This window comes from Gopherus flavomarginatus, chromosome 22, assembly GCF_025201925.1.
Source record: "Gopherus flavomarginatus isolate rGopFla2 chromosome 22, rGopFla2.mat.asm, whole genome shotgun sequence".
Lineage (NCBI taxonomy): Eukaryota > Metazoa > Chordata > Testudines > Testudinidae > Gopherus > Gopherus flavomarginatus.
In genome coordinates this window covers 8,723,315-8,867,493 of record NC_066638.1, presented here as the reverse complement: position 1 = coordinate 8,867,493, position 144,179 = coordinate 8,723,315, and the positions used below count along the sequence as shown (strand labels likewise).

Below are 144,179 nucleotides of genomic sequence, written 5' to 3'. Positions count from 1 at the left end.
AGCCACAGACAGACGTTAGGCCCATCCTGGGGCACCTGGCTCTTGGAGACATTACAGCCCCTTCATTACAAACAAACCCTCGTGGAGTTAAGTGTCCATCTCCCAACCTCAGTGGGATTTGGGCTCCTATCTGCCTCACATGACAATCCCAACCTCAGGGCATCCTGCTTAAGTTACAAATGATCTAAACTGAGATCACACAGTGTTTTGATTCTGAAGATCTCAAAGCACTGGAAAAACACTGATTCCTTAAAGCCTGTGCCTCCCACTAACGTAGCGAAGCATTACTCCCATTTTACAGATGAGTGAACAGAGGCAGCCTTGCTCACGGTACAAGGGTGGCATAGTGAGGCAATCAATGGGAATGGTGGCCGCACGGTCTAGGCTGTAGATTTAATCCTGGCTGATTTCAAATGGCAGAGCAAGGCCCTCAGGATACCTGTATTCTATTCCCTGCTGGTGTAATTACCAGTCCACCCTTTACCTGTGCAAGTCACTTTTAAACTGCCCGTCTGTGTCACAGGCTTTCTGATGGGCTTCAACACAGCCTGAAGCTGGAAAAGAAAGTCAATAAAGATTCCCCTCTAAACCAGTGCAGACAGCAATGCTAATCTGTAGCATTTGCCTACAAGGGAAAAATACTTAGTAGGCTGGGGAAAAAAAAAAAACCCTCATAATGACTTCTTTTCCCTCTTCCCAAGCTCAGTCCTTTTAAACGGTGGGAAAAAAGAGGACTTTAAAGAGACTTACCCATTAATGGGAGATTCTCCGATGTGCTGCAATTTTACAAATAAACTTTGCTTTAAACGTTTGGCTTGTAGCACAGGTAACGTCAATTCAGCCCCTTTACATGTACAGTTTCCTGCTTTCTCAATTGCTATCTGGAGAGTTGTGAAAATATACAGGTGGATTGAATAAACTTTAACCCTTTCCTACTCAAGCTTCCATCTGTGTGGGCTCTTTTACCATTTGCAGCAGGGAGGATCAGATTTTAAAGGGACCTATTTCGTCTCTCCCTTGCTCCCTCCAGTTCTGTCTCTGATTAGAGGATGTTGAGACACTATCTGGTTGGTTTCCTGGACCAGATACACACACAGGATTGCCCCTACCAGATCTGAGCCCAAGCCCACTGAAGTCCATGGAAAGACCCTCACTGCCTTCAGCGGCCTAAAATGAGAGAAAAACTGTGGTTTGGTACATAAAGTCTGGGGACTGGGAATCAGGAATCGCTATATTACTGACTGTGGCACGGACTCACTGGGTGATCTTTGGCCAGCCTGTCTGTCTCGGGGTTTCTTTAGATAAGCGCTTACCAAGTGACTTGAAGTGAGATCCTCAAGGGATCTTCAAAACACCTCAATGGGCATTAGATTCCTAAATACCTTTGTGGGTCCAAGCATGCACCTTTCGGTGCCTTAGTTCACCCTTCTGTAAAATGGGTATAATTCTACCTATTGTGAGGCTTAATTAATGGGTATAATTCTACCTATTGTGAGGCTTAATTAAGGTTTTAAAACCCTTGGATTTCAAGCTAATTTACGGCTTGGAAAAATTCCCACCTGGCAACCCTGGCAGAGCAGAGGTTTCTCCAGAGATCTCAGATAGCAGTGCTGCCAGTAGCAACCCCACTCCCTTAAACTTTGCCTTGCCTGGGAGAGATCTTCTCCAAGCTGAGAGGGGAATTCATCTCTGTCTGACCCATACAGTCCTCATCATCTCTGCTGAGCCTGACAGCAATGGGGCCAATGGGTGCCAGCTGGGGTGGTGGTCTGTGTGACATACTCATAGCTACACCTACCAGCAAGTAGTCCAGGTTCAGACTCAGATCACGCTGGCCACCAAACAGCCATGACATGGGGACAACTTTCAGCCAACACCTGCCATAGCTCTGACTTTAATGTGCAAACCACTCTTCCCAAGCTGGAAAACTTTCTTGGTGAGCAGTGAATGTAGAGACGGAGAGAAAACGGTCACCTCTTCCATACCCATCCATGCCAGTGACTAACAATAGGTGTGTGCTTGGCTTAGAACATAAGAACTGCCATTCTGGGTCAGGCCAAAGGTCCATCTAGCCCAGTATCCTGTCTTCTGACAATGGCCAATGCCAGGTGCCCCAGAGGGAATAAACAGAACAGGTAATCACCAAGTGATCCCATTCCCAGTTTCTGGCAAACAGAGGCTAGGGACACCATCCCTGCTCATCCTGGCTAACTTATCTAGTTCATAGGCTTTCTGCTCATATCAAAGTTTACCACCAGAACAGAGTGAAATTCACGTGAAGAGCCCCTTACTCGAGCCAGATTTGGCCAAAGTTTGTCCAGGTTCATGAACCTTTAACCTGGGCCATGTTTCAGAGAATAGCCAAGGAGCCAAGATGTAGTGCAGATCCGGAGCAAGACTCATCTTCTCATTCACAAAGCACTGGTACACACCGCAGTTTCAGCTGTTTTCACATTGGCCTGGTCTCTTCTAGGGAACGTTACCACTCCTGAACATGGCTGTCGAGAGTTGTATTGGTGTTAAACTGCACCCTTTGTCCTGCATGATGGTGGCTGCTGGATCAGGGGTAGAGGAACCAGGGGGCATGAATGGAAATACTGGGGGGGGGCTCTGCCTCCACATAAATTGCCCATCCCCGGAGGTGGGCAGAAGCAAGAATGGGACCCAGAGGGGATGGAACAGGTCCAAGAGCAGGTAGGAACCCCTGATATCCTTCTTCCAAGCATGGAGCCACCACCCCCCTCACCCCTCAAGTCTCAGTACCCCCCCTCTTACTGCCCCTCCTATCCCTCCACCCTCCCGCATTCGCAGGGAACTTCCTGACACACACTCAGACTCACACGATCAGAGAAAAGGCTGAACTAACAAGGAATTGCCTTCATCCACTCTCACATCAGCATCGTCGTGGGAGACCGCAGCTTGGCTCCAATCCTATTATTTCCTCCTTATTTCCTCTTCTTCAACTGCTTAAAATATAACAAGACTCTTCCAAAGCCACTCTGGCACTTGGCATTGGTTGGCCTCCTTTCTTGGCAGGATCAAAGCACCAAATGGGCCACGGAGACCAAACTACCCCCTCTCACCCTGAGAGGTGGTCCCTCCCCGCTGATGCACATTGGCAGGGTATGTTGGGAAGCTGTTGCTAATTTAGGCAAGACCCGTTCTCTGGGCAAGAAGAAGAGCCAGCTTCCCGTGCTGTTAATCTGGCAGGTTTCATCAACACCGTGTCACTTGAAAAGAAAACAAAGCCATTCACGTAAAGCAAGCACGACCATTTCTATGGTTAAAAGAACCCTGGCCCCTCTCCTGCATAGGCAGCGTTTCTCAGCCCACATGCACCAGCTAATTTCTTTCTGCTACATCAAGATATTAAGAATCTGAATCAGCTGTTTTTACAATAGAGAGTTGGGTTTGGGGGCTGTTTCTTTTTTGCGTACGCGCCAACAAAAGTATTAATAGGTTCAACTTTGGAGATGAAAACTCTGCGTCTGGAAGGAAACTGGGCCCGAATCCCCAGGTGAAGAATTGTGGTGGGTCAGTGCGCTGCCCCTGGCTAACACTCCCGCAAGAGTGACGAAAGGTCGGGAACGAAGAGTCCAGTTCAATTTCCACTGTAGCGGAATACAAACGCCAGCGTTCCTGGCAGCTGCAGACATTTACCACACGTCAGTGAACTATTCCCACTCAGCTCCTGACGCTTGTCTGGAAAGTAAAACAAACAATAGATCAAATAAAAATCAGCCAAGCCCTCAGCTTAAAGGGGAGGCTGTGGGCTGGTTCTCCTCTCACCTATACGGTTTCACTCCTGTGACCCACCAGAGCCATGCCTGGCTGCCATTGGCACGAGGGAGCAAAGAATCAGCTGCCATGCAGCTATTCACAGGGAGTGTAATATGCTGCCATGCTGATTTGGTAGAGGAAGGGGGCCTTTAGGGTTACCAGGTGTCGTCGAAAGGGAAACCTGCCAGCATCTGGTCAGCACAACTGACCGGATGCTGTAAGTCCAGTTGGCTGCAGTAACTGGCTTCTGGCCCCGGCTCCAAGAGGAAGGTGCTGCCGCCCAAGATGAGGGAATCCTGTCTCCCCCCTCCTTCTGCCCTGCCGTGCCCCAATTGCCTCGGCCCCTCGCTACGGGGACCAACCCCCACTGTGCCTCAGCCCTGGCCCCTCTCTATGGGGACCGATCCCCGCTGTGCAGGAAGCAGGTGAGTCCCGGGAGATGGGGGAGTAAGGGCTGGGGGGTGGGCAGCAAGCAACGGGGTGGAGGGAGAAGCAAGCAGGAGTGGAGCCTCGGGGAAGAAGCAGGGCAGGGGGCGGCACAAGGGTGTTCGGTTTTAAGGCCTTGGGCACTAGGTTCAGTGCCCGGCTCTGTCACAGACTGCCTGCATGACCTCGAGCAAATCAGCTCACGCTCTGGGCCTGTTCCCATCTGTCAAATGGGCATAAAAAACCCTTCCCTTCTCCCACCCACTATCATCTGTCTTGTCTGTCTAGAACTCTTCAGGGCAAGGACCACCTTTGGCTGTGTGCTCGTCCTGCACCTCTACCATAAAACAAGTCAGCCTCAGCATTTTAACAGAGAGGGGCAAGGTGGGTGAGGTAGTATCCTGTATTGGCCCAACTTCTGTTGGTGAAGGAGACACACTTCTGAGCTACTCAGAGCTCTGTGGCACTCGAACGCTTGCCGCTCTCACCAACAGAAATTGGTCTAATACAAGCTATTACTGTCTCTCGTATCCTGAGACCAAGACGACTATACCACCACTGCAAACATCATTTTCACAGCAGGGCCGCCCAGACTAGGGGGGGAAAGTGGGACAATTTGCCCCAGGCCCCCATGAGAGTTTTTCGGGGCCCCAGGAGCAGGGTCCTTCACTCGCTCCAGGGGCCCTGGAAAACTCTTGTGGGTCCCGGGCCCCTGGAGCTTCTTCCAGTCTGAGTCTTCGGTGGCAATTCGGTGGCGGGGGACCCTTCTGCTCTGGGACCGCCACTGAAGCTCCGGGTCTTCGGCGACAATTCAGCGGCAGGGGCCCCCCACCGCCGAAGACCTCAGGCCCCTGAATCCTCTGAGTGGCCCTGTTTCACGGTCATTGTGGACAGGTGTAAATGGCTACACATGGTGCAATGGCAGTAGGGATTCAGGCTTCAATTCAGCTTGCAAAATTGTTCTCATTCATGTGGGCTGAGTCATTTTTCTTTTTTTTTTTTTTAAAAAAACAACAGACCAGTTAAATAGCATGGACCTATCTGATTCTCCTCTCCCTCATACCAGTCTGAATCAGGAGTGAAACTACAGAACTCATTGGAGTTACACCAGTGTGTAAATGGAGGATAATCAAGATCTAGCTTTTTCACCACCATCGTCTGGAGATTGTGTGCCAGAACCCAATCCTTCAACCCTTAAATCAGAAGGAGAAGGTGGGGTTGGATAGGACATACACTACATAAGCAGCCAACTAACATCACCAGACAGGCACTGCAGTTGAACACCCAAGGCAAGCGGAAAAGAGGCCTTCCAAGAAACACCTGGCAACGTGACCTTCAGGCTGATAGCAAAAAATGGGCTATACCTGGAACCAGCTAGAGCGAATGGCCCAGGATAGAGGACTCTGGAGATCTGTGGTTGGCAGCCCATACCCCGCTTGGGGTGACGGGCATGAGTGAGTGAGTGAGTGAGTTACTCATCTGATTAGTCCCATTGATTTCAATTGGATTTCTTGCATGAGGAAATACTCCTCCAGTGAGTAAGGGTTACAAAAACAAGGTCTGAGCTGTTAATATTTCACGACCGTTTTGCAAAGGCTGCTCAGGTTATTAAAACCAAAAGAATTTGTGAACAGCTCAGTCATCATCCCAAATTAATATTTATGTGTATTGTAATAGCACCTAGGAGCCCTGGTTTTGGACCAAGACCCCCATTGTGCTACCTGCTGTACGAACACAGACCAAAAAGTGATCTTGGTGCCAAGGAGCTTACAATTGACGTATGCCATTCATTCCCATTTTCCATTCCCTTCCAGCTGGGCAATGAGCAGCAGAAGAGTCCATTTCACTTTTGTTTAGTCTCTTTTGCTTTCAGGCTCACGTTGCGTCAGTATTTGGGTTGCAGACTCTACAGAGGAAAGAAGCATCTGCTTAAAAAACAGAAATCAGCCCTATTCCTTTGGTCTGAGATTTCACAAACATCCCATTCTGGGCCACACTCATGCTGACGCTGCCCCTTTAACTGAAACGAACATTGGGTTTTAACCAAGCAAAAGGAGGAAATTCCATTCTCTTGCTTCCTATTTACCAGCGTATAAAGATGCTGAAGGTGCCCAAAATATATCGTTGAGAAATGTGCTTCGGAGACTCCAAGCCGATTAGTTAGAAAGCTTCCAAGCGGAGCTATTTGGGAAGCAAACACCTTTTTTCCTCCAAGAACAGAACGCAATCTGTGCCTTCGTTAAAAATATTGACAGAAACACTGACAGGGTCTGGACAGCTACATTTGTTAGCTGGGGGAGTTGATGAAAGATATATATGTCCTGAACAGGCCAAAATAATCTTCCAAGGGATCCAGAGCATACAGGCCTCCCAGAAAAAGGAGAGAAACGCAGACAGTGGGCAGGAGTTCAGGTCACACGTGTTTAGGGGTGGGGGCGGAAGCTTAATGAGGTTGTGTTGGTTGAAAAAATAAATTAAAAACCCCACACCTAGGCCACCAGGATTGCTTAACAGAGGAACAACTCCTTAGTGAATGGAGGGTCTGGCGTACTGCTGGCTCAAAGAGGAACTAATAATCTTGGTCAGATTAACGGGCTCCTGAAGGAGAATTCATTTTTTTTTACTGAGCTCTCCACCTCCTCCTCCTTCTCCCCTCCCATGAGTTTTTGCAAACGGCCGGATGAGATCTTGCTGAGTCAGCCAGCTGGATGCAGAGCCAGTTTTCATGGCTTTGGTGGTAAGAAAGCCAAAACAGAATTGCTATTGAATCGAGCTTTAGCTGAGATGTCGAAGGCGATCAGAATTCTCGCCGAGCTGGGTTTATAGTACATATAGGGTGACCAGACAGCAAGTGTGAAAAGTTGGGACTTTGCCCTATAAAATCAAGACATCTAGTCACCCTAAGCAAGCAGGCGCTCACACAGGCACACCCAGCAGGAGAAAGGTACTAGAGTTTCACTCGGGTTCATCCTACCCCAGGAATAAACGTGAGTTTCACTGAACTAGGGGGAAAATAGGGTTCAGAATTCAGCAGAGTCTAGACAAGATTAAAGCCAAAAAAGCACAAGAGGGAAAGAGAAGAAAGGAAGAAAATAGAAGAATTAATACCTGGATCTAAAGACACCCAGCTGGGTCCCTTTCCCGTGCCTCCCAGGTCAGCACTGCATGAATGCCTCCAGTCCAAACGTTCTGTGACTGCCCTTCACTAGGGGTCATCAGTGTGGATTGAACCTAGGATGTCTTGCACTAAAATCATGCTTGAGTTAAAGGACTATCCCCCCGAAAAAGCAGCTGTAGCAGACACTTCCGCGAACGCGCCATTAGAGGGGGACAAAGACACACAATGGTAATGTGGATTCCAACCCTTAGGCCTTGTTTATAGGCAGATTTTGTACTGGCATAACTGTGTCAACCAGAGTGTAATTTATTTTTTAACCGAGATGGTTCTATCAATACAACCACTAGTGTGAAACCAGTAATATTGGAATAACTGGGAGAGTGGTGGTTTGTACTGCTTTAACGACACCGGACTAGGTAAAGCTGTCCCATTTGTGTGTGTAAACAACTCTGGAGCTGTATGCTTTCCCCTCGCCTCTGCTGAATTCATTATAACTATCCTCTTAATTACGCCCAGTCGTTATCACCCACTTTGTGTTGTGTCCCTTTCCCACTGGCTCAAAGCTCTAAATGGCTTGAGGCCTAGTCCCCCCAAAAGATGCCATAACTCTGTCTCCATGGTATCACCGTGGTTGCTATCAGTGGCGCTCCCTCTGTTTAACACTCCTCATTGGTCACATTTTGACTGGATACCAATGATGACACAACAGCCTCCAAAATGTATAGCTGGATAAGACTGGTTTTGTTTCACCACAAATGGTCAACGCAAGTTCAGACCCCGCAACCGAGCTCCTGATTCTATCTGCTCAAGCCCACATGACAGTGAGCTTGGGTGTTGACCCAGACCACATCAAACATTGAAGCTGGGGACACCATGCAGCACACCGCTCATTCTCAAAAGGTCTTGGCCTCCAGGGTAAAAACTGACTAGTGGGTTTGGGTGTCTCAATTTTTGGGGCACTTGGCTTAAGACACTTTAAAGGAGCCTGATTTGCCCTCTGAACATCAAAATCCATTAAGATGTCTCAGGCTAGGTGCTCTAAATGTCAGACCCTCAAAAATCACTAGCCACTTTTGAAAACGTAGGCCCTCGGTTCCAACGCAACGTGTTAAATGGTTCATAAACATTTAACTAGTATTCCACTAGCTCTCACAGCACATTATGGGAGACACTGACGACAATTAAAGGTGGATTTACTAGCTGCGCATCTGCTAAAAAAAATAAACAGCAAAAAATAAAAAACCCAGAGGCTTGTACTGAACCATAGGCAGATCTCCAAGCCCTCCTCAGAGCACCGGAAATGAAAAATGAAGCTCCTCTGATTGATTCACAGCCCCCTGTCAACACTATCCTCCTCCTCTGATCAAACAGAACTCCACCTGTGAAGATCAAAACTAGCACACATCAGTATCTCTTCATCCCGGGGTTCTGCTGGCTGTCACCATCAAAGGTGCTTAAGTGGTCCCGGTTACCATGGTCTCTGAGCACCTCACAGTGTTTATTCTCACAGCACCCCCGTATGGTAGGTATTATCCCTGTTTTATGGATGGGAGCTAAAGGCACAGAGAAACTAAGTGATTTGCTCAAGGTCATAGAGAATTGAGTCCAGTCTCCAGGCTATCACCTGAACCAGGGCACCATCCTTTCTCATGGGAACCTCAAGCACAGGGGACCCCAGCAGTGGAAAGTCCACCCAACTGTCATGACAGGACAACTCCCAACCCCTGCGCTGCTCAGCCCCCTGACGCCAGCAGAAGATGACAGGATCTTTCATTTTGCAGGGCAGGGATCTTGCTTCTCCAACCCATCCAGAAGCAAGCAGCGCCGGATCCCGAGCCGCACATTGGCTCGTGCGTTCAGTACGGATGCATCCTGAAGCAGCGGCAGCACTGGAAGCACCCCTAGGACATCTTCTATCCAAACACAGACCTGGCTCACTGCTGCTTAGCTTGGGAGAGCTGACAAGATCTTGGCGCCAGGAGGAAAGGCTAAATCGAAGGAGAGAGCACAAGGAAAGATGACTTGTGCAAATGGGTGAAGTTATAGAAAGACGGACAATACGGAAAGGAATGAACACAAGCAGTGATAAGCTCTGCCCCAACAAGGTCTTTTTGTTAAGGCACTGAGCTGGGACTCAGGAGATCTGAGTTCTATTCCAAGATCTGCCACTTATTCATGGTTTGTCATTTCACCTCTTTGAGCCTCTATTTCTCTTCTGTAACTAGGCTGACCATACCCTCTCTCTCTCTCCTAATTTCTCATTTAGGTTGTGATCTGTATGGAGCAGGAGTTGTCTCTTATTGTGTGTACATACAGCTCCTAGCACCCGGGGAACCTGAGCTTTGACAGACGCAATTTGAAAAAACAACCACTTGAAGTACAGCGAGGCTCAGAGTCACTAAGTTTTCATTATATTTGTCACAGTCTCCTGCCTTGAAAAATCCTTCTTTTGACAAACCCACCATGTTCCCTAAACAAGGGTGAAGGTACAGGGCTGGGTTTTGCTTTTGGATGTGCAATGGGCGGATCCCATGAAGCAAGAGAGGCCATGGGCGTGCCTCTGAGGTCAGAATTTGGCCTGTTGCCTTTATCCTTCATAAATTACCCACCCAACTCCTGAATTTCTGTATGTTGGCTACAGCTGGAAAAAGGCAAGTGAGAACACTGCAGCAATGTCGGAACGTAGAAGTGCGAAGGAGCCATTTTCAAGGCTGCCGTCTCTTGGGGCCCAGATCACCCTAGGGTGGGGAGCTTATTGAGGGATTCCTGATTTTACGCCTGTGCCCCTGGCGTCTCTCTTCGGAACAAGCCAGGTTTTTTGTGTAACGGCCTCTTCAGCTCAGGCTGCATCACTTCCTGATCCCCAGATCCTGGTAGGAGCACATCTTCTATCAGCCAACCTGACTCAATGGCTGGCCAGATTCAATGAAGCTTGAGTATTCCCCGAGATGGCCAGCTGCACAGATGGGTTTAAAGCCTGACCTGTCTGCCTAGTTCATGCTGCATGGCAGTCTGGTGGGAGACCCAGCTGATTAACGTAAGCATTTTACCGAGGAAGAAAAAAAATCTGTTTGTTTACAGGAGCAGGCACAGGAAATAAAACACGTGTTCAGACAACCCTCCCATGCAAGCAACAGTAGAGCCATTAAAATACTATGCCAGCAAATGGTAGCGCAGAGTGGATGTCGGAGCCGGAGGAATCTTATTAGCTCATGAGTGAGGCCCGTGGCCAGTGTCGGCATCTTCCTCATCAGTGTTTATTCGCCAGTCTGATCGCTACTGACTTCAGTGAATCACGCAGACCTGGACAAGAGGAAACTAGCTGGGAAGAGTAACGGACCTCACAGCTATCCAGAAACCTGGCTTTTTTTCATTTGTGGCCAGAACACCATCGGAGCAGCTTTCAATGGTATTTAATAAGACTTAGCACATACACAGAACTTTGTATACTCAAAGCACTGCACTGACTCATCCTCACAACAGCCCTGTGAAGCCCATATTATTATGCCTATTTTAGAGGTGGGGAAACTGAGGCCATGTGATTTGCTCGAGGCCACAGAGAGAGTCTGTGGGTATGTCTACACTGTAATAAAAAAACCCTTGGCGGGGAGTCTCAGAGTCTGGGTCAACTGGCTTGGACTTGCACCACAGGGCTAACAATAGCTGTGCAGTATCAGAGGGTAGCCGTGTTAGTCTGGATCTGTAAAAGCAGCAAAGAATCCTGTGGCACCTTATAGACTAACAGAGGTTTTGGAGCATGAGCTTTCGTGGGTGAATACATGCATCTGAGGAAGTGGGTATTCACCCACGAAAGCTCATGCTCCAAAACCTCTGTTAGTCTATAAGGTGCCACAGGATTCTTTGCTGCTTTTACAATAGCTGTGCAGACATTCCTGCTTGAATTGGAGCCCGGGCTCTGAGACCGACCCTTGGTTTCAGCACCTGAGCCCAAACATCTACACAGCTATTTATAGCCCCATAGCATGAGCCCGTAAGCCTCAGTTAGTTGACCTGGGCTCTGGAACTCATTGGTGTGGGTCTTTTACTGCAGTGTAGACACGCCGAGTGTCTGAGGTAGGATTAGAACACGAGAATTTTCGAGTCTGCCTTCATGGCCATTTCACTTCGGGACATTTTGTGGCATCTCATGAGTCATAAGACAGCCAAACTCTTAAGACTTCAAGCCTAGTTTTCTAGACTGGAGAAATAAGGATAACGCAGAGAAGTAGCAGAACTTCTGGTTCCATATCCACACCAAGCCATTTGCAGTGAGGCCTACAAAAATACAGACACTGGTTAGGCTACCACACTAACCATATGGTCTCATTGTCCCCATGCACTCCCCCCTACCCATCACTGTGTCGGTAGCCATCTGCCCATGTAAGCTCTTTGGGGCAGGAACTTTTTGTTCCGTGTTCCAGCACCTAGCAGCATGGGGTGTTGGTCCATGATCAAGTCACTTAGGCACTCATGCAATGCAAATAATAATTTGCAAGTTCACTCATTGCTATTTGTAGCACCTGCAGAGCCAGAGTTAATAGTTAGAGCCAGTCACTGGGTGTTAAGAGACCCAGGTTCTATTCACAGGTCTTCCACTGACCAGCTTTATGAATAATATCTGTGCTCTTCAATTTCCCCCTCCGTAAAGGGGGGATAACACCACTTCCTTTTCGCACAGGGAGCTTGTGAGGCTTAATTCACTTCTTTGTAAAGAGTCTGAGACCTGAAGGAAAAAGTATTGTTATGCTGCTGCATTTGCACAGTAAAACAAAATGCGCTATGTAATTAGCCCACTCTCCCCAACGGCTAATCAATAAGATTCAAACCAACAGATCTCTTGCACATAAATAATATTTACCCCGAATTAGATTTACAGAGGCAGATTGGCAATGCAGCCAAAGCTTGCACCCGCAAAACACCCCACACCCAACACACACCCATTGCACGTGTAATGCTACATGCTTTTGCTCCCACAGCAATCATTTACTTGCACACAGATTGGCTAATCGTTCACCCAGGTGCTGTTGGCTTGTGCACGTATCCCGTTTGTGCATGGAACATATGGGGTTTGTTTGGGGTTTTTAACATCAGGTTGAATGTGTCCAGTTACCTGACTGGCACAAATGTGCAGGTACTGCAGGAGCATTTGCATTTTTGCAGGCCTGGTCTTTCCAGCCACCTGAAAAAGTTTGCTCCACCAACCAGATGGAGCATGAGAACCATATTTTTCATGGGACCTTTAGGAAGGTGTCATCATTGTCTTCTCAGCATGTTGGGACTGCGCCTGCAAGGGGGAACGAGTGCCTTCCAATCCCTTTCACTTCACTAGGCATGGAGAATGCCCAGCATCAGGAGCAGATACAAAGAGCTGCACCAAGGAAGCTAGTTATGATGCACACAACAGCAACGAGTTTTGGTCCTACAAAACCGGGGCACTATGCTACATATTCCTGTCTCAGTGTTATCTATTGGCATCTTATCTGTTAACATACAGCTCCATTAACATAACCAGCATCATAACCCTCAGCATCTTATGGTTTGGGCCTTGTATTTGCAGATAATATTTTTTGAGGTTTTCTTAATGAATTTTTCCAGTGACTTTGACCAGATGCTGAAAGGTGAACCTGCATCTCAGCCTTTTCCCCAACACAGGGTGCGTGGCTGGTAACCTGAGAAATACTAGGCAGAAAAATGCATATGATTTTGCTTTGTGCTCATTAGTAGCCACAGACACGACTGCCTGGCATCTGCTTTCAATAACAGTGTTGATTAGAGACCGCAATGGCCTGGCCTGAGAAAGAGAATCATTCACAGGGGCAAACTCAGATTGAAATTTAGGCAGCTTGTCTGGTGGCTTTGTGAAACTGAGTCAGTTAATCTCTGTTCTTAAACCTGCATAGTATTTCCGATTCCTGCTCACATACATGCACTGTGGTGCCAGGGCAAGTCAGACTATGGACTTTACAATCAAAGTCTATGAGATCTGGACCTCATCAACCTTTGGAGCTCAATGCTAGATGAGTCTTTTGGGACCAGCATTTGCTCAACTGTAGGCCATCAATGGATTACAGTTGGTTGGGGCAATACAGGAAGGGTTTATACCTAAAATACTGTAGTCAATCTGCTTGTATCTGAGTCAGTGCAAACCCTGAGGTCCTTAATCCGGTTTTAAGCAGGCTGAAGCAATTAATTTCAGTGGGAGCTTTGCCTGAGTAAACGCCAAAGGACCCCAGGATTCGACCATAGAAATAAACAAATCTGTTATTTCATAGCCTCGAAGGGGATTGTTAACCTACTGCCCACTCATGCCTTTTACATACCAGGGCCTCTGGATCCAGATTCCAGAGCTATGCAAAATGAAAGCACCTTGAGAAAAATGCTTTTTTCACCTGTTCCTTCATTTGTGCTTGACTTCAGAGAGATTATCTGAACTTTCCACTTCTTTGGCATTCAATAGGGTTTTTTTTAATTTTCCTTCTCAAAATATCACAGGGATCCCTTCTTTATTAGTATATCCTTGGCAGACTCCACGATGCTTCATTTCAGTTCAGCACTAATGCGAGCAATATAGTATCTGCTGATCCCTCTATTTGCATCAGGCAGAAAGAAATTGGGGATACTGGAGGCTGTTCTGAATTCAGCCCCACTTCTCTACCCTCAGCAGAGCTGTCACTGAATGTTCATTCCTCAAGCCATTAGCTGTACCTCTGGGTTCGCTATCTGTCCCTAAGCAGCTGGTCCGAAGCCCACCCCATCCCAAAGTCTGGGGGAATCTGGAATCCAATCACAGAACCAGGTCCATATTTCACAACTCAAAATGACCCAGACGAATGCTCCTAGATCCAAACGTTGGTGTGTTTGAAATGTGGATGTCGATTTTGTATCTCAGACCCATCTCTGCTTAAAACATTTCCTTCCTCATTACTGATCCTCCCCTGATCACAGGATACTAGTAGAGTGAAGGAGCATTAATTTCCTAGGGACATATTGCATTCATTAGAACATGTTGTTATTGACTTACAAAGGCTGCTAATTCTGTAAGTCCACTGTAGCCCTCAAAACCACTAACATGTGTGCTGGGGAGATGCTATGTTATTTTGACCAGCCAAGCTTTCCTAGAAGTCTGTGTATGGTTTTTACCTCATTGCCGCTGTCAAAAGAATTCCAGATTTGGAGCGGTGATGGTTCTTGGGATACCCAGGGCTGCCAGTCACCTTCTGACCCCCCTACCGCCAATGTGAGGGAGTTTTGCCTCTGCCCCCTGACACCACCAGCCTGTTAGCCACTCAAGCATTCTCCTCTGAACTATGGCAACCTTTACATTACCTTGTAGGTTAACAATAGGTACACCCCAGTCCCTGAGTCCTTTTGAAGTGTTCCCCTGTTGTGTCCAGCCCCTTATCCAACTAACACTCACAGAAATACCAGATCCATTGACCCCAAAGAAATAGTGCACACCAGCTTGTGAGGTTCCACTGGACCGCCACGTTGCTTAACATCACAGCACTGAGATATATTTATAGTAAAGTCAAGCATAAGTTTATCATCAAAGATTCGCGATTCAAGTGATAGTGAGGAAGGATGCTGGAAACAAAAGGTCGCTGATAAAACAAAATCATAACACACTTTCTAGAGATGAAACCTAACTGATTGACCTCCTGTCTAAAGAAGTTTATCTCACCCACCATCTTCTGCAACTTTTCAACCAACATTGGCTGAAAAGCCATTTTCATGAATGTAAACTCACCTCCCATTTAGTTCCTAGGTGCAGGATTGTGGGGGGGTGTCATCTTTGCCTGTACTCGGAGACAGGCTATGGCTTATTTTTCCTGTGTCCTGCTTCCCCGTTGACTTCACTTCTCTTCACTGACTTTGTATGTAAGTGGGTATCCGACTGTGTTAGCTTACAATGCTTAATTCACATCCTGGCAGAGAAACAAGTGCATAACATTTCTTGTCTGACAGAAAACCTGTTTCACCTCTGCTGGGATTCATACCTTGACACAGACTCTAAGAACACGTTGTCAGTATATATACAGAACTCTGCACATTATATCTGTACATACATTGCATAATGACATTAATGACCCCAGCTTTCATTTAAAACCTCACATGATGTTCTTTGGTAAACCAGAATGGAGGTATCATAATCCAGACACTTTGTAAATCCCTTGCCAGTTGGCACTGATGGGTTCTTGGGTCATAGAAACTCTCTTCTAAGTGGCTGTGAGGGGGAGGAGTACAGAGATCCTTCCTCATTGCTGTGCAACCAGATTGCATCTCTGATTGGCTGCCTGTGCCATTGAGGATGTCTGTCAGGAAGCACAAAAGATGACACATGAACTGAAGCGATCGCTGATTGAAACGGGGAATGTAAGGAAAATTGGGAGTGAACGCACAGACAGGAATTTCTCGACAAAAGCAAACCAGAGCCATTTAGATTTGTGATCACCTGAGCCAGCAATATCAGTGGAGCACAGAAATCGTCTGAATTTTCTTAGGGACAGGGGAGATGTCTGAAACCAAATTGGTGAATCTCTCCAGAAGGAGGAAGATACAAAGTGCAGGAGGGATTGGATCAGGGGATCCAATTTGTCCCTCTTGCTATACAAATAAGTGAAGTGAAACCCATCAAATTGTCATGCAGTTCCCGAAGCCCAGCAGGGAGGCGATACCAGCCAGGCATTCCAGGCTGAGCCCATTACAACCTTGAAGCTATTACACAAAGTGTCAAAGCAGGAGAGCTGCGTCTCCATATAAATATCTCCACTCTTCCAGGAGCTGCTACATCACTTAAGCACAGAGATAGCGGCTAAGCTGTATGCTTGGCCAGAGAAGTAGGAATCACAGCGTAGTCTCATTAACTGGAAGATTCATGCATATGCATCGTGACATCGCCCAGGCTGAAGAGAAGAGGCCAGATGCAACCGTGGTGTAGGAAGATTCAGCTCCCTCCACTGGCTTCAGTGGGAATTGCACCTGCTTCTGGCCTTGGAAAACATGACCAAGCATGTCACTGTAAGGACATGGCCTGGTAAGGAGTAATGCCAGGCAAAGAACGGGGAATATATCCACAATGACCCAAAAACATGAGTAGGGCTGGCTGGTTCCAGAGGATGGGACAATTCTAGGGGCAAACTTCCAAACTTGCTCAGCTCCCATTTAAGCACCCAAGAAGTTGGCCACATGTTCAGAGCACACAGAGCTGGGTGCACGTTGGGAGCAGAAGCCCAGACCCACAAAGGGTCATCGGCTTCGTGCCACTGAGCGTCACAACATCTAACTTTTGAGCACCTAGGAAAGTCACTGGAACCGCAACAGAATCCACAAAGCCCGAATTAGGAAGCCTGGGCACCTATGCAAGGCATAGAGAGAGACAGGCACTTAGGAACAGGATCTACAAAAGCCAATACGCTAAGCAGGCAGCTGCCTAAGCTAGTTAATGTAAATGCCAGTGAGAAGGTTGTGTCCTAATCCCCACCTCCGTACAGAGTTTGGTGCCTAAATCTAGGCTCCAGGGAGATGCCTAGCTCTGCTTGCCATCCACAGCCAGGAACCTCTGGCATTTAGGAGCTTAAGTCTCATTGTGGATCTGGGCCAGAGCTCTCCTGAGAACGTGGCCAATGACAGCTTAGGGTGCTGAGAGCTTTTGGAAATCTGACCTTCAAGTGCTGAACTAGGAGCTAAACTCCTTCCAAAATCCGGCTGCAGTTGTGGGAACAGAGCTCTGGGAAATCTGACCCCAGGCTCGCCTGAAAATCTGGCCCTAGGTCACTGGTTGTAATAGGGTCAAGGGTAGTAGGAGAACTGGTCTGAAAAAGGAATGACCATCTCCCAGGGAATGCCGACATTCTGAAATTTGTTTTCATTCCAAATTGGAACGAAAAGACCACATTTCTCTTGGAACCGAAATTCCAAAAAGGTCCAGATATTCCAAGGGCCAGTAGGGATCCTTGTGATCTAGTGTGACCTCCTGCATGACACAGGCCAGAGAACTCCCTCCTCCCAGCACCCCACACTCCCGACTAGAATCCCGTTGGAAAAATTAGGAAATGAGGAAAACATTTTATTTTGAATCGTTTCTCACTCCACTTCTCAAACATGCACCCACACCAACCCGTCACGTAGAGAAAGTTAAATAGCGTCAAACCTTGTGAGCCTTAAAACAGCGGGTGAAAAACCTGGGCAGTTCATTTCCTACTGGATATATCTGTGAATACATTTATTTTATATCTTGTGAAAAAATTCCAGGATGTAAGTGAGAGGCCAAGAAAGAAAGCGAGAGAGAGAGGGGAAAAAAAAGAAAACAAATTTGAAACGGGAGTATTTTATGTGCTGTATTAAATCTCCGGCACACAATGAATCATGCAATTCTCAGTCTAACAAGGAGGACTCCAGAAAGTCTGTAGTAAAAAGGAGTCACTGGAGACTCTAAGAAATATGACAAACTTGGTCCAAAATGAACAAAAGGAGCTTTAAAAAAAAAATCCATGGTAAGAAAATCCTCTGAAAATACAATCCTAAGAGCAGCTTTATTTGTAAAGCACCTTTCATAGCTAGAAGTCATCTCACTGGGCCAGGATTACAATCTGGTGTGGCCAAAAATAGATTACAATAAAGGCATTCTCTATACATGAATCTTTGTTTATGTATTTTTATATACACACACACACACACACACACACACATTCAAACATTGTGTGTGTGTGTGTGTGTATGTGTGTGTGTGTGTGTGTGTGTGTATTTAAATCTGTTCTATTTTAGGCCATATTGCATATGTATTTGTGTTCACACACACACACACACACTTCTTATCCAAAAGCATCTTTGCAGACATGGCGGGCAGTACAGCGTGGCCCAGGCCGGTCACAGCCCTGCACAAGATATCTTGCCATCTAGCTGGTCGTCAGAAGCTGGGAATGGGAGACAGGGGATGGATCGCTTGATGGTTACTTGTTGTCTTCTGCGGTGGTCCCCATCAACGTCATCTTTCTGATTGCAGCCAATCCCATACTCTGACTTATATCCTGCTTGCCCGACAGCTTCATTTGACTTAAAATCATTCCATGTTACGCTTGCCATCTTCCACAGAACTCTGGGTCTACTGCCTCCAGGACAGACCTATATATGTGTGTATTTGTGTACATACATACATACATGCACATGTAAAGTATGTCAGTGGGTGAAACATACTATATAGATATGGGTATAGGCACAAAACATATTTGTATCTATGAATTTATGATTATATAGTATATATACATATGTGTATATAATACATATTATACATACATAGTATTATGCACTTTATAGTCACAAACATGTGTATGTCTGTGTGTGTGTAAAATACAGGCAAAATGGATGAAATTCTGTGCCATCAAAATCAATGTTAGCATTGCCATTGACTTCAGTGGGGCCAGGATTTCACCCTGGGTATGGCACTCTCTTTCTGTGTGTATACATACAACACACACCTTGCATATAGTCATCTTACTTTCTTATTTCACTTATCCAGCTCCTGAAAAGTTTAAAAAAAATAACCCTAGAGGTTCTGTCCTCTCCTGCTTTGGCAGGCAAAGCTCCCCCAGATTTGCCCCTGTCCACCATTGGACTCTTGCGGTCAGGGGAACAGAGCAGGCTCGAGGAGAAGAATGGGCCAGGGGCTAGAGCAGCACAAAGGAACAATACTCAGAAAAGCGATTTCCCCACAGCAGGTCTCTTCTGGCATTTTTAAATCCATTCACACACATACTTTGAACTAGACAAGCTGATGCACCTGTAGATCAGTTATGCAGTAATTGCTTCGCCGTCACTGAAATGCAGCCACCTCTAGGTTGGAGCATGGCAGGTGTTTCACAGTGCACAGCCATTCAAGGACAGAAAGTGAAGGAGAATCATGTATTTTATTAAAAGCCCTGGCAGAACACTGTTACCTGAGTTGGAATCTGGCTAATGCCTAGAGTCTTTACAACAAGGCCATGGGGTCTGTGATGACCATAAGTGGCCAGGAGGTTCTCCTCCAAAAGAATATCCACAGTGTGGAGGAATTGAATTGCCATTCAGAGCCGTTTATGAACAAGGTTAGGTTGGCCGCACATTCACGAGCGAAGGCAGCACGCGCACTGAGAACTGCTGGCCTCCCAAGTCAAAAGCAACCGTGTCAATAAATACAGGAATGTCTCGCCTTGCCCAGTCACACACAACTCCAACCGGAGCAATCAATCTTTATAGGCTACGGAACAAAGAATGCAGGAGTCAGCTAGTGAATGGGGCAGGTGGCGGGAACTGCAGGAAAGGAGAGGGCTATTCTTCTGGTAGGAGAACAGGCAGCAGGAACCAAAGGATCAACATGTCAGTCGGCGAACACCAATAGCCAAGTCTGTTCCCTCACAAAATGCTTTGTGGGCTTCGCTCTATTAGCAGCACTGCAAGACCCTTCTGCCTCAATGGGCACCCTGCCGGCTTGTTTCTCAAGGCGGCCAGTTCTGTGAAGATGGCCACATTCAGCCCTGGGAGCTCTGTGCAGGCTCTCTGGCATTGAAGCATCTACTGTACCTGGAGATTAGATGCCTACTTGCCAGGCACCTGTCTTCAGGGTTGCTAATGTACCGGTAAACAACCGCCCTCCCTCACCATGGGCCATCCCTGATCAGAGAACCTAGGATGGCCTTTGGCACTGGCCACAACCACGTGAGCTAAAGGAGTAACTGCCTTCCCTGTCACTCAGCAGCAGGCTCTCATCCGGGCACTAGAGGCAGACGGGGATGTTAAGCATTGTACACGTGTAAAACCATTGAATCCAATGAAGGCCTCACAGCAGGTCTGTCCTATTTGTCCTTCTATCTAATAAATCCTCACCACTTCCCAGTCTGAGTGAAAGCTGCTTCCCCCACAACCACCCCCTGTAACCTTGCTTTTGCTAATAAGCATGTAGCACCATGTACACAATATATTATGTGGCCTTTCCGCTGCCAGGTGTTGACAGCAGCAAAAAGGGTGAGGTTCAGTTTTCTAGGGGTTTCCTTAAAGACTTAGCTAATATTGGCTTGAGCCCCTCCCCACTCCACCCACCCACACACACACAAGCCTGGGAAACTAGATACACCATCTTGGTCAATGCCAATGGGCAAGTCTTCCCCACTGGCCAGCACTGAGTCCCTGGGTTACAACAAAGAGAATTGTCTTGTGGGGTAAGACACCAACCCCTCCAGGATATCTTAAATCCAAACCTCAGTCTTCCTTTGGCTCTTGTGAGTGGCTGGGGTGTTTGGGTCACCATCACAATGTGTGTAATAAAATCAACCTGCCGAGGGAATCGGCAGATGGGAAGCGTGTGACCGCTCTAGTGTTGTGCGTGGTTGGCAGGTGTGGACAGAGTGGCTCTGTGGAGCTATACACACATTGCCTGTTCATACTCAAAGAAGTTGGAGTATGTCTAGGTTATGCAACAGCCTATGGTGATGAGGTGGAGCTGAAGTGGAAAGAAATAGATCTGGGAAGTCATCTGTAAGTAGGGCCTATGTGCCTTTACAAACACAAGGAAAATGGCTGCATCATTTGGGACTATTTCACCATTTAATCCACAAACACCAAACTTGGGAAGAAGACTGTGAAATACCTTATTTTTTCCCTGATTAGGTGAGGTTAAATAAATGATATTACAGGTGAAGGTAGGGGCCAAGACTTACCATTTCATGAGAAACCTGTTAACCCTTGAAAAGGCTGGAGATAAAACTTTTGACAAGCTAGTAAATCTGTTAAAAAAAATCCATTTCAACCCAACACCCAGTAAAACAAGAGAATGACTTAAGTTTAACTCTCGGTCGGGGAAATCCAGGGAGACAGTAGGAGAATTTGTGGCACAACTGAGGAAACTCTCTCAAGTTTGTAATTATGGTGTGACTCTGACAAGTGCCAAGAGACAGATTATTTTGTGGCGCTAATGATGACAAAATGCAAAGGAGATTTTACTGTCTGAACCACAGTTCATATTTGAAACAGCTCTGAAATTGGCCCGGGCTGTGGAATCTGCAAATAAAAACATACAAGCTTCACAAACACAACCACAGGAGCCTGGGGAGATGGAAATAGCACACAGGAGACACAAAGTACTGTGCACAAAATTGCAAGGCAACCCAGGAAACAGATCCAGTCAGGTAGCAGAGAGTGCTATCCTTGTGGAAGCAAATTCACGCCAACGGTCTGCAGGTTTCAAAATGAACAATGTCACATTTGCAAATGGACTTGGCACATTCAAAGAATATGTCGGAACAAAACTAAGGATATGTCTACACTACCCGCCGGATCGGCGGGCAGCGATCGATCCAGTGGGGATTGATTTATTGCGTCTAGTCTAGACACGATAAATCGACTCCCAAAGCGCTCTCCTGTCGACTCCTGTACTCCAGCACGGTGAGAGGCGCAGGCAAATTCGCCAGGAGAGCGGCAGCAGTCGACTCACCGTGGTAAAGACACCACGGTAAGTCGCTCTAAGTACATCGACTTCAGCTACATTATTCATGCAGCTGAAGTTGCATAACTTAGATCGATCCCCCCCCACTACCCCCCAATGTAGACTAGGGCTAAGAAAGCAAACACACAAAACCACGATAAAAAAGCAGTCTCATAGCCATAGTGCCTTTCATGACCTGGAGGAGGAAAGTAAAGTAGCTTATACTACCTATAATATAATGGAAACAAATATTCCCAAAGGGGGGTCCATTAATTTTGGACTGAGTGTAAATGGGGGAAAAAAGTAGGATTTCAGCTCGACACAGGATGTAACATGACAATTATGAGCCAAGAAGAATACAGTGAACCAGAAATGCAGGATAAAATTATAAACATCCACCAGAGAAGCAGTAAAAACCTGGGGAGACACCAGTGTGAAGGGTTGCCACCAGACCTCATTAAGGCATCTACCACTGCTAGTGGTTGCAGGCTCTGACTTGCTGGATAGAGGGTGGGTGGCTGGCCTTTCACTGGATTGGAAAGAGAAAGTGCATCACTTGAAATCAGAAGATGAGCTCATTCTGGAGGTGGTTTTAAATACATCTAAGGAAGTTTTTAAATAGGAACTGGGCACTTTAAAAGATGCACTTGCTAAAAGCTACATAAACCCACATGTCAAGGCTTGTTATTTCAAAGCCAGCTCTGTATCATTTGCCATGAAACAAAAAGTTGAAAGTGAGACTACAGGCAACTGGGATTATTGAACCTGTAAAGTTGTCTGAATCGGCTGCACCAGGAGTGCCAGTGTTGGGCTCTGTACGCATATGTAGTGACTATACGTTGACTGTAAATAGGGTCTCCCAATTAGAATACCCAATTCCAAGAACTGAGGAATGTGCAGTTTTAGCAGGAGGGCATTTGTTCACAGCTGCCAACAGATCATCCTGGATGAAGGTTTCAAACAGTATATCACTGAAAATACTCACACAGGACTGCTTCAATAGCATCAGTTACCTTTTGGTGTGTCCCCAGCCCCTGCTGTTTTCCAAAGAACCCTGGAAGGATTGATTCAGGGCATTCCACATGTGGCAGTATATCTGGATGATACAAGTCACCAGCGCCACGGATGTACGGCATTGACAAAATTTAGCAGAAGAGCTAAGCCGGCGAAAGGAAGCAGGTCTGTGTCTGAAAAAGAACACGTGTTCCTTCCTGGCACATGAAGTGATAAACTTGGGATGTAAAATGGGTGCCCAGGGACTGCACCCCTTGAGAAAAAAAGTCCAAGCAATAAAGGATGCTCCAGCAGCAAGGAATTGCTCAGAACTGAAGGTTTATTTAGACTTGCTAAATTAGCACAGCAAGTTTTTGCCAAGCTGATCAACACTTACGAATACCTCTGTGTATGTAACTTAAAAGGAATTAAACTGTATTGGAAATCAGCTCAGAAAAAAGTGTTTCAGGATTCTAAACTATTACCAAAGTCCTCAGAAGTTCTGGTCCATTATCAAGCTGACAAAGAATTGATCTTGACTTCAGATGCATCTTTTTATGGAATTGAAGCTGTTTTAGTTCACTGGATGGAGACTGGGTCAGAGAAACCAACTGGATTTGCATCCCAGACTCTGTCTTCTGCTGAATATAATTATTCACAGTTAGATCAAGAAGGATTAGCTGCTGTCTTTGGGGTGCAGGAGTTTAACGAATATATAGATGGGCGTAGGTTTACAATTTGCTCCAATCACAGACAAATATATGGGCACAGGTTTACAGTTTGCTCCAGTCACAAACCTCTGATCGCATTGTTTAGTGAGATGAAGGCTGTGCCACAAAAGGCATCCCCCGGAATCCAGAGCTGAGCAGTGATAAGAGGCTATGAAGACAGCATTGTAGCCAAAGCCAGTAAGAAGTTTGGAAATGTGGATGCGTTAAACCGTTTACCGGAGATGTGAAAAAGACAAACGTGAAGAAGACAGTGTTACCAATGGACTATTTTGATACACCCCCAGTGACAGTATCACAGGTAAAATCATGGACTAGTGAAGATCCAGTACTCATAAAAGTTAGAGTTTGTGCTAAGAGAGGTGGCGCCAGACCAAAGCTAATCAGGAGTTCATTCCTTACTTTAAGGGACACAGTGTACTTAGCTGGCAAGATTGGTGTGTATTATAGGTGGTCTTAGCTGGCTTTCCTCTCTGTCAGTGATGTTTTATGATCAGCAGAAGATGCATTGAAAAGAGTTTTCTATTCAGGTTTTTATACAGCCCTCTCTTGTTAAGTTCTTTAAGATCTATGGCTGAGTATTATCACCATCACATTGCTGGAAGGGACGCAGATACTACAATGGTGAGGGCCGTATAAGAACCTGACTTGAATACTGTTTGCAGTGCATAGTATCCTGAGCATCGAACATCAATGCACACCTCTCATTCAAGTGGAAAATGTCCTTACTTCAGGGACATGCTAGCAAGCATTCCCAGAAACACAATTTCACCTCTGAACATAGCAGTTGTCATAAGTAAGTAATAAGCACAGAGTCATATGTCTAGTGGTTACAGCGGGAGCCTGAGATGAGACTTCTGGGTCCTAAACCCAACTCTTCTTGCTGTGTGATGTTGGGCAAGTCACTTAACCTATGCATGCACTGGTTTACCTGTCTATAGGAAGTATGGTCAGTATTATCACCTGAGTGCTGTAAGACTTAAATTAGCATCTGGAAAGCTGCTTTGAGATCCTCAACTCAGAGGCACAGGAGAAATACAAAGCAAACTCCTTGTGGTGGAAAATGACTTAATGCCACAGAACTCGAATCACATGTCACATTGGCCAACTCATGGGCTTTGCCAGCCGCTGTCACGTGTGTGTCAAATGTCAGATTTACTTCATGGTTTCACCCCAGGCACCTTTATAAACCTTTTTTGCAGCCAGCTCTGAAACTGTGACAAAGCCCAGGACTTTTCTAGAGGTTTGCAGCATTCAGAACCTGAGAGATCCTCTGGTATTGAACACAAACACCCACTTGTTTCAAATCTCACCAGCCGAAAGAGCAGCAAATTGCACTCGTAGGATGAATGTTACAATTTTATTGGTGATAGATCCAGATGGAGTGAAAACCCACACCATGAAGCTGCTGAGGAATCTGCTAAAATACAATCTGTGCATGTGTTAATTTATTTTGATCTGATCTGATGCATCACTACAACTGCTGTTTGAGCTTTGATCATATGATCAGCTCAGGAGACAGTATGGCTAAATGGTTAGAGCAGAGGACCGGGAGTCATGACTCCTAGACTGAAATCCCAGCTCTGCTGTGGACTTATTGCTTAACCTGTACACTATGGTGATGCATGCATCAGAAACACCATAGCTTACCCCAAACCTTGTGGTCCATGTGTAAGGTGAGTACTCACCCCGCACATAAGGCTGTTGCAACACTTTTTTTCTGTTTGCTTCCAAATAAAAGTAGAGCTCACACGATCACATGCCTCCAGTAGCTGGAGCTTTCAGGGGGAAAAATCACCACATATCATGAGTCTCATGATAAAACTGGAAGGGTTGGCCCAAAATTAAAAAGTAACTAGGTCATGGAGCTCAGGAGAACTTGTCCCATGCATTGAGACCCTGCTGCGTAACTGCAAGCTCATCCAGGAAGGAGATGGGCGTCTGGCTCAGATGACGTTCAGAGGGGAATGACTATTTGAGTGTGGATGGAGAGACATAGACCCCTATTCTACTGGACAGTGGGGTAGTACACAGCACATGTCAGGGCAAACGTCAGTCCACAAAGCCCCCCAGTGATTCAGCTGGGGAGGTGACCAGTGACTGTAGCTGACAAGGATTTAGCCCGGAAAAAGGCCAGAAGTGGAGACAGCCCCAGTGCAGCCAACAGACACAGAGCTGGGCACGATCAGCAGGAATGCTTTAGCCAAAGGATGCAGGCTGTTGTCATGCTCCTGTAGAAAATGCAGAGCCCCCTGAAAGCCCTGAAAACTGCTGCTGATTTCCCTCTGTAAGTGCATCAGGAACATGGGGAGCGTGTAAGACATTTTAGGGTCCAGTGGCACTGGCTGATCTGGCCCTGAATTTAACGGATCAGGTACACAGCAGTGGCCTTTTCTTCCAACACCCTACCCCCCCAGATATTTTTTAATGGGGGCGGCAGGAGGTATATTAACACTGGAAGTGAAATATTTTTGTAAAAAGAACAGGAGGACTTGTGGCATCTTAGAGACGAACACATTTATTTCAGCATGAGCTTTCGTGAGCTACTGCTCACTTCTTCGGATGCATGGCCGTAGCTCACGAAAGCTCATGCTGAAATAAATGTGTTCGTCTCTAAGGTGCCACAAGTCCTCCTGTTCTTTTTGCGGATACAGACTAACACGGCTGCTACTCTGAAATATTTTTGTGACACCTTATTAATACTCTTCTCTCCAGACTAATAAAAAAAAAGCAGCTTCTGGCATTTGGGGTGGGCGAGGAGGGGAAGCCATCAAATCCCTAGTGTAAGAGAGCATCTCCCGCAGTCATGGAATGACATGGGACTATAAATGTTTCAGATTCCATCTGTGGAGCAGCATCACCCCACATGGCTTTGGAAGGAAGCTTCCCCATCACAGCTACAGCCTTTGGAGGTGTTCTCCTAGCGTAGAGTGACCTCTACAGGCCGACACATTCTGGACATCTCCCAGTGACGCAGCCCTTCAAAAGTGATACACGAGGAGGGGGCGAAAAGAAGTTTGTAAGATAAATGCACAGAAACTAGATTCACAGAGAGGCAGATCCTGTTCCCATTTAAATCGAATGAAGCTTTGTCACTGAAGCGGATAGCAGCAGAATCAGGCCCATAGAGTGCCATGAAGCCACCAGCCCAGAGTACGGGGGAGTTCAGTGGTTAAGGTATCCCTGCCCCTCCGCAGACTTCCTATGGGGCTTGCAGCACTTTCCTGCCCCACGGGGGTAAGTGAGGATGAACTACGTTACAGATAAGTGCTTGCGTGTGCTCTGACGCTATGGGAAGCCATAGAAGTACCTCAGACGGAAAAGGACCTCCAGCTCCAGATCCTCTGGGTTTTGTGGCTGGTGGCCATTTCAGATGCAAATATTTACCCTTAAAGGAGCCTGTTTAATAAATGTTCCAAGCATGTCACAGGCATGAGGAATGTGTGTAATAGATGATCAGGACAACATCAGTCAAAAGTGTTGTAGAGAGTTAGTAGTAGCTCAGTGGTTTGAGCATTGGCCTGCTAAACCCAGGGTTGTGAGTTCAATCCTTGAGGGGGGCCACTTAGGGATCAGGGCAAAAATCAGTACTTGGTCCTGCTAGTGAAGACAGGGGGCTGGACTCAATGACCCTTCAGAGTCCCTTCCAGCTCTATGAGATAGGTATATCTCCATATTTAACTTACTGACCTGTTGGCCTCTCTAACAATTGATTAACAATCTAATAAAGCACCTCAGCCATGTACTGCTGAGAAACACTATCTAGGAGAAGAGCTAGATTTTATTATTGTAATAAACTCTTTATACCTGGGTATGAAGTGTGCCAGGTAAGCCTGTAAAACCACCATGGAGACTCTAAGGTTACATCCACACTACGAGCTAGGGCCGTGATTTCCCTCCTCATCTATACACACTTGTGGGAGCTTGAGAAGAGCTAGCACAAATATAAATAGCTGTAGGGCACAGACAGTGGCAGCATGGCTGAGCCGTGCGAAGGAGGATCATTCAACAAGTCTGCCTTATGGGGATTGTTTTTGCTGCCTAAAAGGACAAGCGGGAGTGGAGGGAAGCAGCAAATACACTGGAGAAGCAGTGGGATGCCAGGGGAGGAGGACTCTGGACTGGGCTGTTGTGAGACCTGGGTTCTATTCTCAGCTCTGGCTGGAGGTGACAGCACAAGCCAGGCACATCCCCTCTCCTTGCCTCTTGTTTCAGCTCCATCTCTGTCCTGTCTGCTTAGATTGCAAGCTCTCCAAAGCAGGGAGAGTGAGAAGAACGGTCAAGTCAAAGGGGACTCAAGAAACCAGAGTTCAGTCCCAGGCAAGGTAACAGACTTCCCATGTGACCTTGGGCAAGGTCACCAATACACCCCAAGTCACAAAATGGGGCTAATATTCCATGCCCCATGGGGCTTCTGTTCAGGTGAAACCCCTTGCTGATTGGGAGCTGCTCTGATACTGTAGTGATGAGGTCACAAGTACCCAGAGAGGTGTATGGACAGCACCTAGCACACTCCAGGCTCAATCTGAGTTGAGATCTATAAATGCGATTGTTGTATAAATAATCACAAGCTTGGTGTAGGCATAGATCATTCTGGCCATGAATAAAGATGCAGACAGCTTCATCTGAGTGCCAGGTTACACCATAAACAAGGGTGCGCTAGGCTGGGTGCTGGAGACTGTGGTGTCAGGTCAGTTGAGATAAGTGGAAACCCCCTGAATTGATAAGCTTGAAACGCAGATCGGGAAAGCATGAAAGTGATTGGCCCTTACACAATCTGCAAAGCGATTGGTCACTGCATGAGCTCTACGACATCCAAACCACCTATGTTCAAGAAAAATAGATGTTAGTAGCTAGGGGAAAACATATAAAAACTGCGTAATGTGTGCTATGGCTTGGAATTGTGGTTTCACCCCGAGTCTGGGTCTGGCCAGGGTAGGCTTAGAATTGTTCCATCCTAAAAAAGTCACCTGAGTGATGAGCTGGAGGTGAACTGAGTTTTTGGATCCCAAAGAATAGGACGAAGTGCTCTTCCAGAACTGGACAAGATGTTCTGGATAAACCACATGGAAAAGCTCTTGGAGGAACACTTGGCACCCTCATTGAAGCAGTCAGACTATTGCTGATCAGGAGTCCTACCTTGGCATTTCTAAGCAGAACAGTTTCCCACCCTGATCCTCATTCTTGGGGTACGCTACCTTCCCCCAGCCTGTGGCTTGGCACAAAGTTGCCAGATTTCTGCTGAGCAAAAGATGTGAGAAAACAGGACTCCCATGAAGTGTGTCATCCAGGAAATTCGCTGGCAGCCAAACCATTGTAGAGACCCATTGTGCATACAAAATTTTTAGGGTGAAATGGATGCTGCGGAGACCTGTGTGTTCCAGGCTGGGTAGGGATTAGGCTCACAGCAATGATATAATAAAAATGGGAGCATGACCTCAATTCCTACTTGACTGACAATGTGTCCCTTCACTAGAGGAAATATTCCCAGGCGTTATCCCTGCTGCTCCATCTTCCAATGGTGGCTTGGGCTGGGCCTTTTGCCCACCCCACCCAGTTTCCTCTGCTCTCCATGAATAGGCCTCCCTTTTTGTTACTTGTTCTAGTCTGGCAGTGTGACCCAAGGCACCTTAAGAGTCAGGACTCCTGGGTCCTATTCCCAGCACTGAGGCTGACTGGGTAACCTTGGGCAAGTCACAGCACCCCTATGCCTCAGTTTCCCCATATGCAAAATGGATACTCAACAGGTGGCCTTGTCTCCTGCTCCACTAACTTGTCGAGAGGCTGAGCATTAGAGGACATGTATAGGAATTTGAAATAAGGGGAGCCCAGCTCTCCCTCCTCCGCTCCCTGGTTAGAGTAAGCAGCACTCCCTCTGGATCCCCATCTGGTCTGTAGGAAGTGCAGTGAGAGCTCGTTGCTCCTATTTCAGTCTTTAGCCACTGGGTGTGCATCACCCCATTTCACAGCAGATGAGAATGCACCATCTGCCCCACTGAAGTCAACAGAGGAAGGTGAGGCCCACGTGACACAAAGGCAGTGGCAGAGCCCAGCCCTGAGAGCAGAGCGATACCTAGAGCAACCCCTAGCGCAGCTCTGAAGTTCAGCTCTTCCCAGCCCTGGTGGGCTTTACCCAGTCAGGACTTGTGCTAGCTTAAAGGCCTTTCACTCATCTTCCACTGCGACGTCAGCTCATTATGAAATCTTTACTGCAGGAGATGTTAACAGTCAAAATTTATGGCTTAGAGTTTCCCGTTAACAGCCTTGGCTAGGAAGCGCTGGAGAGGGATGAAAGCTGCTCCGGGCGAGCTGGATGTCAGATTAAGACTTCAAAGAATTCTAATATGTCGGCGACATTCTGATGCTCAGAACTGCCCCCTGCAGCAGTGTAAACTGCCAGCAGGCGCCTCTCCCAGCAGAGACACAAGCTTAACCATTTAGAGAACCAGCCACCTTAACACCTGCTTCACAGGAGAGGCAGGCAGGGGCTGTGTGTTACCAACCCACCCCATTGGTCTCCCCCAGCTGCACTAAGAGGGAGAGGAGAGGTCTTTCCCCAATTCCTCCTTCAGTTAAGGTTAAATAATGGCTTTACCACAGGCAGACTCCTCCACCCAGTGCACGCAAAGCGGCTTGAGCCCCCATTCACTCTCTGGCTTCACTGCAGAGTTCATTTGCGCTCTGCCCCAGATGCTAGCCCTAACCCCCTGCCTGTCCACACACAAAACCCTCTCGCTCGAGGGGGGTAGCACTTTCAACCCAGGCGAGCTGGCCCATACTGGCCACCTTACACATAGGCTGGTAACCTATGTACTTTTCAGCAAGGACAGAGGCTAAGCCACACCAGTGCCGACAGCCCACCAGTGCCTCCCCACAATTCCCTCTGGCTGCTCAGGACAGATAAGTTCTCCCCCAATTCACTGGAAAAGAACCTAAGTGGATCAGTTCTCTGCAGCCCAGAGCAGCCTGGGAGGTGCCCCAAGAAAACCTAGTGACTCAAAGGGGCAAGTGCAGCTCTCACGAGGAGAGTCAAGAATGGCCTTCCAGCACGGCTGCTTACAGCCAGGCAAAGGCAGTCTGGCTGCTGGGAGCGAACTCTGCAGTAAAGACCGACCCTAACTGAGCTACAGTGAGTGTCATGGGACTAGGTCCTTTGGATTGGAACGTACAAAACCAGAGAGCGTCAGCAAACTCAGTCCCCATTACATCAGCTACTTTGTGGTTTCAGTGTTGCCAGCTCTTGAGATTTCATCACTAATCTCAGGCTTTGCTGTTCTCTCTAAAGCCCTGCCTCCTGGAGTCATGCGAATACATGAAAAAATCTCCACTTAAAAAAAAAAAAAAGTTTCTAGCCCTAGTGGCAACAGAATAAAGCTGGAAAACATGAGCCCTTAAATTGCTCCAAACACTAGAAAATGAATATAAAGAGCCCTGTCCTTTTTTGTTTTGTTTTTTAAATTTCATGTTTTTTCACAGGCGTGACTCACAATTTTTGAATGCTTGGGGGTCGGCAACATTAACTCCATGAGTCAGCATGGTGCCATCATTAACAGCTGCCCATGAGTGTGCAAGGGGATAGGACACCAACATAGGAGTGCAGCCAGCCAGGGCTAATTTGTACACATGATGGGGTCAAGATTTTCAGAAGTGACTCATGATTTTGGGTCCCCAAGTTGTCCCATCTTAAAGGGCCTGATTGCAGAGGGAAGGTGTTCAAGAGTATCTGAAAGTCAGGCTCCTTGGAGAAGTCTCAGACAACGCACCCCCTCTCCCCCCACCACCCCAAAATCAAATCATTTGGGAAACTCTGCCTTAAACACAGAGGACTCAAAGCAAAACCTCAATCACTATAAGAAACATTGTGCCTGGCAATTAAAACGAAGGAAGAGCTGACACCGATGGCATGTGCTTGTCTAAATTCATCTCCCACACATACAAAACCAGGAGTGACAATGGGTTGCAGCCTTTTCCTGTATTGAGCCCCTGGGCCCTTGAAAAGTGTCATCGGGGAGCTGGCGGGCACTGCTTGTGCAGGCCCAGGTTGTGCCACTTCGCATGGAGCCTGCTCTGTGTGTTTTCAAGGCACATGACTAATGAGAGATGAGCTGCAAAATTCAATAGCGGATTTCATGCTCCAAAGCACAGGGGTTAAGACTGGATCGTTATCGGCCAGCTCAAATTCAGATCCAAATTGCAGAAGGGTGGGTGCATGGAGAGGTTGGCCCTGGCTCTTTGGCTTAGCCCTCTCTCTGTTAACCTACTTTCTACTGGCATCCCTGGGATGTAGAGAACTCTCCTCATTTTACAGCTGGGGAACGGGGGCACAGAGACGATGACAATTTGCCAAAGGCCACAGCACAGCAGTAACTGCAGCCCCATGGTTTGATCTCCTGGTTCCAAACCCTCTGCCCATTGGATCGTATTGCTTCCAGCTCGATACTGTTCAGAGGCCAAGGTGCTTTTGCTTGGCATCACAGAGCAGCTGAAAGATGGAGAATCCATTGTGAGCTCCTTATGTGCAGCACAACAGGCAAATTCAGCAGAGAGTCTGCAAGAAGGAACATGTTACAGGGTCCTAACGCAACAGGGCCTGGATGCAGCTGAGCCACATGGCACAGGCAAGGGATTGGACTTCTAGGGATCAAAACCAGAAGTCAACTGCAGCTGTGTTCCACTTCCATGTTAAAGCATCATGCAGCAGGGACTACAAGGGCCATGCAGAGAGAGAGAGGCAGGTAAGGAGACAAACTGGAATTGCGCCATGAGAGAGGGACACTGAAGGTGTGGAGATAAAGCTACATAGCTATGCAGGCTGGAGCGTTGTCTAATTGTCACTGTAGAGGAGGAGGAGAAGTCAAGCCTTCTCAGCACATACATTAAGGGCAAAATTAGTGATGGTTGAGATCCAGCTCCTAGTTAGTTTCATTGCTTGACTTTTGGTTGGAGCAGACTGGGGGGATGAACTAGAGCTGTCTCTACTCCTGGGCTGAGTTTCCACCATGATCACTGTTGTCTGATCCTGGGCAAGTCAGTCAATCCCTGTGGCTCACTTTCCCCTCCGTAAGATGGGGCTCACTTTCCCTTACCCATCGCCCAGGGCGGTTCACAGGTTAAGGTTCTGAGATGATCAAACAGAAAGGACCAAGCCTGCTCCCTCGACATCAGATGCAGAAGGGACCCTGTCTCATGTAACCCCTTGTTCCCGACAGAACACCCTTGGTGTGTTTGACAGAGTTTTGAGTGGCTCCACAGAAGCTGGTCACATTTCCCTTGATAACTTCACCATAGTCGAATAAACTTCACGTGACAGTAAAGTTTCCCATTCATTCACAATTCGGGACCTAACACCATTAGTCTTTCTTCCCTCTCTGCCCCAGATGGAACAACACCCTTGAGCACTCTGGTTGGATGGAAGGAAAGGGACATTTCAATCAGTTTAACCTTCAAGCTCACTTATTGAACAATACTACTTGAACCAGATCTTCTGTATGTGGAATCCTCAATTTAAAAAAAACTGACAAAAATCCTTCTCCTGGCCCTGCCAAACCCTCTGTCTTAGTGATCAAAAGAGTTAAATGTCCTCTGGCATCCACTTTATTAATTCAGTTGTTTTTGAAGTTCTCATGTTTGATCTTGGTCTTTTAACAACTTTTTTCATCTCTCTGTCCAGCAGGAAGAACACAGCAGTTCTTCTCCTGACTCAAAGAACCATGAGCTCTCTTTTCTCCAGCCCTGGAATGCATCCAGCATCAGTCGAGAGAGCTCGTCAAAAAATGTAGCCAGACCAAGAGCTGTAAATCTACTGCAAGAAAGTTCCGCTTAGTTGCATATCCCACATTACTTGTTTGTGCGTTGTGGGGACAGGCTAGGACCTCAGGCCTCAATTTCAGAAAAGTGCCCAGCACATTGCCTCCAAAAACCAGGCCCCTTTAAGGTATCTGAAATTGGGCCATCAAAAGTCACGGTTTACTTTTGGTCTTCCACCAGGGTGCAGGTTGCAGACATTGGCAGGGTGTCCTGGCCCAGTTCGCTACTGTATTTTACTGCTGCTTATAAGGGAGTTCAATGAAGGAGGAAGTAATTAGGAAATTATTTCTGGAATTTCCATAGCCCAATTATTACAGCAGCTTTCAGCTATTAGTATATTTTAACCTCTCTGCTATAAAAACCTGGAGCCCTATTAAATGTACTAATTGCTAAAGGAATGAACCAAGACAACTCTGGATTTTAAAAATATATATATAAATGTAGTAGCCCTAGGTAAAAATGAAACCATTTTAACAGCTCATAGAAATAAACTAACACTGTTCAGCAAAAACTTCACATAAGTTGATTAGCCCCCAAAAGAACATTTCCACACAAGAGACTGGCTTTCAAGGCTAGTGCCAAGACAAGCCCAGTCATTGTGTGCAACTTCAAGGGGAACCAATATTCCAACAGAACCAGCTCTCTCCTTGGCCAAATACCAATGGCTAGTGGCCGGCTCAGCATGGGTCATTATGAACAGGATGAAGTAGAAAAGAGAGAAATGAGAAGAGGGCAATTCAAGTATACTTTGGTCCTGGACCTTCCCACTGACAAAAATGCAGCAACACTTGCAATCATCATTGGCAAAACTCCAATTGACTTCACTGGGAGCAGGGCCACATCCTTAGAGACTAGCCTGAGTTAAAAAGTTTGGACCCAAACTTGTCCAAAGTTCAAGGATGTTGGATCAGGACCACCACTGAAACGAACATAGGGGGAATGCTGTGGTCAGGGGTCATGTGTGACACATTCATGATGTGTCTTTGTAACTACACCTAGCTCCCTTCAAGATTTTAAGCTTTCCCTGCCCACACTGACCACAGCCAGCATCTTCATGGCACTGTTTGGGGAGTGATCTCCATAGCATCTGAGGCCAACCGGCCAGTTTTTTCTAGCTGGGACACCCAGCCAGGATTACGTGCACTAAGAATCTAGGCACCTGTTTTAAAAGCATCTTAAAAGCAGAGTTTAGAGAAATGGAGGAGATTGTTAAATAAAGAGCAGTTCAACAGACTTACTGCAGCAAATAGCACTAAGCAAACAAGCGCATCATCTATCCTTCACATATTGCCTGGTGCAGGCAGAAGTCTTCTGTTCTGCCCCCCTCCCCGATTCCTTGTTGTTTCCCTTCATTCTGCTCTCCAGATTTGCAAGGCAGCATTATGTCCCGCTTAGATTTCAAGAAAGTGCTGGAATTTGGTAATATGCAAGATGACTGTGGATCTTTTTATGGCAAAAATCAGGCTCTCTCTCTGATCTCTCACAAACGCCAAAGAATCTGGAGTTAGTTACACATTCTGATGGGAGGGACTGCATCCTTTGTTGAATGCCTCAAATTAACACAGGCAGTAAACTCTCTTTTCTGGATTACCACATTCTAGACCTGCAATCAGTCCACCTATCCACAGTGAAGTAGATGAGTATTGATGATGTAGTCTTAACATGGGTTTAGCCTCCAAATTCTTTCAGAGCGCAGCCTTGGTATTTTAGAACGCAAACTACATCATCCAAGGCTATAATAGTCTCATTTGGCATGTTGAGTGTAGGTGACTGCATCCTGGAGCACATTCTCCAGAACACAAATCTCCTTGCAAATCAAATGTGAGATCTACTTCACACCCCCAAGGTGAACCAGATGATGAATGGCTGTCTTAGCAACGCCCTGGATATTCTTAGAACCTTCCTATGGAAACTGATGACTTGGCTGGGTCTTGACAGGTTAGAGAGCAAAGATGGAAGTTTCAGGTTGAAACATTGCTAAGCAGAAGTCCTGAGAGGTGTGTGGTTCAAACTCAGAGCCGAAGTATCCCAGCTTGGGACCCTAACTCTTTTCTGTAACAAAGTATCAGTTCAGCCCTCCACAGCTGAGATTGAAATTTTTTGTTGGAACGTGATGAAAGGTGGATTTTCAACAAAAACATTTTCATGGGAAATTTGACTTTTTTAAAAAAGAACTGCAAAGTGAAATTTTTTTTCGTAAAATGTTTTGGTCTTCAGTTTTTGAAAACCAACGTTTTAAAAAAAACAAACTCTCAATTTTAAAAAAGTTTTCTATCAAGAGATTTTCCGTAGAAAATACTGAAAAGTGATCATTTTTAAAAGTTACATGTGGAAAAAATTGGCATTTTTAAACTCATTCTAGTCAACACTCCTGCAGAGTGGGTAAATATTAAACCTAGTTACAGAAAGATAGACCGATGTTAAATGCAACTAGAGGTCACATGGCCAATGGCAAAACTAGAATTGTATGCCCTATCACTGGCTTTAACTGTCAGATAATAAAAATTGTGTATACAGTAGTGCATCACAACACACCCTCTTGAATTGTCGGATATGTGCACACACACAAAAACATCAAGATCTGCTAGGTAGTGAAAATATAATTTTATTTTTAGCTGCCAGCAATATACTGTAAAAGATGATCCAGAAAGTGAGAGACATAAGCATACTACAATAAACTGTATGGATGTGCCAAGTATTTCTGCATACCACACTCCAATTCCAGATGTCCAGTTCTGGGAGTTTGCATCTCACCCGACTTCATCCCACCCACATACAAAAGGCAAGGATTAGTGTCACAAGCTAAGTGGGCTGACTTGGGATAGATAAAGTTTTGTTCCAAAGATTCTCATTTAACACATTCAAATCATTATCTGAATGGCAGAGTACACTTTGCTGTTCTTAGCCACTGTGTTCTACATGGAGATAGATATCATGGGTTTGGCTCAACACAAGTCAGTTTTCTTTATGTGTCTGTTCCTTTGATATGAAAAGCTAATTTTCTTCCTTAGCATAGAAAGTTGATTTAATCTTTTTTCTTATCAAGGAACTGCATACAATTCTTTTCAATCAGTTTAGACAGACCCATTCCAGAAAATTACCAATTTTATGGGAAAAATATAATTATGCAACTACACGGCTGCAGCAGTCCATGTGGGACCTTGAGTGCCAGAGACAAAACAGACAGACATATAGGAAATGTTTGGAGTGCATGACATCATTTCAAGGGTTCACATGCATCCCGCTCAAACAGTTTTGCACATGTAGAAAGTCTTTTCCAGAAAGGAAAACTTTGTTTAAAAACCAAATGTGTGTATATACCTTGTTCTCCAGTCAAAGCAGGAGGGAATGGGGACAGGGAGTTTCCCATTAATAAGGTTACTGTAAGGGCTGGTCATTGGGGTCAGACTGAAGTCCTCTTTCTATAGTATACATATAGCACAGATGGCTAATCCCACCACACGCCACCCTGCCAATGCCCTGTGGTTCTGACCTGGAGGGACTACCTGTAGAGGTGAAAGATGTTCAGTCTCTACTAAGTTCTTGGCCTCTATGCTGAGGATGCCAACAAGTGGGACAGCTATAGTGATGCACTGCAACGCAGATACCCGTCCCCTAGGAAATCAGAAAGACAGCAATGCATTTCGCAGAGATCAGCAAGCGGCCACCACATGGCATATCCCCTTTCAGTTACTAACCAACCAGAGCCTCATTTGAACTGTGACTAGAAGGGAAAAGCTTGTTCTTTTAGTTGCCGTCCATTCTGACACTCGATAGATCATTGTATTGAGACAAGAAATACATCAACGGGTGCCAAAGACAGCAAGAGCGTTAACTTAGTTCCCAAGCTTTTAACTGTGTCAGCCATTAAAATGACTTAGGTGTAGATTATATTTAACATCCATGTTTTGAGGATGATAATTAAGAGATTATTGAAGGGGAATTACAAAGCATCTATGGTTTATACTAGACTACAGGCCTAATATTTTAACAAAGTAAGCATGTATATGCCTGGTTTGTGGGCAGTTACCAAATTTGTACACTCAACTGTGGTCACTGTATATACAAACGATTAGTTATGATCATGCACATCGACAGTTACCCAGCACACACAAGCTGTCTGCATACTGGGTGCCTAATATGTTTAGGAAAAAAAATTGGGCCTGATCACTAACTAAAAAACAACTCCGAAGGGCCATCCTGATCTAAGTTTAATATAGATTATTAATTTCAATTGACTAAGACAAAGCCAAAAGTAAACGGATTCCTATATTCCATTTTTAGTTGAGCATTTTAAGCTATACAAAAGGCAAAAAGCACCAAACCAATCAACTTCCATTGTTACCCTCCATGTGTTATTAACAACTAAACAAAACCATGTTTTAATCTGACAAAAAATGAAATAATTCCTCTCTCTGGATGTAGCACTGGCAAGTATTAAACCCCTACAGGAGTTTTTTACTGCTAGACAAACTTTATTCATGGTGTGAATGGGCCTTTAGGATACAGTGAACATAAAAAGGCTACAGATCATTTTTAAACAGGCTGCTCTGTAGATTTTCCTTTCAGTTCCTGAACACCTCTGCAATAAATCACAACAGAGTTTGATTATAAGTGTATCAACTGCTGTCTTTGAAAAGACATAACAATTGAGAGTTGTTACAATAATGGAATTCTAAACCTAAGAAGGCAAGACAAAGGCACCACAAGCCACGTATACAAACATGGAGTACTCTATTACTTATTTCAAGCTAACTTTATGGATATATGAAGTGGCAAAAGCAGGATGCTTAGAAAGTCGTGCTGTTTTTCATAAAACTAGTGCTTACCAAAACGTTAGTGTATAAAAGTGTTTCTGTGAGCATTTTCGTGTTATTGCAGTAGGTTTAATATCGGAAAAACAACCTACAAGGAATAGCACTTTCCAGACTTCTAAAATCAGTTAAATATAAAAAAGTATCATTACAAAAAATAGGTTAATGCTCTTTGGAGTAGGGTTTGATGGCCTCTAAAATAACCTAGTAATTTATTTCAATGCATGAAAATCTTGCCTTTTTGTATTAAACAAGAAAACTATTCCCTGGTTTAGAAATATTTGAAAATTGCTTCTTAAAAAACTGCAGTGCTATTCCTCAGTGTTGCTGCAGAAAACCTAAATGTAGAGTAGTGCAATGATTACTGTTATGCAAAATTGCCATCCAAGTATGTAGACAAGTGACACTCGGGATAAATTAATTCCTAGAAAGGCTGGCACTTCACAGAGCATTATTTTTAAAGAGAAAACAAGAGAGGACTTTTCTTTTAGAAAAATGCATATTGTACGTTAAGGCAAATATTCTCTTTTAAAGGTCACTTATACATGCTTCAGAAAAAATATCTTTAAAAAATTCTCAGCAAGATTTCTACTCTAGTTGCTGTGTGTCAGTCTTGCATTCCTAATCACTGCACTCCTAGCTATCATATACAGTAGCTATTTGTCAACTAGAACCCTAAAGTTTACATGTACCTTGTTTATGACAGCACAGTTTTCCTAAATAAATGTTACTAAAATGACTTACACAGAACAAAGGCTCTTTACTACCAAAAAAGCAGCCATTTGCAGTTCTTAAAATGAACCAATGGTGGGTGTCTAGCTCTTTTGGTTTCTTCATGATGCACCATCAAAATGACCTTCTGCTGTTTACCTGGTCTAACCAAAACTCAGTTCAGACAGCATTGTTTGTTTTTTAAGCCACCAACCATTACTAGTGCTCACTGGGCTCCAGAAGGCCCAGACCTAAACACACTCTCCGAGAGGCCCCGAAACAAAATTCAGACCAAGATCCCAACTCCCACAGTTTGGGGCATTCATATCTGGGTCTGCAGTGGCCATATATATTTTTTGGGGGGGGGGGGGGCAGATGGAGCGGAAGAGTGTTTGTAATCCAACAGTATTTTTTCCCTTGTTTTTTAAAAAAAATATATTGCCAAGTATTCTGCAAAAGGCTTTTTTGGAAATAAGATCCTTTGGTATACGGCTGGGATAGACAAGCAGGTACAGATCAGTATGTTGTAGATAACTATTTTATCCTACATGCAGACCTTTAAGTAGTAAATTCCAAAATACATAAATATTTCTTGTACTATATATCAAGAAAACATTGTGGACCAATCAGTGAATTTCAAAAGAGTGTCTACACAGAAATGGACCAAATGTTTGCAAGTTTTAGCGATAGGTAATAGATAAAAGAAAAGGAGTGAAGGAAAATAACCCTTTATGCTGGGGTGTCTAGGATACCCCAATGCAACATTAAACACAAACTGTATTAATGATACATATTTGCTTCTTCATATTTGCTGCTAAAGAAGGTAAAGAAAAACAAGCCTCATTACTCCTGTTTTGCAAATTTTAGGTAATTACTGTACCTGCTCTATCCAACATAGCATTGAATAACTGCAAATTCATGCAAAATAAACTGTTATTTTATATGCAAAAGAGCAGTCTGTTAGGAGAAGCATTCTGTTATGGAATATGTGAGAAGTCATCTTTTTTGCAAGTGCTGTTTAATTAGTGAGTCTCTTGGCTACATCGCTGTAAGCTATTTCAATCTCTTTGTCTCCGGGACAAGTATTGGTGAATTCATCCCTGCTATAGGCATTGGTCAGGTATCTCCAAATCCCTGCCATTTCCTTGGGAATATCAAAATTGCGATATTTTTTGGCAACCACCTAGAACAAATAAATAAATAAATAAATAAATAAATATGCAATGACTACTTCATGTCCTTTATGTTACATCAGTTCTTGCATTCTTTGTCACACTAACCTCACAGAGTACAAACCCTACAATGTAACTTCCATTAAAGATCAAAATCAGTAGATCTTGCCCTTCTGGTATGTATGCGGACCTGGTAGTACACTATATGCTTCAGTTTATCCAAAGACAATGAGCAAACTAGTACTACAGATTAACTACTGCTACAGCCAGGCATATAAACTGAACCTGAGCCTCCAGGTGCAGTGTGAGACTGCCTAGAACAGTGCAAGAGAAGGGGAACAGAAGTCAGACCATGGTAATAAAGAAAAATCTTCATTTTTGCAGAGTTATCCTCTCCCATCACCCAGATCTTTCAAGTGTGTCTAACTTGTCCTCTGGTCCTATATTTGGCATTGTGCAATTTACTTGTATTACTACGGCCATTTTCTATATAGATAGAAAAAACATGCTTAATGAAACATGGAAAAACTGTAGTCATATGGTTCTTTCTTCTTAAAGTCTCATGACTGCCTTGTTTCTACAGCGCATTAAAACCTGGTTTGACTTGGGCCATAAATCCTTGTATCCTAGTTATCTGTTAGGTCTCACTGTAACTAGGGTAGGCACAGAAGTTTCACAGACATTTCAAGAATCATTCATTAAATTATTATGCAATGCTGTTAATATTGTGGTTACACTTAACAAGGACATATGTACTGAGCCTTATTTACCAAGTTCATTGCAATGGGATTGGATCCAGGACCTTGTACATTTTCTCGAACTTTTACTTTTATTATTTTGTAGTATATTATATCCACTATAAGAAACGTAACTGAAATGACTGTGGTCCCTCTTAATAAAATCATTTACCTTGACAATGTGTAGTTTAGGTAGCAGATTGCAGTCTGCTAACGTCATCTCATTGCCATCCAGAAACTTGCGGGTAGAAGCTGCGATATCCTCCATGCTGTTCTCATCTATCTCATCAGGGAGAGGAGTGTTCAGATACTCATCCAGTTTCTGCAGAGTTTTCAAGAGGCTACGTTCCAAAGCTGCAAGAAAGGAATACAGGTTTATACGAGAACAATAAAGAGGAAGGAAAGAAAGCCACAAAGCAGTATTCAAAGAGTTATCAATCTATTCGCTATTGATAGCTATACAGGAAGCACGTCTGGTTCTTGCGTCCTCTTCCTTGATGCAATGTAATGCAAGAGAATTCGCTAAGCGTAAAGCACTTCAGTAATGCACTGAGATGGGATTAGTTTATAGACAATCTTTTTTACAATTCATGTTTTAAGAAAAGTATGAATTCAGGACTTGTATATTAAGTGGAAAGAAGCGTTTCTCTACAAAATTCCCAATCTATCTCCTTGTACTACAGTAGGTACATCAGATGCACTTTATAATAGTTACTTGGCACATATGTAGCCCTACATACCACTAAGGCTGCTTACATGAATTTGCATTGCTGTGATACCCACGGCAGTGCTAAAACACTGAAACAGACATTCAGTCTCCTTTGCCATGGCTATTATGGCAAAGTCACTCTTAAAGCAGTTTTAGTGGTAGCTGGTAGCATTATACACTGAACTGAAATCTGTGCTACCTACCAAAACAAGACAAACTGAAGTTTAATCTTAGGTCTTGTCTACATGGAAACAGGCACAGAAATAACTAAATCAGCTGTAATTCACATCTTCAGCACACGTCTGTGTGGATGCATTTATTCTGGAATAAGAGAACCCTACATCAGAATAGGGCTCTCTATTCCAGAACAAGTGCATCCACACAGACATAGGCCTGGTTTACATGGGGGAGTGGGGGTGATGTAAAATATGAAACTTCAGCTATGAGAACAGCGTAGCTGAAGTTGATGTATCTTATTTTAACTCTCCTCCCGTCCTCACGGCACAGGATCAACAACCGCAGCTCCCTCATTGACTCCGGAGTTGACGGGGGAGCGTGTTCGGGAATCGATTTATCGCGTCTAGACGAGATGCGATAAATCGATCCCCGACAGATCGATCGCTACCCGCCGATCTGGCAGGTAGTGTGGATGTACCTATACACTCAAGTAACTGAAGGTGTAAATTAACAGCTCATTTAGTTATTTTCAGTGCCCATTTCCATGGAGACAAACTCTTAGCTCTTCCTTGTTTTTGTCAACTTGACATGACTAAGTCATTAAAATACACCCTGTAAGGGTTTATTGCTATCTAAGGTCTGGTCTAAATACAAGCTTGCACCAGTTTAGTTAAATCACTAGGTGGGCACTTATTTGCCATTTAAGAATGGCTTATGTCATTTTATCTTAAATCTGTTCCTAACTGAAATAAGTCTCTCAAGATTTGCTCTGATTTAACTAAATCAGAATCACACAAACATGGGACTGGAAGGGACCTCAATAGGTCATCTAGTCCAGTTCCCTTGAACTGAGGCAGGACTAAGTATAATCGAGACTATCCCTGGCAGATGTTTGACTAATCTGTTCTTTAAAACCTACACTGAAAGGAGATTCCACAACTTCCTTAAGCAATTTGTTTCAGAACTTAACTACCCTTAGCATTAGGAAGTTTTTCCTAATGTCCAACCTAAACCTCCCTTGATGCAATTTAAGGTCATAACTACTATGAGGAGAGGACAAGAAGTAAAGGAGAACATTTATCAGTGTCCTCTTTCTAACAACATTTTATGTATTTGAAAATTATTTTCATGCCCCCCACCGTCACCCAGTCTTCTCTTCTCCAGACTAAAGAAATCCAATTTTTTCATTTTCTTCATAGGTCTTGTTTTCTAGAGGTTTAATCATTTTTTCTTCTCCTCTGGACTTCCTCCAACTTGTCCACATCTTTTCTGAAGCATGGTGTCCAGAACTGGACAACACTCCAGTTGAGGGTCTATCAGCACTGAGAAGAGTAGAATTATTTCTCAGATCTTGCTTACAACTCTCCTACTTATACAGGCCATAATGATGTTCGCTTTCTTTGCAACAGTATTACATTGGTGACTCATTTGTGATCTACTATAACCCTAGATCATTTTCTGTAGTACTGGGTCCCAGACAGGCATTTCCCATTGTGTATTTGCACAACTGATTGTTTCTTCCTAAGTGTGGTACTTTGCATTTGTCCTTATTGAATTTCTTCCTATTTACCTCAGGTCACCTTTTCAGTTTGTCAAGATCGTTTTGAAATCTAATCCTGTCCTCTGAAGTGCTTGCTACCCCTCCAAACTTGGTATTGTCTGCAAACTTTATATATGTACTCTCTGTGCCATTATCCAAACCATTTATGAAGATATTCAATAGAACCAGATCCAGGACAGATGCCTGCAGGACCCATTCAATATGCCCTTCCAGCTTGATTGTGAACCATGGATAACTACTTTCTAACTATGCTTTTCCAACCAGTTGTCCACTCCCCTTATAGTAGGTGCATCTAAGCTATATCTCCCTAATTTGTTTATGAGAGGGTCATGTGAAACAGTATCAAAAGCTTTACTAAAGTAGAGATATAATCACTTCTACTACTTCCTCCCTAGCCACAAGGCTTGTTACCTTGTCAAAGAAGGATATTAAGTTGGTTTGACAATTTGTTCCTGACAAATCCATGTTGACTTATTTATCACCCGATTATCTTCCAGGTGCTTACAAAAACTAATTGCTTGATTATTTGCTCCATTATCTTTCCAGGTACTGAAGTTAAGCTGACTGTGGTCTATAATTCCCTGGGTTATCTTTATTCCTCTTTTATAGACAGGTGCTATATTTGCCCTTTTCCCAGCCTCCACAAGTTCTCAAAGATAACTGCAAATGGCTCAGACATCTCTTCAGCCAGTTCCTTAAGTATTCTAGGATGCATTTAATCAGGTGCTGCCAACTTGAAGACATCTACCTTGTATAAATAATCCTTAACTTATTCTTTTCCCATTTTAGATCATATCCCAGTTACACTGATGTTCACAATATTAATTATCCAATCACTGCTAAGTTTTTTGGGGGGGAACTAACACCAGAAAGGCATTTAACATTTTGTCCATTGCTGCATGTCCTTGGTCTTCCTCTTGCTTTTAATGCATTTGTAAAATGTTTTCTTATTACCCTTTCTGATCCTATCTAGTTTAATCTCTTTTTTTGCCTTGGCCTTTTTAATTTTTTCCTCACACATTTGTGTATTTTTATATTCATCCTTCATAATTAGACCTTGTTTCCACTTTTTGTATGGTTTTTTTGGAGTTTCAAGTCGCTGAAGATCTCCTGGTTAAGCCAGGGTAATCTCAGTTTTGAAAGCACATGTTAAATTTGTTGCAATTCTCATGCAGATAAGTCTGAACTCCTGATAAAGCAAATGAATCAAAGACAACAGCAGAGGGCAGTATAGCCCATAAAACTGAAGCATACCTAATTCTACAACAGTGGTTATATTGAAGGAATTTTATCTCTTTTCTAAATGTAAACATTGCAGAAAAATAGTAGGATTGTGTGTTTTACTTACATTCTCCTGCAACAACCATTTAGGAATAAAATAAGATTCCTCTGATGATTCAAGGGTCCAATCCTGCATTGCTCATGGCTTGTCAAACTCAAAATTTGGGGTGTTATCAGAAAACAGCAGCACTTCCCAAATATTGCTATTTACTCTTCACATGGCAAGGTTAAAGCTTTATACCATTTTTTAAAAGATGCAAGCTAATGAAATGAGTGTAAATCAAAACCTTGGATCTGAACATCCTGAATGCTGGGAAAGTTCAGATATGAAGTTTGCAGCTCACCCTCACCACTAGTCCAAAGCAGCTGAATATCTTTGAACACCATTAAGTTCTATGTGAAATTTGGTACTGCATGTTCAGGTGACTAGTATAAACAGATACTTAACAAGATTCTACTCCCTCACCCCCTTCACCCAGCTAAAACTTCTCTATGTTTTATAGGCAAGTTTGACATCTGAGCAAGTTTTACAACCAGCCTCTCCACCGAGACAGTATTTACAATGCTGGTAAGCTTTTTATAGACTAAATGGAATTGTTCTGTTCTAGTTTATTAATGTTAACCTAGTTATTGGAGTGTTTACAATACGAATACATTGGTTTAGTTTAATGGGTAGCTATAGGAAAACAACTAGGAAGGAAACAATGACTCAAAAGATAAGCCACTTCTCCACAAGCCTTGGAGGGTTAAGAGACAATGCCATTACAGGAAAATCCTGGGAACCAGATGATCAAAAGGATTATAGCAGTTTGAAAAGTCTCCCTCTCAGGAGATGGTGGGGAGCTGGGGCAATCAGATTGACATGCAGACACATGCCGGGGATGTCTGAAGTAAGGCTACCTAGCTTACTATCAGGAGACAGAAAGACATTAGATAAGACAGAGACCTGTTTAGATTTTTAAAGTCCCCTTTTCTCTAAATGCTTTGTTCCTACTGTTAAAAATAAATACTTTGGTTTTCAGAAGGCTGATCAGGAAGAACAGCAGATGCCAGAATTCAGTCTGACTTGCTGAGTAAGTACTCTCAATACACAAGAGTACTGTAGTGCAGAGCCTTATCTGGGAGCAGGATAACTTGTGGAATTCTACCCAGGGTAGTAAAGGCATTGGGACTGACACCTGAGGGGGTGCACTGAGAGAGTCCGAGGAGACAGAAATGCAGCTAGTCCTGTGACCTGCCACTTTATGGTTTCAAAGTAAAAATCATTTAAAAACCATAGCCTTGCTTGTTAAAAGTAGCTCCTTAGGCTGTTGGAACAGATTTTAGAAACCTTATTTACTTCAAGATATTTACGTACCTTAGTTTCACAGAGTGCAGTGCAAAAAGTACACAGATTGGTGGGTGTCAATTGTATACAACACTCATGTTAACACAGGGATGCGCTGGTTATATATGCTATGCTGCAGGGGACAGTTTAAAGTAATAAAACCCAAACTCCAAATTTTACTGGAGTTTTAAGAAATCATGGGTGTATTTCAACTGAATGCTGCTTGAACGTAGCATTGCCTAACTAGGATTCTCTCTTTAGAAATGCTGAAATCCTTTTGTCGAATCCTGTATCTTGAATTAAATGATATTTTAAAGTAACAGCTAAGAGTCCATAGACCTGCAACAAAATCCATCAGGGAGACACTACAGAGCAGAACTAAATATTGTTTTCTTGAACACAGCTGCTATAATAGATCCCTGGGGCAAAAGGTTGCTTGGCAACTGGGAGTTCTTATTTACCAATAAGTAATTTAATCTAAGGTCTATATGTTGCAAACTGAACAACCCACTGTGCCTTTAGTCCGGATTGGTTATGTCATTTTGAGGTTAGTGAGGACAGATGGTTATTCCTGGCAGCAACAAAGCAAGAGAAGAGAAAACTATTAGATATAGTTTTACTTAAAATGATGGTTGAGCTGCAGTCAGCACTCGAAGTTAAAGCAGTCAGAGGACCATGTAGCTTCTACTATTTAATAGTAAATAAATTACTCTCTAATACACACTTTCAAATCTGGTCAGAGTCTTCTGGAATGAGTAACCATCCTTGTTATAAGAGAGTTCCTTAGCAGCTTCATTTTAACCAGGATTTGGTGTCTTTTTTTTTTTTTTTTTTTTTTTTTTTTTTAAAAACAACTCCTCTTTGGATGTCAACCCCAATAAACAGAAGCCAGCATGTGTGTAGTAACAGAAGTCATGAGCTAGTATTATGCCATTATCCAGCAAGTTTGAAAACATACCTTAAAAATTAATGTCTATTTTATAAGGGTAAAAAAATATTTAAAAAACAAGTGTATGCAATTGATTACAGACCACACTAATAGTCCAGATACAGCACAGTAAGTGCACTAGAGTATCAATAATTGTAAGGGGCTATCAGACATCTGCTCATTAATGCACTGGCATGTAGATTGGTAGCAAGTGTGTGAACAAGATTGTTTACTTATCCAGCCTAATTTCTTGCTCTTTTGTAACTGGTATTTGCATTTTATTTACCCTTTGTGGCTTCTGATATTTCTGCAGTCTTCACCTAAAACTATAACCCATGAAAACTCTGCCACAGTGGCAGAGTACGCAAGTTCGATTTACAAGCCTCCAGCTAGCAGAGGCTACCTGGATGATGTAAAGGATGCAACTGACCTTTGAACAGCAGGAAACCAATTGGGATGACAGCAGCTTGTATTTGCTAGACAAAGGATCTAGACCAGCGTTAGCTCTAGGGAAGAGCTGCTCAAAGAAACCAAAGGTTGAAACAAGCAGCAGCAAGATACAAGATAGAAAGGAAAAGAAATGTGAATTTACAGATGCTTAATATTAAACTGATACTTTAATTTCATGATTGAGAAAAGTTGCAGGGAACATTAATGAGCCTATGATCATTTTAATTCTTAAAATGCTACCCAGTTTCCAGTGGCACAGCACTCAAACTGGAAACTTACAGCAGTGGGGGAAGGGAGTGAAGGTGGATTCTGAAGATGGGAGGGAACGAGGCTTTCAGGTGACTGCAGGAAGGCATTGAACACTTTCATCACTAGTTTATGGGAAAGTACACGCATTCTCAGAGTTAAAGGTTAATTAAAACTCAGCTTTTACACATAAGTCCTTAACTTTATCATGGACAGGCAATCAATGCACTTCACATCTCTGCTTTTCAATAAATTACTAATGCTGTCCAGGTCCATTTCTAATGAATTTTTGTGCACAGTTTAAGAGCCAAAGTCTGCCTCTACTGATCTTGGGTTGGAGTTTCAGAAGTGCTGAGCACCAACAGCCTCAAATGAAATCAACAGAAATTGTAGATATTTAGCATCTCTGAGTATTAGGCCAGTAGTTGCCACTGGGGAACCCAAAGTAAGCTTCCAGGGTAGAATAAGTCTCTAAATACACAGAATATTTCAAAGTAAATGTGATTAACTATAAAGGAACATTGTCAGTTTAAAAGCATGGCCAGCTGACCAAGATGCCCATAAGTTTAGTGTATATCTGACTAAAAAGTCAGATGTTGAAATGCACTATCTATGGAGTCAGTTTACAGCATGTCACAGGGAGGCTGCATGGGGGCAAGTTGAGCATCACTGCACATTTCAAAAAAACTGCATGTCATGGTTAAATTCCCAAAATGGGTATTTACAACACTAGACAGTGAGTTTGACTAGACAGCCTAACTGGTCTGGTTCTCTCAAGGTAGATTCAGAGTCACTGGTTCTGAGATCATTAACTCAAAAGACTAAAAGCCACCTACTCAATCATGGAGATTTTGATTAATAGGATTTAAGATTTACAGTCAGCCATTACAAACTAATATAGCTTGTGTGTTTTACACCCCTAAAATGCACCAGTAATTAAGGGGCAGGTCCACTAATGGTACCAATAGTAACAAATTAATTGCAAGTCATAAACCCCTCAATTAATAGGACCATCAAATTAGTCCAGAATAAGTAACTGACATTGGCTGCCCCCAGGAGGAAAAAGGAAGTGAGGTTAAGTGTTGTGGGATGAGGACAGAGTGAAAGTAGTGCTGTCCCACCTTACATGTGTAGCCCTCAGAACTGTCGTCAATACCTTAGTTTGCCCTAAAATAGTGTCTTTATGTAGTTTAAAGACACCCATCAAAGAGGTGATCTGGCTAGCCTTGGACTTTAAGAAAGCAAAATCAGATTAAAGGGATGTCTAGTTCAGGGAAGTGATTTGTGGACATCAACAGTGCTGCCTTTACACAAAACCTCTACCATACCCTGTTCTACCTTGTAGAAAGGACGAATAAAGATGTAAACAGAGAGGGGGAAATAGTACAAAACAATTAGTAAAGAACGAAAGAGAAAGAAAAAAAAGAAAGAAAAAAGAACCAAAGAGAAAATGAAAGAAAGCCAGAAAGAAGAAAAAGACGGCTGTTCTTGCCATACCCACAGCCCAATGAAATACCAGGCATAAGAGATTACAGGACTGAGGTCTCCTACCTTCATTGGCCTCTGGTCTGGAATTCTTGATAAATGCAGAAAATTTGGCAAAGATGTCCATTCCAGCGGTGTTTGATTCTGGGTGCTTTGGTGAAAGCTTTAAGTACCTAAGCAGAAAGATGCAATAGTTTGTGGGCAAATATTCCAATAGCAGTTATACTGCAATATTCAGCAGAAACAATATGACCAGTCAGTCATGTATTTATTAGCATTAAGCAAGCAAAGAAATGTGTACACTCTACTTAGGTTATTAACACATTATATCAGTGGATTTTGACTGGTGATCAGTGGACCCGTGGGGTATGCAGACTATGTCTAAGATTTCCAAAGAAATCATTACCTCCATTCAAAATTTCATTGGGGTCCACAAATGAAAAAAGGTTGAAAACCATTGTTCTATATTATGTGCATCTTATTAAAACAAACACACACAATGTAGTCATTTTCAGGCCCAACATTTAAGTTTACAAGATCCAAATGGAAATGTTTAGTGTTTTTTTTTTAAAAATCAATAAAAACTGTGTTGATTTAAACATTTGCAATGTTGCACTGAAGCAGTTCAATCAGAATCTAGAAATGAAACTTACTGCCAAATGTGAAACTGGCTGTTCTACTTTCACTGTAAACCTCAATGATCTGCAAATACTGAACAGCATAAACAGTGAAAGGGAAACTCAATTTTATTAACTTAAATTGGTATCAACAACATGCAAGGAATTTAAAAAAATAAATAAATTATGTTTAACCCAAGTGCCCCATATCTCAATGTGACATTATCTATAACATGAGTCAGGACCTGGAATTCTGAAGAACTTCAGCGCTTATTTCTGCGATAAGGATTACCAGAGGACCTGCCAATTCCACTGGAGAATATGAAAAAAACCTATATACAGCATGTAAAATGGGTATCCAGTTACACTGAGGGTCACAAAGCTTGGATTTCTGAGCTGGCTGTGTGTTTTAGTTGCCTGTTCACCAGCAGTCCTTTAACATTTTATGTTCTTTACATATTTGTAAAGATCAGGAGACTATAAAATGCCCAGCTAAGCTTTACAAACAAAAATGTTAATGCACAACCCTGTGCAAAGGGAAATACACTGCTCTTTTGAACACTGAGATCTGTCCTATTGCTCTTTTCTGTGAAGCAGTGATATTTTTAAAAGGTTCCCTGTCACTATGTAACTGGAATCTCTTGATCGATACAAACAATATTGTCAGGGCCCGCCCCAGGATGTTTAGAGTGCCCTGAGTTGGGGGAAAAGTGGTTGAGTGGTGGAACAATGGGCAGCCAACCTGATTGCCCACCCCTCAGGCTGGTCCTGAATATTGCTATGTCAGTTACATTGAACAAAGAATAGTGCTCATTCTTGTCTAGTTAATGACAGGCAAACTTGTACTTATTTAAGTCAAGACTGCACTGATACTTTTCCTAAACATGAAAATTGGAATAGTCAGTCAATGTGTTACTTGAAATATGTACATTTTGATTAACTTTCTAGATTTCTGCTGACGTTATATTTAATTATATAAAATATAATTATAATTATATATTATAATTACATATATTATTTTAGAGATTTTAGGTATTAGTGCCCTTTTTTTTTTCCCTAAAATATGAACCAAATCTGGTCATATTATGTATTACCTGCCTGCCGCCTATAGTGAGACTAGATACAAGTTACATTTATAACACTAAAAATGTTTGTTTTCCATGTTTCTCTTCCCAAATGATACTGGTTACTCAACTGAGATTCAGTTGGTTAAGATTGCCATATATGTAGTTTCTTTTCAACTTTCATCTCCCAAACCAATAGCCACAAGACAGCAAATGACTAGTCTTGTATTAAAAAAATCCTTACTAAGCTCTGTTGTAATGTAATTTGATCAGGAGAGTCAAAACTAATTTGAAAATGGTTTATGGAAACCATGTTAAGCAATTAGGCATTTTTTTTTAATCAAATATCTCTTGGCAAAGTGAACAGTAATACTGATGTATATGGGAAGTGTTTTGAAGAGAATTTGTCACTGTCCAGTGTTAGTCAACTAGTTTAAATGAACTATGTTTGAAGTGAGTTTTGGAACCCTTCCAACAGTGCTATGTATACAGGGCCAAAAATCAGTACTGTTGTCCACAATGCACCCCCAGAATACCACCACCCACTCGTTTGCTTTCCCCCAGAGGATTCCCCTACGAGTCACTTAATATCAAAATAAGGGATTTTAATAGCAATTTTTCATTCCCAGATCCCTCCCTTTTGTGGACTATCCATTGAGACTTGGGCCTGGTCTACCCTGGGGGGCAGGAGGAAAGAGGGGGATCGACCTAAGATACGCAATGTCAGCTATGAGAATAGCATAGCTGAAGTTGATATATCTTAAGTCAACTTACCTTGCGTCCTCATGGCGCGGGGTCGACTTCCGCCTCTCGCTGTGGTGGAGTACACAGGAGTTGATGGCAGACCGACTGGGGATTGATTTATCGCTTCTACACTAGATGCAAGAAATCAATCCCCGATAGATTGATCACTATCTGGCGGGTAGTGTAAACATACCCTGAGGCTATGTCTACACTATGGACCTTGCAGCAGTACAGATGTACCACTGCAGCTGTGGCGCTGAAAGGTCCGTAGTGTAGCCTCTCTATGCCGCTTTTGTCAGTGAAACAGGACGGGTGGGTGGGCTGTTTTTTTCACACCCCTGACCAACAAAAGTTTTGCTGAGGAAAGTGCTAGTGTAGACAAAGACCAAGGGTATGTCTACACTGCAATAAGAGGTGTGAATGCAGCAAATGCAGACATATACAAACTAGTTTTGATCTAACTAGTTCAAAAAACAATAGTGATGAAGTCACGGCAGCATGGACAGCAGCACAAGTAAGCCACTTCAGTACATACCCACGGCTCTGGGGTTGCAGAGGCGTTGTCGCTATTGTTGTTTGAGCTACCTAGTTCAAAGCTATCTCAGTGTCTACATGTGCTGCAGTCACATCTCTCACTGCAATGTAGACATACCCTAAGGATGAGCTCAACCCAACTCTGATGTCAACTACCTCAAAGTTCGGATCTCAGTTTCTGATTTAACCAATTATACACAGAGAGGCCATTCACAGAACTTTAACCTAGACTTTGAACACCCTCAGAGTTGATGGTTGAGATCCTGGGTTTTACTCAAGCCCACCTTTAACTGGAGACCACTAACTCTCCCATGACTCCTCTAAAATGGGTGCAAAACTCTGCAGATTATACATAGGGTTCACACAGTAGATAAGGAGAGCACTTGCAGTATTTAAGACTCAAGAGTGGTTTACAACATAAAATCCAACCAGAAAAAAAAATTAGATTAAAAAATAAAGTTGCTTTCTGATCAACAAGAGCCCGCTTTTTTAGTGTACAGTAAAACAATCTCACTGGTAATTGATCAATCCCTTTTGACCTTCCTTTTTTCAGATGACTGAATAGACACAATGGCTCTTTTCTATTCCAAGAACAGCTTAAGGTTGACTGGAATGTTTGATGTTAATAGTTCTCAGCTTAAAGAAACAGACTTTTTGTAACCTTAACTTTCTGACCCTTTCCTATGTGAGACAGAAACACCTCAGTTCATTTACTCTTACATCTACATCGTGCCTGTCATCCCCAAAAGAAATTAACATCTGCAATCATTTTAATTCAATTCAAAACATTCTTAAAAGCAAAGTGTATGTTTAGAAAAAGAGAGACGACTTGCCTTATGGACAGTCAAGTACATTATCTGTCCAAAAGAATTTTTTACTTGTAGAGAACTGGACAAGTCCTGCTTCAGATTCTCTTACACGACCCTGGGGTAGAGACTATAATTACATATTTCTGCTTTCTGGAGCAAGCATATAAAATCAAGCACATGGTGCTTTTAACGTAATAGAGGGGGATTACAGTGAAAAGCTGCCCCCCTTATCACTGCAATCCAGTGCTCTGTGAATGGAAAATTGGGTTCTATACACAGTAGAACAATAGGCAGCCATACACAGTCTGCTTTGCTCCGCTAGTCCTGCCAGCCCAAGGGAAAGGAGACATTTTTAAAAATATGTAACTTAAAAACCATCTGTCCCAGAAGATAAGTGGTCATTGACCTCAAGATTCCTAACAAGAGAAGAAAAAATGTGACGTTCCAGAAATCCTTCCTCTTCCTGAAGGCTCAGAGGAGAGAGAAAGAGTGTGCGCTCAGCTAGTAAGAGACTACCCATGTCTGATCAGCACCATAGCCTGCCAGTTGGAGTTTAAAGGGTACTTGATAAAGTTTCCTGCTCTTGCACTATAAAACCTAATGAATAAAACATGTATTCACATCTGTCCATCACAATTTTGACAGGCTTAAGGCTCAACCTTAGCCTCACATGCACATTTAGAAGTGGGGAGCATATCATTGTGAGCGGCAAGACAGGCCCAAGCCACAGAAAGTCTTGCAAAAATCAGCTACTGCCAACATGCACATAGATATGATTGATTCTGCAATGACTATACAAGATTATCCTTTTTCTTATTCAATAAACTAGGAAGGAATGAGGAAAAATTTTCTAATGGAAAACATGCAAATCACTGACATTTACCATCTTTACTTGAAATGAAAAGACGGTTACTCACCTTTGTAACTGTTGTTCTTCGAGATGTGTTGCTCATATCCATTCCAGTTAGGTGTGCGCGCCGTGCGTGCACGTTCTTCGGAAACTTTTTACCCTAGCAACTCCAGTGGGCCGGCAGGTCGCCCCCTAGAGTGGTGCCGCCATGGCGCCTGATATATACCCCTGCGGGCCCACTCGCTCCTCAGTTCCTTCTTGCCGGCTACTCCGACAGTGGGGAAGGAGGGCGGGTGTGGAATGGATATGAGCAACACATCTCGAAGAACAACAGTTACAAAGGTGAGTAACCGTCTTTTCTTCTTCGAGTGCTTGCTCACATCCATTCCAGTTAGGTGAATCCCAAGCCATACCTAGGCAGTGGGGTCGGAGTGAGAAGTAGCGGCATGGAGCACTGCAGATCTGAAGGCTGCGTCCTCTCTGGACAGCTGGACCAGGGCGTAGTGGGAAGCAAAGGTGTGGACCGCTGACCAGGTCGCTGCCCGACAGATTTCCTGGATGGGCACACGGGCGAGGAAAGCCAGCGACGACGCCTGCGCCCTGGTAGAGTGCGCAGTCACACGGCCCGTAGGAACGTGAGCCAAGTCATAGCAGGTCCTGATACAGGACATTACCCACAAGGATAACCTCTGCGAGGAAATGGGAAGCCCCTTAATGCGGTCCGCTACTGCCACAAAAAGCTGGGGGGATTTGCGGAACGGTTTGGTCCTCTCCACATAAAACGCGAGAGCCCGACGGACATCAAGCGAGTGGAGTTGTTGCTCCCTGCGTGAAGAATGAGGCTTCGGGAAAAAAACTGGGAGGAAGATCTCCTGGTTGATGTGAAAGGCTGAGACCACCTTGGGGAGAAAGGCAGGGTGCGGTCTCAGCTGCACCTTATCTTTATGGAAGACCGTATACGGGGGATCTACCGTGAGAGCCCGGAGTTCCGACACCCGTCTAGCTGAGGTAATAGCTACTAAAAAGGCAGTCTTCCAAGAAAGATAGAGCAGGGAGCAAGTCGATAACGGCTCAAAGGGGGGCCCCATGAGCCGAGTCAAAACCAGGTTATGATCCCAGGTAGGGGCAGGGGGTCGGACGTTAGGGTATAGACGTTCCAGCCCCTTAAGGAATCTAGTCACCGTCGGGTGAGAGAAAACGGAGCGGCCATCCCCACCCAAGTGAAAGGTGGAGATAGCCGCCAGGTGGACCCGAAGGGACGATATCGTCAGGCCCTGTTGCTTGAGGGACCAAATATAGTCCAAAATATTGGCTACCGAAACTTCCATCGGGAGGAAACCCCTCTCCGTGCACCAACAGGAGAAACTCTTCCACTTGGCCGAGTACGTCGCTCTGGTGGAAGGCTTCCTGCTGCCCAAGAGTACCTCACGTACCGGGGTGGAGCAGCGTATCTCGGATCTGGTCAGCCACGCAGGAGCCACGCTGCTAGGTGCAGCGACTGGAGGTCTGGGTGACAGAGTACCGTGGTCCTGGGTGAAGGGGCAGGGGAACTGGGTTGGCTATGGCCAGGTCCAGCAACATGGGGTACCAATGTTGCCTGGGCCACGCTGGGGCTACCATGATCACGCGGGCCCTGTCCCTGCGCACCTTCAGAAGGACCTTGTGGACCAGCGGGAACGGGGGGGAACGCGTAGAACAAGTGGGTCGTCCACGGAATAAGGAAGGCGTCCGCTATAGACCCGGGTTCCCGGCCCTGAAAGGAGCAGAACGCCTGCCATTTCCTGTTCCCCCTGGACGTGAAGAGGTCCACGCGGGGACAACCCCACCTCTGGAAGATCGAGAGGGTGACGTCCGGGCGGAGGGACCACTCGTGCGCGAGGAAGGATCTGCTCAGGCGGTCCGCTAGCGTGTTCCGTACTCCGGGGAGGAAGGAAGCCGTGAGGTGAATGGAGTGGGCTATACAAAAGTCCCAGAGTCGCATCGCCTCGTGACATAGGGGAGAGGATGTGGTGCCGCCCTGCTTGTTGATATAGTACATGGTCGTCGTGTTGTCGGTAAATACCGCGACACAACAACCTCGAAGCTGGTGACAGAACGTTTGACAAGCAAGGCGGACCGCTCTCAGCTCCCGCATGTTGATGTGTAGCTCCACCTCCTGCGGGGACCACAGGGCCTGTGTTCTCATGGTTCCCAGGTGGGCCCCTCAGCCGCGATCTGAGGCGTCCGTCGTTAGGGACACCGAGGGCTGGGGTGGGTGGAATGGGAGACCCACACACACGACGGACTGGTCTAGCCACCAACCGAGGGAATCCAACACCCCCTGGGGGATTGTGACAAGCGTGTCTAGTGACTTTCTGGCCGGCCGGTATTGTGCGATGAGCCAAGATTGGAGGGGCCTCATGCGGAGCCGTGCATACCCTGTCAGAAACGTGCAGGTCGCCATGTGGCCTAACAGAGTTAGGCATGTCCTTATCGAGGTCAGGGGGGCTGCCAGCAAGCGCTGAACGATGGTCGACAGCGACTGGAACCTGGGCAACGGTAGAAGGGCCCTGGCCAAGGTGGAGTCCAGGACAGCCCCAATGAACTCCACCCTCTGTGAGGGGAGCAGAGTGGACTTGTCCACGTAGATCATGAGGTCCAAGGTAGCAAACAGGCCAGTGATCCAGCGGACGTGGCTGCGGACCTGCAGCTCTGACGTGCCCCGAATTAGCCAATCGTCGAGGTAAGGGAACACGTGAATGCGACTGCGCCGAAGATGTGCCACAACGACAGCCATGCATTTGGTGAATACCCTCGGGGCCGTAGAGAGGCCAAACGGGAGGACCGCGAATTGGTAGTGATGGCGGTCGACCACGAACCGAAGGAAACGTCTGTGGTGTGGCCATATGGCAATATGAAAATAAGCGTCCTGTATGTCGAGGGCGGCATACCAGTCTCCAGGATCCAGGGATGGGATAATGGTCCCCAGAGATACCATGCGGAACTTCAACTTCACTAGATATTTGTTGAGCTCTCGCAGGTCGAGGATGGGTCTGAGGCCTCCCTTGGCCTTGGGGATCAGAAAGTAGCGGGAATTAAACCCCTTGCCCTTCTCGTTCTCCGGAACCGCCTCTATAGCTCCTTTGTCGAGGAGCGTCTGCACTTCCTGGCAGAGGAATTGCTCGTGAGAGGGGTCCCTGAAGAGGGACGAGGGTGGGGGGCGGGAGGGAGGTTAAGATAGAATCTGCAGACGGTATCCTGTCTGCACCGTGCGTAAGACCCAGCGGTCGGATGTTATTTGGGTCCAAGCCTGGAGGAAAAACGAAAGGCGGTTGGAAAACGGGGGGGAAGGATCCATGGGGGACACTGGTACTACGCCCTCGGGCGCACCTTCAAAACGAAGGTTTGGGTCCAGGTGGGGCTTTAGAGGAGCTTTGGTTCTGCCCCCCCTGATTCCCCGACTGCCCGCGCCTGCCATTTCTGCCGCGGCGCCTATTGAGGTCCTGCCGCTGGTGGAACTAGGGGTACGGCCGGCGCTGCTGCTGTTGTTGCGGCCGGAAGGGTCTGCGTTGCGTCCCGGGCGTGTGCATCCCAAGGGAGCGCATAAGGACCCGATTATCCTTCAGACTTTTTAGTCTGGGGTCTGTTTTCTCCGAGAACAGGCCCTGGCCTTCGAACGGGAGGTCCTGGATGGTGTATTGGAGCTCCGGTGAAAGGCCAGAAACCTGAAGCCAGGAGATGCAGCGCATCGTCACCCCCGAGGCGAGGATACGGGCAGCCGAGTCCGCAGCGTCCAAGGAGGCCTGCAACGAGGTTCTTGCGACCTTCTTGCCCTCGTCAAGAATTGCCGCAAATTCTTGACACGCCTCCTGTGGCAACAGCTCTTTAAAAACTTATCCGCTGCCACCCAAGAGTTAAAGGCATAGCAGCTAAGAAGGGCTTGCTGGTTGGAAACCCTGAGCTGAAGGGCCCCCGCCGAATAGACCTTGCGGCCGAGGAGGTCCATACGCCTGGCCTCCTTGGATTTGGGAGCTGGGGCTTCTTGTCCATGACGCTCCCTCTCGTTCACCGACTGCACCACGAGGGAGCACGGTGTCGGGTGAACATGGAGGTACTCGTTGCCCTTGGAGGGGGCCATGTACTTCCTTTCGACGCCTCGTGCAGTAGGGGGGATGGAGGTCGGCGATTGCCAGATCGTATTGGCGTTGGCCTGGATCGTCCGAATAAAGGGCAGGGCGACACTAGTGGGAGCATCAGAGGAGAGGATGCTGACGACGGGATCCTCTATCTCGGAGACCTCCTCAGCTTGCAGGCTCAAGTTCTGCGCTACGCGCCTGAGGGGGTCCTGATGTGCCCTGAGATCTAGCGGGGGAGGGCTATTGGAAGAGGTGCCTGCCACCGCCTCATCGGGAGAAGACGATGAGGAGACCCCTGACAAGAGAGTGTCCAGCGGGGGGTCTGCCTGAGCCCTCGCCTCTGACTCCAGAGGGAGCTCAGGGTCTTGTTGTTTTGACCCGTCCTCCCCGTCTGGGGGGGGGTGGGGAGACAACGACGCCTCCGGCGCCCTGTGCTCTGTCGTCGCAGGCCTAGGAGGAATCTGTTGGGGGCCCTGGGCTTGGTGATACGCCCAGGGTGTCCAGAACCCCCACTGCTGTGGTCCCTGGTCCTGTTGCGGAGGGTCTTGGAAAAGGGCCGCCTGCCTGTCTGTGCCCAGTGCATATACACTGTCCGCCTGCGACGACATCGATGGCTGTCTGGAAGGCCATGGAGGGGCCGACCGCGGCTGGTAAGAATCTCCGCGTCCTGGCGCCGAAGATGTTCTCGGTGCCGGGGACCAGTGCCGGGAGTCATACCGGTGCCGGGATCGGGACCGGGGTCTGTCTTGGACTCGATGCCGGGATCGGGACCGGTACCAGCCGCTGACTCGGTGCCGGGATCGGGACCGGGACCTGCCACCAACGCGGTGCCGGGAGGTCAACCGGGACCGGGACCTGCCACCAGCTCAGTGCCGGGAGGTCGACCGGGGAGATCGACAGCAGGAACGGCTCCTAGAGTCCCGGTGCCAGTATCGGTGGCTGGAACCAGACCGGGACTGTCTGGAGGCCGATCGGTGCCGCGAGTGCGACCGGTACTGCCGAGGGGAGCGGTGCCGAGACTGCGAGCGGTGGCGGGATCTGGAGCGACCACGGTGCCGGGACCTCGACAGCGAGCGTGAGTCCAGAGACGGCACTCTCATCATTGGTTTGCCTCTGGACACCACCCGCACCGGAGGTACCGGGGGTGGGGGCTGAGTTGGCTCAGTCAGGGCAATTAGGTCCCGTGCCGAGGCGAAGGTCTCCGGCGTCGATGGGACCAATAGCTCAACCCCAGATCTTATGGGGGAGCTCGGCAGGACCGGACTCGACAGACCCTCCGGGCCCGGAGTCGATGGGATCCCTGTCGGTAGCGCCGCGGCAGATGCAGGTGCCGGGCGCTCCACTCGAGTCTGCCTGGATGGAGTTGCAGACTTCGAGGGCCTTGCTTCTGGACCCGGTGCCAGGGAAGGTCGGTGCCGGGGAGTCTTCCCGGTGCTGGCGTCGAGGTGGCGGTCTGCGAAGCTGCCGGGTCGAGTGCCACTTCCATGAGGAGAGTCCTAAGTCTCTGGTCTCTCTCCTTCTTTGTTCTAGGCTTAAAAGCCTTATAAATGCGGCACTTGTCCGATATGTGCGATTCCCCCAGGCACTTTAGGCACGCGTCATGGGGGTCGCTGGTCGGCATCGGCTTCTTACAGGCCGCACATTGCTTGAAGCCCGGCGAACCAGGCATGGGCCCGGTGCCGGGAAGGGCTACGGCCCAAACCGGCTAACAAATATTTACAAGAATTATTTACACTATTTACTATATTACTACTTAACTAACTACACTTAACTACTAACTATAAATAGTACAAGGAGAGCTAGGGACGTGGAGGACAGCTATGCCGCGCTCCACAGTTCCAACGACCGACACGGCGGTAAGAAGGAACTGAGGAGCGGGTGGGCCGGCAGGGGTATCTATCAGGCGCCATGGCGGCACCACTCTAGGGGGCGACCTGCCGGCCCACTGGAGTTGCTAGGGTAAAAAGTTTCCGACGAACGTGCACGCGCAGCGCGCACACCTAACTGGAATGGATATGAGCAATCACTCGAAGAAGAACTTTTCATTTTAACCAAAAGGCTAAATGCCATGTCATTCACTTCTAGAAGAATGCCTGCAAATACAAATCTTGCAAAGGTTTTCCTAAAGATTTAATGTTAATGCATTGATACATAGTTCTGTGAAGTGGGGCCCCATTTTCAGTCACACAAGTACAATCTTAATAGCATGGCCTTCGTACCCTGCCTCCTTTCTAGCACACAGCCCCAACCTCAACCACCAAAAATGAAAAATATTCAGGCTCCAATATGCATGTATAAAACGGTAACCACTGATTACAGATAATCTCCAGTCTATTTCCACTTTGATTTCTTCCTAAACAAATGGGTATTTATAAAAAATATGGGTTTTGGCTAAAATATTTAAGGCCTCAATCTATATTACAAAGATTCAGATTTTCATTTGTTGATATGGGAAGCACCTTAAACTTGGTTAGCACTAGTACTTGCACTATTTATTGCAGGTAGCTTCTCCATAAACAGGAATTTAAACAAAGCAACACCAACAACCCTGAGGTCAGACACCATGCTACTGTCGCCAAAAACATTTTCCCCACAACACTTACTTGGGTGGACACAAGACGTCTTCAAGGAACTCTTCAATCTTGTTCACATCTGTTTTCACTTCACCATTGTAGGTAATAAAGGGTGGATGAGTCCCTGGAGCCAAGTTCTGAAGGTCTGCTGGTTTCCTATGGTGAGATGCAAATGTGATAAAAACAATTTTAAAAAGGAACAAGTGAGCACAGTACAGCCATGATCCCAGCTATCAATGGTACCTCTGATCACAGAGGTACTGCCTGAGGCCAAGCTCTGCGTGCCATCTCTGCCCCCCTAGTAGAGTTAACAAGAGCCTCAGTGGTGCAAAGGTGCTTTCAGTAAGCAACAGCATATGAAAGGGAGTTCAATGCCTTGCAATTTTATGAGAATTATAGTAAAGTTTTTTATCTCAATGTATTTGTGGTTCTTCAAAATTTGCTTTAATTCTTAATTAGCTGTTTTCAGATCTCCTTTGTACGAATAGTAGAATACAGTAGAACCTCAGAGTTATGAACACCTCAGGAATGGAGAATGTTTGTAATTCTGAAATGTTTGTAACTCTGAACAAACCATTATGGGTGTTCCTTCAAAAGTTTACAACAGAACATTCACTTAATACAGCTTTGAAACTTTACTGTGCAGAAGAAAAATGCTGCTTTTAACCATTCTAATTTAAATTAAACAAGCACAGAAACAGTTTCCTTACCTTATCACTTTTTGTTTAAACTTTCCCTTTATATTTTTAGTAGTTTACGCTTAATACAGTACTGTACTGTATTTGCAGTTTTGGTTTGTGTTTGTTTTTGGGTCTCTGCTACTGATTGCGTACTTCCGGTTCCAAATGAGGTGTGTGGTTGACTGGTCAGTTCATAACTCTGGTGTTAACTCTGAGGTTCTACTGTATATAGTTATTTTGAGATGTTTAGGGTTGTAATTTCTTTCCTCACCTTCAGGTCTGTTTTACTCTCAATGTATGTTGGTACATGGAGCAACCTGAATGGAACCTGCATGCATCCCTAATACCTCTACTTCTCCACATCCAAATCTTTCCTAATGGATATAAATTAAACCAGGAATAAATTAAAATACCACACATGCCGTTCTTTGCCAACAAAAAAAGCCATGCAGTAAGGAGAAAAGCATGCCCTACTATCAATCTAAGATTAGGAGGTGCCTTTTTTTTCCTCTAAGTAAATATTGAGGAAAGAAAGATTTTCCTGGCAAGAACCATGGGCACTGGGTGGGAAGAGGACGACATCACTGACTGGTACAGTTGTAAGTACTTGGATTCAATAGGTATGAGCAAGGCATCAAGTTAAATGCTTCAATGTCTCTAAATTAAATCTTCATAAAAAGATTTGGTGACACTTCTTGCTTTCTAGGGTGTCTACTCACAATGCCTTTCATGTTGTATTTCTTGTCAAGCCTAGCTAGTTTATTTTATGGGCACTTGGCTGCTGCTCCTTTTCCCTTAGTTGGTAGTGGTGGAGTGGTGACAGCATGCGACATTGCAGGCACGCATCTAAAAGCTGTGTGCCAGCCTCGTGTGCATCCGTCCACTCACATTCATTCTGACTTGTATTATTTACTCCTTTCAACACACGATGCGTTTGCACATCTGCTATTTCATTTGTAGCATCAGACATAGGGAAGCAGAGGGACATTTAATGTTCGAGTGCAGAAGTTGAGAAGTTCAGGCAGGGGATGGGAATAAAGGATCCAGGCTCTGAATCATCTAAAAATAGCTCCCTTCAAATACTCTCCTATAAGAAATCCCCATGGAATTCAATACTTCCATGCTATTGTGACAATCTTAACTCAAACTGGAATTACAATACTATGTGTCAACTCTTCATCAGTCTTATAGTGGAAGTTAAATCCTGGACTGCAGCCAGTGATTCTTTATGGTCCAGAATAGTTTCTCTGGCAAGCATAAATAGGAATTTGAGGTTATATTCATGCTCTAGATGATTTTAGGGTGTATCTATAGCATGATTCTCATACTAAAACCCTTGTTCACACTGATCAACGAAACTATGCTAGCAACAATAAGTGGAAAGAAGATTGTTTCAAACTGGTGTGGAAAAGCACAGAGGTGCATAGATAACACCTTTAAATGTAGTTAATCAAGCATACCTATAGTTACCAGTTAGTACTGCAGCAATCTGAGACAGTGTAAATTCCAACAGAATTTAAAACACATGCTAGATTTCATTCCCTGGCTACAGCACAAGTCTTTTAACAGAGGAAGTAGCAATAGCCATAAAAAGGCTCTAATGCTTTGGCAGATGCACACAGGATCATTTGCACTTATGCTATAAGCATCCCTATGAATTACATGCAGCTGAAATTATATGCAAAACTGAACTTCATTGTCAGTCCTCAAGCACCTCAGTGTTAAGATTAACACCCACTTTTAGTCTGGTGGCATTTTAGTAAAGATGGAAGAAGTCAGATATTGAGGCAAGTGTGGCATTTTTCATTTTCCAAGTAGTTCTCACTCATTGCAGAGTGCCATTAATATTTGCCATTTGTCCCCCCCAGCCCCTTTTTCTATGCCAGAGGGCTCTGCGAGTCAGTTCATACCTTAACCTTGTATTAAAATACAGCTCTGTACACCCGCAACAACTGCAGGAAGTCATCATGGCTCCCTTCCAATTTTGCACATCGGCTAGGTAACATTCCTCTTCAGGAATTTTCATTTTAAACAAATGCAGCCAAAACCACTGGACTTGCAATAATGCTCTCAAGGAGAAGGTTTAATTTCAGAAACAGACAAGACTTCACACTAATGAAATATCAAAAGGGAAGGTTTCTACATGATTTCAAATTACATTAAAGTAGTTTATTAGCTGCACTGTCTTTAAATAAAATTGACATATGAAAACAAAGCACGTGGAATAAAGTATAGACACCTGTGCAGCCTAGAATATTGGCTCAGCAAAGCACATTTCACCCAAGGTTCTCAAAGCACTTTATAAACAAAACCTCAAACGCTGTGCTGTTTGCCTCCTTCCATTTTACAAACGAGCTAACAGGCTAAGAGTTTAAGGTCTAAGTCAGCCAGCACAGACCCAGGAATAGAATGCAGGAGTTATGACCCACAGTTTGCTATGCTTACCATTAGTTCATGCTTATCTTACAAGCCACAACCTCTAACACTACTTGATTATTTATGGGTATGTCTAACACTGTAGCTAACAGCATGCTTCCCAGCTCAGGCAGACAGACATGCACTAGCTCTGCTCGAGCTGGTGCGCTTGAGAGAGCAGGGTAGCTGGGTGCAGTATGGGCAGTGGCTCAGGCTAGCTGAGCAAGTACGTACCCGGTGTTCTAGGCAAGTTTGTACTCTAGCAACTAGCTGGTGCTGCTGCCTGTGCTATACCTGGCTACGCTGCTTTTAGTGGACTCACTTGGAGAGATAGTACGTCTGCCTACCTGAACTGAGAAGCACCTTCCCAGCTACAAATAGAGGTACCCTATGAATGCAGTGGCATGTCCTTAAGAGAGCTTATCAGACTCTTCTCAGGCCACATGGCCTCCCTTTACTCCTTTGATGTTCAGAATAAGAGGTCAATGGTGTGCTTAAAAAGCTGTATCCCAGAAATTACAGAAAACAGTTTGGTTATAAATGACTTGACTGGATAGCAAGGTGACCTAGTATTAGCCCCTATATGAAATTAGAATGAAAATTGATTTAGCATATATTGTGCCTAGGGGCTGCAACAGAAACCTTTAAAAAATTATTTTGTCTCTTTCACTGAGCTTCTAAAAATACTGATTTCTACTTTGATTTGTAGGTGTGGGCTATATGAAGTTTACAGCTCAGATCCATGTTAGGGCTTGTCTCTGCACCAGCTGGGATGCAATTTCTAGTGAGTACCAATGTGTTGCACACTAACTGGCCCACGTGTTTGAAACAGGACTACATTAATGCACATAAGCAAAACCTTTTAGCATGCACTAGCAGGATCCACATGGCCCAGTTAAAATTTACATCCCAGCTAGTGCAGACTAAACCACAGTGTAGACAAGCCATTATTAAGAGCAATTTGTCCATTTAATTATCTGGTGACAACTGAAATCTAGTTTGGCTATTTACCACATTTTAGGAAAGTAACCTTGTCTGCACTCAAAGGTTAACATGGACTATGGTAGGTGTGAATTTAAAGCACAAAAGCTGCTCCTAATCATATCCAAGTGTAGACACTTATTCCAGAACTCTTGCTTCAGAATAACTGTCCACACACGGAGTTAATCAGGAACAACTCTGTGTGTATACAAGCCCTTAAAGTTGAATAGCATAGTAAAAGCCAGGGTAGTGGGTTAGTATGACTGAGTGGTGTTTGTCTGCCACATGCTGAAGCAAATCTCCAAGCAGCATTGGTATAAATACATTAGCAAAAAGGAAACTTTCCCCCACCTTACACACGCTATTATTTATGGGCAGTCCTTGAACGTTTAGGGGTGGAGGTTAGTTATGGATTGGGTGTCAATTTTATAAATTTGAAGAATAGTTTAAAAATAGAATCTCAAAAGTGTAAACTAACGCTCCCAAACAGGATTTCTAAATGAAACCAAACACACGCCTTGAATTTTATTACAAGATTCAGTTTTTACACTGCAGCCCTGCTCCAGTCTCAGAACAAATTAAATTTCTGCACATAAAAAGTTGTGTTACTGAAAAGGGAAAGAATAGAGCCTCTGTCTTTGACTGCATAGAAGCAAGAAATGCATGGTCTCACTGAACTGCTGGCATGTCTCATTTAATTCAGTCTGTGTGCATATTTTCTCTTGTGCCCCTAGTAACTAATAGTTGAACTGAGAACTGCAAAAAATATTCTTTTGTTTGCACAGTACTATATTTAACACAATTTAGGAAAGGAAAATACACATCATACAAAGTAAATTGAATAAGACTCCGTTCTTCTGGTCTGTCCCAAAGTTACTTGTTTGTGAACTTTTGTACCAAACCATGACCTGCTAAGACAACTACAGAATTGAATTAGACCTCCCGTAGATCTTTCATTTAAGGCCAAACACTGACCTTACAGTGTCAAAAATTAGTTATTGCAAACTAGGCCTGCTATTGTATACAAATTGTACTGTACTGTCAAGCAAGAGGATGGTTTGCAAGTATACCCACAATTTCTAGGTTAGTGAGATAAATTAATGAGTGAAAAGTTCTTAGCACCTAACTTTCACAACAAGTTTGTGGCTGTCCATAACGGGACAAAACAGGAGCAGTAAAGTTTGGAAAATGAAGCTTAAGAATATGTACAGCATGTTAAACTTGGGGGGATAAAAGTATAAGAGCATATGATAGTCACTGGAAGCCATTCCTAATGGCACTATTACAAATATGGAGACAAATGCCAGCACCCGTTCTTATCTTGGTAAATGGTAGAAAACTACATGTAAATAAGGCTCCAATTTAATCAAAACGTTCAACTACTCTTATGTGCCATGTGGCACTACTGCTAGGCATATGGAAATCCAGGCACATTGATCAACAAGTTAACAGCAAAATGTGCATTTCTGTAGCCTTATTTCGAACTTTTTTTTTTAACACAAAGATTTAACCTCTATTCAAGATTTTAATTAATTGTAGTGACTGCAGATGTGTCCCTCTATCACAGAGCACACCTCCATCACTATAAGATCAGGTACAAAACAAAATTCCAGCTGCTTTACTCTAATCCTATTTCTCAGTTTTGAATCTACTTTGTATGTTTTCCTCTACATCAAAACCTAGAGAACTAGAAGGAAAGACTTATTAGGATGGAGACAGGATAATTTAAACTGTTTGCAATCAGGTTAAACCTGAATTTTCTTTCCATTAATGCCCAGATGTGAAGAGTATACAGAAACCTTTTGCATTTCTAATTACATGTCTGACATGAGTAGAAGTGACCCAGATACTTCTCATGCTTATAAATACATAATGGTTCTATTAACATGGTCCTCTAATTTTTTTTTCCAGAAGCTGCACTGGATTTTTAAAGTATGCAATCAATAAAAGAACTGGGAGCCCAGAGCTAAAACCCTGTAGAAGCCTGAAGTCTGTTTTGGAGGGTCCACAACCACACAGAGTTAAATGGAAGATCAATACATGTAGTTTGTGTGAATTGGAAGCAACACCTATGTTCACAAGGAAATCCTATCCAGCCCAAAGAACTTTATAACACTGCTACAAATGCAGTCATGTCAAATAAAGACTTTTCTTTTAAATGTGTCATGTCTCATGGCTGTATGGAGGAACACCTAACACTGGATTACCAGTATGCAGTTAACCTCAATCTGTGGTGCTAAAGGGTTTCTGGCAAGGCTGGCAATATCAACAAAAGCTAAATCAAACTAGTTTGTTATTAGAAATAAAGTTCAGGATGTCTCACGCTGGCCTCCTCTTGCCAGACTTTTAAAAAAAGCTCTGACAGCAATATCCACATATTTCTTTGGTTTTACTCTTAGGCAAACACAATACATTGTGTTCTTTACTCCAAATAGGAAAAATTAAGTTTGTAACTAATATTAAAGTCTAGAATGCCATAGGCTCTCTCTTCTTCTGCCACTTCAAAGTTAACCAAATTGATAAACATTTGCTTTCAACCCAGATTATCCTGCAATACAATTAGCCACTGAAAGTGAGTATTGTAAGAGACTAACCTATTAGTATGTTCTTTAAAGAAACTGGATAGGAAAAATTCATCTGTTCTAGGAAATATTAAGGGTGTGTACCTGGTGACAAAATACTTAACTATACTGAGTGATTTTCTGTGTGGTTTGGTACAGAAAGGCCTTCCAACTTTCACTGTCACCCAATACAAACGTTCAGGTATGCTGGAAATCTAAGGAAGCTATAACCACATTGATCATGTATCGGGGGGTAGCCTTGTTATTCTGTATCCATAAAAACAAAAAGGAGTCCACTGGCACCTTGAAGACCAACAGATTTATTTGGGCACAAGCTTTCGAGGGTAAAAAACCTCACTTCAGATGCATGGAGTGAAAATTACAGATGCAGGCATTATATAATGACACATGATGAGAAGGGAGTTACCTCAAGTGGAAAACCAGTGTTGACAGGGCCAATTCAATCAGGGTGGATGTAGTCCACTCCCAGTAATAGATGAGGTGGTGTCAATTCCAGGAGAGGCAAAGCTGTTTTTGTAATGAGCCAGCCACTCCCAGTCCCTATTCAAGCCCAAATTAATCATATTAAATTTGCAAATGAATTTTAGTTCTGCTGTTTCTCTCTGAAGTCTGTTTCTGAAGTTTTTTTCTGTTCAAGTATAGCTACTTTAAAATCTGTTACAGAATGTCCAGGGACACTGAAGTGTTCTCCTACTAGCTTTTGTATGTTACAATTCCTGATGTTTGATTTGTGTCATTTATTCTTGTGTGTCATTGATCATATAATTCCCACTAAGATATACTCCAGTCACCCCTTGTTAATAAGGGCCAGGAATATATAAAGTGATGTGTGTGACATAATGTACTTTATTTTGTATCCTATTTACAGAATACACTACAGATGGCCTTATGGAAGCAAGTGCATATTTCTCTCCAAGCTCATGGATATAATATTTGATTTTAGGTTACTGTCCTGTGTTTGTCTCACTAACCTGAATGGTGTTGAGCCACTCATATTAAAAGGACAATGCCTTTGAGGTTCAGGGCATTAAAGATATTAACTCAACTGGGGATGAAGCTGGAAAAAAAAAAAGGGGGAAACTTTGCTGAAAATTTGACAAGGGCTACATTTTTTGTCATGTGAGATAATTTAGTCACACACATACAATTAAGTGTCTCACATAGGAATATGGTTGGTCTGTTAATGCAGTATTGATCATTTAAGCCTTTGTGCATGGCAAAAGTTTTCCAGATAAATAATCAAGAATGCACAGCACATTAAAAAATAAAATACAGGAGTAACTGAGACATTGAGACCAACCTCCACATCTCAAAAAGGTAAGCAAATATAGGAATTTGTTCATAACGGACAGAGGCTGAATCGGCTTCTCAAACTGCGTCTGGTTCATAAGCCAGTTATCTATAGTCCTTGTTTAAATCAGTGTCTTATGTTACTTGTTCAGTTAAGGCAGCATCCACTAACATGTCTTCCCATGAGTTAGCTTTACAGAAGCCATCACTGGACATTAAAGCTGGCTTTCAATAATGTAAACAGATGAGAGAACTCAAACTGGGCAAGACCTTGCAACTATCATGCAGTGACGCACACCACCAAATAAGTATTCGACCATAGGGGCTTTAGAGAATATACCCATGGCACAGTGATTGCTGCAAGAAGTCAATTATGTTTGAAATAAGATATACTAAGTAAAATTTGGAAGCCTTAGACCTAAACACATCAGATTGAGAATTGAAGCTACTGTACATTTGACAGAGAAACAATGTTTCTTACCTCTTCAAGTCAACAGTTGTGACACTAAACACTACTCCCTTGAGCCACAGAATCATGAAGAGTCTCTGGGAAAAGGGACAGTTTCCTATGCTTTCACCATCACTTCCAGCCTGTGAAAGAGAAACAGGTCATTAATATCAAAGGGAACCAGTAGGTGTACTATCCATTCTGTGTCTCACACACCCCTTCCCGTTACTGGTAGCTCCTGAAATAAAAGCAGAGACTTGGTAGTAAGGTCTGTGACTAAGTTTTACCCATCATGTCTCCACCATGCCAGTATTACACAGCACTCACAAATCCCAGAGTCTCATCCTGACTAGCACCGGTTTCAGAGTAAAGGCTGCGAAGGATTCTCTGGGAGCAGCCCTTTAGCTGTTCCAAAGTCCTGCTCAGGTACCTGAAGGGATATCCTCAGGATATTACCATACAATACACAACAGAGGGGATTCCTCAGCACATTTTAAATGAAAATTTCCAGAATTGTTGGGTTTACCATCCTTCATCGTATAGTGCATGAAAAAACAGATTTAAAAGCTGTATTAAAAATATTGCTATTACACATCTTTCATTTTATCCTTTAACCCCCTGTGGCAGGGAGCACTCTCAATCCTATTGCACTTAAATGGCTAGTGGTAGAACTTCCAGATTGGCTACCTTGGGGACTGAACGTACGTGCTGAAGTGTTATTTGTATTCAAGAATACAAATAACACTTCAGCACGTACGTTCAGTTCAGAGTGTTGGTGCTGTCCACGCAGGTACGGCAAAATTCCTGTTCCAAGGAGCTTGCCATCTAAGATAAGCAACATATGAAGGATGGGAATAGATGGATAAGCCATACCATCAAAATGATATAGTCTGCTTCCCCTCTAACTCACCAAGGTTAGTTGTTTAATTACTCACAGGAGTAGAAATAGATATTGAAGATAAGGGAGTTGCTTTATGAGTCAGTTTCCATGTGAAAGGCTGTCTCAAACACAAAGTTTCGGTTTGAATCCAACACAGACTGGTAGTGATTGAAAGTTATCACCTGATGGCTGGTAAGTCGCCTGCATAAAACCACGTTGGGGGGTGATGGTCTCAGTCTCATTTCCAAAGGACAGATGCTTATCTCACAAAACCATCAGAACAAATGGAACCCCAAGTGACTTTCTCAAAAGGGGGAGAACTGTATAAGCCATTGAAGTTGAACCCTGTCGTTCCTAGAAGTCACAGTGAGGAACAAACAGGGAAAGGAGGGGAAATTGCATTACTGCTGCTTACGCAATATATGCATTTTAATCTCACAAGGGTATATAAGACTTTCTACTCTCCCACCCCTCTGCCAGGGCAGCACCATGCAAACCTCTGCTCTCCCATATGCTGGTGATGTGACTTATAAATACATTCAGGACTGTACAAGGATAGTGAGCATTAAAAAGGAGCATGAGACATTCACTTGCCACACACATCTCCATCCTAAATAAGATGCCAATAATGGAAAATGCTGCAGCTTTAACTCTTAAAATCCTAGCTCTTGCCCAGGCACTGGTTTGTTGTGCTCCCAATGACTCAAAGGAAATAAGCAGCAATGGATCATTAAGGAGAGGTGTGAAGTGCATGCCTCCTCTGGGAGTATAAACTTGGATGCCTGCATCTGCTTTGTTTGTGGCCAAGTTGCTTTTTATTGGTCATTTGTTGTGACCATTGTACAATGATTCTTTGCAACAAAGGCAGGACTGGCATTTTAGTAGAGATGTGAATTATGCTGCAGTTTTGCATACTTGTAAACCTGACTAACCTACTTGCTTCTCATTTCCTTCAATGACTGCTTATGGATTTTTTAAACAGTTTTTGATGTACGTAAAAATAGCTCATCTTTCAAGTATTAGATGATTCAAGAGCTTTTTAACATTAGGTGGCAACTAAACTTCACCTGAACACATCTTTTGATGGCAACATTCCAACAGATAATTCTATGTGGACCTTTCCACTTATTTCCCTTCTTTTGGGGTGAATTGCTATAGTAATGTTCTACCCCATTTCTGCTACCTCTCATCAAGTGAGTAGTACTGCAGTCAGCCAGTTTCAGTTAGTGACTATGTATATCGATTATATTGTGGATCTTTCGAGGAAAGGCAAGATTCACTATCTGCGGTCATAAGTGACATCATGGTAAGACTATCTTCATCCATACATGACAGGAACAATTTTCACACAGACAGTATCTTAGCACAACAAAGATCTATTGCATGATCACAATAAGGCACTCCACAGCATGCAATGATTTGTGTCTCTCATGACTGCTTTGCTAGGACAATGAATTTATGCATGTATGTACAGCTTAAGTAATGTTACATTTTTAGTGGTCTCCAGAAAAATTCCCAGGCAAGAAAGACAAGGTTAGAAACAGAAATCTATTAAAACATTTGAACTTTGTAGTTAAACATTGAAAAGTCAGGTAATTAGAACACTGGACCAGTAGTTCAAGGAAAAAAAAGCTTAAAAGCGTTAAGAAGTCTAGAAGTAATCTTAAGGTTTCATCATCAATCTTAGGGATTTCTGGTCACTAAATTCCTTTATTTCTAAGGTAAGAAATAGAAGTACATCTAAAGTTCACCATTAGAAGTATTCGGTTTTTAAATTTGAAAAAGTTTTATCCTACCTACCTCTATAGAAGTCTTCTAATTAAATTAAAATATCATTGAACAGTTGCCAACTCATGACTATCACAAGTCCAGCTAGATTTGGAGTTTTTCTTGAAGTCCCAGCTCCTGGACTCATGACTATACAAGAATCTCAGTTTTTATTTTAAAATGTAAGTTTCTGACCGTGAGTTCTGTAGACAAGCTTGAAAATGTGAAAAATTCTGAAGACTCAAAGACTAGAAAGCAATTGCAAACAAATGGTTTTTTTAAAACCTCACGATAATCTTATGATTTTGAGGGGCCCAACTCATGATTTTTAACACACTGTATTGGTCATGGTGTATCTGGCATCTGGGAATAGGCTACAGTAGAAAGTCCTCCCCAGGGAGCCTTTCCTGCATGTAGTCAGAGTAATCACCTGAGTTGAGAGGCAGATGGAAGCTTTGCTACTGTAATGTTCAGTAATTGCACTGGGCAGTTTCTTAATATAGATCCACTTCAATGATGTTTATAAGTTCAGAAAAGCATCCTCACTCCAGGAGCTCTGATGAAGACCCAAATATGCTGTAAGAACTGGTACCCGAAAGACCCACCAGCTCCTGACAAGCTTCAGCACTTCTGCTCTACAGAAACAGAGTGGTTCTTGGACTCAGTGGCTCTGATCCTGTAAAACTGAATGTCCGCATCACTCCCAGTCTGCAGACAGCATGAAGTTCATAGAGTTCACAAGTCAGTAAACAACTGCAGAAGTATCAGTAATCATTCAAACATTCCAAAACTCCTCAGAGGCACAAACCCCCAAATAAGGACACTTGAACAAACAGAGTTTGGAATCTGCAGACCAAGCCACTTTTCAGACAGGATGTTGCAAGAGAGACCAGAACATTCTGCAACTAGTAAAATACTTATGAACATTTTAAAAATCAGAAGTACCACAGGAGCTTCTGGAAGAAGGCCACCAGAATTTTCAGGTAGAGTTAGCTTATTGTATTTTAACACACACAAAGCTAGAAAGGAGTCACAAATCTGATTTATAATGGAGGCCTAGCTAAAGCCTTAACTGCAAAGCTTGTACTAGGACTCATCATTAGAGCTCCAGGATACCCAACTTCAATATCCCCTTTTCTCAGCATTTCTCCTCAAACACTAGTCTCATTACCACAAATATCCCTTTTGTCGGGCTGCCCCATTCTTTTGAATTATTTGCTACAGAAGGGACAGATAAGACCGTTTTAGTCATCATTTTACCATCATCATGTAGGATTTGAAGGAAGAGATGAAGACAAAATCCAGGCTAAAAAACTGCAGATTGTGCCTCCTTAGAATAGCTTAAAGTAAGTAATCAGTACACTGGAGAGACTAGATTTTACTGTATGCCAGTGGGAATGTAACCGCTATGATACTGAAACATGAAAAGTTTCTGTAAACAGCTCACCCCCTCCCATGACAGCAAACAGCAAACAGCTACTCCTAAGGGAATGAACAGTATACTTTGGTCAGAGAATACTGCAAACTAGCATCTCACCACTAACATTTTCATTTAAAAGTATTAGTTTCTGTAGGTCTCACTGCACTAGTTTAACTGTTTGATTTCTCAGGCCCCTCTGATAGAAGAATGGACTAAGCAGAAGCCCATATAATCAAACGATGCCAAAATACCACACAAATCCACAGAGCTATTCTACTGTGTACATGTAAAAATTGTCCAATATTCCATCAAAATTGTCAAATATTCCATGATGTTCCTATATCATAACATACTGGTAAGTTTGACAGAGAACAGATTGTGCCCCCAGAATCAGCACTCACTATACACACAGTTCTGATGAGTAACAGGCAGGCATCTGTACAGGACTTTATTTCACAAGTCAACCTGGTGATCATAAAACATTAAGTCTCACTTCACATAAGAAAGGGATATAGTCTAGTGACTAGGGGTGGAAGGGATAGCTCAGTGGTTTGAGCATTAGCCTGCTAAACCCAGGGTTGTGAGTTCAATCCTTGAGGGGGCCATTTAGGGAACAGTGATTTAAAAGGAAAAAAAAACTGTCTAGGGATTTGTCCCGCTTTGAGTAGGAGGTTGGACTAGATGATCTGAGGTCCCTTCCAACCCAGATATTCTGACTACAAGAGGGGACTTGAGTAAGGGCTCATTTGTGTGCCATACAACTTGTGACTTTGGATAAGGTCACTCCTCCTCTGAGCCAAAAATGTAAGGTTTATCTCATAAATGTGGTGAGAAGATTTGTAAAGTGCTTTGAAATCAGATGAAAAAGCTACAGTTTGCTGAGTGTACCAAACTAGAATGGCCAGGTTTGAAAGCTGATGATTTGAAACTGCAAAAAAAATTTACAGCAAAGAGATTTTGTAATTTAAAAAAAACACACAAATCAAAGTATTGGCTATGAAAATGTCAATCTGTGCGAGAAATTACAGCTCAAGAAAAGGTGCCAAGAAACCATTAGCCTTGGCAGCCTCTGCCGCCTGTCAGCCTGATAGAAAGGAATAGTAACATTCAGCTCCAAAATGATGTACTGAGGGCACAGAAAAGAATCTTAATGTTAATGACTTGCAGATGTAAAGCATTTCATATTCACGATCTCTAAAATTTATCAGCTGTGAAACTGGCACTGTTCTAAAGAAGCACGGTGCTGGATGGAAGGCCATGTCTTCCATCACTTCAGTTTTAATTCCACTGTAGAATTTCATGCATTGATAGTGAAAGATTACAAGAGTTGCAACTGTATAGACAAATCTCAAGTGCAGCAAATAGTTTTGTTTAATAAGATCACCATTGGGACGGAACTAAGATTAGTCAGTTTGGAGCCCAAAGCAGGACTGCTTTTATATCAAGCGCACAGGTCCAAAACTGTCAGGATCTTAGTTAAAAACCACTGAACTGCACCAAAACAAATCTTAGAAATTTGAAACTATTCCAATCATTATTTCAAATATTTACTCATAAGCATGCTCTTAGAAAGCAGATGCAACATTCTGGGTAGTGTTACATTTAATAGCTACTACAATATCGCAGTGCACAATATATAACTTATGAGGATGCGCCCCCTCAAAAAAGGTGAAATAGATTAGAAATACAGTTTTAACTTCTTCCATTAGTCACTTTCCTCTCCCACCCAGAGTGCAGTTTTCAAATAAATAAAAACTCCAATAGCATCTGCTTTCACTTAGCCTGTCTCGGTTTTCTGTATGATTTGAATCAGATGAGAAATATTAGTCCATTAAACAATGTCCTTTGATTTAAATAAAATCTAGATTCATTTTTTTAAAAATCTGAAGTGGAGAAGCTATAAATTGAATGTATGTTTTTGTCTACACACTAAAGGAGTAAAAATTCTGAGCACATTCTGGAAAATGAAAGAATGTCTTGAGAATGCCAAGGAACTTTTGGCTTCAGTCCTGTTGAGCTGAGGAATTCTGCTATGTGACTGTTTGCATGAGAGGTCCATTTTTACATAGGCCTGATGTTTGTTATATTTTGGGGGTGCAGCATGTGTGATTTGTTACAATGAGAAAAATGAGGAACAACTAAGTAGTGGTATTTTGAAGACAAAACTTTGAGACAGATCTGAATTTTGATTTGTTTTAATTATTGAAAGAAAAACAAACTATGTAAACAACTCTGAAAGTCAAACTACCTCCACTCAGAACTCTCCTACCAACATTTTTCAAACATCTGTCAAAGTCCTCAAACAGTTACATTATAACTGCATATTGATACCTGTGCTCAAAGCAAATGTTCTGTAGAGCCCTGCAAAATATGGCGTATAAATCAGTGGTTCTCAACAAGGGGTCTGAGGCACCCTGGGGGACTGCGAGCAAGTTTCAGGTTCCACCGAGAATGACTGGTGTTAGACTTGCTAGGGCCCAAGGAAGAAAGCCAAAGCCCCACTGCACAGAACTGCAACCCAGGGCACCAAGCCCTACCACCCAGGGATAAAGCTGAAGCTTGGGCAACTTTAGTATTGCAGGGCCCGCTCTGGTGTGGGGCTCCAGGCAAATGCCCTGCTTGCTACCCCCTAACACTGGCCCTGGCTTTTATTTGCAGAAAAACAGTTGTGGTACACAGCTGAGCTGCAGAGTTTTTATAGCACGTTGGGTGGCTGGGGGGGGAGTGGAGGGGGTGTCTTAGAAAGAAAAAGGTTGAGAATCCCTGGGTAAAAGATTTCAGCTGTTAAATAAGTATCAATTGTCTCCACTGCAACAGGATGTTGTGCTGACAATACAACAAAAATCCTGGGAAACAATGTAATAGTACTTTGGAATTCTCTAGCACCTCACCTATGGACATCAAATAACAGAAGAGTTAAGTCTCAAAGCTGTGAGCCAGGTATTTTTATAGATGGGTAAATTGAGGCACAGCAAGGTTAAATGACTAGTCACATAGCAAGTCAGAAGCAGAGCCAGGAAGAGACCAGAATTCAGCGCCAGGCTCTGTGGCTCTAACCATTTGACTATACTCCCTCCCTATTCAAACAGGGAATTGCAATGCTAAATTAATAGCATTAAGTCTAGATGCCCCAGTTTTGCTCCACCAGACTATATTTTGTGGGGAGGAAGGAAAAATAAGGGAAAGAGGGATTTCAGCACATACATCAGTTAACATCTGAAATCAAGCCCTCTGCTCCCCACCTCCATAAAATGCAATGACACTTACTAGCTTGCTGAAGAAACCATGAAATTATGCATACCTTGTATCTGAGATCACGCTGCAACATTCTGTAGCATCTCCAGTGAGCCAAGTACCACCAATTCACTTCACGTTAAGTGTTTTATTTCTGTGCTGAATCACATAAAAACAGCCATGCTTGGTCAGACAGAAGGTCCATCTAGCCTAGTATCCTGTCTTCCAACAGTAGCCAATGCCAGGTGCACCAGAGGGAATGAACAGAACAGGGAATCATCAAGTGATCCATCCCATCACCCATTCCCAACTTCTGGCAAACAGAGGCTAGGGACACCATCCCTGCCCATCCGGGCTAATAGCAATTGATGGACCAATCCTCCATGAATTTATCTAGTTCTTTTTTGAACCCTGTGATAGTCTTGGCCTACGCAACACCCTCTTGCAAGGAGTTCCATAGGTTGACTGTGCACTGTGTGAAAAAAAAAAAGCTTCCTTTTGTTTGTTTTAAACTCGCTGCCTATTAATTTCATTTGGGGACCCCTAATTCTTGTGTTGAGCATACATCATATTTTTATAGACCTCTAACATATCCCCCCTTAGTTGTCTTTTCCAAGCTGAAAAGTCCCAGTTTTATTAATCTCTCATCATACGGAAGCCATTCCATCCCCTAATCATATTTGTTGCCCTTTTCTGAACCATTTCCAATTCCAGTATATCTTTTTTGAGATGAGGCGAGCACATCTGCATGCAGTATTCAAGATGTGAGAATACCATGGATTTATATAGAGGCAATGGAGGAATAATAATCTGCTTGGAATCATTTAGCACAGATCTGAGCTTTTATTTAATGCCTTGTCCCTTAACTGGCAAACAAAACTAATTTTAGTAAAGTCTCTCTCAGAATCATCACGTAAGTAATAAATGCAAAACCATGGTGTAGGGCTATCTCTAACTGATATCACTAAATCACACCAATGTCATCAGTTGTAGGGTTTGTCTTTATAGTGGACAAATATGGGTTTCTTTCAAATCAGACCTAACTTTGCACAAATAATTTTAACAAAGGGTTAGGAGAGCTTTATACTTGCAGCACTCTTTCCAGTCATCCATTAATCTGAGTCACCACACCTTGGCATTTCATTTGTACAGTGAGAGATTAGAGGCAGGGGTTATCTTTTCACTCCCATGTTGTGCAGATAACATGACATTTTTCATCTGCAAGTGAATATTTTAGTCATTAAAGATTAAGGGATCACTAGCTCTGACAAAACTTGCCTTCTGTTTGATCAAGGAAGGTACACTGCTGACACCCGAAGTGTAACCTTGCCCCTGAACTACAATGTAGTCATGCCCAGTTTGAGCGGTGATACTGACAGTAGTCTGGATGCTAAGCTAGAAACTTTTCAAGCTACAGCAGATTCATTATGGTAGATGATGCGCAGTTCTATGAAGATGAATTTTTATGCTTCTGTTGCTAATTTAACACTGTTTAGAAAAAATGGCAAAATGGGCTCAACTGCTTTATAACTTAACTGACAAGTACATTAAAGTACTACACCTCTACCCCAATATAACGCTGTCCTCAGGAGCCAAAAAATCTTACCATCTTACAGGTGAAACCGCATTATTTCAAACTTGCTTTGATCCAAAGGAGTGTGCAGCCCCACCCACCCGGAGCACTGCTTTACCGCGTTATATCCAAATTTGTATTATATTGGGTTGCATTATATCGGGGTAGAGGTGTATATGGTATGAAAAATTTTAGTAGAAAGGGACAGGTATTCAAACATCATAGCCGAAGTCTTTAAAACCACCTCTGCAATGTTTTTTGTTTATATCATTTTATAGAAGGAAGCAAGAGATCCAAAGAATGGAAACAGGGAGAGTTTTAGCTCCCCTCTCCCTCCCCCAAAAAAAAAAAGGTATCAGGAGAAACTCTGTAGTGATCGGGCAAAAATATCAGCAAGCATTATTAAGAGGGCAATGAGAACCAGAACTATCACAGCCCACAGCTTCATTTTTTAAATTATTGACTGCTCCCCTGTCAAAGAGTTTGGTTCAATGAGAGGGTGAGCTCGCTGAAAAAGGAAAAAAAAAAATCTATCACCCCACTGACAGCTAGCCCAGAAGCTAGGACTGGATGATTGGATGGGTCACTTGAAATTGCCCTGTTCTGTTCATTCTCTCAGAGGCATCTGGCACAAGCCACAGAGAGAGAGGATACTGGGCTAGATGGACCACTGACTTGATCCACTATGGCTTGCTTATGTTCAGTTGTGAAATATGTTAGATGTATTTTTCCCCTTCATATCCATTCCTACCTCCCCACTCCCTTTTTATTATACACATAAACTGGATAGCATGTGATTCTTCAGATCAGCAGGACAGGAACTGGAATATAAAAGAGCAGTGTGGAAATATGTAGGAGGAGTTTGAAGTCCATGTAACACAATGAGGAACTTATGGAACCAGAATATCATTAAATTTGGGGTATAATTCTGGACTCAAGGTAGAATTGTTTCAAATAGCAAATCAGTAACAGGAACACACTATGAGGCAGAAATAATAAGGTCAAAGTGCACGCAGTGGGATATTTAATATATATTAGTCTCTGGCTCTGTAAATAAAATTGAGGCAAAGGGCAGAATGTTGGAAGACCTTGCACAGGATTATTTCCTAATTCATCAGTAACTAGCAAGGGAAACTCTCTCAGATTTGATATGCCAGAGAGCAGAGAAAGTGAGGTTTGGAAGAAGCAGGGCAGGAGTGGGGGTGCAAAATAGTAAAAATCTGAGTAACCTATTGTGAAAGAAGGAAAGTAATGAGACTGTTGGATACATTAGTAAGAACTCCCTGCCCCTTGAATAAAAAATTGAAATGGATTTGAGGATTCAACAGGTTTCACCTCTGGCGACTGTTTTCACACAAATAACTAAATAGAGCAGGAAGAAAAGCTGGGCTCTGCAATACTGGGACAGCAGAGATGTTGCCAGTCCGGACAGAAATATACTGGAGAAGTTATGAGGAAACCAGCATGATGCATCAAGTACTGGGCATGCTAGCAGAGTTAGCTTGATACTGCATGAGCAGTTAAGTTTACCCACGAAAAAGTTAAATAAATCACTGATCCACATAGGATTACAGATGGAGGAGCAGTTTTAGATGGATTAGTGAGGTGATTCATGAAGTGATCAGAGGGAAAACGTATGCAGCTATTCAAAAACCCAGAGAGAGATGAAAAAGTGGTTTAGAGGCCCATACATAAATACCTAAAACTGTCCATTACTACTGGTTCAAATCCAACTTGGATCTTTATCTTATCAAATTGTATAAATAAAGTTCCATACAGTTAACCATGTGAGTCTTTCAGATAAGACGTAAAAACTAAAATCCATGCAAGAACTATACGATTAAGTGTTTGCTATAACACTGACCAAAATGTCCCTACTGTTGAGCAGCATGCTGTGTACCAGTTATTTGTTGTTCTCTGCCCAAGAAATGGCTGAATCTCAGTGACACTACATGCACTGTGAATAGTTTGAAAGGCATTTTGGAACCCTTCAAGATGAAAGATGCTCTGTCTAAAATATTAACGAAGTCTCATCCAAAAATCCCAACTGTCCAATTATTACAGTGGCAGTTCAGGAAACCAAAATGTATTCTGAATCCAATATGCAATGCTCCCACTTGCTCAGTTAACTTGACTATCTCCAGGATTTTCTTTGGACTCTGCACTTCGATGCTAATGACCAGAATAAAGCTGGCCCTAACACTGTTGATGTCCTATGATGGCAAAGTAAGAATTTCCACTTAATTTCCTTTTCCATCTTGCTGCCCCAGGCTTGTAGGGATAGACTGTGTCCTTGCTTAAGTGACATTTTTTGTTTTGGACTCTACTGCCCTCTCCCACATACACCTCTACCCTGACATAACGTGACCCGATATAACACAAATTCGGATATAACGCGGTAAAGCAGTGCTCCGGGGGGGTGGAGCTGCACACTCGGGCAGATCAAAGCAAGTTCAATATAATGCAGTTTCTCCTATAACGCGGTAAGATTTTTTGGCTCCCGAGGACAGCATTATATCGGGGCAGAGGTGTACAACTAGCCAGGTGAAGAATTAGTGGGACCTTTAAAGGGCAAGAGTGGGTAGTTAGTGACAGATGAGGCTGATATTGCTGAGAGCCTGAAAGAATTCTTTGCCATAATATGCGAGAGAAAAACTGAAGGTCAGGGCAACAAAGAGGTCTAGTCCGCACGCAGAGCGAACAGCCAGCAAGACTTCATTTCACAAGGCAGAGACTTCTTGGAATGCCAGAAAGATCTTCTTGCCAAGTTTCAGCCTAGAGCAAATATGCTTTGCTACAGAGTTACTGTGAACCAATATTATTAGTTACTGAACTGGCAATCAGAACATTGACAAGCCTGTAACAATAGTGGTAGCTGCAAGTTCTGCTATAAGATAAGAACTCAATATCTAAGCTGCGTGTCTCCAAAATGCACTGAAATGGAGCAGCTGAGTCATTCAAATTCTAAAATTGAAGCTATTTTAGATCGACTTTACCTAAAGCAGTTAGCCAGTTTTCCACTCACCTCCCTCCATCTCAGATGTTCTGTTTCTTATATGTATGGGTGGAATACAAAGAGCTAGAGAAGCCAACTGCAGGCAAACCATTAACAAATGGAAGTGTGATTCTTTGTAGTTAAATCAATTGCTAATGAGCAAATCTCTCTATAGGAATTACTTTGGAGTGAGCCTGCTGCATTTCAGTATCTGTGCACCAACAACCTTTTGAGGATCCCAACACCGCACCTTTGTAACAGTGGCCCCTACAGCGTGATATTAACTTCCCATCCACATTCATTTCCGAACAGCCCCTCCCCACTTTTAAGACCTTTGTAATTATTTTTTTTTCCAGACAGGTACTGTGCTCTAGTTAGAGAATAGTATCAGAGGGGTAGCCGTGTTAGTCTGGATCTGTAAAAGCAGCAAAGCACATGCATCTGAGGAAGTGGGTATTCACCCACGAAAGCTCATGCTCCAAAACCTTAGTTAGAGAATAGTCATTGGCAACATCCTGCCTGCCTTCGGAAGCAGAGCCAAAGAGACCCTTCACCAACCAGGGGCTACCGGGGCAGGGGGAAGAGAATTACTGCAATCTTCCCCCACACCCAGCCAAGCTCCCCAATGAGGCAGTTGATAAAGGGGTGAAACAGGAGACAGACACTTCCTTTTGCCTCTGGCTTTTCTCATCTTAACTCTTTCCTTGAAGCCTGCAGGGTCACTACCCATGGAAACATCTCTAAAGCGGAAGCATAACTGAAGGGAAAGTCTGCCCAAAAACCAAACGTAGTCCAGACAGACAGCTAGGAATTAGACACATTGAGCCAAAAATGTCAGAAATTTGAATTTGGAATTTTCTCTAAAAAAAAGCTCTTTAGCAGGGGGTCTGGTTGAACTGGCCCACTGCTGTGCAGGCAGATAAGGGGTAGGGTGAGGAGAGAACAGGTCACTCAGCTACTGACTATGACTGACAGGTCTAGTTCTGCTCCCAAGCTGCAAGCAGGCTGAAGTATTATTCACTGAAAGAGCTACGTGGATCTTAGCATGAAGAAGTAGTGTATCTACAACAACCAATCATGTGGGGATAGAACAGAACACATTTCAGAACATTTCCCTCTAAGCTAGTGTACTTTGTAACCTCTGTGTGGCAGGATATTAGAGCTAAGACTTGGTAAAAAAGAAAACATTCACTAACTAGTTTACACTATAAGTTTCTTTGTTCCAGTTTGGGAAGTTTCTTGCAGTACATGTCTGTCATGTTTATATGAGATTCAAAACTCATTCCTCTGATATCTTTTGTCCATAGATAAGATACATTCAGCAACTACTTAGGACCAAAGTTGTTTATCTCGAGGGCAAATTAACCAACTGGAGACTCTCAGCCAAATCAGACCAAACAAAGGCAAATCTCAAACAGGTTCAAGCTGTGCAATATCTGAAAACTTGTACAAAAGCATAAAAATATAGAAGCCAGTTTGATTAACGAAACATTAAGCAGAAGTCAAGAAAAAACACAGGAGATTTGTGCTTATATAAATATTTAGTGGGACTGTGTCTAAACACACTCAGGTCTGTTTCCCATATTTAGTGCAGAAAGGTTTATATGTATTCTCAGCTCAATCCACTGAAATAGCTAACAAGTTTAGGGCAAAAATTGAGCTCTCAGATTCACATTGCAGGTCCCATAAAGCAATCCAGGTTTCTTGTCTTCCTTTGCCACATAACAGCTATTTGAAAAAGAACCAATAAACATTACAAAAAAGTCTGAGTATATAGATGTTTGGAAACATATCCTACTGAAATGCCTTTTACATAAACAGAACAGTAAATTGTTACAAATTCATTCATAAGCATAGATTAGATATGAAACACCCAATAATTTATGCATCCAACTACCTTTGCATTGTGCTGAAAATTTAACTCATACACTTCCATAATGCTGGTAAGCTACCATATCAAATCATGTCTAATATTAAACTCTGGAAGTTGTGTAAAATAAACTTACTATGTGACAGCTTTAAATACCTAATTCTTCAAATTTACTTCTGCCCACTATATTCCTTTTCCTGGGCAGACACACCCAGAACATATTACAGACTACTGCCAACGCAGGAAGGGCAGTGCCACTACGTTATGCCATTTCCTCAATAGTCCTATTTTCTATTAAAAGAACCAGAGCAGCATAATTATACACTAAACCCATCCTACCTTACCAGTTACTGAGGAACACAAACTGGTTTAGTATTCAGAAAATAAAATATTTCCAAAATTGAAATCTAATGTATATAAAAAGGACAAAATTAGTAACTACAGGTATATATTATTCTCAGGCCAATTTTACCCAAAAACCCTTACAAAAATGAAGGGAAATAAACAATTAATTCAAGAGTTTCCAAGTAGGAGAACTAGCATATTTACAGTCACTTCTATAGCTTTCTCCTCCTGCAACTTCAGAGGAAACACCACTAAAGAAATAATGAATTAATCTACAGCAGCTAGACTATAGCCTCCTCTACACACAAAACTTGCATTAATTTAGTTAAGTCAGAGCAACCCCCTTGTTTGGGCACTTAAGTTAATTCCATAAAAGACACTATTAAATAGACTTAAGTTAATTCCTTATTGCCTTAAGCTAAATTGATATAAGGCATTCTTCAATCTCAAAAGTGAGAATTTTTATCTATATAGCAAAAATGATCAAAAGTAACTTTGGGCAAGTCTCTTAAATATCCAGAGACTTTTTAGACAGACCGATAAAAATGAAAACAAAAAATGGACATATCCGATAACCAGAAGTTATAGTCAGGAGCAGCAGAAGAGGTAATAAAAGTAGCTTAACCAGACTGCAGCAGAATTTTGTATTGATTCAGTGAAACTGGAAAGCAAGTCAGAGGGACCAAAAGGCTCAAAAGACTGACAACAGTATATGGAACATTTCTCTTACAGGTTATTAGCTGAAATCGGCCCAGATTAGAAGAGACTGAAAAGATTATTACTGCCTGATGACAGTCCAGTAGTCCTATATGAAATTAGTTGGTGATCTTTTTAAATTAATCCCTGGCCACATCAGTTGGTATTCTTCTGTGTAACCTCAAAAGCAATGAAAAGAATGGAATGAACTACCCCTCCCTCTCTCTACTTGACTATCACCAATGAAGGGATAAGAATCTCCACCTTAAATCCAACATGGCACCTTTCAAATAAGCCACCACAATGCAAGAAAATGATGTTGTGCTAGTAACCAGGATGAACCAGAACTGATTATGCGATTACTGTCTTTAGTATCTTAGAGCTCTATAAGAAAGGAAAAGTCAGACATCTTTTTTTATGGTTCCAGAAGAATTATGTTTGCTATTACCCAATTCTCAAAGTGCAATTCTGTAAAAAAAGTCTTGGTTTTTCATAGCAGGATATTAAAATATATAAGTTCTTATTTTGTTATTCGTCAGGAATTCATCGTCACGGGAATCAGCTAAGTGGTCAGGTCAAAAACTGCATCACATACAGGTCAGAGTCCTTCAGTGGACAAAGAAATGTAACCACAAATAAAAACTTGGATTGTGTGAAATATTCCACATGCATTAAGTTTTCCTGCCTTGGCACAACACCTATTAAGTAATGGCATAAAAACTGTCACATCAGATATTCCACTGGTGTGTCTCAGCTGCAATCTCTACCTGTTGAGGGCAGATTCTCTGATAAAATGAGCTAGGCTTTTGTTACGAAAGAATAAAGTAATGTGTGACAAAATTGACTAAAATCCAGTGTGTAATAGCTGGATATAAAACGTTGCAATATTTAAATGAAAATCTAAGTACAAAGTTAACTGCACTCTGGTAAGTTTGTTCAACAAAGTGCTTGGAACTCAAAGTTGCATACTTAGCACAAGAGCTTGGAAAAAGCTATTGAGAGAGCCTTCCCACCCCCCTCCCTTAAGTTTGGTAGAGTACAACACGAGCTCTGGCTACAGCACAAGAGATCTACTCCCTAGCTTTGGCCTGGCCTCCACGCAAAATACAGCAATGGCTCATAAAACTGTAGTAGAAGGAATCATATCCCCAGCCACTGGACTTCAGAAACATGAATAAAGTTCTGACTCTTGATAGTTTAAGATTTATAATGCCATAGGTGTGCAGAGTAATGCAAAAAAATTAACAAGTTCTCATTTCTGAGTATTTTGCAATTTAATTTATAAAATAATGGGGAAAAGTTGGGTAAATTAGTGGAGTGGAATGATAAAAACAAAGAACAGAAGAAACTCTTAGAAGAGCAATTTTTGTTCAAACGAAATATAAGTTCAAGTCATTCAAGCTGTCATGTTAAATTATTATGAAAAAATTATAATTCTCATGGATCAGGAGAGTTAGAGCCAATGGGGAGCGCTCAAGTGACAAAAGTAGAAAGTTGAGGGGTTTGATATTCCGATAAAGCCAGAAGAATATGACTAAAACAATAGGATTCCAAAGTTTCACAGTTCTCTTATGCTTCATATCCAGAACGTGCATGTGAAAAAAATATTTCAAGCTGTTAAAGCCAATCAAAATGAAGGATTACACCCTGACAATGCACATGCTCTGGAGTTTTCCATATCTATAGAAGGAAAACAGCAGCATCTTAGTTTACAAAGCTCTTTTTTAACCAGCAGGCAAACTAGTAGATTTATTAGGAGCCATCTTTTCAAATTGGAAGTCTGCAATCACATCTCCAGCATCTGCATGCACTCTACATGCATTAGAATAGATTATGGCATACCTATTTCTCATTTACTGGGAGCAAATACCCCTCAAACCCACTTCCGCATGACACTGAAGCTATAATACAATTGTCTGTATGGCCTATTCTGCTACAGAGAAATATATCCTAGCTCTGAAAGTTTATAAAAACACTTGCATTTGTTGAACTTATTTATAGCCAACCAATTCTTTGTAGAAACTATTTCCTTTATTTAAAGAAAACTAAAAGTGCAGACCTAGAGGCTCTTGCCAATCTGATAACATTTTAACAGAGCCAAAAATATAAAAGAGGGAGGAATCTGAAGCCGATGCAGTAGCACTGAATGATCTCATTAGGTCTCCTCATGAAATTAGACAGATGTGACTTCACTCCTGGATTACACTCCTATATTTAGTTTATACCTAATATGGACATTTAAACTACAGAACTGAAAGCCATTTCCTTTCCTTGCATAAAGAAAGCCCCTTGACCCTTTGTCTAGCCAACGATACAAAGATTAAGTCTGGTCTCTTTAGAACACTGCAACACAAAGAGCCTTGTAATTAATGGGAAGTTTGGTTTATGTTTTAAGCTTTAATATAAGCAAATGCAGCATTCTACACACTGAAATCAGACTGTGCCACAACGGCAAATTTTTACTTGAAATGGAAAATATTCAACCTAAGTTTATAGCTACTCTCCTCTTTAGCAAAAAGACCAATATAGGAGTTAACAGAACCAAAGACTAAATTTCTGCCTAAAATCACAGAAGTATGAAAGTTATTCAGGAAGTTTCCTGAAGACAGAGAATATGTTCAGGCACTCAGATACCCATTGTGATGAGCACAGTATAAGGGGACTGCCTTTTTGGGTACTAAGTGTTTCAAGGGTGGAATAGATCAAATCAGAGTAATTTTACAAATTAAGTTTATTCACAGTTTGAGAAGTAGCTGCAAGAAAAAAATCGTAAATGAAACTTGACTATTAATAAAGAACACTTTATATAATGTTTTCCCATACTCAAAGTACTTTACAAATAAGTTGGGTTTTGTTACAAATACAGATTTACATCAGTTTTCTGTGCAAACTGTCCCCCGACAGAGATCTTGCTGCAGTAGGGCATTCAAAGCAAAGTTACTAACGGTTTAGTTTCACCTAAATCGGTAGTTCTCACACTTTTGTATTGGTGACCCCTCTCACATAGCAAGCCTGAGTGCAACCCCCCTTATAAAGTAAAAACACTTTTTAATATATTTAACAGCATTATAAATGTTGGAGGCAAAGCTGGGTTTGGAGTGAGGCTGACAGCTTGTGACCCCCACCCCCATGTAATAACCTTGAGACCCCGAGGGGTCCTGACCTCCAGTTTGATAACCCCGACCTAAATCCTTGGTCCAAGCTCAGTCCTTCACTCCTCAGGCCAACAGAGTGGGAGTACCATGAAAGCAATATGCTTTGGTCCAGAACACTGCCCCTACGTTGCTTAAGTGACTCTCTTTTGATAATCCAAGACAAAAGGCCAACAACCTCCAGAAAAAGTTGAATGCAGCCACCCTCAATTTCAGGGGACTGATTGATATAGAGAACCTCTACCCAAAAGAACATACTAGTTACTAACAGGTATACAAGTTCCACTCAGACTTCATTTTAAGATTAAATGCCCTTCTAAAAGATATGTTTAGTTCAATCAGGATTTATGGGCTTGATGCAGGAATCGTTAGGTGAAATTCTATGGCTTGTGTTATGCATGTCAAGCTAGGTCAGTGATTCTCAAACTTCTTTTTAATGGCGACCCCTTTCACATAGCAAGCCTCTGAGTGTGACCCCCCCCCCCCATCAATTAAAAATGCTTTATATATTTGAACTCCATTACAAATGCTGGAAGCAAAGCAGGATTTGGGGTGGAGGCTGACAGTTTGCGATCCCCCCCCCCATACGAAGCTTGCAACCCCCTGAGGGGTCCCCATCCCCAGTTTGAGAACCCCTGAGCTAGGTGATCATAATTGTCATCCTGACTGTAAAAATGAGTCTATGAATCCATGAGTAAATTCTCATAAGCCAAACAAGAAATGTTAACATGAATTCAAGTCCCCCATTGCCCCTTTTGAAAGAGTTAAACCTTTTAAACAAATATGCAACCTCACGGAGTACAAAAGTCATTCTGTCTCAGAAGCACAGAACTTACTGTTTAACTAGCAGCTGCACTAACACACACAGATGTTATAATGAAATGCAACTCAGAGCTCGCTCCTTCTCTGGAGAATGAGAAGCACTCAGCTAATGGGTCTAGGTAAAGAAATTAGGCTCTCCATCCTCCCGTTGTTGTAGTAGAACTCTCTTTGCTAGTTCATACCAACTCAGCCTATGCATGGCTAGTATATTCGATTCATATAACTGTCTGCCATAAGCTACTTCCAGTCTCTGAACAAGGTCTGAGACACACTGGGGATAAAACACCAAGAAGGGCCTGCAATGGAGATGTGAAAAGCTAGCTGTAGATAACAGGGAATTTTCTTCTCTGTCCACTCTGGGGATAAGCATGCAAAGGAAAAAAGGAATTGCTGTCATTCCAACTAATCTCAGAAGAACTGTTTCTTCCATGAGGTAGTCTGACTGCCTCCTCCACAAGTTAGTTCATGCTTGCTATCCCGTACTGCAGTGGTTCTCAACTAGCAGTCCAGGGCCCCCTGGGGGGGGGGGGGGACTGCAAGCTTCTGAGGGTCCACCAAGCAGGGCCGGCACTAGACATGCTGGGGCCCAGGGCAGAAAGCTAAAGCCCCACTGCATATGGCTGAAGCCTGGGGCCCAGAACCCTACCACCGGGGCTGAAGTCAAAGCCTGAGCAACTTACCTTCACGGGGCCCCCTGTGGCGTAGGCCCCAGGCAATCACCCTGCTTGCTATCCCCTAATGCAGAGGTTAGCAACCTACAGCACAAGTGCCAAAAGGTGGCACGCGAACCTATTTTTCATGGCACACAGGGTAGGCTGAGCCGCTCAGCCTGCCACCGCTCTGGGGTTCCCACTGCTGGCCCCTTGCCAGTGGTCCCACTCAGTGCCCGCTGCTGGACTGGGGTTCCTTCCCCCAAGCTGGCGGCAGGCTGAGACCCCAGCGGGCAGGAGCTGGAGGTGGAAACCCCAGAGTGGCGGCAGGCTGAGCTGCTCAGCCCGCCGCCGCTCTGGGGTTCTCACTGCTGGCCCTTTGCCAGCTGGGGTCCCACTCAGCAACCGCGGCTGGCCTGGGGGAAGGAACCCCTGACTGGCAGTAGGCTGAGACCCTAGCTGGCAGGAGCCGGCAGCTGAAACCCCAGAACAGGGCGGGCTGAGTGCCACTCTGGGGTTCCCACTGCTGGCCCCTTGCCAGCCAGGGTCCTGCCGCTGGTCCCACTCAGCACCCACTGCTGGCCTGGGGGAAGGAACCCCAACTGGCAGCGAGCTGTGACCCCAACTGGCAGGAGCTGGCAGTGGAAACCCCAGAGCGGTGGTGGGCTGAGCCACTCAGCCCGCCACCACTCTGAGGTTTCCACCACCAGCTCCTGCCAGCCAGGGTCCCACCGCCGGTCCCACTCAGTGCCTGCTGCTGGCCTGGGGTTCCTTTCCCCAGGCTGGATGCGGGCTGAGACCCCGGCTGGCAGGAACCAGAAGCCAAAACCCTGGGGGGGGGGGGGCAGGCGGAGACCCTCAGCCCACCGCCAAAACCCAGAGTTGGGCGGGCTGACCCACTCAGCCCGCTGCCACTCAGGGTTCCAGCTGCTGGCCCTTTGCCAGCTGGGGTCCCCGCCGCAGCCCCACTCACCTTGCTTCCAGTTGGAGTTCCAGCGCAGGCCCAATTGTGGGGTTTTGGCGGTGGGCTGAGGGTCTCCGCCTGCACCCCCTCTGGGGTTTTGGCTGCTGGCTCCTGCCAGACAGGGTCCAGGCGTCTGGTCCTGCTCAGCCCTACCAGCCGCCAGCTCCACTCACCTCAGATGCTGATCTGGGGTTCCAGCCAGTTAACAACTGATCACTCAGAAGCCTGTGTGCATCTTAAAGTATCCAAATACATGCCATCAGACATTGGAAAACTCAGCAAGGAAAAGCAAGGGCAAGGATCACACTAAACTAATAAGGTCTGCATTTTAATTTAATTTTAAATAAAGCTTCTGAAACATTTAGAAAATCTTGTTTACTTTATAATATATAAACAAACTACTGTTATATGTAGACTTAGAGAGAACTTCTAAAAAAACATTAAAATGTATTACCGGCACACAAAGCCTTAAATTAGAGCATACATATGAAGACTAGGCACACCACTGTTGAAAGGTTACTGACCCCTGTCCTAATGCTAGTCCTGGCTTTTATATGCAGAAAAATAGTAGTTGTGGCACAGGTGGGCTGTGGAGTTTTTACAGCATGTTGGGGGGGCCTCCAAAAGAAAACAGTTGAGAACCTCTGTTGTACTCGACAGTGATCTTGAGTCACTTCAGGTAATCATTACCCTTGCAGCCTAACTTCTTAGGATGCTAATACTGTCTTTACGGTGCTGCCACTGAAAGATTACAGACACTCCCCAGGTTATGCAAACCCAACTTAGGCAAATCTGGATCTACAGAAAAAGTCCCGCAAGCTTTTTTTTTTTTTTTTTTGGGGGGGGGGGGGGCAGGTAATTATTGGGTATATGTTCCCAACTTATGCAAAATTCGACATATGCAAGGTGTTTGAATCTGAAACTATGGACTCTCCCACTCGCTCATATGGGTAACTAGTGAGTTTACATAAACTTTCCTCACAAGTGTGCTACTTTCCAGCAGTCAGCTAGTGTCACCTTCTCAAATACTTACATGTGACCTCTGATGTCGCATTCATAAGTACTATCTTCCCATGATTCTGTGCATTCCCTAATATACACATGATTAGAGACAATGACAATAAAAAAAATGCATCTCAAACATCAATGGAGCATATGACAGGATTCAGTCTGCCATTGCCTTTGATGTGCTTTTTTGTTTGCTGATCTCTATTAGGTTGATGTGCTGAAACTCTTTGTTCTACTGTGTGACTGTTCTGAGACAAGGTTTGTGTATACAAAAGCTTTTGATTTTTTCCCCCTTTATTGCTTATACAGTACTAATAAAGCCCCCAATACTTCCCACTGAAGAGTGCTTTCTTGGCAGTCGCCATGTTCATGTAAAGTGTTTATGGTGTAAACTGTTACAGCTGCATCAGAGGATGTCAGAGCAAAAGTTTGTTTCCCTCACAAGATATACCGCAGATATCACCATGGTCCTATTTGTAGCACTTGATTTTGGGCCAGAAGACAATGGGTTCAAATCCACACACTCAGCCAATGCTCACAGCACCCCGGGGGAGGGGATGGGGAATCAGTGCACTGTCAGACATCTTCCAGTTGCGAAGTAAAACAGAGGGTCCCTTGAGAAACTAAATGCAGATTTTAAACTTGAAAAAGCTAAGATGTTCATAAATGGAACTGCCTTAACATTAACAGCAGCATTAGGGGGGAATACCTGCCAGAAATAAAATTATTGGTTAAAACCAGTACAACAGAAATTCAGCAAAATGTTGCAAGTGATCTCCAGTCTAAGAGGAGCTAATTCACTCATGTAACCATTACTAATGGTTAATTGTTCCAAGTTTTTAATCCTGTTTTCTACTGGGGTTAAACATTAGACAGAACTTGATGTTGAAACTTGAAACTTTTAAAAAGCTGAATATAGAACCAAGTATCATTGCTCTGCTTTTTTTGTTGTTAAAAAGAGATATTAGAAAACAGACGCAGATGAGAAAACAATGGGGTTTATGGTTATGAGCACTAATGCCTCCTCCAAAGCAAATGGCAGTTGTTAAAGAAATATGATTTGCCTGATCAAAGAAGGGGAAGAAGTTCAATGCCAGTTTCTAATGTATGATTCATTATAATTAATTGCCTTTGAGGACATGCAAGACATATAATCCTCAGTGTATAAAGCATCACTTATGCTTTGCCAATATTTGCTCTCAAACACTGGGAAACCACTCCCCCTCCCCCCCCGACCTGCCCCACAAATAAAAGCAGACAAAGAAAAGGATAGCCAGGTGGAGAGGAATAACAAGATGTCTGTTACCCATAAAACAATGTTTATCTTTTCTCACCCTACATCTGAAATACATTTGGTGTAAATTCCCAGGTGCAGAGGCTATTACTCGATTATCCTTCACTGAGAATACTGTACCCAGAGAAAAGACTGTGTCTAATGAGATTACCTGTGACGAGCCACCCCCTGACAAGATTATCTTCTTAGGACATGCTGGAAATAAGTAACATTGCTTATTTACTGACTGGGTCTTGTTCTGATTGCATGGTTTTGCTGTCAAAGCAAACAATTATGGCAATGACACGTTTGAAGGACGACCTGTTACAATATACAGCTATCATACCACCCATGAGACGCAAGATCTCTAACAAGGGATGGGCCTTGTTAAAATGTGACCAGAAAACCCAAGAAAACACTGAACATTGGCAAGTCAGTGTATTCTTCCCTCTCACCCAGCACTGAACCAATGCTTCAGCATGGTGGGGGCACTTGGTGCTAGAGGCGCTCTCACACATATGACAAAATCGAAGTCTTTGGCACTTGTAGTTAAAGATCAGCACTTTTTGCAGGAGTACGGATGTTAGCCCCAATCTGGCTAACTATCATTTACCTTCTCAAACGCTCCCTGTAGTTTCAGTGTAATACAGCAATTCCCTCCTTTCCTAAACTGTCTGGGAATAGTGATGTGCTCTATGTTCACCCTGCTGTTACAGAGTATTCAAGCTGCCCTCTAGAAGGGGGGGTGGGGTGCTGGGCATCCCTCATCCACAGCTCTTTTGCATGCCATCTTAAACAAACCTTACAAGAAGTTCTGTGTACTCTGTCAGCAGGTTTCACAGATGAGTGCGTCTATTTGACTAAAGAAACATTAACCCAACACTTAAAAAAAAAAAAAACGCAAAATCCACACAAGACAAACTGAACTGCAATTACCACAGGTTGCTTTCTAAGAGCTCTAATCAAAGCATATTGCCTGAGTTGCTATGCGTGATACCTCATGCTCATTACATTTCAGTCTTCATTACTGAAAGATGCCACTTGGGTCTTTTAAAAACATTCCAGTTAGACAATGGAAGCAGGCCTCCCTTATCAATAATACATGTGAACATGCTAGGAAGCTACACTGAAAGCACATGGGGAATGAGATACAGCACTAGTTTCTTTATGAGCTTCTTAGGAGGAAGACTTAGCAAACCTTTGCATTTGTAGGTTAAAATGGGCTGCAGACAGCCCATCAGTGAGGTTAATGAAAGACAAATTATACAAATACTAAAATTATTCATTACCAGAGACCACCAGTATAAATTTCACAAGCGACACCATACATTATTCTTCGCACAGCACATCAATAGCTTTGTACTACAGAAACTGTTTTGCTATCCCTACATCTAGTGCTTACTTTTCAAATATGCCTCAGCACAGAAAAGACAAATATGAATTACAACAGCCCCCCGTATGAATATTGTCTTGAGAAACCCTCAAATTGTTTTGATTATTCTAACAGCTTTTTACAGTTGTACATGACTGAAAGCTAACCATGTGAGCACATTTTTCTCTAGTCAGTTCTGTCACTGATCACAATCCAATATGATGGCCTTAAGACCAAAATGTTGGGAATATAGCCAGACTGACTAATGCTTCATAGATTTACTTCGGAAACTTTAATCCATACCTGTATTTTATTTCAGTCCGACTGCTCCAATCCTGTCTACACAGGTCATTTGGCACAGACTGCATGAACCAGATTTCTCGCTTGGTCAGTGTCTTTCCATTACATTACCTCTATATTAAAAGGTTCACTGTGCACAGGCTGCGCAAAAGATTGTAGTGTTCACTTTGGAAACGGATTACTTAGGTTCCCTATTCCATGCAATCTTTTGGTTTTACATTCATTAAGTAACCACAGAAAATGTCTTAATGTTTTTTTAATCTATTCCACACATGAGGCTACATCTTCTGATTAACTGGAACATATACACTGTTTCCTGGTTATGGGACATAATGCCTGACTGCAACACCAAATTAGCTTGCCATTGAGGTTAAGCTAAAAATTAATAGATGTCTTCTTTTAAACGTTCTATTTGTTTTGACCTTAGCTTATATGGAAATGACCATCTTAATTGTTCTGCTATTTTCTACCCAGCTGGCTCCCCGCTAAACAATAACTGCATGACAGACTATTGTTCCCAGAAAGAGTGATTTAAGCACAATGTGGGATAGGTTACAGAGCACTGGAAATGGAAATGGCTTTTTAATCAAGTTGCCAGAAAAAACTTTTCCTTTCTCCCTACAAATGTGGGATCTTCCTCTAAGATTCCCCTGATCTAAGCATCAGGAAGGGAAAGATAATGCCCTGGACCAGTTAGGAACTTTTTTGTTTGTTTTTTAAAAAAAAACCTGATATTGACTTTAAAGTGACAAGATGGATGAAGTAATTTCTTTTATTTGACCAACTTCTGTTGGTGAGACTCACAAGATTTGGAGTGACATAGAGCTCTTCTTCAGGTCTGAGGACTTGACTTTAAAGGCAGATATTATAACCCCAGCTGAGAGTTGTGAGATGGTATTTTCATAAAATTAGGAAGGAGAGATTCCTAGTGGTAGGCAATACTCACTTATAGCCCTGGATGGGTTGAAGGTTTGGGGGGGGGTGGTCAGGGGACAGGGAACAAGGGGGGTTGGGTAGGCATGGGAGTCCCAGGGGGCAGCTGGATTGGGTGGAAATTGGGGGTGGTGGTCAGGGGATGGGGAACGGGGAGGCGGATCCCAGGAGGGGGCCAGTCAGGGGGCAGAAAGTGGGAGGGATCGGACAAGGAGTGGGGGCCAGGCTGTTTGGGAAGGCACAGCCTTCCCTACCTGGCCCTCCACGCAGTTTTGCAACCCTGCTGTGGCCTTCATCAAAAAGTTTGCCCACCCCTGCACTATCCGGTCGAATTTTCAAAAGCACTGCAGTGACTTATGAAATCATTGAAAATACCACCCTAGGTTTACCTAGCACAATAAGGCTCAAATCCTCATTGAGATCTCTGGGTGCTATTATAATATTAAATAAGCATTACAGACAATTGTGACTAACATTTCAAATAAGAATAATCTATATTTTACTCTTTACTGTCACCATTCGTACTGTGCTTCTATGATTTAAAATATTTTGAAAAAAAGGGCAAACAAAACAAGAATCCTCTGCTGCAGTGTCTTCTCTAGGTGGTTACTAGTACATCCTCTGGTACAGACTTGATACAACCTTTTAAATAATGGAAAGGTTTTAGTTTTTATTAAAAAAGAAGTGGGTCACTTAACTTCAGCATGAACTTAAAAAGGTCTTGGTGGAGGCTTTAACTCCTCAACTCTACCCCTGCGGTTGATATAATGAGCAGTTTCCAAAAAAGAGAGATTAAGAATCTTGTATTACCCTCTCATGGCACTGAACAGAAACCTCATTTGAAGGGTTAAAAACAGTTTTTAAAAAGTGAGTCCCCCAAAGTATTTTTCCTTGATGAATAACCTATGGGCAAACAAAAATATTGCTACTTATTGCTCACAAACTTCTTCCCCCACTTTGATGCAGAAAGGATGATGCTGCATCACCAAAGAGCCCCAGAGGAACCAAGATTTTACATCGTACAAATACACATTTGAGAACCATATGGCATTTGCATTATTTTATGATAAATGCAAATACAGTGCAACACCACACACCTCTCTCCTTGTCTGGAAGAAAAATTGGTTGTGTATTTAAAGGCCTATTATGTTTCAATCAAAATAGTTAAATTGTTGCAGAGAAGCAAAAAGTTATTAATGTTTTAATAACTCCAACTGCATGCACACAGGTAGGGACAAATTGTAGGGAGTTGAACTGTGGTGCATTTGTGAGGTATGGAAAATAGAAGCTATTCCTTGCCATTTCAACATTGAGCACATTGTCTGGTATGAAGAAATTATAATAGCAACAGTTGCTCTCTCTTTCCTGTTTGGACAATTTTTCTGTAAAGTCCATGCATATTCTTAGTATCTTCAAGTATTTCTGTGGTTTGTATTATCATTTGCTAACTATATGTACGTATTTACTGTAGGTCACAGCTTCAAGACCTTTAGGTAGCTTCCACTTCCTGGAAAACATTTAACAAATTGGCACACACCTTCCTTTTCAGTTGAAGACTACACAGGGTGCCCTGTCTTGAGTTGTCTCCAGCCCTGCATGCATTTCCTCTCAAGTGCAGCAGGAAGGTGGGCATTTCCTACAGCCACTGAGGGCAAAAGCATTTTGCAGATCTAAGAAAAGGTTTTGGAAACACCACAACAAAGAGATTCACCACTTTTCACACCAAGAACGGGTGAGTAACAGACTATTCACGGTCTGCATAACAGAATGATTTCACCACAGCATGACTTCAGCCGCTCAAGCTTCTGCCTCATCGACTCTCCATCTCTTTTTTCAAATCTCAGCTGAAGACATCTTCTCTGTGCCGCTTAAACAAGGGGCTGGGATAGAACTAATCTGATTATTAACTCATAGGGGTGGGTCCATGAAACCCACAAAATAAATTACATTTGCAACAATGGCGGGGGGAGGGAGGGACTAACAATGACTTCTAAAGAGTGAAGATATCTCCTCTTGGGGCAGTTTCCTCTCTCCCACTCCAGAGAGTTTCATCAAAAAAAACTTTCCCCCTCTAAACTCTGATCCCCTCAGACAAGGATCCCGTGTGCATCCCGCACCAGCCCGACCCCCGGCCGGCCGGCATGGCGAGGGAGACCCTGGACGGACGATGATGTTGGGGGGGGGGGCAGCGGGAAAACCCACGGGGAGGGGGGAGGCCTCGCCCCATGGCGGGACGCGGGGGAATTCCCTGCTGGGAGCGACCTAGCGCTGCTCAGAGGGAGCCGCCCAGGGACGGGTGAGCGGAGGGGACTCACCGGGGCTGGCCACGGAGGCTGGGAGCGGCCGGACCCGGAGAGGGGGAAGCCGCGGGGGCTCCCTCGGGGGGGGGGTTCCTAAGGGGAGGGCTCTATCGCCCCCGAGGATGAGTCCGGGGGGGGCGGGGATGGATTCAGACTAGGAGCTGGGCGGCCGGTCTCCCCGGGGTGGAGGGGGCTGAGGGCGGGTCCCGGGGGGCGGCCGGTCTCCCCGGGGTGGAGGGGGCTGAGGGCGGGTCCCGGGGGGCGGCCGGTCTCCCCGGGGTGGAGGGGGCTGAGGGCGGGTCCCGGGGGGCGGCCGGTCTCCCCGGGGTGGAGGGGGCTGAGGGCGGGTTCTGGAGGGAGCTGACGGCGGGTCCCGGGGTGGAGGGGGGTCCGGAGGGGACTGAGGGCGGGTCCCGGGGGGCGGCAGGTCTCCCCGGGGTGGAGGGGGCTGAGCGCGGGTCCCGGGGTGGAGGGAGCTGAGCGCGGGTCCCGGGGTGGAGGGAGCTGAGCGCGGGTCCCGGGGGGCGGCCGGTCTCCCCGGAGTGGAGGGGACTGAGGGCGGGTCCCGGGGGGCGGCCGGTCTCCCCGGGGTGGAGGGAGCTGACGGCGGGTCCCGGGGGGCGGCCGGTCTCCCCGGGGTGGAGGGAGCTGACGGCGGGTCCCGGGGTGGAGGGGGGTCCGGAGGGGACTGAGGGCGGGTCCCGGGGGGCGGCCGGTCTCCCCGGGGTGGAGGGAGCTGACGGCGGGTCCCGGGGTGGAGGGGGGTCGGGAGGGGGCTGAGGGCGGGTCCCGGGGGGCGGCCGGTCTCCCGGGGTGGAGGAGGCTGAGGGGGGGTTCTGGAGGGAGCTGACGACGGGTCCCGGGGTGGAGGGCGGCGAGCCTCCCCAACCGCTCATACCTTGACGAAGAGTTCGATGAGCGGCTCCTTGTCACCGTCCTTCAGCCCGTTCACCGGCACCGACAGCGCCATGCTCCTCTGCCCGGCCGGCAGCGCCGGCTCGCTCCTGCCCAGCTCGCGCGGACCGAAAGACGCCGCCGCTCCCAGCACCCGCCCTGAGCGCGACTGACCGACCGACCGCCCCGCGCTGCCGGGGCGCCAAAGGGGGCGGGGCCGGACCAATGATTCTCTGTTAGGGGCGTGGTCTATGGGGATAGGGGCGGGGCTGGGACAAACGAGTCCCCGGCCGGGCAGACTCTGGGGGGCCCAATGGGAGGGGGCGTGGCCTATGGCTACCGGACTGGCCTGCGGCTCCGAGGGGTGGGGCGCGTGATGCAGCTGCGCCAGGAGGCCCGCTCCTCCGAGCTCCGGCTGGCACAGAGGCGGGAAGGGAGCCAGGCTGGCCGAGGGGAGAGTGGATCTGTATTGGCCCTGGAGAGGGAGGCTGCCTCGATGAGCCGGGGTGGGGGAAGGTGCGGGAGAGGAAGACCGCTGGGGGGGAGGCAGGAGGGGAGAGGGAGGCTGCCCTGGGGGATGACGGGGAGGGGAGAGGGAGGCTGCCCTGGAGGGAGAGAGGGGGGAGGGAGTGATGCCCATCGGGGCTGCACATTCTCTGTCTCACTCACACTCTCTCTCTCCCTCCTTCCATGAGACATGCTCCCACCGCACCCTGGTCTAATTCTGGATTGTTATTTTTGCCGAAGGCTCTAGGGAGGGGAGCACTGCAGAGCCAGCTGCTGCTGGTGCGCTGCCCGATGACCTAATGTCTAGGAGCAGCCACCTCATGGGGCTGTGCTTGGCAAAGAGGGGGCAGGAAACCAGCACCCTCCTCCTGCCCCAGACTGAAGAGCTGCTGTTATGGCCTGTGAGGTGAAACCCAGCTCACCAGTAGCTAGGCGGCAGCGCGGCCATCCACAATTTATCTGTCCCGTGAAGCCAAGGAAACTCCCCTCTTCTGTAACTGGCTCTAAGTGTTCAGTGACTGCCCAGACCAGGGAACATCTATCTACATGCCTGTCAACTAGGAGCCAGGCCTCTTTCACCACAAAAGAAACATCTGGAGGAGGAGAGAGAAATACACATTACCTAGTCAGGAAAGAAATGTGGAGGAGATTTTTTGTCATGATTTCTCCCCCATAGCAGGACCAGGGTCTGACTAGCCAGAAAGAAAGTTCACAGCAGATCTAGGTTAAGCAACAAAATAAAACCACCCCCTTTGCCTTTTCCAGTTTATTTGCAAGGTTTGTGTACAACCAAAATAGCACAGCCTATGATCACACTCTCTCCATGCAACTGAACAGTATGTAGTTTCCCAACCAATTATGAACAGAGCAGCTTTTTATAGCTTGACCCCACTCCCTGCATTTTCAGTAGCCCAAACCCTTTTAAAGAGTCAGAACCTAAGTAAGTACAGCTATACCAAATTCCTCAACTCAGTGAGGCTGCCCCCTTGGGACATCCCTGGGATGGGGTGCAGCAGGGCTGTGTGGACCCCTTATGTGACCTGTACACGCTGTCATAAAACCTTTCCAGTTTGTACTCAAGAGGGTTCATGCAGCCGGATACCGATCAGAGGAAGAGTTTTATGAACAAGAGTGTGTGGTGTAAATTTAATAGCCTCCCTTCCCAGCAGACATTTCAGAGTTGAGCAAAATGTGTCATCTTAAAAAAAAATGTTTTTCCTTTTTAAATGTACTTGACCAAATTTTCACTGAGAGGGGGAAAGCGGCAAGTGGTGTTTTCATAGACTCAGACTTTAAGGCAGAAGGGACCAGCATGATCATCTAGTCTGACCTGCACACGGCAGGCCCCGGAACCTCACCCACTCCTGAAACACACCCCTAATCTCTGGCTAAGTTGCTGAAATCATCAAATCATGGTTTAAACACTTTACAGAGAATTCACTATTTACACTAGTTTAAACCATGTCGCAGGCTGCAGAGGAAGGTGAAACCCCCCCAGTGTCTCTGCCAGTCTGACGGGGGGTGGGGGATTCCTTCCTGACTCCAAATATGGCCATCAGTTAGACCCTGAGCGTATGGGCAAGACCTACCAGGCAGATACCTGGGAAAGAATTCTCTGCAGTAACTCAGAGCCCTACCCATCTCGTGGCCCATCTCCAACAGTTGGGGGTTTTTGTTACTGGCAGTCGCTGATGGGCTGCATGCCCTTTTAGGCAATCTGCCTGCCTTTTTCTACAAGTAATTTGATGCACTGGTAGCACTGGTAGGAGTTGACCTGAAAGGGTCTTTTCAAATTGATTTCTGTGGGTCCTCCGCAGCCCTTAGTAACTAATTCCCATTAGAGTCAGTAGGAGGGCTATTTATTATTATTTCACAATGATTCCAAGGAATCTCTGTAGTTCTTGGAATGAGACATTCTAAATTAGAAACTGGTGTATTGGTGCAGGGCAGGGGTGGCCAACCTGAGCCTGAGAAGGAGCCAGAATTTACCAATGTACATTGCCAAAACTCCACAGTAATACATCAGCAGCCCCCATCAGTGCCCCTGCCACCCTGAGCCCCTCCTGCCCACAGGCAGCCCTGCTGATCAGCACCTCTCCCTCCCTCCCTGTGCCTCCTGCCCGCCCTGATCAGCTATTTTGCAGTATACAGGAGACTGTGGTATGGAGGGGGGAAAGTAAGGGTGCAGCAGGCTCAGGGGAGGGGTCTTGGGGTAAGGAGTGGAGTGGAGGCAGGGCTTGTGGTTGAGCAGTGGAAAGTTGGCACCTATAACTCCACCCCCAGAGTCGGTGCCTATACAAGGAGCCGCTTATGGCTCCAGAGCCACAAGTTGGCCACCCCTGGTGTAGGGTAATCAGCTGGCTCTTGTGTGGCTGCCTAGTCCAGGTGAGGATGTGGAGAGGCCCTATACAGAAACCTGGCAGCACATGCTGTGTGTATTGTCAATCTGGTAGCTAGAGGGAACCACAGGGTCTAGCTGTGTCTAGGGGCCTTTGTGTTAACTGCAGTCAATTCTCATCTCCCTATACTGCAAAAGACCCTGTAGGCAGATGTTGAGGGGGGACAAAGTTTACTCCCCTAGGGAAGATTGGAACTGAGACACACCGGCATTGCCAATTTACAAAGCTGTGTCTTTATGAACAAACACTTCAACAGTAGAGCTGAGCAAGTGATTCATGCCACTAACCAGTGGAGGACAGGGGGAGTCGGGGACTTGGTAACAGGATTTGGAGCCTTTCCTTCTACTTCATGTTAATCCCAGGTTGGTAGTGGCTGAATGTCATTACCATCTGCTGACAGCTTGGTGGCCCCCGGTGAACTGAGTTGGTTAGACCAGTTCCCAGCAAACTCACCCACGTCACAAAACCATCATCTCTATTGGTGGCTTCAGCTCAGAGGCCAAGAACTGAAACACTCATTCCAAAGGTGGTTCCTCTGAATCAGGGCTAGGACACACTGCGACGGGGAGCGCACAGAAAGTTCCTACTGCCCCTGTTGTACCTATTCTTTGACTAAATAGCTTCATCGATTCCAAGGCCGGAGGAGACCAATGTCCAACCTCCTACATAACGGAGGCCACAGAACTTCCCCAGAATAATTCCTGTTTGAACCAGAGCATCTTTTAGAGAAGCATCCAGTCTTGATTTTAAAATTGCCGTGATGGAGAATCCACCACAACCCTTGGTAAATTGTTCCAATGCTTAATCACCTTCACTGTTAAAATACTACATCTTATTTTCACTCTGAATTTATCTAGCTTCAGCTTCCAAAATCTGGATTGAAGAAGCCTTCGGGTATATAAATTCATCATCTTTCAACAGGCAAAGATGTTAAAATTGCAGATTTCTGTACAAGTCAAACTACTGTAAAAATTACCTTACCGGTAAACAAGGTGATGCCTACTTCTTCCTCAAGGAGCACAGCATGAGAGGGCAGTATCTCTCATGTACAGAAACAGCTTTCCTGCACAACTCTATGCTGATGTCCACATTCTGGAAGCTGAGAGGGGCAGATACTCAGCTACGGGTTCTGGGCTGCAGTCCCCTTTGTGCTATGTCGCATTTTTATCAGCTATATAAATGAGCTCCAAAGTGTGCCAAGTCCATTACCATTAATCACCACTGAGTTTCTCCTCTATTAAAAGGCCGCAAATGGTGTTGGCTTGCAGGGTGGTTAATGACCAGTTTATTTCTAGCCAGCAGTATTAGCCTCGCCTACTTTCTAACCTTCTTTAAGCTCTTTCACTTGTGGGTGACCTTTTCCTCTAGTTCAATGGACGCCTGTTTGACCTCTCATCTTTTCCATTAGAAGGAAGCTTCTTTCTTTAATGAGGTTCACGGTGGTTTTGAATCATGAAAGCTTTGAGATGTTTCCTATTTCTGTGATTGAGAGATGTGCTATTTTGGAAGGTTTCCGTAATAATAATAATTAATACTTAGTACTTGCCTTCTAAATGCTTTGCAAAATAAATAACCAATCCTCATGGCACCTTTATGTAGGAAGAAGCATTGTCCACATTTTGCAGTGGTTGGAAATGAGTCAGAAGAGTTAAGTGGTATGTCCAAAGCTAAAGAGGGAACTGGTAGCAGAGCTAAGGAATTAGAACACAGGGATTCCTGCCTCTCTCTCTCCTATACTCAGAACACTAGGCTATGCCCTTTCTGTTAATTGTATTGTATTGCATTCATGGCTTCCATTCTACAGAACAGTTATGCAATATATTATGAGGTTGCATTTCTAGCATCTTGGTATTTGTGCAGCCACTTTTCACCCCCAAATCTTAAAATGCTTTTGCAAATGAAAGGCAGTACATTTATAACTTATAAAAAGAAATGCTTTCCCCCTCCTCATGTACAATTAGCCTCTGGGACTCATTGCCCCATGATGGCCCTGAGCCAAAGATTCCAAAAGGATCAGTATTTATGGATGGACTTTTCAGAGGCACTTAAAGGAATTAGGAACTCAATCTCACTGAAATTAAATAGGATGTGCGTGCTTGGACTCCTTTGAAAATCCTTGCTTTTGTGGATAATGAGACTATCCAAGAAAGGACTAAAAAGAAAACACAATCAAACAAAAGTTTGGCAGGGATACAAACCTCATGCTTCATGGTATAAGCCAACCACTAACTGGCGAGCATTACAAAGAATCTCTATGGCCACATTGTTCCATAACTGCTTATTTGCAAAGGTTTTTTGCATCTTCTTCTCCATGGAGAGGAAATGTTGGCCCACCGACCTGCTCTGGTGTGGCACTTTTTACGTTCCTACAATATCACCGCAGTCCTGGAAACTAGGCAGGGATTCTTAGATCCACTTTAAACCAGAGCCTACTGAAGCAGAGAGAGCGAGAGAAATGGAGTAACTTGCCCAAGGTCATCCAGAAACGTAGAGATGGGACTAGGAGCCAGGACCCTGACTCACAATCCCTTGCACTAAGCATTAAACTACACAGCCTCTCATGATCAAAAACTATTAACATTCTTACTCAACTGCTACATACAGGGAAATTCAGACTTGGGGCTCTCGGTCAGAGATTGACACATCCTGTCTGGACCCTGGTACTTCAAGGGTCCTTCCTGTGAGAATCTGTCCAAAAGGAAGGGAAAGCTGAGGTTAAATCCTGGTGTCCTTCCATCCTGTTCCAGTGGTTTCCTCCTTAGCATTTAAAATACCCCCCTTCCAAAATGTAGCCCCAGAAATTCCCACCCAGGCAGGTTTGCTAAACTGAATGCAGCTCAGCTAGATCCAGCACCTTCTATCTATCATCTAGTATTTCACTACAATGATATTGCTCTTTATTATTTTATTACCCCCTTGTCAGGCAGTATTTGTTTATGAAATCTCATCAGAGGATGTTAGCCTGTCAGATTTATGGGTGGTGCAGGGAAAAGTCAAACTTTTGTTTGGGACAAATTGGTTTGCATTTGCTACAGCTGTTCCTAGATGGCTCATTTTCATCGGGAGTGAATGAATGCCAGACTTTTGCATTAACTTCAAGTTCTGAATGGGCCTGATCCTGCGAGGTGCTGAAGTTAAAGGAGCTGAGGACAGTCTACACCTTGCAGAATTGGTCCCAAAGTTAGCATCTGATACTGCTGAAAACGTCCATCAGCATAGTTTGGCTGAAGTCCATGGAGTTAGTGATTTAGTCAATGGAGCTAGTGAGGATCTAGCCTATGATATTAATTCATGCTGAAGCTGACTTCAGTTCATAATTTTTGTGCCCCTGCACAGCTGCTTAGCTTGCAAGTTCAAGTTAACATTCTTCAGGTAGAGCTTCAAGGACACATATTTCTAGGAAACTGAAATCAGCAACTTCTAGTAGCGGCAATTGCAATTTAAGGATCATTTAACAATCCATGTCATTTCCAAGTAGCAACATGGTTTTCCCTGCTTACTAGCATGTGTTGCCTACCCCAGAGATGGTAATTAATGTATTTGGTAATTAAATGTTTGGGCTCAGTCTGTTTGTGCCCAGGGTTCAGAGACACAAACAAACCGGGTATTGTCTGCAGGTTCTCTCTCCTGTGTTAGGTCCCTAAATAAAGGCACAGTACCGCTCAGGCCTGCAGGAATGAAGACGGGGCTTCAGTTTTCACCTTGCTTCCATCTCTGTGCAGATGAAACACTGCAAAAGCCAGTCTATGCCCTGCAATTGATTTGAAATCTTCAGTCATTTGGAGGATGTATAAGGGGGTGGAGGGGCAGGCTGCCTTTAAGCAACACAAATATCCACCTGGGAAGGACCTCCCCTCATTTAGAGACCCTAAATCTCATGGGCAACAGGAGTGGGCGGTTGAGTGGGCAACTTGCTGTCAGATCCTCCCCAGTATCACCTCCTCTCCAGTGATGGGGCAGTTAATTCTTTGCCTGCTTCTCCCCTTCTGGCAGCTTAGGGCCTTGCAGCTCTTAATGCTGGATAGGTCAGGGGTGGCCAAGCTGAGTCTGAGAAGGAGCCAGAATTTACCAGCGTACATTGCCAAAGAGCCACAGTAATATGTCAGCAGCCCCCTATCAGCTCCCACACCCCCGCTCCCAGCACCTCCTGCCCACCAGCAGCCCCGCCCATCAGCACCTCCCCCTCCCTCCTCGCACCTCCTGATCAGCTGTTTCTTGGCGTGCAAGAGGCTCTGGGAGGAGCGGGGAGGAGCGAGGGCACAGCAGGCTCAGGGGAGGGGGCAGGAAGGGGTGGAGTGGGGGCAGGGCCTGTGGCAGCACCAGGGGTTGAGCAGTGAGCACCCCCCGGCACATTGGAAAATTGGTGCCTGTTGTTCCAGCCCCGGAGTCGGTGCCTATACAAGGAGCCACGTGCATCTCCAGAGCCACAGGTTAGCCCCCCCTACTGGAGATACTTTTGTGTTAGTAGAAAAACGGGCGGCAACAATTGGGAGGGGGATGCATTTCTGCACCCCTTGCAGCCGCTTCCCTTCTGACTTCCTTTAAGATCAGAGATTGGCCCAAGCTTACAAAGGCTGCCATTTGAATATCCCGCAGTGGGGAGTGTTCAGATCACATGTTTCAGCTGCACCCTTTGTACAGACAGGGTCGATACACAGATTTAGGTTTTGCTTTTAAACCCCACCCCAAAGCCTGAAGGAGGGAGAGATGCAAGCTTTGGTGTGGACTCTTTAAAATCTTACAAGACACAGCCCTTTGATGCTTCTACGGAGAGGAGCTACCAACAGAAAGGGTTCTACGAATAATCCAAAATCTATTGTATGTTTTTTTATTCCTTAGATCTAAAATAGTGTTTCCCGTGTATGTCTGAGTAAATTAGTTAATGAATTTCAGTGAAAGGCTCTGCTATTTCTCCATCTATTTTTATGCAAGTAGTGTCATTTGAAAGTCAGCAACAGGTAGATCCACATCAATCTCACGGGCTGTTTTTTGTTTTATTTAAATCCAGTGAGTTTAATACTAAAATGCGAACACGGGATCTGGTGACAAAACGGTGCTAAAACAGACTCACATTGCTCCTCCAAAAGAGAAAAAAAATATTGAAAACGGACTTGTTTTAACCCAATGAAAGATTTGAACTTGACTGAGATGTCTCAGTTACCGTACATCTGAAATACAACAAATCAAATACCACAAACAAGAGCATTCCTCTTATTTTTCTACCCCCTTTGGAGCCACAGGAAATGTCTGAAAGATGCTGTTAGACCAATGGCTTCCCTAACGAGCACTTTATGTAAAGTCTAAGCAGCTCCCAGCTGAGCAGCTCCCATGGACCAGTTTCTAGCTTAAAGTCTAAATTGAAGAAACGTTTGATGTTGCCTTTTAATAGCCTCCGAGTTCTGTAAAAGGCCCTGGAGGATGATCCTGTGCAGAATACAAATACATACACTAACATCAACACATCTTGTACCATGCTCTCTATTGTATGTGATCAGAATGTGGAAACGCAGTCCCACTTGCCCTCTTTCATCAGCATGCTAACGGCATCTGGAGAGGATCAATCCAATTAGAGTAATGGCAGTGAATCGATACATTTTCTCTCCAGGAAGTTAGCTAACACTGTGGTGAAACCCCCCCTCACCATGAAGCCATGTTTGCTTGATACAAACCTATACAGCTCCACTGCAGGCTCTTGCTAAGCCATCTGGATTTATTCCAAGACTGGCATGTCTAAAATTACAAGTGCCGGTCAATGCTGCTGCCTTCAGCAGCTTTATCACCCATGTTCTTTACCCCAACCATAGCAAAGCGTCAGGCATAGCAAAAAGAGCATCGCACAGAAATAGGGTTGACTCCTGTTCCTGCTCATCTTTACCTATGTGCAACCCCACTGAAGTCAATGGCTTTGCAGCTAGTAACTGACGCCATGAATTTGGACCAAAGGTGCAGACCTTAATCTGCAGCCAAATAGCTCCCAGCTCATAAAGGTCCTCACTGCACTTCCCCAATTCTGGACTGCTCTGCATTGGTCTATTCCCCTGGTGCAGCTTAGAAAAGACTTCTGCCTAGGGTGCATTACAGTAGCTCAGGATCAGTGAAACATGGGGAAGAAAGATTAACTTTGTACAGTAGTGACATATAAACATATTAATTTAGATGACATTCATTCATCTCCTTTTACAGATGATGGCTGAGAGAGGTTAAGTGACTTATCAAGGTGACCAGGAAAGCATGAAATTACAATCTCAATGATGCAGGTTATAACTGAGATCAGAATGTGGCCCTTTAAATGCGAGGGGGCTCATAAATCTTCCAGCGCCCTGCACAAGATCATCTTTCCTCTGCGTTTCGTTTCCTTTTCCTCCACATGTGCCTGGATTGTAAATAGACCCATTTAAAGATAGACGCGTTGCGCTGAATTGGTTCCTAATGGGACTCGTTGACTTAGGTAGAGTGCGGATTTAGCCCATTATGGGTAGGACTCTGTTGCAGTCCAAATTTGGGGTTAAAATAATCATAATTACATTGTGGTGTGTTTTGAGCTGTATAATACTAGCACCTGGAGTGCCCAGCTGAGTTTGGGGCCCCATCGTGCCAGGTGTTGGATATATATCGGAAGAGACAGTCCTTGCCCTGAAGAGCTCCCAGGCTAAATGGAGAAGACGCAGAGCAGAAGGATTTTGATCTCTATTTTACCGATGGGGAACTGAGGTACACAGGCCCAGAGCCTCACACGTATTTAGGCACCTATCTCCCATTTACATCAATGGGAGCTAGACACCTAAATACCTTGGAAGATCTGGGCCAAAGAGACAATGGCCCTGATTCAGGCCCTTTTACAGATGATGGCTGAGAGAGGTTAAGTGACTTATCAAGGTGACCAGGAAGAGACAGTCCTACTCAGAATAGCACCTAAGTCTTCAGAGGGATGGTAGCACACACTCTCCTCACTCAGGCTTAAGGGACTGACCCAAGAGCACAGAAAAAGTCTGTGTGCAGAGCTGGGAACTGCACCTAGAGCTGAACCCAAGTCCAGCACCTTAACCCTTCATTTAATTGGTGTTGGTCCTGCTTGGAGCAGGGGGTTGACCTAGATACCTCCTGAGGTCCCTTCCATTCCTGATAGTCTATGATTCTATGAACCCCCAAACCATCTATGCATCAAATATATGCCTTTGATTCCTATTGGATAGGCAGAAATGAACTCATGAACTGCTAACCACCCGAACAAGTGTTTTACTGTCTTAATCAACAAGTAGGTAGGACAAGACCAGGCCAGTCAGTTCTCCCCCTGGGTTTCGCCAAGCAGCGTTTTATGACCGTTACTGTGACACTAAGCCAGGGAACATCAGATGAGTGCAGTCTAAATCCCTAGACAGACACCTGAAGCAAATACAGAACCAAAATTGTCTTTCTGAATGTATTGGACCCCCGAGGCCTAGTGGATGGCTGGGTATTAATGCTATTATTTTGCTGATTTAGCACACAAGGACAGACAGTTTACTGCTGGTATAGCAAAAATCTTCCTTTCAAGGCTATAAATCACACAGACATCCCCAAAGGAGCTGAGGTATTGTCACATCTGGGAGGCAAGGAAGACTGTCCCCCACACCCAGATGGATTTTGTTCACTGGGCAGACTTACAGAACACCACTGCTTTGATAAGGACTCGGACTGCAGCTGCTGTTTCCAGGAGGATGAGCCCCTATCCACCTCTGGATGCTGGTGATTATAACTGGCAGCTCTGATAAAAGAGACAATTAATTATACTTGGCATTTCTAAGCCTGGTTAGATTGTAAGCTCTTTGAAGCTGGGATTGCCTTTTTCTTATTATTATTATACATGTACAGCACCTAACACAATGGGGCCTGATCCCTGAATGGGGCTTCTAGATGCTACCACAGTACAAATAATAGCAGCAATATAGCAGCTTCCATCAGAGGGTCTCAGAGTGCTATTGGTTGTGAGGAGGGCAAGCAGCAGATATGGGGCTCTAGTCTGACCTCCTGGCTCTGGCCCCACAGCTGGCTCCATCATGAGGAGGATCATTGCAGCACACAGATACACTGACCACACCCTCACTTGCAGGAAACATGACTATTCCCCCGTGCATGTTTCCCCACAAATGGCATATCCAAGGCACATAAGGTTGAGGGGAGTCCTCCATGATCTCTAACCCATCTATTCCACCCACACTGAGAGTGTCTAATGTATCTTCAACATGAGAAGCAATCAGATCAGGGCGACCACCCCTGGTGCTGAGTCACCACTGGACTTCCTTCCTACTTCCTTAAATATCCAGTCACCTGCTCACTATGGGGTTTGGAAGACGGGATTTCAAAAGTGCTTATGGGAGTTAGGAGCCCAGTGCCATTCAATGGGAGCTATGTGTCTAACTCTCTTGAGCCCCCTGTGAAGACCCCATCCAACAACCCCAGCTCTAGCCAGTCCATACTCATATCAGAAAACAGCTTTCCTCACCACTATATGTGACTCAGCAGTGGGGCAGGGGCTGAGGATGACTCAGAATCAATGACACATTAGTGGGGCCCTCCCCAAGTCTCCAGCTAACAGCGCTGTTGACCACAAGATGAATGTGCAAGGAGCAGCCATATACGGGGCAGGGTAATAAGGGAAAGCAACTGATACGGCTGGCAGTAGAATGAGAGGAATCTCTTTGTTCTGAAGGAGACAGAAGATTAATTGCTGCAAGTCCTGCTTACAGGCAGGCAATGTGCAGTAACCTTTACTGTTCCTGCTATTCCTGCCTGTGACATAATTATGCTCAAAGCTTCTTCCCATCTCTTTGCTGCTGTTGCTGCTGCTTCTTTCATCCCACGATCACCACCTCTGACCTGGCTTCGGCTGCCACTCAGCAGGTGAAATGCCAAGTATCAGATGGGTCTGGCACAGGGCGCTTGGCCTTGGAGCATATGCGCACATCGCAGTGTGCCCAGTATAGCCCATGGGCCCTATAAACTAGGAGTTGTTGGGCACAAGAACCGGTCCTACAGGAAACCAGATATAAAACTTCCCAACTTGGAGGCAGGAGAGACTCAGAGCTGGTCTACACTGAAAAGTTAGGTTGATGCAGCTATGTCGCTTGGGGATGTGAAAAATCCACACCCCGACAAACATAGTTAAGCCAACCTAATCCCCGCCGTAGGCAGTGCTTGGTCAATGGAAAAATTCTTCCATTCACCTCACTGCTACCTCTCAGAGAGGTGGATTAATTACAACAATAGGGAACCCTTCTGTAGTGAACCCTAGGGAACCAGTAGTGAACCTAGGGTGAATCCTAGGGAACCAGTAGTGAACCCTGGGGAACCCACTGTAGTGAGTTGCTATGCTGAAGCATTGCAGCTGTGCTGCTGTGGCATTTTAATGTAGCCCCAGGATCAGGGGTGTTTTTACAAGGTCTCTCCATAGTAGCCAGAAGGGCTACTGAAAGGGGAGACAAGACGAAATACTTTTCCAGGCGCTGAAAGCTCGGAAAGCCTTTGGGTGGTTAGGAACCCCTAGTTAGAGTTTACTTGATCTTGTTTTGGGGCCCTATTTGTTTACAATAATGTGAGCCCTGAACACAAGGACATAAGGTGTTTGTGGGTGGGACCTTGTTTTCCCACCCCAGCTAGTGAATCTGTCCCCAGCTTAGATAGATTCAGAAGTTCCCAGACCAAGTTTCAAGGGGATGTGTAGATCCTTCCCTTATTGGAAATATAGTGTCGAAGAGTCATGCTTCACTTCTAGTGCCGACCCCCTGCCTGCCAGTCTGCAAGCGCCAAGCCACATCTGTACAAAATCTGCACTGAAAGCAGGGAGGTGGCCAGGGATTCAGCTTTGCCAGCGGAGGGAGGGGAAGCGGGGATGGCGGATTTAAAGTTAGGAAGAAATAAAACAGTTTAAAAAAAAAATCCTAGAATGTGATAATTTGTCACCCAATGACTTTCCAGGGCTGGCTCTGTAAACAGCTCCAGAAACTCCTCACTTCCTCCATTAGTTACTCACAAGTCTCCAGGGTGACGCTGTCCACCACAAACGAGGTGACTGAATTCTATGGAGCTCTCCGGCCAGTTCTTCCAGCAAAGTCACGTCTGAGATTAAATATGTTAAACACAAGGCATTAAACAAACATCCCTCTCAGAGCCAACTGGCTCAGGCCTAATGGTTTAGTTGTACGTTGGACTAAAGAACAGTTAAATTAAGAGTGTGGATTTTATTTCCTGCCATCTGAGTCACTGTGGAAGGGATTCCTAAAGCATGAGAGAGGAAAGCATGGATCATCTTAATGCACACACCCCCAGGGGCTGATTTAAGGTGCCACAGACCCCCTTACTTCTGCCATTCCCTAACTTTTGAGTGCTTGACTTTGCAACCTTACTATGAATAATGTAGTTGTCGTGCATGTAATAATACATAGAAGGAAGTCGTGAGGCTGGTAGTAAGCTACCAGTGTGGCCCTCTCGGCACAAGGTGGCGGGTTCTGGCCATCGCTCTGGGAAAGAAAATCTAGAAAAGAAGTTTGGAAGACGGTTTTAATACTTTGAGCTGTTTTTGGCAAGTTGTTACTTTCAATCTGTGAATCTCGGTATTTCTAGACAATTTGTACCTCGTTTAAATGCTATAAACAGCGGATAGGTGTTCCAGCAAATTAGTTAGTAGAGCTGTTTACAAACTTCATTGGCTCAATACTGCTCAGATGATGATAAAACACTTTGTACTTTCCCATAAATCTACATAAGTAGAAAGGCAGGAGGTTTTTATGGCTCAGATTTTAACCTTAAAAGATAATTTGGTTTATGTAAATGAGCAATTAGAGAGTATGCACCTGCGATGCTATTTAAATTCAAATGACCTATTACTTGCTCATTAATAATGAATATGTGCATTCTGTGACAACGCACATATTAGCATCAGGCAAAGAACAGAACCTACCTGAGCTGCAGCTCCGAGGTGCAAAGTCCAGATTAGGTGCTTGTGTATTCAACCACACTGAGCTCATGTAAGACAGGATTGGTCCCTGGGAGCTTAGCGAGTTAGGGCTCCCTGAACATCATGCACTTGGTTAAATATCATTATGAAAGCTGGGCCCCCTTCAGTTCATCAGCCCTAGTGTTATGCAGTTAACCCTTTCACGGTTCAGCCCCACTCACCTCTCCCTGCACCCCCACATCTCCATTACCCGCATGCTATTGTGATTCTGGGGTTAAATTCAGATGCACACATGATTACTTATGACTTTGTGTTGGGAGTCCATAGGGATTGTGGGTGGATGTAATTCACCAGGTGAGGTGCAACAAGACCCTTTCCTGGATGCTATTAGTATCTATAGGTCAGAATACTGTGTAGGGTTTCTGGGTCTCTTGCTCCATGCAAATGCAGACCCATAGTCTTACCCTGAACCCTCCCTCCCCCCATGCACTGGCCTATTTGGGACTGGCCCAGAGAACCCTTCCATGACCTGCAGGGTGGGTGTTATGCTGCAGATTGCCAGGGTAGACCCAGTCTAGGATTTAAGCGGTGTAAAGGACTGTGGGACAGCCCCTTTCTGCTGGGGTGAACTGCAAACCTTATATGACTTATGACAACCTGCCATAGAAACATGCTGCCCTGGTCAGATGCAGATACACTGGCTGGATGAGCAGCATAAAAACTGTTAACCATCACACAGGCCTGCCATGGTACACCCCCATGGCTGCACAGTGTTATTTTAAATCTGACTGACAACGGAGGCCAAGTCTGCAAATCCATGTTCCACAATGGGCCAGATTCTCTCCAGCTGCTCCAGGAGGGGAGCTGTAACTGGCTTCTTGCTTGCTGCAGCTCTCTGATTCTCAGGCTTCAGGTGTTCCAACCCCAATGTAAGTTACAGAACCCCAAGGCTGCTCTAACTTGACACTGACTGTGGTTCCTGAGTAGACAGTCCCTGCTTCTTATCTGTGTCTGTACAATGCCTATTGTGACGGGGCCCATTCTTGGCTGGTTCCTGGGCACCACGGTAATAAACATAATAATCAGGGACTAGACCTGAGCTGAGAATTGACAGCACAATCCACCTGCTACCTCTACCTCCCCCAACATATGATCAAGTCCCCTGGGGAAGACCAGTGGACTTAGAAGCCAGCTCTGATTGCTCCCCCGCCAACCAAGGGAATTCTCAGCTGGGAAAGTAAGGCTAGGTTCTGGCCCCTTTGCACCCCTCAGGCAATGCAAAAGGGCTGGACCCAGGGGAGAGAATCTGGCTCAGCAGTTGTATTCATGGCCAACGGCAAACTGAAAAAAAGCCAACTAAGAATTTGTCCATGTGCGTCTGGTTTTCTTGCAGTTTGGGCAAAGAAGAGAGTTAGCTCTTATGAGACTGAATTCAGCCTCTCTGCCAGTTCTGTTTGGCGGCCCGGTGTCCCTAGCCCGCTCATCTGAAAGGCTAACAAACTCAACCGAAGAGAGTCGCTCACAATGCAAGGACAGAACAAGCCCAGAACCACAAAGGGTTTCACAGGACCCAGGCCTTGGCCACCTTGAATTTCAATGCCATGGAAAAGGGCAGAATCTGAGCACCTGGGGAAAGTGGAGGAGCCATTGACACTGCAGAGAAAAGCGATCAGTGGGATAAGGAGGGCAGGGTGGAAGAGGGATCGAAGGGATATGCTGGACTTAGACAGGGGAACGTCTGCTAAGTGGTGAGCAAAGGGAGTCTTGTCTATCTGCTTCTAATCCTAGCAACAACTACACACAACCTGAAGATCCATCAGTGAGAGCTGTAAAGTGCTTTGGAAGTTACTCCATACGCATACGTTCATTATTGATTCCAAACTTTGATCATTTTTCTTCCGGCAGGGACCCAACTTCCAGCAACAGCAATTGAAGCCATCAACAAAATTAACTGCCATTGATAGCCAGCGCATGTAATACACTCATCATAGGGCTAGAACAATGGTTCCTAAACGTGGGGGCTCCATTATTCATGTAGGATAATCAGAGTGAAACCTAAGGCAATTATCATTTGCCTTACAAGGCATAACAACTTGGCATTCAACGGTGCAGGACTGGTGTCGGCTGCAATGAACGTACATTTGTCACTGGTGGATGCTTTCCTGCAATCTTTTCGAGCCTTTGACCTCTCCAATTTGCTGTCACTGCTAGAAAGAAAGAATTGTTAGCTTGGTTACAAATTACCGTAACGTCCCACATTCCACTTAAGGAACAAGTATCCATCAATTACTCTCTCCCCTTTCGGCAGTCTCTGTCCAAGCCCCAACCACACAATATGTCCAGTTTCCAGCTAGCAAAAGCACAACTCAACTCAAAGCAAAATATGATGCTAAATTGGGTGGGTTTAGGAACACATGCCAGGAAAGCGTTTATACAAAGACATGAAGGGGTTAAGGGGCATGGGCAAAGAACAGCAAAGGGAGATTTCACTTGGAAAGCTGCACGCTAATTCAGCTTGGAAACCCTGATCTGAGTGCTATTCAATGAGGCAAGTTTTATACTAAGGTTCTGGTCACAGGGTGACTGGCCCCTTTAAGGGGAGATGGACGCAGTCTGACCTGGGATTAATCAGCTGCCTCCTAGCTGAGGCTGGAGGGGCTAAGAGTCACGCAGTGGCCTGCAAAGCACCTGATCCTTATAAAGGCTAGCAAGTAGCTTTAGCTGAGCTGGACATGTGCTGGGGAAACAACCTGGTCCTGGCTATTAGGCAAATCTAGGGCAGGTGGCCTGGGGAGTTGGGAACTGCAGGGAATAGGAAGTGACTCCCACGAGACTCTCTGGCTTAGAGCAAGGCCTCAGAAGGGCAGAGAGGTGCAGGAAGAGCAGCTGGGACTGTAGCCCATGTTGGGCAGAGGAACTACTTTATTTTGGTATTTTGCCTACACTTTCAGTGTAACTAATACATTGTGCCCTGAGGCAAGAGCCTGAAACAGGCTCTTCTTAGTTCTCTTACGCTAAGACAGAGACATGTAATGGAATCCCTTAGCGCAGCTTTAACTCAAAGAGTCTGGGTACATCATGCATGACGAGGCTGGGGAATTCCATAGAGTACAATCATGCAATGCCCCAGGTCCCACACGACAAAGTTCACATAACCCATTCCCCACGCCAGCCAGCCTTGGCTCACAAGCTGCTAATCATGATGAACTGTTGAGGGTATGATAAAGCTGCCCCTGCATAGTGGGTTACTTTGATCAGGCTGGCCCAGATCAAGGCACACGTTGCCTTTATTAATTTCCAATCCACTGCTTTTACAATACAAAACAGGGAAAACTCAAAGGGGCCCAGGATTGCACCTATCAATGGTGTCCTCAGCAGGGTAACAGCACAAAAGTGAGAGTGAGTTGCTTCTAGGGTACGTGTTCTCTTCCGTACTATCCCTCTGCTTTCCCCATTGTAGTTCACCACCAGCACGTTCTTTGATCCTAGCTGAGCAGACATTTCTTGTGGGGACTTTTCACTGCTAGCCCACCACTAGGCCTGTCTCACAATAGCTGCATTCACAAGAGGTCGTTGTATTTACCAGAGCAGCACAGTGTAATGTCCAGGCCGGGCCTCTAGTAAGCAATTACCAAGGATCTGACAGACAAAGCAAAGGCAGAGGAAGGGCAGTGAGATGTGGGATTTAAATGTTAAAGAGAAATATTGAATATGGAAATCAGCACACTGGAGAGAACGTGAACAAAAGTTTGAAGAGAAAGGGACACGTCTCAGGTTTGACCTAGATCAGTTCATAAATCCATGTTATCCTTTGTGTATATTTTTAACACTTCCCCCCAATGTTAACAGTCTTTATTCCACCCCCTAAAAATAAATCTGTAGCAGCAGCAGCCATCCAGTCTCAGTGGAGCAGCTCTATAATATAGCGCACATGGAGCACCACACAAGTCAATCATCACACTTCAGTAATCCGGTTAAAAGGCCAAAGCAACAGTCTGGGGCTCAAGTTACTGTATATAACCTAGCGCTTGTGAGCTTAGCGTGCACAACACAGGGGTTCCTGAGCAACCCTACCGTAAACTAGTAAATTAACGCAGTCCTCTTATGACTAGCCAGGGAGCACAGTCCAGCACTCACTAACAATCCTACAACAACCAGCCACTGAGGTCACAGCAGAAAGGCCCAAAGTTCATCCCTTTAGGAGAGGGAAGGCTGCAGCTCTGACAGGAGGGGAGGTGTGCCAGAGGTCTAGCCAAGCACCGGCAGCAAAGAGTGACTTCATTGCTCATGTCAAAGAGCAAGCAACATTTCCTGTATCCCCTGCAAAGAGCAAAACCGATATATTTGCTTTGTAGATCGCTCTTAACCACCAGGCCGCCTTCTCTTTGAAAGAATACGAAGCTCCGTTTTTCGTTAATTTGGATTAGATCCAGATTCATTGGTCCATACACCAGCTTTCCAGGGCTCTATACTGCTCACACTATGAAAAGTTTTGCTGAAGTGAAGGGTTCCTGAAGACCGGTCTTGCTAATGGAACCTCATCGGGAATGCTCAAGAGGCCGCTCAGGGCCAGCGCTTCCATTCAGGTGGCCTAGGCAATCGCCTAGGGTGCCAGGATTTTTGGGGGGCAGAATTTTGCCACGGGGGGGGTGGCAGGCAGGTCCGGTGGACCTGCCGCAGTCGTGCCTGCGGAGGGTCCCCTGGTCCCGCAGCTCCAGTGGAGCTGCCGCAGGCATTCCTGCTGATGGTCCGCTGCTTCCGCGGCTCTGGTGGACCTCCCGCAGACATGCCTGCAGCAGCACCACCGGAGCCGCGGACCAGCGGACCCTCCGCAGGCACGACTGTGGCAGATCCAACGGAGCCCTGGGACCAGCGCGCGGGGCGGCGAAATGGCCTTGCGCCTAGGGCGCTAAAAACGCTAGCGCCGGTCCTGAGGCCGCTTGTTCATTGGCTAACACTGGCGGTACTTTGGCTTGCGAGGGTCAGAGCACAAAGCGCTTTACCTTCTGTACAGCAAGTAAAATCACCCTTGAAGCAAACAGATTATTGTCGAGTCTCCTTGGTTATGGCAAAAAGATCCTAGATTTCAAAGCACTTTACAAATATTGTCACCTCCACAAGATATGATCTCCATTTTATAGATGGGAAAACAGACAGAGGTGAAATGACTTTCCCAGGTTCACACAGTGAATCAGTGAAAGAGGCAAGAGTAGGTCCCAAATCTTCTGGCTCCCAGTTCTGCACCTTAGGATAGTTTTTTTTAGGGCTCTCTCCCTTCCTAAGTAAACTAAAAAAAAAAAAAAAAACCATTTAGGAATGAAACTGAACAGCAGGCTAGATCCACATTTTTCCAAGTTGAGTATGTCACCTAGCGTTGAAAGCCTACTACTAAGCACTTAATGCTATGAGCTACTGGCAAGTAAGCAGTGGCTGTGAAAGGACCAATTCCACATTAGTCCCACTTCTGACCTTGACACAAGGTGTTTTGTGCATGCAGCATAAATTAGGTCCATTATGTAGCAAAGCTGTGAAGTTAAAGAACAAGTGCCAGCAATTCCATTTCAGGCTGATGGATATGGCAAGATGTGTTAGAGGGTCCAGAGTAACTGATTCTGTAGTTAATTAAATCACAAAGTCTGGGTCTAAACATTTTCTTAGCCCTTGAGAGGCTGAATGAGCAAGTCCTTCTCTCAGGGTGTGGCACGACCGTTTTTACCCCTACAGGATTCCTTGGATTCCACAGTAACCAAGTTTCTGAGCATGACTGTTCTGTTACCCTTGTCCTAAAGCGACACCAATTATTTCTAGCCTCTCTTCTCTTTCCCTGTTCTCCCCAGGGCCAGCTCTAGGAACCAGCCAAGGAAGCAGGTGCCTGGGGCGGCAAATCTGCAGGGGCGGCACTCTGTCTATTCTTGGGGTGGCACACAGACTTTTTTCCCTCCTTCCTCAGCAGCACCTTTTTCTTTTTCCTTCTTCACGGGGGCAGTTTGGCGGCAGCTTTTTCCTCTTTACTTCTTCAGCAGCAGCTCAGTGGCAGCATTTTTTTTTTCCTCTTTGCTTTGCCGCTTGGGGCAGCAAAAAAGGTAGAGCTGGCCCTGCTTCTCCCGAGAATCTCTCTTTTACACACACACACACACACACACACACACACACACACACACACACACACACACACACGCTAAGAGTACTCTGTTTTCAAATAGCTACACTTACATTCACCCACTCCCTGTGGACCCCTGAACACCCATTCCCACTATGTATAACTGAGAGGTGTCCACTGTTGCTGTTTGGAAAGGAGCTGAAGAATTGAAAACCATGGACAATTTTTTCAGAAGCAGGGAGGACAGAGTCCCCTTCATTCTTTAGCATAAATAATGGAAGGATTCATTCACATGCTCGTAAGACAATAAAAAATAAATAAAAATCAGCCCAATTTTGTTTTGCCAATCATGCATTAATGTAATTTTCTCTCTTGTCTCCTTGTGCTGGTGCATGGTGGTTCACAAAGACTTTAATAAGCTGGAAAGGTGCCAAACCCATTTCTGTCTCATTAAAAAAAAATCATCCCAGTGACAAAGGTGATTTTTTTCACATCAGCAGTCAATTCACTCTCTCAATTACAACCCAACTGACAGACTGTCTTTAATGGGAGTTGACTCCTCTTTCTGATGTGTGTGTGTCTGTGTAGATTATTCATGAAAATGAGCTGATGTTTTAAAAATGGTTACTATAACCTCAGAGCCACGTGTAGTCTTTGGAAGCATAAAACCAATCATTTAAAAAGAAATGTTGACAGCCAAAAGATCATAACAAAATAGCCTTCTTTCACTTTCCAAGTAGAACTCTATCTGAACTGTGCTCTAGGTTATGCTAGGGAATCGGTAACATGGCTTTAGCAAAACTGGGTGGATTTTGATAACAGGTCACTGAGTGCGCAGAGGTTGTGCTTTTCTACTAACGTGGGGGGACGCACAACTGTAAAGTCAGGAGCACAAAACAATGGAGGTAAGCGGAAGTCCGTGTCCAACGTAGCAGATCAGTGATACCTGTGTTTCTGTAAGTCTGCTGCACAGGGTGAAACTAATCTCTGGGGATCAGATCCTAAGCAGGCGCAAACTGTCACAGCTCCAGTTACTTCAACTGAGTTCTGCCAATTGACACAAGTTGAGAATCTGACCATAGGCCTTTAACCTAAAACATTACAGAAGGATGGACTGTTACAGAATTCCTTCCTCCACAGCATTAAAGTATTGAGGGTTTTTAATCAAATACAAATATTTCTTATCCAGAGAAAATGCCCCATGACTGTTTAGTGATCTGGTGCTACTTTCTCTCCTCAGCCTGTGAAGAAGCAGTGTGCTCTGTCCAAGCATTGGATAAGTACAGCTGCGTCAAGTTGACGGAACACATTACACACGCTAAGGCAAGAATGATTTAGCCAGTAATGAATACTCAATGCACCCTCTATCTGAGGAACTCCACTGCATTTGTGCAGACAGATGGACTCAGTGGTCCCACATATCCATCAAGTAATGCTTGTGATACTGTATATCCTAAGGAGTCCAAAGGCAGGGAGCAGGGAACAGTAATAGTTTTTCATTCACACTTATTGTGCAGTCTCTTCCTAAACCATAAAGTAACTTACAAGTTAACTCACATCAGCCTATAAATAACTGCTCACTGCAAGTTCATATATGATGCAGAGTCTCATGAAGAAGGTTCCATTCTGGATGAGAAAGGCCTGAATCTTGAGGAATCTGCAAAAATAAGTGCTCCAAAGATAATCACTGGTGACTAGAAACACATCAACTTCCAACAAACATTCATTAGAGGCACTGATATCAGACTACCCTTTTGCTCATGGTCATTTCAGTTGGTTTGGCACTTGTAGGGAGACGCTTTCACACTGTCTCCTCCAAGCACTGGCTCGGAATCCTGAGTGTGGACCAGAGAATTTTGCCGGCAGCACTGACTTTTTGATGAACAGAGACCTAAACAACATGATAGAAAACTGAAAGCAAACGGATACTATACAAACCTGTGTGGCACAGAATCTTCATTATCCTGATGCAAACAAAAGATAGGAAGATTAGCAAGAACCCAATGTGGCTGCACCAGGAGTTCTTTAATGACCTGGAAATCAAAAAAAGGAATCATACAAAAAGTGCAAACGTGGACAAATAGCTAAAAGAGGAGTACATCAGAGTAGTGCAAGCATGTAGAGACAAAGTTAGAAAGGCTAAGGCACAAAATGAGACACACCTAGCCAGGGACATAAAAGGCAAAAAGACGATATTCTATAAATACATTAGGAGCAAAAGACAAAGGAAAGCATAGGCCCACTACTTAGCAGAGAAGGAGGGATAGTAACAGACAACAAAGAGAAGGCAGACATGTTTAACGTTTGTTTCCGTTTTCACTAAAAAGGCTAATTGTGACCAGATGCTTAACACAAATAATATTAACAACTGGGGGAAAGAACACAAGGCAAAATTTGGCAAGAACAGGTTAAAGAATATTTAGATAAGTTATATTCAAGCTGGCAGGGCCTGACAAAATTCCCCTAGGGTATTTAAGGAACTAGCTGAAGCAATCTCAGCACCATTAGCAATTATCTTCAAGACCTCAGAGAACAGGTGAGGTCCCAAAGGACTGGAGAAGGGCAATATAATGCCTATCTTTAAAAAAGGGAAGAAATGGGACGTAGGGAATTATTGATCAGTCAGGTTAACTTTGATACCTGGAAAGGTACTGGAACAAATGATCAAGCAATTAATTTGTAAGCACCTAGTGGATAATAGAGTTATAAGTAAGGCTAAGATTGTGTCACGGATATTTTCATTAAAAGTCACCTAGAGGTCACAGGCAATAAAGAAAAATTCATGGGAGCCCATGACCTGTCGGCGACTTTTACTAAAAATATCCATGACAAAATGGGAAGCTCATCTGCGGGGGCCCTGCAGTTGGTAGGCAGCTGTGGAGGCCCGCTTGGAGCTCTGGGGGTGCCCTGCCACTCGCAGCCAGCTGGGAGCTCCAGGGGGACCCTGCCGCCCACGGCGGCTGGGAACTGTAGAGTATCCCCACCAGGCTGCAGGGTATCCCCACAGCTGCCAGCCACTGTCTGTGGCATGGGGACCCTGCAGCTCCCGGCTGCCACAGGCTGGAGTCACGGACGTTGTTAGAAGTCACGGATTCCGTGACTTCCGCAACCTCCGTGGAAAAAATCAAGCCTTAGTTATAAGCACTAGCCAACATGGATTTCTCAAAAACAAAACGATGCCAAACCTATCTAATTTCTGACAGCCTTACTGGCCTAATTAATGGAAGGAAGCTGGAAGATGTTATATGCACTTTGGAGGATAAAATTAGAATTCAAAAAAACCTTGACGAATTGAAAATTGGTCTGAAATCAACAGGATGAAGTTCAAAACAGACACGTGCAAAGTACTACACTTAGGAAGGAAAATATCAAATCCACAAGTACAAAAGGGGGAATAACTGGGTAGGTGGCAGTACAGCTGAAAAGGATTTGGGGTTAGAGTGGATCACAAATGGAGAGTCAACAGTGTGATGCAGTTGCAAAAAAGGCTAACATTCTGGGGTGTATTAACAGGGCTATTGCATGTAATAGAGTGTAATTCTTCAATCCTACTTGCCACTGGTGAGGCCTCAGCTGGAGTACCGTGTCCAATTCTCAGCACCATACTAACAAACATGTGACAAGCTGGAGAGAGTCCAGAGGAGAGCAACAAAAATGAAAAGAGGTTTAGAAAACCTGACCTATCGGGAAAAGTTAAAACTGGGCATATTTACTCTTGAGAGAAGATGACCGAGAAAGGACCTGAAAAGAGACTTCAAATATATTAAGTGCTCTTAGAAAGAGGATGGTGATCAATTGTTCTGCACTGCCACAGGCAGTGGGACAAATAGTAAGATTAATCTACAAGGGGGGGGGGGTTACATTAGATATTAGGAAAAAAATGTCTAACTAGAAAGGATAATTAAGTACTGGAATATGCTTTTAAGGGAGGATGTGGAATTCCCTTCATTGGGTGGACAAACAGCTGTCAGGACAGGACTAGGTTTACTTGGTCCTGCTTTAGTACAGAGGGGTGGACTAAATGACCTCTCAAGGTCTGTTCCAGCCCTACATTGCTAGTATTCTATGATCTTTTGGCTTGAGTGATCACGCCCAGTAATGCCAGTTTCATCTCAGCCAGGTTAGTCAACCAGATGATTCCATCTGCACCCAGGAACCAGTTATGTTCTATTATAAAGAAAAAGTACAACACTCCCAGCTGGAGAAACATTTCCCCCCCCACAATATGTTCTCTGTGGCTCTGCATGATGTGTATTTGTTATTTGGCTATAGCCCTGATTTATAGAGCACGTCAGCAAACTTCGCATCTAGCACATTGCACAGTTGGTGGTTTTAAATTAAATATTATGGAGAAAAATAGCTTCCCTGCAGTTGTACTACTTGCTATGTGACAAACCACAGCACTTCTCCCTTAAACAGTGCTTTCCATATTCAAATGGATTTATAATTTTCATTCACACCCTGATGAAGTACTGGCAAGCTCATTTTTAGCTATAAATGGAGGTACAAAGGCTACTGCCTGCTCCCAGAGAAAGAATAGGTCAGAGCTTGCATTAGCACTAGGAACATTGGAATTGTACTTCCACACCGTGGTGGACCAAATCTCTGGCCCATCTAGTTTAGTATCTGGTCTCCAACAGTGGCCAGCATCAGATGTTACAGAGGAAGGTGTAAGAAACTTTTTAAAGTCACCAGAAGTTAAGAGTTTGGCTTAAACCCTGAAGCAAGAGGCCATGGGCGTGTCTACCCTTACTGGGGGTCAACGAGCAACTCCAGTCGACACAGCGTAGGGTGGACCCCGCAGTAAATAGATCTAAGTACGCTGACTTCTGGTATGTTATTCACATAGCTGAAGTTGAGTAACTTATATCAATCTCCGCTCCTAGTGTAGTCAAGGCCCTAGAGTTCCTGGCACTGGTCTTGCACATGATGAAACAAGGTATAGGCATGAGACAGTATTAATCATGAGAAAGGGTGGAGTAATTTAAATAAGTTATTTATTTTGATGGTTTAAATAATCATTTTAATCTTGTTTAGCATTTGTACTTTATATTTTCCTAAAGGTTTGGTCTCATTGATTAATATAATCACTAAAAAGTGGATTTGCAGCTAAATGTAGCCTTTACACTGAATTTGGTACATCTTTGCCAACCTACAGGATAATCTGAATAAATGTGCAGGCACAGTGCAAAATCCCCACATCCTTTATGTAGCTGCTAAAGCCTCCAGCTCACTCACCCAGTCTTCTAAACTCTCAACGGCGTATTGTCAGTGCTGAATCCCGTGTGCACTAATTGCAGCAGCAGCATGAACTATATGATGCTAACTTCAACCGGGCATTGATTGTTGCGATGCATTTTAAATTCAATGAAATCTCAATGTCAGTGTTTTTCAAACCATTTCACTGCACTACAGAATTCAGCAACATGGGAACCTACTACAGAACTGATGTGCTGATTGTCTCCCAGGACATGGGGCTTTGAAGCAAGGAAGTGAAAACATATTGCTAGAAATGAGAACCTGGAATTTTCCAAGTATGCTCAGTGTTGACCTCACTCAAATCAAAGGGAGGTTTACCATGGACCCACTGAAACGGTCTTGTAAAAAGCTCTACTGAAGTGTAACAAAATCCACATCCAAGATGTGAGTGAATTTGGTGTTTGTGAAAGTGAAGAAATGAGACTGAGCAGCATACTGCAGGCAGATGATGTGCAAGTGTCCTCATCCCCCTCAATCACAGTCTATATCGGCCCCGATACTCCAGTTCTGGGCCTCTGCTTAGACTGATTTGTGTACAACTACGTGGAGCTAAGAATAAGTTTTAATGTGCAAAAAGTGTTATGCTAAAAATGGCTTCGGACACAAAACTCTACACTGGTGTGGTTATTTTGATTACAGCAGCACCCAAAGTGTGCTAGACACTTTCCAAATGCAGGGTAGGACAGTTCTTGTCCCAAAAAGCAAAGTACCTAACAAATTAGCTTCAGGACATAAAGATCTAAACATGGTAGTGGCCAAACTCAAGAACTTGGATCTCTGTAAGAACATACTAGAGTAATGTCTAAGGCTTCAAGACTAGAACTTAAAATACTCCTACCAATAAGGTTTATTGATTGAAGATTTCCTTCCAGTTACTTTATGTTTCAAGCCATCCCCCCAACATACCTGCTACCACCACATCTTTTAGCACAGAATATTGCTCTTTCCTTCTGTTCTCTGATCTGCTAAATAGAATATTTAACTCCCAATGACTTGCATTTCATCCCTAGGTTTACTAAAATGGGTGCATTTTCATTCTATCAGAATTTGATATAACTTGGAATAGATTTCTGTGTGATGAATTCTGATCACTCCAGCAACTGAAGCTTATATAAACCAACTGATCTGCCTTTCCAGAAAGGTAGCATTAATCAACAAGACTCCCACGTAATCACACACCATTTACAGTCAGACTCAGTACATACAGAGTGGTCAAGTCTCATATATAGTGGTAAGAAATGGCAGGGCCAAGATATTTCAAGTAATCACTTGTTGAACAAAATGCTGCACCATTACAAATCCATGGATTAAAGAGTAGTGGTTAGAGGAGACGCAAGAGGATTCAGAGTTGTGAATTATAGGTCAGATAAGCCTGGGGTCAAACAAAGGAGATAGGTATCTTATAACTGAGATCACTTAACAAAGGAATTCAATTATGCAAGTCAGCATACAGAACATCCTGCACTTATCTTAATAGTGACTTGATTAGCCTCTTTACTTACGTTCCAGTCTAATCAAATATTTAGACCTAATTGTGAAAAACATCTACTTAAGATGCACAGCAAAATTTCCAAAAGTATCTTAGTCACCTAGTCTAAGTCCCACTGGATTTTTGTTCCTTTTTTTTAGTTCCTAAATTACTTCTGAAAAATGGGAATAGGCACTTGTGAAAATTTTGCCTGCAATCTATTCAGTCTCAAAATATACTATGTTGAAGGCAAACATGTCCCATCAATATGTTCAAATTACCTGAGCTGGGTATTTGGTTAACTGAATGCTCCCATACAAATGGTAATTAAGGCAATGAAATAAGTTTCCGCCAAATCTCCATTTTGTAACCATACAATACAGCAGCACCTTGCAAAATTCTATTTGCTGCAGTAAGTAATTATGACAAGCAACCGAAGACTTTCCATTAACAATCTCCAAAGCAAAGAACTAGCAGGTAGATTTTATGCCTGGGCTGGTATTTTCGCAAGGCTAGCACAGCACATCAGGAACACCATTGCATTAAGGAAGTCAGGGCTATTTCTGCCAGTGGGATAGTCATTTTTAACCAAAAAAATCTCATTTTGCATAATCCAGCATTTTAGACATCAGTTTTTAACATCTGTTATTTGTTTACCCCGTTTAAGAAGAAAAGGTTTAACAAGTGTGCTCATATAATAGCCAACAACTCTTTAAATTTAGAAATTTATTTTGTTTAATCCACAAGCTTTATATAGCTTTAGTTAAAAAAACAGAAAAACAGTGAAAACATGACAATATCCAAAGTTCAGGTCCTTCAGGCTTTCAAAGACATCATCTCTGAAAGTTTTGTATACCATTAAGAAGAACCGCAACCAGACAAGAATCATGAATGGGGCTACAACATCTTTTCACAAACAAAATTTATGTAAGCGTGGAACTTCTCTGGGACTGCTGATAAGGAAACTGCCCTTTTTAAAAAAAAAACAAAAATACAAATGAAATTCCAGTGTTCCAAATCAACTTATTACATCAATATAAACCCACAGTGTCCTGGCAAACGACATGCTTTCATTTATGTACCATTCTAAATTTCTGTTCTGGATTCACTTTAGTGGCAATGACAGGTAACAATGGAGCAATTATGGCATTAAAATATCATATGTACTTCCCTTGCAATTGAAGTGGTTTCATTTCTGGGCAAGCTTATAAATCACAAAGGTTAGTAGCAATGTAAAACAAAAAATGAGAACTTTGTAAAAAATTGTACAGGTTTTGGTACATTTTAAAGAAACTGAGGTTGCCAGTCATTTTTAAAAACCCTGACCCATCTTACTGCTTCTAAAAAGTTTCACTCTACATGAAATAATGTCAACTTCAATGAAAGAATGTCACTAGTACACTGTGGATGCTTTTTGTAATGTAAATCCATGCCTTTTACATGGTGAACCTCAACCTAGCAATTATTACAACGAATGTTATATTCTAAAGCTCAAACACATTTTAGCAATTTGAAATTGAATTCTGAGTACAAACCAAATAAAATGTACATTATATCAAAGGTTTCAGCCTAAGATGGTGGCGACACTTGTGCCTTCCTCATCGACCTCAGTGCCTTCTCTCGCAGATGTTTTTCTAAATCATCCAGGTTATCTTCTGCTTCGCTCTCTGTCTCCTTAAAACAAAGACACAGAAGTGATTATTTCTGCAGGCATGAAGCGCTAGACCAGGTAATAACCATTCTGATACTGCAATATGGCAAATGTAAAATCGTGGGATGCAAAGTTGCTACATTTCTGGAAGGGCAGAATACAGGAAGGCAAAATTTTTGATTAATGTGATATGCTGATGAGACATTTGGGAGAAAACAGGCACAAGGGTGTAGTAAAATGGTATCCCTATTAAAAAAAAAAGGCGGTTTAAGATGGGTAGGCCATGACTGCCCCCAGCTTCTCATTCTTGTTGCTGAAGTAATGGTGACTAGGAACAAAGTTTTAAAGGAGGGGTGTGGTATCTCATGTGGAGCACAGAAAATTCACACACAACACAGCTACAAGCAAGTAAAAAATCTTCCTTCTTTATTTTTTCTACTACTCCCTTATATAGTCAAATCTGGTTACATAAGCATTAATCACGTATGCTAACATCATACATACTAGCCATATAATTGGACCAAAGCAAATTATCACGCGCACAGCATGCACAAAGCAACAGACATGTGGGCACCATAAAAGGCCCTGTTTACTGTACTATGCAAGGGTAACTAGAATTCAGTCACATGACTATAGCAAGGGTCCCAGTATTTTTCCAGACTGACTTCACAATTCTCGGCCTAGAATACACGATAATTCCCCACAATTCCCCCCTTTTTATTAAATGCAGAATCCACAAGGCGCTGCAAGCTGCGTTGAATACATTGAATTATACAAGGAATAAAAAGAATTAATAATAACACACCCAGCAAAACAATAACAAGTGTGTGAGCTAACGACACAAGCCAACTGGGCCAACGAAAGCTTGCAAGCCAGTCCCACAGGGGGTCATCATTGTGCTTTATGCTTTGCGCATAAGTCTTTAGCATAACAATTTGCTGTTGAATACGATTACTATTATCAGTCAAATTAAAGCAGCACATTTCCTTTACAGCTTCACACCCTAAATGTTCTTGCAACAGCAGAAAATCAATAGCGGCTCTGTTATCCAGGACAGCGAGCCTTAATTCCTGCTGTTCCTGGTTCAATAACCCTATAGCACTAGATCTGGTGTTAATAGTTTTTGCCAACAGGCAGGCGAGTTCGGCCAGATTATTTCCATATCCTACTGCCAAACCCGGAAGACCCACCAATGAAGCGGCTAAAGAAATATATTCAGCCTGGCTAAGCAAGGTTACATTTCCATTACATGCAGGGGTTAAAGGGGATGCACGCCGTCTAGTTCGTGAATGAGTGGTTCGATCAAGTAGTTTTTGAGGGCATTATAGGGACCAGGCGACTAAGGCAGCACTGAGTGGTAGATAAATTGGCAGGAATGTAATTAAACGTACGACTCCCACAGGTAAAAAACCACCCACTAGGCAGGGGAATATGACCATAATTACTGGTAACATTTAAAAGGGTTGTACAGTTCCATCGCGCTGGCCCAGCAGATAAACAGCCCTTCGTTGGGCGGTGATTGGAGCAATTTACTATGCGTGCGCAAGTATTATTGGCATGATTGGCAACAAAAGGGGTATAAAGTTGCACAGCGTCCGGGCGGAGAGAATAACTGGCGGTACCCCAGTCTAATAGCGAGGTATATTGTATCATTGATTTATTGAACGCTTTACCAGGCACATGGCAATCGATCAGGTTACACAGGCCGGAGGTGTTTGCTATAGGTATTTCCCCAGGTGCTTTGCAAACAGGTACAAGGCATGTTCCCAAACCATGCATATCGGGTGCAACAGTCAAACAGAATTCAGATTGATTAAGCACATTAGCCAGTCGCACCCAAATATTACAGCGCAAGCGCTGTTCTAAATCTGGCACGGCTGCAGCAGGTATTAAGATTAAACATAATAGCCCAATTGTCCAAAACATCTTGATCTCAGACAAAGAGAAGACGAAGATCTGGAATGTTTTCGTCCTCGTTTGCGTCCTCCGAGTCACTCGGTAGTTGCTCCGGGTTACTGCGGACGAGCCATGGTCGAACCCACTTTGCGGGCAGCCATCTAGGACCTGTAGTAGTAGAAACACAAGCATAACCCCTTCCCCATGTTAATAAATCCACAGGACCTTGCCACTTTTGATCTGTATAATTAAACCATCAGACCTGTGGACGGGGCAATTGGCAATCTTGGCCCGTAACACCAGCAATGTGTCGCATAACTGGTGAGACATTATGGGTTCCTACCTGTAACCAATTAAGCACATATAGAGCCTTTGAAAGGCGAGCATGGGGTGTACGGGACAATGGATCAGCATCGGGGGAAACTCCCCCTTTTTGTTTTAATAAAAGAAGCTTTAGGGAGGCATGAGAACGTTCCACAATAGCTTGGCCGGTGGAATTGCCAGGGACACCGGTAACATGAGAAATTCCCCATAAGGAGAGGAAGCGAGCTGTACGACGAGAAATATATCCAGCACCATTGTCTGTTTTTATGGACGCGGGAATGCCCATAACAGCAAAGCAAACCTGCCAATGTTTAATAACATCCCGGGAACCGGTACTGGCCAACGCCGATGCCCACAAAAATCCTGAAAAGGTGTCCACCATAACATGAACATACTTAAGGGAGCCAAACTCAGAGAAAAGGGTAATCTCAGTTTGCCAAATCTGTAAGGAGGACAAACCGCGAGGGTTAACACCAGAGGCAAGAGAAGGGGGCAGAACATGCTGTTGACAACTAGGACAAGAGGCCACAAGGGCACGAGTAGCAGTTAAAGGGAGTTTAAACTGTCAGGCTAAGGCACGAGCAGATTGGTGGAAAAATTCATGCGAAAGACGAGCCTGAGCAAAAGAGTCAGGGACATGAACTGAACCAACCAATTGGTCAACAATGGCGTTGCCCTGGGCAAGACCATCAACAATACCAGAGTGACTGCGAATATGAGTAATAAAATAGGGACAGGAACGGGCATCAAGTAAATGCCAAAGTCGCAAAATGGCCCGCCACAGTACAGGGTTAGGCACTTGTTTCAGAAGAGAACGTTCCAAGCGACACGTTACACCCACAGCATAAAGAGAATCACTAACAATATTAAGAGGGGTGGTGGGCCACTTGACAAAGGCACGAATAATGGCTTGAAATTCCAGAACTTGCAGAGATCCCTCAGCGACTACCATCTCATGATGCCAGGCACCGGCAGTGTACCACAAAAGGCCGGCGCGGGCCATTTTGCCACTGGCATCAGTAAACACAGTAAGTCCCTGAACAGGGGAGGATTGTCGCATGACCACCTTTTCCAAGGGAATTGTCACTGATAAAAGGCGGTGAGAGGGATAATGATTAGTAAGACGACCAGTATAACATAACAAGGCAACAGCGAAAGAAACATCATTAGCAAAAATGTGAAAAAGTAACAAAGCATTAAAAGGCACATAAATGACATCAGGATCAGCTCCCGTAATTGCAACTGTATGGGAGCGGGCGGTCACAATAAGTGATGCAATGGCTTCCAATCGAGTGGTAACTGTCTTGGAAAATTGAGAAGACTGGAAGATCCATTCGAGACCGATGAGAGGATCAGGTAGGTCAGGAAGCCATTGAAAAAGTAGCGCTTCCAGGGAGGTATCTCTGGAGAGTATCGCCAGGGACACAGGTGAACCTGGGAGAATACGGCCAGAATACCGAAGCGTGATCTTATCGGCAATAGTGCGAAAGGCAATTTCATGTTGGGATTGCAAGGAGCGAGGTTCTGCGGGATCGCGGCCTCCTTTGAGAAGTTGAAGGAGGGGAGCAAGATCCTCATTAGAACTGCCACAAAGTCCACGGACCCACTGTAAGTCTCCGACCAGACGTTGGACATCATGCAAATTGCGAACAGTAAGATTAAGAGTCAATTTCTGAGGTCGCACAATAGAATTAGTAATGCGCATGCCCAGATAAAAATAAGGCGCCTGTCGTTGAATTTTATCCAGGGCTATGATGAGGCCTGCAGATTGCAGCACAGAAGCAATTTCCGAAATGGCCGTTTCAGGATTAAGAGTTGCTGCAGCAAAAAGGATGTCATCCATATAATGGTAGATAAGCCATTCGGGATGTGCATGACAGAGTGGCCGCAACGCCCAGGCCACATAAAGCTGGCAAATGGTGGGTGAATTTTTCATGCCTTGGGGAAGCACTGTCCACTGATATCGTTGAGCGGGTTCGGCCTTGTTTACAGAAGGGACCGAGAAAGCAAACTTATCCTTGTCGTCAGGATGAAGAGGAATTGTAAAGAAACAGTTCTTCAAATCAATTATAAGTAGAGGCCAATCACGTGGGAGCATTGTAGGGGTAGGCAAGCCTGGCTGCAGGGCCCCCATGTCTTTCATAACCGCGTTTATTGCTCGCAAATCATGCAGTAGACGCCATTTTCCTGACTTTTTGGGAATAGTAAAAATTGGAGTATTCCAGGGGCTTAGAGAAGGTTCGAGGTGACCCTTTTCGAGCTGTTCTTGGACTAGTTCGTGTACACGGGCGAGCTTGTGAGCTGGTAATGGCCATTGAGCGACCCACACTGGAGTAGAGGTTAACCATTCCAACCGTAGGATCGGCCGCCCCTCAATGGCCGCTAGGCAAAAGGCGAGTTTTGTAAAACAACCCCCCACTGACTTAAACAGTCACGGCCTAATAGCCAGACGGGAGCAGAGAGAACATAAGGACGCACCTTTGCTGTTGTAGCAAGGTCCTCGTCGTCACAGATTGTAATATAATAGGTACTGATGCGAGTGGGTTGGGTCCCTCCAATACCTCTAACCGAGGTCGTAGCGTCCTGCAGGGGCCAGGAATCAGGTCAAAATTGAATTGGAACAACAGTCACATCGGCTCCAGTATCCAAAAGGGCTTCATGTCGGATCTGGCGGCCATCCGGGCTCTGTAGGCACACCATCCGTGAGGGTTTACGTTGGGTTACCGTCATGGCAAAGGCTACCTGTGGAGAATCTGTAGAGCCGAAACCATGGGATCCACGTTCCGTCAGTTTAGTCTTTGGAACGGAGCTTCGAAATGGAATTAGCTGAGCAATACGAGTGCCAGCTGCAATATTAACCGGAGGGAAGAGGGCGCGGACCATTATCCCGATGTTCCCGGTATAATCCGCATCGATAAGGCCAGGTAGCACAAAAAGCCATTGTTTGGACATAGAAGAGCGGCCGATTAAAAGAGCACTAAGACCGTACCCCAAGGGGCCATTTACTACCGAGGGAACGATCTGTACCTTGTCGTCTGCTAACGTTACATCTGCTGCTGTGGCCACGTCCACTCCGGCACTTCCTCGGGTGGCTCCTGTAAGGTATTCCAAACAACCGGCTTGGGGTTGGGGGACTCTTGTATCTTCGCGTCCCCCCGGCGGGCGCTCCGCATCCTGTTTCCCTGAAGCGGCGTGCCGTCCTTTTTAAAACGAGATCGGCACTCGGATGCACGGTGTCCAAACTTGTCACAACGGTTACAAGTTCCTGCAAAAGCCTTTGTTGCGTTTTCGGTTCCCGCCCGTACATTTTTACTTGGGCAGTCCTTTTTCATATGCCCCGGCTTTCCGCACGCAAAACAAACCCCCGACGGGCGGGAAGGCTTACTGGGCCTCACCAAAGGTCGTAGGGCCACTGCCAACGCGGATGCATGAGCCTTTGCATGTATTTCTGCTTTATCAGTTTCTTCGTATATCGATGCTCTGTTACAGGCCTCCACCATTTCAGTTAAGGAAGCGGTTTTTGGCTGGGTAGCCAAGATACGACGACAAACGGCACTGGCATTCTGCGTAGCAAGATCGAGCCCAACGGCTGTTTTTGCTTCGGCCGTCAGATTGGGGGAGCGATCTATTGCTTCTCGAAGTCGATCAAGGAATGTTGAATAAGGCTCCGAGGGATCCTGGACAATTTTTGCGTACGGTGGGATCAGCTTACCTATTTGAGGTACATCTTTAAAGGCGGACAAGGCCAATCTCTGCGACTGCTGTAAAATTTGAGGATCAAGGCGGGCTTGCCGCTGCGGATCTGCATAAACACCGGTTCCCATGAGCATATCCTGAGTAGCAAAACGCAGCGGATTATTTTCATCCAAATCAACATTACGTAGCATAGCCAGTTCCACACGTTTTAACCAATTATCTTTCCACAACAGCCGTTGAGTGGGTGTTAAAAGCATGTCAGCAAATTTTGACCAGTCGTAATGGCACATAGCTTGTCCAACAAATACCTGCTCCACGAGAGACTGCACATATGGATTATTCATGCCATAAGACATTATGGCCTTTTGCGCCTCACGGACGAGCTTCCAATCCAATGGCGCCCACTGTCGCCTGGCAGGGTTATTTGAGTCTGGTGTAATAACCGGGAAGGCATTGGGTATAAACTCCCCTTCTATATGGGCCTCTTTTATAAGTCCATGCCATCGCCGCACCGGATCAGGCGAGCCCATTCCAGCAGCATCAGAGGAATACACCGGTGGCTTAGCAAAAGAGGGATTGACTTGTTCTGAAGGTTCGGTTATCAAAGGACGACCTGGTAATTGACCCGTACATTTGCCCCCCATGCTGCACCCCCAACGCCCACAATGGGGACAGGAGGTAGTGACGCCGCCTGTATGTGAGGTATCATCTGGCGGTTTAGTTTTGTGAGCTTTATAGTTCTCATAGCCCTGCAAAGTCTTTAAAAGATGAGATTGAGGAGAGGAAGTTTCTCCTGCCATACGAGACAACTTGTCCAGCATCTCCTGCAGCTGGTGTCCTTGTCGTTTCATTTCCTCCCGAAATTCCGTGGTTTCAGTAAAAGGGGGGCGATCGGTGTCCATTTTTTCAAAAGATTCCTCCAAACCTGGAGGAAGGGGGACCATGTGAGGATCAATGTCAGGCCCATCTGGGTCAAAACCAGGTGCGGTAGGGATAATTACTTCCTCCCCTGCAAAAAATTCTTTAGCTCCGACCGGCAATACGACGGGTGGCTCGGGCAGCACCATAGGCGACTCATCTGCCTTCTTTGGTCGGAAAATCTCGTCCACGGCGGCCTGAACTCCTGCTTCGGCAGCGAGCGTCTCCACTATTTTCTTTGCCTTGCACCATATCTGACTAAGGGAGACAGCCTCATTACCGTGGGTGATTGACTCCCACAGATCTGATCCAAGTCGCTCCCAAACAGTCTTGTCAAAGACGGTGTTCGAGGTGATAAAAAACCCTCGTCGTTGTCCCCATTTAAGCAAGCGGGACAGCGGTTCAGGAGAAATCTTTTCTCCCTGCCTTTCTGCTGTAAGCAACAGAAATTCGTGCACTGTCTTCTCTTCTACTGACAACGCAGAACCCATATTTCTTTTATAATACGCGGCCGCTCACCTGTGAGCTCACGAACATCACTCTCGGACGACCAGGAGCCGATATCCCCTCGGTACCTCCTGCCGCGGCCACCACCTCTGCTTTTCTTCTCTCGAGCGCACCGACCAGGTCCTGCCGGATCGGATCACGTCGGGGTCACCAATTGTGGTATCTCATGCGGAGCACAGAAAATTCACACACAACACAGCTGCAAGCAAGTAAAAAATCTTCCTTCTTTATTTTTTCTACTACTCCCTTATATAGTCAAATCTGGTTACATAAGCATTAATCACGTATGCTAACATCATACATACTAGCCATATAATTGGACCAAAGCAAATTATCACGCGCACAGCATGCACAAAGCAACAGACATGTGGGCACCATAAAAGGCCCTGTTTACTGTACTATGCAAGGGTAACGAGTTCAGTCAGTCACATGACTATAGCAAGGGTCCCAGTATTTTTCCAGACTGACTTCACAATTCTCGGCCTAGAATACACGATAATTCCCCACAGAGGGGGTGCAGGAGAGAACAGGTCACCATCGGTTCTAAGGGGCTCTCCTTAGAACGTTAGGTCCCACTGGGGGTTAGGGGCCAGACAGGAGGATGCAAATTGTACAGACCTTTGAGGAATCTGGCTGTGACAAGTGGGCAAAAACCAAGAACCCCTGGATGGGTAAGCGGAAAGCTGCGATAGTAGCCAAATGTACCTTAAGAACTCACTGACAGATCTCTCGCTTTCAATTTTAGTATCTAGCCCACTATCTTGAGAAGCAGAACTTCCAAGGCTTGGGAAGACGGAAAAAAAAAAAGCACCAAGAGTGAAAGCATTTCCACTTCTGGAGATAAGTCTTGTGGGTAACTGGGCTTTCAGCTAGACAAAAGCACTGACTAAACTGCATCTAAACAGGTCAATTCCACAGTTGAGAGACGTTCAGCAGCTATGCCGAGATTCAGAGAGGAAAAGTTGGGGTGGATGAGGGACCCCAAGTTCTATCTCAATAGGTCCTCAGTGGTAGGAAGTCACAGGGGTGCCTCTCAGAGGTGGATGAGGTTTGAGTACCGCACCCTGGCCAGGCTGGTGCTATAAGAATAGCTCATTCTTTCCATATGTAGCTTGAGAAGAGTTGTGAGGATTAATGGTACCTGTGGGTAAAGCATACAGTAGGGCAGGAGGCCATGGAGATATCAGTGCATCTCCCATAGAACCGAGGCCATAAACTCCCCTTGAGCAAAACAGGTGACATGCGGAGCTGGTCAGGGTGCTGAAGAGATTTACTTGTGGTAGACCCCAGGTTTGCAAAAGAATTGGAGCTCCCATTCGCCGTCTTGCCAGAAAGCCTTTGCTCAGGAAGTCTGTAGTTTTAACAGATGCTTTTCTGTTAAGATGGGGAGTCCACCTGCAGGGAAATACAGCTTAGGGCAAATGGTCTCTGCAAAAACTGACGTTTCAGATCAACATTCTGGAACTGACAGCAGTTTGATACACATGCCGGTATTTCCTCCATGACAGACCAACCACTGATGTGGCACAAGGACTAGGCTTTTGCTCTGTTTTGGCACTTGATGTACATCTCTAGCATTACGCTGACTGAGCGGCCTTGTATGTCATGGCCATATGTGAGCCTAACTGCAGCACCAAGACTGGGCCAGATAGGGTGTGAAATCTCTCAATGGGAAGGTAGGCTTTGCTGCTGTAGAGTCCAAAACAGTTCCTGTGAAGTTTATCTTAGCAATTGGAACAAGTTTAATGCCTTTGTTGTAGCTGTGTGGTACGATTCACCCAGATCAACATGTTATCCAAATCTGGGCATACTGAGATCCCCATGGACAGGGAGAAGCTGCCAATACCGGAAGGACCTTTCTCAACACCCTTGGAGATATGGAGAGTTTGAAGGGAAGAACTCAGTATTGATAGTGGTTTGTTCCTATTACAAAGGATAGGAAATGCTTGTGCGATGAGTGGATGGCTATATGAAAGTAGGTGTCTTGTTGGTCAAGGGCAACAAACCAGTCTTCTGGATCAAAGGGTGGGAGAATTGGAACTAATGTCACCATTCTGAAGTGTTGTGCTAAAAAAATAGCAGTTCAAGTTCCTGAGGTTGACAATTAGTCTCCACCCTCCATCTCCCTTGGAAACCAAGTAGCTGGAATAGAATCCTTTCCCAATGAACTCTGTTGGAACCCGCTGTACTGTCCCAGAAGGAGGGGGGACAGAACCTTTTGCCTTAGGAGCTTTTTGTGTGAGGGGTCCCTGAAGAAGGATGGGGAGGAAGAGAGTGGATGTGGACAGAGTAATCCACTCTAAGGACTTCCAGTATCCACTTGTCTGAGGTAAGGAGTTCCCAGGCAAGTAAACAGTGGGACAGTCAGTCAATCTTCCCTCTCCCTCCCCCTTCCCAAAAAAAGGGGGGTGAAATTGCACAATGGGGAAACACAGTGAAATGGAATGATTTATGCCTTCGGTCAAGGTTTCAAAAGTGCTTTTTAGAAGGAGGGAGCCAATTAAGAAGAAGGGGTCAGTAGCCTCTCTCAGCTTGCTCCTTCTCCTGAAGGCCTCCTCAGACGTAGGGAAGGTGGACTGCTGATGGTACTGGAATGGCCTGGATCTCTGGGCAGGCTGCGTAAACTAAGTTGTCTTTTTATTGCAGGCACGTAGAGAATCCCAGTGAATGCAGCGTAGCCCTGAAATCCCTGAGAGTGTGGAGAGAGGAGTCCATATGATCACTGAAGAACTTGGGTCCTTCAAAGGGGAGATCCTTGACTGTGGACTGTACTTGTCTTGGAGGACCTAGGGGCTGGAACTAGGATACTCTTCTCATGATCACTGCCATGGATCTCAACACTGTGTTGGCAGCATCTAGGGCAGCTTGGAGGGAGGTTTTTGTGACCAACTGCCCCCTGCAATGATGGATTGAAACTGGTCTCTCTGATTTTGTGGCACATATTCAGTTAAGTGTGTAAATATTGAATACATGTAAATGCATCTTTCAACATCGAGGCCTGATAATTAGCAACATAAAACTGAAGAGCAGCTGATGAGCAGCTCTTCTGCCCAGTTAAGTCCAGACTCTTGGATTCCTTGTCTATTGGAGAGGGTCTAAACTGAGCTTGCGGCACCTTCCATTGGCTGCATAAACCACTATGGAGTTATGGATTAGGGGAGAAGGGGAAGTGTTCCATCCCCTTTGATGGGATGTAGTACTTTGTGTTAGATCTCTTACAGGTGGGTGGAATTGTGGTTGTGTTCGACACAGTGTACAGGCAGGGGATAGTAATCACTCACTAATGAGTAAAGCAACCTTTCCTTGGGGACACCATCTCAAACCGCAGGCAACTGAGAAGGAACTCAGTGGTGGTGGGTTCACATCTGTCTATATCCCTTAGTTCAGAGCAGAAGAAAGTGTTGTTCCGCACAGGACCATGAGCACCACTTTGCAATCTCCAATCAAGAGCGCGCAGGCACATACACCTCCTATACTGGAGTACCAACAGGTACATATACTTGGAAGAACTAGAGATGATCATTCAGAAATGTCAAAAGCAGAGGTTTTATACATTAGAAATTGTACTTAGGTTATATACACTTTTCACTTGGGTATCATTTCTACTATAAACTTCATACAAATATAGCATAGAATGTCTCTAGTTTTCTGCCTACAACTAACAAGCAGTCAAATCATACAGAAGGCTGAAATACAACAAAATAGATTTTTAGCAAAAATACAATTTCATTTGCCCCATGAGATTTGCTATTTGGTGTGGATTTTTTAAAGGGACATTCAAACTTAAAATCATATTGTAAGTATACAAACTTAACATGTCAGGTTGCTGAAACAAAAAATTATAAATACCCACTACTTATGCCATGTGTGTACTTTCCATTTTTCTCTCACTGTGGACAAGTCAATCCTGCATTCAGGATCTTAGTACTTCAAAACCTGGGTTGCAAACTTGGCATGAAATATTTATAATTGTAGTGAATACTGTTGTAAAAGCATTAATGGAAAAATCTTTATAGGTCTGTAGATTTTTAGTTCTTTGTATATTTCACTTTAAAAAAATATAATCCAATTTAATAGTTACAATTAAAATAAAATGGAAGCTTGATGTTAGCTTGCCATGGATGTATTTCACTGTACAGAGTGGCCTTTTTTCTTTTTTTTTTTCCCTTTTATTTATTTTTTTTTTTTAAACTCTGTTGCTCAAAAGTGTTACCTATTTACCACTTTGTAGAAATGGAAAGGCAATGTAGACAATGCTCATTAATAGCCTCTCAGAAGCAGAAAATGGAACTTATTCTTGGGAGGGGGATGATGGAAAGGAAGAGAAACTGAGGTAACTAACCTGTAACTGGAGTTATTCCACTGGCCTCTGCCATCCCAAAAAGGGAACATGCAGAAGCAACTTGAACTAAATTTTATAATTTACCCAGTTGTAGCATAATTCGAGCCCTGCCTTCAAATAAATTGGCATTAGAAGAGATATTTTCAAAATCATAGATTAGTATCAATTACACTTGTAAATATGTTATTTCATTTCACTCTTTGGCTTTTGAAATCAGATTTATATAGCCAACCTTTTTGAGCTCTGTCTCTGCTTCTGGGTCTTCCTGGGCTGATGAAGTGGCAGCTGAAGTAACAGCAGCAGCTGCAGCAGCAGCTGCAGCCTTCTCTTTCTTATGTTTTTTGTGTTTCTTGTGCTTTTTGTCCTTTTTATGCTTCTTATCCTTCTTCTTCTTCTTTTTCTTCCCGCCACCTTCCTGGTCAGAATTCTGTAATGAAAAGAAATTCCTTATTTCACAGTTGGAGATACGTATGCCAGATTTGTGTATAGGATGATGACGCACAAATAAACCCTCTCTCCTTACAAAGATCACGTGGCCTGGATGTTAAGCATGTTTGCTGAATAACCAGTGTGTGTGTTTGCCTATGGAGCAGCTATTGCCATCCCATCATTTAAAAGGAATTACATTTAAATACACTAGTAAATGAGCTAGAATTGTTTGATCATCATAAGCAAAACTAGGTAAGACCAATATGCCACATGATGAAAGTTCTGTAGGTATATTCCAATTAAGTACCACTTGGATTAGAAAACATACCCTTGCAGGGGATGGACTCTGCGTAGGACTTTGAGCCTTTTTCACATGTGGTGGCGACCAGTTAGTGGAGGGGGATTGAGACCGAGTAGGGGATGGAGGGGCTTGGTGTTTCTTAGGTGCCGGCTCAGGCGATCCTGATGCAGACCTGGATGAAGATACCCTTCTCACAGACTGTGGACTTGGTGTGGAAGCCCTTAAAAATAAAAGATTAACATTTAGGACTCCTTGTGCCTTATACAGTACGTGCAAACAAGGTAACTTAACTAACAATTATTATGTAACTAACCATGGTCACACAGCCTAAGTCTACACTGTAATTAGACACCAGTGTATGGCCTGACTCTGGCTAAGGGGCTGTTTAACTGAGGTATAGATATCTAGACTCAGAGTCCCAGAGCCCGGACTCCAGCTCAAATGTCTACATTGCAATTAAACAGCCCTTTAGCCTGAGTCAGCTGACATAGGCCAGCCACTGGTGTTTAACTCCATTGCAGACGTACTCTTAGAGTTACTGCTGATCTACAAATCTGTTCCTATTAATCTCTTTACTATGGAGCTACATTCTATACATTTAGACTGGAATTCTTCAAAAGAGTGACAGTAAAAGGAAAATCCAAGATCTAACTAAGCACTGCAGATTGGCAAGCTAAAAAAAGATACCATAGGTTTACTACAGATTAGTATCTTGCACAGACAATAGTGTTCTCCTGTTCATGAGTGGCTGTCTTCTCTTCACACCTGATAAAAATTCAACATGCACAGCTACTGTTTTATCACCCGTTCAGACAGGATATTGCATTCAGCTACCTACCTTTCCTGAAAGAACTGATTAAGCCAGCACTGACATACTTTCACTAGATGTTTAGGTAGATATCTCCCAATATTAAAAGCTTGTCAAATATTCATTTAATAAGAATGTGTCTTGGGTTAGCCCTGTTCCACAGTGAACTTTGACACACAGTTCACTAGGCTCTAAACAAAGCTAAAAAACCCTTGGAAGTCTTATTTTGTAATCTGCTCTGGTTTCACAACTCTCAGTGTTTGATGTTTGCCTCTAGTCTGCCTTCTCACTATCACTTTGTCCAAGATGAACCTCTGCAATGCCTCTGAAGCTATTCCCAACCTCGAAATTTCATATGACAGGAAGTGCCTCTAACACTCACTTGTCAACAGGCCCACAGGAACTAGAGTGGCATGAAGACCGAATACTGACGCCCTTTAATTTTAGTGAAAATGCTTGCTTTATCTATTCCCATTTGCCTATAGCCATAGTCCCTTACTTTGTCTTTTTGGGTTCCGGGGTCCTTGACACTCTCCTGATGGGTCTACTGCTTGGAGATGGAGACTGTCTCCGCTTGGGTGAAGATGAAGTTCCCCTTCGCAGAGGCGGTGGACTTGCAGAGGTATGTGAAGCTCTAGGCCGTGGAGATGGTGAATGCCGTTTGTTTTGTAGTGGGGATCGGGTTTCACGATTAGACCTGCTGGAAGGAGAACCTTTCCTATGCTTGGAAGATAGCGATGGGGAACGCCTCTTTGCCACAGGAGAACTTCTTTGTTTTGGTGGGGGAGAATGTGAGACTCTGCGCTTGGGTTGTGGAGAAGGTGATGCCCTTCGTTTTGGAGGAGGAGGAGGGGGAGTTGCTGTTCTTCGCTTAGGAGGTGGTGAAGGAGAGTATCGTCTCTGTATCGGAGGAGAATATCGTCTGGGAGTAGGTGAGCGCCTGCGTGGAGGCGGTGATGGAGACCTACAAAACCAACGGAAGAATTTGAGAAGTCATGTATACAGGACAAAGTTCTCACACTAGTTAGTTGCCAATGGCTAATGATATGCACTTTGGCAAAGAGGAAAGATTTTACATTGATCTGTTCCACTTTTAAAATTTTTACAGCAATCTCAAGGAACTACAGCAGAGCATTATTGTATACACTGCCCAATAGCCATTTCAATATTAGATAAGTGAAATGATTGCTTGCTACACTCGGCACTTACAATGGTTCAACAATTGAACACATCCCCCACTGAAAACATTTCAGAAAACAAAATTATGATTTTAATTTTTTAAAATGATTTCCCAACAAGAGACTTATTAGCAAAGGCCATCAGTTTCATTAATCATGACATTTGCTTTTTATTGGACAGTGTTACAACTCGTGATTTGTAGAACTGCCCTTAGGGATTAATAAAAAGCAACAGAATAAAACAGTTACCTTCGGCGAGGCAATGAAGGTGATCTGCGCCGCCTTGGAGGAGGTGCAGGAGAAGGAGAGCGCCGTCTTCTGGCAGGTGGTGGTGATGGACTCCTCCTCCTCCTACTACTAGAGAAAACAGAAGAGTTGCTTTATTTAAAAAAAAAAAAAAAAACACTCATGCCAAATGATTAATTTTTTTTCTGCCATGTCATCTCCACTACAGAAAGCTAAGCCGGTTCAGATACTTGTCTTCCAAATGAGATTCCATTAGATACAAATGCTATCAGACAGCGATTGAGTCAAGAGACAGAAAAGATATAGCAAAGTTTGTTTTCTCTGAGAGTATGGGATATAGAAGCTATAAGGAGTTTTCAACCTTACCACAGCTCAGTTTTCCAAAGAAAAGAAATTCTTAAAGCTCACTAGACCAAGAAGATATTTATCATCCTAGTGGGGATATATCTTAATGGCTGCCAACTTCAGAGACTTCAGGTAGACAAACAGAAATTGATTCTAAGCAGACTTATTCTTTACCACTGGTAGATTTTAACACTTCAGCGAGAGCACAGGCTAAGAAAACCAAAGTTGGTGCTAAGATACTGCTATACTGCATTTAAAATATTCAGAGCACAAGGGGTCCAGACAAAACTCCTACTTAGGACAAAATTTTTCAGTTAACTTATACAGGGAAATCTGGACCCAATGCATTTCCCCATAACTTCTAAAAAGCTCAACAGGTTTAAATTCTGAGAGAAAAAAAAAGCGGCTTTTTCGTGACAATGTTCAAAACTTAGTGACAAAAGATTAAATATCTTTTTTTTGCTTTTTAAAGGCTGCCCTGAACTTTAAGTCAATAGAAACAGTCAGCTAATTAATATTTAATTCCAAATAGCCTTCTTATAATTTTCCATGGCAAGAAACTAGATATTTGCAGCTAAAGATTGTTCCCCAAGAGCTAAACACGATTGTGTGAGCTGAAAGAATACCAAGTCATCTTCAAATAACACAGTAAGACCCATTAAAAATATTCAGCAACAATAGTTTTCATATTAAATGTATAAGGTAACAGACTAGGAGAAAATGTGTTACACAGTGATATAGGACTTATCTGAATTTATTCTTTTGTCAAGTAAAGTATGCTGTCCTGAAATTCAAGTAAAACAATTGTTATATGCCACTTCTTGAAGACTGACAAATTCAGTAACAAATGTGCTCAAAGTTTGAGAAAGTTAGTCACATTTCATCTGGCTCAAATTTTGCAAATCATAAGTGGCACCTATGTTCTGGTTAGGTTTTAATCATTAATGACTGGTGTAAATAATCTATAAATCTGAATGATTAATCTTATAGATCCAGCCTCTTAAGTTTAAAATTAGCACTTTTCCTAACAGTAGTGAGGCACCTACTCTTGTTTTCAGCTGACTTCAATGGGCAGTCTAGTTGCAGAGACCATGACAGAATCTGCTATTCTGGCCATGTCTTTGACAAGTCATCACTAGCTTTCTGCATTATAGTAAGCTCAGTCTAAAATCAAGTGTCAAAAGAACTGCCTAAAAAGCTACCTATGAAAGGTAAGATCTGTGACAAAATGATGAAGCATTCAGCCTGTGAAGTTTGCAGGAGCTGTTAACTTCAGTCCCACTACTAACTCAAATTGTTTCAGGACACACAGTGAATATGCATGTAAGAAGGACAGATGACAGAACAGGAATTTTAGAACCTCCATCTCCTCTTGGTATTTGAGGAGTTAAATAGCTTGATTTTTGAACACTGAGTTCCCCCATTAGCCCATTTTATTTTCCTACCACAAAAACAGCTGGTGGTAATGTGAAATATCTTCACATACTACTCATCTCTGTTTCAGAATTATATTTTGAGAAATAAAAACCACTCAAGCAAAACCTTACCTGGAAAGCAAAACTTTGATAAATGTTGTATACAGTAATGCAGTTAAGCTTTTAAGGTACAATATCAGGTTTTTATTTCAACCAGTTACCCAAACTGTCATTATCTATGGACATAAGGCAGAACTGAAACAATTTCACTGTTGGAAGAAAAAAGGCAATGAACAATTTGGATTTCTTGTCCCATTATCTTGCTATCTGAATTGTCTTCTGTGTGGGTGAAGCAGAAGAAGGGGCACCCACGCTCACAATCTACTACAAAAGTATAGTGTTTCTAGAGGAACTTTAAATTTAATCTTAATTAACGGATTAATTTCTAACCAACCTTTTAATCATTGGTGATTGCCACCTCTTTCCAATCTGCATCCTGACAGCAGTGGAGAGAAAAAACAAAGTAAAAAATCCCATTTGCCAAAGTTTTACTTGATGCAAAGACGAACATGTTTGCATAAGATTCATAAAGTAATTCTCAGCATCTGAGCAGAAGTCAAATTAATCTCCTTGCATTAGCTTGAAAAAAAAAAAAATCCTCCTGTTATAAACTGTAAGGGCCTGGTCCCAAAGCCCCAACAGAATTTGGATCAGGTGCAGTAATAATAATTAAAAAAAAAATATAGTGCTGGTATCAAGTTGTTCACTTTCACCTCTAAAATCTAAATTTTGGTGCACAGACCATCTTCTACGGCATTTGTTTAGCACTTGGACAAGGGTAATCCCAACTGATTCTGCTGGGGGCCTGTAGGCAATAATGTAATGCAAATCAAGAGATGAGAAGTTAGTCCATTTGTAAATTACATATTTTGTCACTGTTAAATACATCAGTTGTGCTGAGCTGAAGAAAGTAATTACCGAGGGGAAGAGTCCTTTTGTCGTTTCCGTGGAGAAGGTGACGGACTATGCGAGTGTCGTCTGTGCCTACCCACTTCACCATTCTTCACATTTGATCTTTTTGGTCGTTCCTCTTCAGAGGAAGAGGATGAACCAGAGTCTATAAATGCAAAATAATTAGTTACTGAAAAGTGGTATACACACACTGTATTCTTGTGCAATTACTGAGAGGCATATTGCTCTGTCTTCATGCATCTTTTTGCCAAGTTGTGATTTCTGTTTTTAAAAATATTTACAGAGTGTAAGTCAAGGCATATTAACAAGATTAGTTAGATCAACTGTTTAGATACATTTCAAGACAAACTTCTAACATGTGAAGCAACTTTAAGCCTTGCTTACACACAGCTAAACCAGTTTAACTAAAAGTTTGTTTCTGACGCAACTGTTACACTTGTCCATGTTTGTGTGTAGATGCTTATTTCTGTTTAAGAGTGGATTATTTCTTAAACAGAAATAAGAGTCTAGATACAAACTTGAACTGGTTTAACAATTGCTTAAAAAACCACAACTTTAAATTGGTGTAAGTTTGTGTGTATATAAAGCCTGAATTTCAGGTACATGCTGCATTAGATATGCAACTGCAAAATACTGAACAAAATTAGCTAGAGGACAAACTGAAAGATACTGACTTCAAGAGCATTAATAAAAGCCCGGAATCAATTATACGTAGCAACAGAACTGCAAAAGCAATTCTGACAAGCAAAATAATTTACAAAGTGAAGTGTGAAACCAGAAGCAAAACTTAGTATGTACAGAAATATTCCAAGTAATCTACAGGCAAAGAGGCACTGGTAAGGAGAAGAGGAATGTTGTAACATTCTTTTCACCTCCTATGAAATCTGTTGCCAATTCTGGGCTAGCTAGTTATGCCCCAGAATGCAAAATTCTACTTGTCTGCTCCCCTGGAGTACTTTTTGATCAGTGAATAAAAGATTTTCATTATGGTAAGTGTGATTAATTTTGCAATATTGTACCATACATCAATGAAACGTGTAAAACTAAGCACAATTTGAGTTCAGCAGTAGCATATTGGCTACTTTTGTAAACAAATATTTTACTTAAATATCTTATTAGAATTACAAAAATACTACTGTACCAGATGAAGACTGCTGGTTTTGCCTTCTGTACTGACGTCTCTGTTGCACAGAATCTGCTGCAGCCATTTTGCCACCTTTGTCTTCTTCTGAAAGATATGCACAATAAAGGAACATTTAATTTTTATTTTATATATGCAGTCATTTTATGTTTCTTTATTCATAAAGACAGTTTTTGTTTGTGAAGCAGTGTTGTTAAAATTGATCAGGTGTTTAATTTTTTTGTGCTACATCTTTAAAGGCATCCTTTCTTTGGAGTGTGCATTTTGGCTAGGGTTTTCAAAGAAGCATAAG

At 44.2% G+C, this 144,179-nt stretch overlaps 2 protein-coding genes across 13 annotated transcripts in view; both read right to left on the bottom strand.

Annotated features, from left to right (window-relative positions):
• Window positions 1-35,891: 35,891 nt before the first annotated feature.
• CLIC4 (chloride intracellular channel 4) lies at window positions 35,892-97,210 on the bottom strand. Its single transcript, XM_050932259.1, has 6 exons — window positions 97,057-97,210; window positions 68,638-68,747; window positions 60,239-60,364; window positions 48,969-49,075; window positions 40,911-41,092; window positions 35,892-40,012 (listed from the first exon to the last, which is right to left on the bottom strand). Exons 1-6 carry the CDS (start codon window positions 97,126-97,128, stop codon window positions 39,848-39,850), a joined length of 762 nt encoding a protein of 253 aa, XP_050788216.1. The 5' UTR covers window positions 97,129-97,210; the 3' UTR covers window positions 35,892-39,847.
• Window positions 97,211-124,429: 27,219 nt separating this feature from the next.
• SRRM1 (serine and arginine repetitive matrix 1) overlaps window positions 124,430-144,179 on the bottom strand; it is a 36,198-nt gene continuing 16,448 nt past the window's right edge. For 4 of the 12 annotated variants that reach the window (XM_050932214.1, XM_050932216.1, XM_050932219.1 and 1 more), the window contains 8 exons: window positions 143,888-143,974; window positions 142,753-142,891; window positions 142,229-142,270; window positions 140,018-140,122; window positions 139,090-139,554; window positions 137,810-138,002; window positions 137,285-137,479; window positions 125,775-127,433 (listed from right to left, as the gene is read on the bottom strand). In XM_050932214.1, the coding sequence (XP_050788171.1) occupies window positions 126,672-127,433; window positions 137,285-137,479; window positions 137,810-138,002; window positions 139,090-139,554; window positions 140,018-140,122; window positions 142,229-142,270; window positions 142,753-142,891; window positions 143,888-143,974 (1,988 nt within the window). In that variant the 3' untranslated portion in view covers window positions 125,775-126,671. Of the gene's footprint in view, window positions 125,393-125,774; window positions 127,434-137,284; window positions 137,480-137,809; window positions 138,003-139,089; window positions 139,555-140,017; window positions 140,123-142,228; window positions 142,271-142,752; window positions 142,892-143,887; window positions 143,975-144,179 lie in introns of those variants that run through there. The other 8 variants (XM_050932224.1, XM_050932225.1, XM_050932222.1 and 5 more) reach the window with 7 other exon arrangements.

Bases quoted from the DNA above. Each gene is read 5' to 3' on its own strand.
- CLIC4 (XM_050932259.1), bottom strand. From the start codon at position 97,128: ATGGCGCTGTCGGTGCCGGTGAACGGGCTGAAGGACGGTGACAAGGAG. The intron at 68,748-97,056 runs GTATGAGCGGTT...TCTCTTTCACAG, and splicing joins TCATCGAACTCTTCGTCAAG to GCTGGAAGTGATGGTGAAAG. The intron at 40,013-40,910 runs GTAAATGATTTT...TATTTGTTCTAG, and splicing joins CTAAACTACACATTGTCAAG to GTGGTTGCCAAAAAATATCG.